The 144,179-nt window shown below is 33.9% G+C and overlaps 5 protein-coding genes, 1 non-coding gene and 1 pseudogene across 8 annotated transcripts; 2 read left to right on the forward strand and 5 right to left on the reverse strand.

Moving 5' to 3' along the window:
- Positions 1-2,190: 2,190 nt before the first annotated feature.
- Positions 2,191-4,459, reverse strand: Sbp2 (SECIS-binding protein 2). The gene is made up of 6 exons (XM_065362167.1): positions 3,881-4,459; positions 3,234-3,808; positions 2,960-3,165; positions 2,712-2,866; positions 2,516-2,635; positions 2,191-2,429 (listed from the first exon to the last, which is right to left on the reverse strand). Exons 1-6 carry the CDS (start codon positions 4,268-4,270, stop codon positions 2,313-2,315), a joined length of 1,563 nt encoding a protein of 520 aa, XP_065218239.1. The 5' UTR covers positions 4,271-4,459; the 3' UTR covers positions 2,191-2,312.
- A 118-nt stretch (positions 4,460-4,577) lies between these two features.
- On the reverse strand, positions 4,578-14,878 carry LOC135842747 (endoplasmic reticulum metallopeptidase 1-like). Of its 2 annotated transcripts, XM_065360362.1 has the most exons (15): positions 14,756-14,878; positions 14,422-14,687; positions 14,025-14,350; positions 13,808-13,935; positions 13,611-13,742; positions 13,413-13,533; positions 13,038-13,340; positions 12,714-12,940; positions 12,453-12,636; positions 12,200-12,384; positions 7,915-8,058; positions 7,634-7,842; positions 7,433-7,545; positions 7,184-7,362; positions 4,578-7,096 (listed from the first exon to the last, which is right to left on the reverse strand). In XM_065360362.1, the coding sequence occupies exons 2-15, from the start codon at positions 14,637-14,639 to the stop codon at positions 6,929-6,931; spliced, it is 2,637 nt and encodes an 878-aa protein (XP_065216434.1). In that variant the 5' UTR covers positions 14,640-14,687; positions 14,756-14,878; the 3' UTR covers positions 4,578-6,928. The 2 variants fall into 2 exon arrangements, with proteins under 2 accessions (XP_065216434.1, XP_065216433.1); XM_065360361.1 differs by having other exon boundaries at positions 14,422-14,875.
- Positions 14,879-20,334: 5,456 nt separating this feature from the next.
- On the forward strand, positions 20,335-25,646 carry LOC135845099 (replication protein A 70 kDa DNA-binding subunit-like). Its single transcript, XM_065363565.1, has 8 exons — positions 20,335-20,636; positions 20,708-20,755; positions 20,828-21,015; positions 21,092-21,192; positions 23,520-23,752; positions 23,835-24,009; positions 24,977-25,119; positions 25,208-25,646. Exons 1-8 carry the CDS (start codon positions 20,604-20,606, stop codon positions 25,436-25,438), a joined length of 1,152 nt encoding a protein of 383 aa, XP_065219637.1. The 5' UTR covers positions 20,335-20,603; the 3' UTR covers positions 25,439-25,646.
- A 2,266-nt stretch (positions 25,647-27,912) lies between these two features.
- LOC135842770 (endoplasmic reticulum metallopeptidase 1-like) lies at positions 27,913-107,892 on the reverse strand. 2 transcript variants are annotated; one of them, XM_065360394.1, is made up of 15 exons: positions 107,387-107,892; positions 107,086-107,219; positions 106,660-106,997; positions 106,355-106,482; positions 106,135-106,266; positions 100,636-100,756; positions 100,196-100,498; positions 36,054-36,280; positions 35,654-35,837; positions 35,275-35,459; positions 29,352-29,492; positions 29,027-29,238; positions 28,713-28,828; positions 28,444-28,622; positions 27,913-28,322 (listed from the first exon to the last, which is right to left on the reverse strand). In XM_065360394.1, exons 1-15 carry the CDS (start codon positions 107,591-107,593, stop codon positions 28,125-28,127), a joined length of 2,805 nt encoding a protein of 934 aa, XP_065216466.1. In that variant the 5' UTR covers positions 107,594-107,892; the 3' UTR covers positions 27,913-28,124. The 2 variants fall into 2 exon arrangements, with proteins under 2 accessions (XP_065216466.1, XP_065216465.1); XM_065360393.1 differs by having other exon boundaries at positions 107,086-107,288.
- Positions 56,326-94,043, forward strand: LOC135845865 (probable G-protein coupled receptor Mth-like 1). The gene is made up of 5 exons (XM_065364714.1): positions 56,326-57,687; positions 73,838-73,916; positions 74,488-74,669; positions 81,337-81,475; positions 92,288-94,043. Exons 1-5 carry the CDS (start codon positions 56,694-56,696, stop codon positions 92,592-92,594), a joined length of 1,701 nt encoding a protein of 566 aa, XP_065220786.1. The 5' UTR covers positions 56,326-56,693; the 3' UTR covers positions 92,595-94,043.
- A 6,152-nt stretch (positions 107,893-114,044) lies between the features above and the next one.
- On the reverse strand, positions 114,045-114,116 carry TRNAE-CUC (transfer RNA glutamic acid (anticodon CUC)). The gene has a single exon. It is a non-coding gene; the product is annotated as a tRNA-Glu (tRNA).
- A 1,416-nt stretch (positions 114,117-115,532) lies between these two features.
- On the reverse strand, positions 115,533-118,245 carry LOC135843551 (WD40 repeat-containing protein SMU1-like; annotated as a pseudogene).
- Between the last annotated feature and the right edge of the window lie 25,934 nt (positions 118,246-144,179).

Here is a 144,179-nt window from a genome sequence, read left to right on the forward strand (position 1 = left end):
AAACTGTCGAAAATTGACACGATTAAAAAAAAAAAAAAATGGAAAAAAGGCGACAAAATTATTGAAATTGAGAGAAAATGACCAAAACACATCCAAAACAGGAAGCAGACCAAATATCAAGATCTGGAGAGAAAAAAAGATAGGTAGTCAAAAAATAATGTTGAAAAACCTCTTTGCGATCTTCTTCTAATAAATCAAAATCATAAGTCCCTAAGAATAAAACTCGAGAGCAAAATTCAAAATGAACCAAAAAACCAGATTTTTGTAGAACTTGAAAAAATTGAAAAAAATCGCGAGGATTCCAGAATAAAAATTCGATTAGAAGTAGAAAAACTCGACCGAAAAAATTAAGGTAAAAAGCATTAAAATTTAAAAAAAAAAACAAGAATTGAAAAAAAACTCACGAAATTTCACGATAAAATTGCGAAAACTTCACAAAAATTTAAACTAAAAAGAAAACACGAAAATTCGGAGAAAATCGTCGAAAAATTGGAAAATCGAATCTATGAGAATTCAAAAGAATGAAACTTGAAAAAAAATCAAGAAATCCTCAAAAAAAATCAAAATAAAACCATCAAGCCTCAAAGCACAAAAAACTCGAAAAAAAACATCTGTAAGCAGAAAAATTCCGCAAAAATTTAAGCGGAAAAAATCACTAAAATTTGGAGCTAAATTAAGAGAAAATTTCATTAAAAAATCTCAAAAATTCAAAAAAAAAAAGGTTTCGCCGAAATTAATAACAAAAATTTAGACAGAAACACGAATCAATAAAATTCAAAACAACGAAAATTATGAAAATAGAAAACTCTCGAAAATTCAGTTCAGCAAAAAACATTAAGAATTCTGAACAGAGAACTCACGAGAATAAAAATTAGGTATAAATTTTAAAATAAATAAAAAAAAAATTGAGAAAAATCATCAAAAAATTTCTAGCAAAACTCAAGAGGATTCAACAGAGAAAAATAATTCGAACTTCAAACTAGAAAAAAAAATTGTTGAAAGAGAGAGGAAATCCGGAGAACCTTCCCTCATAACTGGAAGTGAAGAGGGAAAGAGAGAGAAGGATCAACGAACGAAAGATATCCAGATGCAGAAAAATCCACCACAAAAGGTGAAAATGAAAAAAAAACAAAGTCATCAAATCTTGAACAAGCCTTCCCCCTTCTCGAAAAAAAGATCAAAATTTAAAAGAAATCATGATTTTTAGAAGAAGAAAAATCACAATTCAACAAAAATGTGAGCAAAAAAATCACTTGTTTTTTAAAGCGCAAAACTCAAAAAAAACTGTCAAATTAAAAAAAAATTTCATTCAAAATTTAGGCAAAAAAATGACCACAACTTAGAACAAAACTATACACATAGAATCGTAAAAATTCAAAGTTAAAAAATTCTGTCAAAACTGGAGAAACTTCGCCAAAATTTGAAAAGAGAAAAAAAAATGGAAATTCCGAGAAAATCATCGAAAAACTTGAAAAAAGAGAACTCTAGAAAATTCAAAGTGATAAAATTGGGCAAAAATTCAGGCGAAAAAAATCATCAAAATTGAGAGCAAAATCATTGAAAACTCATTTCGAAAAAAAAATCACCACCAACATTCAAGATGTAAAAATCAATCAAAACATGAGAAAATCCACTAAAAATCAACGAGAAATTGAAATTCAAAAATAATAATACCTGTCGAAATTAGAAAACTCCTAAGTATTGTACATTTCAAAAGAAAAATCATCAAAACTGAAATAATAAAACTTGTAACGATAAAAAAGCAGTGATGCCATTCAAATAAAAGCAATCTTTTTTTTTTTTGAAAAATTTAGAAAAAAAAGGAAATTTGTGAAAAAACTCGAAAAAAGGAACTTATAAGTAGTAACCAACATTCTTAAAAAGTGACCAAAATTTACTATTAGTAACTTTAGTAACTTGGTTACTTAAAAAGTAATCGAGTACAATCCTTGTTAACAAAAATACCAAGATTTTTTCCTCTTAAAACTTTCCTCCACTCCTCAATAGAAGTCAGAAACTAGGAAAAATTTCCATTAAAAACGTCTAATTAGTTTCATCTATCACTATCACTATCACTATCACCCAAGCGAGCGATAGGAGAACGTAGCCTACTACGAAACACAATAATTACTCAACAGACAACAGCAGACTGAGCAGACGTAGAGATAAATAAAATAAACCAGAAACAAATTACCGCGAAAATAAAACAATTAAGTATTAGATAAAAATCAACAAGTATAAAAAGTATCACACTTGATAATGAAAAAAAAAATTATCCTAATCCAAGTTTGTCCGAATAAACTGACAACATATTAACGGACTATTTGATTATCTTCATCTAGCTCATTATTTTCATCTGATAATGAAAGTTTCGAAATACAATCTGTGCAAATTTCTTCATCAACGTCCTGTCCTGCTTGATGATCATTCTGTAATGCAATCGTGTCGCAAAATTTAATTTCAGCACGTTTGTTCAATTGAAACAATTATTTTATAATCGTTTCACGCTACTTACATCGTCGGTGATTATCGTAGTACCCAAATGTTGCTCGTAATCAGTCTTCGCAGAGGCGCATTTCTCGTCGTATATTTTCTTGGCTACGGTCAAAGCTTCGATACATTTGTTGAAATTTTCCTGAACATAGTTCATCGATTATTTCAATAAAATATGTGACATTTTATTTGAAATAAAATGGTCAATTTATGCTCACTTCTGCTCCGGAATAATCCAAAATACCTAAACATCCGACTCCGATTTTTTTGTACGCTAATTTACCCAATTTTTTGCGCGATAATGCGAATAAATATGGTATACAATATGGTACAGCTAATGATTTCAATTCTTCTACGGTTTCGTATAAGCTTTCTGAAATAATATAAGTGGTGTAGGTAATTATTATAATTCAAGTTCTAAGATTTAAAAAAGAAAAAAAATAGCACTTGAATGATTCTTCATTACCTTCCATATTAGGTACGAATATAATCAATTTAGTTTTATTCATCTTGGTGTATTTTTTCACCTGACGTAAACCAAGGACGTATCTTTTATTTGCAGCTGCTTTCAGAGGATCAATTTGGTATTTTTTGTACTGGTACCGAACTAACTGACTGATTAGTTTTTCGGTAATATCGTTCAATTCGGATGTAATACAATTATCGCAATATCTGAAACAAAAAATTATCTGTTGAATTTGAATAAGTACAATTAGGTTGAAAATGAAAACTTAACCCACCTCTTAAAATTATTATTATGTATTAATATTTTATAAGGAGGGATCTCAGAATCTTTTAGAACCTCTTCGAGAGGAAAAGCAGAAATATTTCGAACATTTTGATCGCAAGATTGCCCATCATCAGTCTGAGTTTTCCTCAATAAATCGTCAACTTTTTCTCTATTCGAGTTATTACTAAATTCTGGTAACTCTTCTCTATCGAGATCATCAATCTCATTTTTCTCTTCGGATTGAATTTGACTACGAATACATTTCTTAATATCTTTAGCCTTCAGCAAACACAACGGTTTCCAGAGTTGGTCGATTGAAATACTCGTGTTTTCATCAACGAGAACTTCGTTATCTTCGATGGAAATATGTTCAGCAGCTTGTTTCAGTCTCTGTATTTCATCTCGAGCTTTGAAAACCATGGCTTTGGTTCGAGATATACGTTTTATCTTCTGTTTAGCATTTGTAACACCTTTTAGACGAGTTGGATTATCTGAATCTAACGGATTACCACCGAGTGAAATATCTTTTTCGAAGTGTTTCACTTGTCTTATTCTGCGTTTAGGAGGTGGTTTTATCAACGAGTTCTGAAAAAATAAAAATTTCACATTTAATTAAGTTTGCAAGTTTTAATGAAGGATGCCAACGATGAAACTCACCGATAATATTTCTTCGAAGTGTATTTGAAAAGCTTCTTTGTGTTTGGCAGATTTTAGAATTTTTTTCAAAGGTTTCCTACCGTTTCGAAGATTGTCTTCGGAATGACTTTTGGAACTATCATCGACTTCATTTTCAGAACGAAGATTATGATTTTTAGGTTTTCTGTTCTTCGTATTAGATTTCCTACTATATCCTAGTTGTGGAAAATCATTCTCAGAATAATCTAGCACTCGATTGATTTGCAGTTCATCGGGGAGGAGGACGGTGTCTGGTAGAATAGGAGGTCTGAAATTCAGAGGGATGTCGATGTTTCTGAGTCGAATTTCTTTCTTCTTTTTACTAGGTTTCTGAACGGTGGTTGGTTTGTCGGCGTCGCTTGGGTCGTTCATTTTTCTTCGAGATGATACGATGGGAGCTTTTAATCGATTACAGCATGCATAGAGTTCGATCACTAGTTCATCTACGATCTACTCGTTACAAAAAAATTGAAATAATTAACAAATTTATGCAATTTCACTCGCATTTTTGAAGTTGTTTTCATTCAGTTTTGTTATCATTTCGAACGAATGAAGTGATAAGAGTAAGCAACATGCAGCAGCGCATGCGCAGTACTCGAAGCTCGAACCTCGTGGCTAACTCGTGGCCGAACACTCAAACAGGAACCAGGAAGTAGGAACAGTACTAATTTAAATAAAATCACCGAAAAATTTAATCTATATTTTTAAATACAGAGAAAAACTTGAAAATAAAAACAACAACAAAACAAAACCCAACTTGGTATAGAATTATATCAAGAGGCTACAATAAAAATATGGCAATCAATAGAAAATATACCACACAGTTTTTCAAAAACTGAAAGTATAATTTTTAAAATACCTAAGTAGAAATATTTCTTTAACTAGAATAATCATAAAGATACAACAACGAATGATCTTAAAGAATATTGCACAGTTTTTCTCACCGAGTAGTGAGCACAAAAATATAAAATATTATGCCTAAGTAGTTGAAACAAAGTTGACATGAAACACAGAATTCACACCACAAAATAATTAAAATTAAATTAAACTTATAGTCTGGGGCCCGCATAAGGAATTAAGGATCACTTGCACCCCCTGCCGATCCTCCGGGACAACTTTTTTCTTAAAGGGGGAGTCCTAAAGAACATTTCTAGCCCTTGTCCTCCAAAAAAAGTGGTCCTACTTACAAAATGGCGGTCATTTTTATTGACAGGTCAGCCGAAATCGCAGATTTTGCGTTCCAACATAGGACTAGCATGTGGAATATGCCTTATTTTCGACCTGCCAAATCGATTGGAAACTGTTTCAAACCGTTTTGAGCAGTTCTGGAGCCTCCAGTAGATTGTTGAAACTCAAAATTCTCACAAAATTTCATCAACGGAGTTGGAAAACCGAAATTAATTCTGCAAACTAATTTCAATATGCTGTGAAGTCGACTGCAGTTAAATTTCAAGTCGTTTTAAAGCCTCCAGCGATTTTTTGAAAATTACTGGAGCCTCCAGTAAATTTTTGAAATTTGAAATTTCCCCAAAATTTTATCAAAATGGAAATGGAAAGCTGAAATGAACTATACACTCCAATTTTAACACCCTCTGAACACGATTTCGGGTGGGTTCAAGTAATTTTGGAGCCTCCAGTGACTTTTTGAAAGGTTTCATATTGTATTGAAATTAGTTTGCAGAGTAAATTTTAGCTTGCTAACCTCATCTGATGAAATTTTGGGAAAATTTCAAGTTTCAAAAATCTACTGGAGGCTCCAGTAATTTTCAAAAAATCGCTGGAGACTCCAAAACTGCTTGAAATTAGTTTGTAGAGTTAATTTCGGCTTGCTAACCCATTTGATGAAATGTAGTGGGAATTTCGAATTGCAAAAATCTACTGGAGGCTCCAGTAATTTTAAAAAAATCGCTGGAGACTCCAAAACGACTTGAAATTAGTTTGCAGAATAAATTTCCGCATTCCAACTCCATTTGATGAAATTTTGTGGGAATTTCGAGTTTCAAAAATCTACTGGAGGCTCCAGTAATTTTCAAAAAATCGCTGGAGACTCCAAAACGACTTGAAATTCGTTTGCAGAATAAATTTCGGCATTCCAACTCCATTTGATAAAATTTTGTGGGAATTTCGAGTTTCAAAAATCTACTGGAGGCTCCAGTAATTTTCAAAAAAATCGCTGGAGGCTCCAAAACGATTTGAAATTCACCTGCATTCGAGTTCATTCATAGCATATTGAAATTAGTTTGCAGAATTAATTTCGGCTTTCCAACTCCATTTGATAAAATTTTGTGGAAATTTCGTGTTTTGAAAATCTGCTGGAGACTCCAGAACTGCCCAAAACGGTTTGAAACAATTTCCAGTCGATTTGGCAGGTCGAAAATAGGGTATATCCCAAATTTTAGCTGTCCAGGTTAATTTGGTAAAATTTTAATTTTTTCTCACATTTTGGCCAAAATTCGATTTTTGAAAATTCACCAAAAATCGAAAAAGGCACTTCAGCACTTGAAACTTTGACAGGTGATGAATTTTTGCTTGCTCTTTCGATCCAACTTTGTACGGTTTAAAAAAATTCTGTTCCTTAGGACTCCCCTTTTAAGAAAAAAGTAGTCCCGGAGGATCGGCGGGGGGCGGGTGCAAGTGATCCTTATGCGGGCCCCCGATTATTAGATACCTTTCGACGAATGAGGCCGATAACTTTAAAAGCGATAAGAACACAAGATATGAAATTTCACACCCACCCTCACGCACACAATTAATTTTTAAAAAATGTAAACTAATTTTGATTTGAACTGGTATCAAAATAATATAAAATAATACAGTATTGCTTCAGCCCTTATAAACAAATTAAAATATTCAGCTCAGATCGAAGATCGAACCTTTTAAAAATTAATAATACAACCTTTCTCGATATCCTTATTATACGTATATAAACGATCGAGTATTAAAATTATCACACAAAACACACAAAAATACTTTTTTTTTTACTCTCAAAGTAAACCTAATAATCACAATACCATAAAGTCAGCACGAAGATCAAAATAGAAATTCTTCGTAATCGATTATCCAAGGAACCAGCCTCGTCCAAGATGGAAACGTGTCCATTATTTGTCGATAAGTCGTAGAATAATGATTAGGCTTGGGCATATGATAAACACTCCATGCCATTTTAAACACGGGAGAAGTTTTCCACATTTCTGAGACCTAATAAAACAGTTCAGTGGAAAAAAATCACTCGGTATAAAAAAACTACCTAATCATAAAACAGGACAAATTTTTGCGTCAACTCACGTCAAATTTAACTGAAAATGTCCAATAAGGCGTATTTCTCACGCCTCTATAACGATGGATCATATACGTGGTATTATTCAACCACTTCAAATTACCAATTGGTTGATCTGGGAATAGACTCCATTCTACGAGTTCTGCTCCATTCATGGGCATTAAAATTATATCAACGAAACCAGCGTCTGAAAAATACTCACATTAAAATCAATCTAGTATTAAAATATGCACCATCTTCAATGAAATAATTTATACCAGTCATATTGATGAAAAATGTCTTATAAGATTCCGATTCTTTGACTCGGTACGTCAGTTCTTTTTCTTCAGGAAGATTGGCTTTTTCTGAATTTTTCCAGTGCACTGATTCCCTATAAAAATATCAAGTTCAGGATTACGACGAGTTCATCGTGAATTAGGTACCTACATCGTTCGATTGAAAATATATTTTTCACTAACCCATATCGTAGCACGAATTGAATAACAGGAGGAATTCCACAAAACAGCTCGTTACGACAATCATGTTTACTTATGGGGTTGAAATCCTCGTTTTTGAATAAATTTGAAATAGAACGAGGCCCTTGTCGGTCCAGTGGAACGATCATGAAACCGTTACTTTCATTTTTAATAGGCGAATTAATATCGTTGTAAAGTTTACGATTGACGTGCTGTAACAAAAATAATCGAATATGAAATTCATCGAAGGTAGAAAGGTGCCAGAAAATCTATCTGCAACTTACAGCTACGATGAACCGTTGCGGCGTAGCGTCAGCAAATGGCGTCAATGTGTCTCCAAAAAGTATAGTAATAATATAAACTCCAAATATAATACCAAAAGTGAGCTGTATTTTCCACCAATTCTTCACTAGTAAGACCAAAGGTTCCTAAGGAAACAAAAACAATACCAATTTAATTACTCGTTGAGTGAAATTCTGCTGTGTGGGAATGGGTAAGAATATTCCCATGGTAGTCTCTGCTTGTCATAAAAGGCCACTAAAAGAGAACTGAGTAAGCCAGCCACCTACTCAGTCCATAGCTCACAATACAATGCAATACAATTATAAACCATTAAGAAGCAATAGTTATTTGGTACTACATGCATATCAGAAACAGGACAGACATGGACTTCCCTTGGCTAGAGGATAAATAGCCCCACTGAAGGCAACGCGAAACCACCGTGGAATCAATTTGCAAGAAACCCCCGATGACAAGTGCGATAAATCCAAATGGCCCCAATATCCAGCGCCCCTTATATGGGACAGGGGTACTAAAAATATCCGTTCGCACTAATCGGATCCAAATTGTGAAAATGTGCAGCAGGATGGCCACATGGAACGTACAAGGCTTGAATTCAATGGGAAAGCTGACTATTGTGGAAAAGGAGATGAGGAGGCTGAACTTGATGGTGCTGGGCCTCATTGAGAGTCACTGGAAGACATGTGGAAATTCAGATATTCAGAGGGAAATCTAGTTTTCTGTTCAGGGACTGGCAGACATCACTGGCGTAGTGGCAGTAGTTGATGAAAAATATGCAGATAATATTGTTGGGACAAGGACAATGATGCAAAAGAGAATGGCCAGAAGATTGGTGCAAATCAGTGTTAATTCCGCTACACAAGAAAGGTGATATGAAAAATTGCCAATGCTTCATACCCAAACGTTTTTGGGTATGAGTATAGGGTATAGGTACAGGTATTCGGGTTCAAAATAGTCCTTATCAGGTATTCCTCATTTCATTTTTTGGGTATGGGTATGGGTATGGGTATGGGTTTGGGTACAGAAATTGTTGGATTTTTGTTTGGGTATTCTGGTACAGGTACGGGTTTGAAGCCCTGAAAATTGCACTAACTATCGCACAATAGCCCTGATTCCACATGCCAGTACTTAATGAGTAAAGTGATGCTCTGAATAATCAACAACAGGATCAAGACATACTTGCATTTATGCAGATTCCACCTGAACAGGCAGGTTTTATGCCAGGAAGAGGTATGAGAGAGCAGATTTTGAACATCAGACAAATAATTGAAAAATTCTTTAAATTCAACATCCCTGCAGTACTATGCTTTGTAAGGCTTGTTGGACCGTACCAAAAAACTGGACCAATGACTGTGACCACAAGACCGAGTGGACCTGACCAAGTGACCGGACCTTAGACCTCTAAAAAAAATGTATGTGAATATTAACCAAACAGATGACCCTTTTCAGAAAAAATAACAGGGACAGACCAAGACAGAAGATCTTTCTAAAAAATTGGACCAATGACTGCGGTTTGGACCTCAGTTATGTCCAATTTTTCAAATTTATGATGCCATTTTAGATGCTCATTTTGAATAAATTTCCATTGTGATTTAATTTCTTTCAAAGTTTCAATGTTTTGAAAATAAAAATCCCATTTTTAAACTCATCTTATGTGTTAGGAAGCTTTTTTCTTTCTAAAAAATGGAGACCATTTTTTGGACCTGAGCTGACCTATGGCGGCGATGAAAATTTCTGGTCAGGACCGGACAGGACTGGACTGGACCAACCTACAAAGACAAGAAATGCAAAACCAAATGACCAGACTGGACCACCTTACTGTTTGAAAGCTCCATACTAAGACCTTGATTTTGGAGCAACCGCAAAACCTGAGTGGTCCTACAAGCCTGTAGCTTTGTTGACTATGCAAAGGCCTTTGACTGTGTCAATCAGACAAAGCTATATGAGATACTACGTGAGATGGGAGTTCCAGAGCACCTAATTGAGCTGATCAGATTGCTGTATGACAAGAACCAAGAATGAGATGATGGTTAGAGTAGGTGGAGAAGAGTCAAACCCAATTCAGCCAGAATGGGGAGTAAGGCAGGGCTGCATATTCTTTCCTCTGCTGTTCAACATTCAACGTTCAACATCCATGGTGTCAACCATATATAATGGAAAAATATTTCAACGTAAAAAAACAGCCAAAGTTGAATCTGACTTTTTGGATCCAGAATCCAGGAAACCTTCTGCACATGCACCAAACATGATGGGTGGAGAGAGAGATGGTTCAATGGTTGAACCAGCAAACCGCCTCTTTCTCCACCAGCGCGGTGAGCATCATGTTTGGTGCATGAGCAGGTTTCCTGGATTCTGCATCCAAAAAGTTGGCTTCATATACACTGATTTGAAATATTTGTCCATTATATACAGTTGACAATTTATTTATGGTGAGTACATCATGCAAAAAGCCTTGGAGAACTGGGAAGGCGGCATCAAGATAAGAGGAAGAAGAATCTCCAATCTCTGTTACGCTGATGATACCGCCTTAATAGCCACAAACGAAGAGGAACTGGCAGAACTGATCAGGCAGGTCAGGATGGTCAGTGAGGACACGGGACTCCTCATAAATGTGGGGAAAACCAAGGTCATGGTTGTTGACAGAGCTGGATACCTATCAGAATCTGAAGCCCTAAATGAATTTGAAAAAGTGAACTCATTTATTTATTTGGGTTCACTTGTGAATGCTGATGGAGGATCAGCCAAGGAAATTAGAAGAATAGCTCTTGGAAAAGCAGCGACCGCCAACAGGAAAATCTTCATAAAAACAAGAAAGCGACTAATCAGGATTCTAGTTTTTCCAGTTTTCTTATATGGAGCGGAGACCTGGACATTGAAGCAAGCTGATTGAAAAAGAATTGATGCCTTTGAAATGTGGGTATGGCGCAAGATGTTGAAGATACCATACACTGCGCAAGTGCGCAATGAACAAATACATCAATTGTGGAACAACTGCAAGAACCAACCAGGCTAAATAAAAAATGTGAAACCAGGATAATGAGTTATTTTGGACAAATAGCCAGAAGAGGACTGGCAAACATTGAAAAAGGGATTCTTGTTGATAAGGTCCCTGGAACACGAGGGAGAGGAAGATCTCCGACAAGGTGGACTGATACAGTCTGGAAAATAGTTGGCTTTGTTGCGACTGCGGCCACACTAGCCCAAGACAGAGTGGAGTGGAGGTTGTTATTGGTGGCACACTAGTCTCTCTCTTGCGACTATGACATTGATAATTAATGATAGCCGAGTCAAAATACAATTTGACCCAAACATTATTGCAATCAAAGTTTTTTTGGTGAATATTGTCTAGGGTGGTATGCTGAACAACATACTAAAAGTCCCCGCCCCTACCCCACGAGATAACCCCCCCCCCCCACAATGGATCAAAGCCCCCCAAAATCAGTTTTTTGTCAAGAACTCCTGAAATATTGAATTTTGAGTAAAATGAGCTCAGTGATCATTTCATACCATCAGACAGTACCCCATCTGTGATCAACATATCCAAATTTCAGTTTCCTAGGTCATCCCCACTCCTTTTAAGATAGAAAAAACCGAAAATAGGGGCAAAATTAGGGGATTTTCCCCTTAATTCCGCTTTAAATGGGGTGGGCATGACCTAGGAAGCTGAAATTTGGATATGTTGATCACAGATAGGGTACTGTCCGAGGTATGATTTTGGACCCTTTTCATCTATTTGGGGCCATGTTATGTCCCTCCAAAAAAAATGACCTTTCTGTAATTTTCAACTTGGACCCTCCCTACTCTAGAGGTCAACTCTAGCTCCCAAAAGTATCCCATTCCCCATGTTTGACTTCATTTTATCAATTAGGACAGGTTACCCAAGTCATAAAATGTAAAATTATTAAAATCACGTCACTTTGAGGGGGTCTAGCGCCACCTCCCTTGAGGCTAGGGAGTTGGTCGATAGCTCATTTGATAGGTATTGGAGAGGACATGAAATGATCACTGGGCTCGTTTTACTCAAAATTCAATATTTCAGGAGTTCTTGATGAAAAACTAATTTTGGGGGGCTTTGATCCACTGTGGGGGGGTTAGCTCGTGGGGTAGGGGCGGGGACTTTTAGTATGTTGTTTAGCATACCACCCTAGACAATATTTACCAAAAAATCCTTTGATTGCAATAATGTTTGGGTTCACCTATTTTTTTCTGCTATTTGACTGGGCTATGATGAGTAAAATTCGATCTGCGAAATAATTTTGCTCAACTCACCAAGTACGAGAAAATTGTGTACACGAAATACTCGCATAATATCCACATCACCATTTCAGAATTGAAAACACTTCCTATTCTGCCCATCATCGGAATCAGGAGATCAGTGATTTGAACATATAAGTAGGTAGCATATAGAGAAGGAATAAAGTTGAAAACCGTATACAAGAGAGCCTTCATCGGAACTGAAACAAATCAATCGAATAAAACACCGAAAAAATATCATTCCAGCGTTATAATTAAAAATATATACCTGATTCTTCCCTTAAACGTGTTTTGCTTAAAATTATGTGACAAACGGAAACCGGAATCAATCCGATAGCGAATATGAAAATACTCCTCAGCTTAAGTATCGTACCAATTAACAATAAAAATGTATTAATCATCTGGATAATGATTATAAACAGATTGCTCTCAGCTTCGGCATCTAAATTGCTCTGAAAAATATTTAAAAAATTAATTATCTATTTGTCAAGAATGGAGATCTTGTAACTGAGTATTTCGCTTAGCTCACCGGAACAAATGTCTGACGAATTTTCAACAAAGTAGTTGTCAAATATAAAGCTGCTATACCGTAGTAAGACATCACGAACCATTTATTCGAATACCAAAGCATATTCAGTTCCCTGATTTCTATCATGTAAGCTAATAAATAGAGAGCTACGAGAATCGCCAGTCTTCCAAAACCCATGAATAAGAAATTCACCAAGAAATGATAGTAAATGTATTTCATCTTCATTCCTACAAAAAAAAAAAAAATCATCATCGAAAATGTACGATCAGATTACAATTAGAGGAAACAGTGATTGGAAATTCGAGTAAGTATATTATTTCTTACCTTTGAATATCTTAATGATTACAATCCCAGACGAATACATGGATAAGAAAATGGTGAAAATATTTATAAAGTAGGCTACCGTCGTCGAGTAATAAATCATGAATACTCCGAATACATCTAAGTAGATTGCTTGATCATTCGTTTCAGAAATAGCCTCCTTCAAGCCATCGTATTCGATGAGAGCTCTAGTCAAAGCTAGTAAATTATCACCGCTGTATTGTATAACGTTTCGAGATATATAAGAAATATTATCACTGCTGGTATGGTAAACATAACCGTTCTTATAGTGAGCCAAATCGAGCCCTGAAATAAACGTAATTATTAAAATTTATATTTCTTACATATTTTTATTCAATAAGTGTAATCGTATTGTACCTTTTAAATGACCAAAATCTCTAAATATTCTAAAATCAGTATCCGAAGGTATCAGTCCACTTTGAAACAACTCTTCTCCAAATACAGCTCCATGAGGATGAGGCACAGATTGAGCATAAATCTGTTTTAAAAAAGCAATAGGATTACGAATGATCCAGAATACCGAAGATTATTAAATAAAGTACCAAAAATACGTACTTTGGGTAAAACATAAGCTTGAGGACCAGTTTGGAACAAGACTTCTCGACCACCAGCACCACAAGCGTCTAGATTAACGAAAGTAATGATATCTTTGGACCATTCGTGCTTCGTAATGAATCCGTGAGAGCCCTGAAAATCATCTCGTGATATAATTATGTATAATGGAGCTTGAAAACCCTCGAAATCGAGCTTACCAATAAACCACCTTCTTCAGCTCCATTAAAAAGAAAAATAACATTTCTTTTCAACGGATAATCCACGTTAGCTAAGATACGTAACAATTCCAATAAAACAGCGCAATGTAGACCATTATCACTGGCACCTGAAAAAAAAAGAAACAAGTTTTCATATTTTATACCATAATATGCAATGCAACGTAGCTGAGGGAAAAAAATGATCAATTCTTCGTACCAGGACTCGTAGGAACACTATCGAAATGGCAATTGAGTAAAATACTCTCAGTGGCTTTAGCTGACTGCAACTTTACAGCGATATTTTGAATATCTTGATAACACAACGACTTAGCAACGTTTTTCAGAGTCAGGTTGAAACACCCGGAGACGGTTTGCAGATTGAATAATATCTCATTAACGGGATAAGATCTCTCTCGAATCACTTTGTTTACTTCTTCTTTAATCAATTCAACGGCTAAGATTTCGTTCTCATAAGTGCCAATTACTTTGGGACCGATGCTAGATAATTCTTCTAGGATTTTATACGCTCTTTCGGCAACGAATCTGTAAAAAATCAAGTCTCACATGAGAATATTGAACTTATTGAAATCTTGGAGGAATTTTAAACGTCTTACTTCTGGGATTTAATCGGAACATCTTTGACACTCAGTGGATCCGGTAACAGGCCATTGATCACGATGGCTATGGTGGCAATGGCAACAAATAACACGACGAAAGAGATACTGAACAGAGATGCGTTTAGTTCGGAAATTTTAGGTCTCATAGTGGATGGTTCTGGTTGGTCTTCGTCTATTGAAAATTCATGCATACCCAGATGTCTGGTTCCGTTCATGATGATGAAGCGTTGTAATCTCAACGCTGAAGCGAAAATTTATCATTTCTAGGAAACATAATTCGGTGGAAAGAATTAACGAATGGTTTACGTAGATAAATCTAATTATATATTACTTTATTTATCGGTGAATAATTCATTTTCACGATGTATTTATTCAGTTATTCGAGTACTGACGAAAAAGGAAAAATAAATATGGAAAATAAAATATAAATTGATAACGCATGCAAACAACTTTCGAAATTTCTGTTATCAGCATCAGTGCAGCCAAATTCGGAACTGTAAAGATATTAATTTTAACAATCTTTTATACCGGGTGTCCAAGAAATTCCAAATTGTAAGTTCTCGATATTTTTACTAATCAGTAATTATTAATTAATCAAGTAAAATGGGTGAAAGGAGATTTAATGGCAGATTTGAGAATCCTACAGCAGTATTGGCCAAACTGTTACATTTCAGTTTCAGTTTTTAGTTCCATTTCGGTTCAAGTACCTAAAGCTCTTTAATACAAGTATGAAGTATGGAAAAAGATTATGCTCTTATACCTAATACAGTCAAATAGGGATTTCGCCTGGAATAAATTGGGGAAAATTTTTTTTTGCTCCAAAATGTTCAGGATGGTGTCCTAAATGACATACTAAAACCCACCCTAAATCCGCCTGGAGCTTCTCCCCCCAGACCCACATTTGTGCCCCCCAGCACCGTTTTTTGCGATTTTCTCGCGAGCAGTTGATTTTACGTCGAAAATGATTTTATTTTTGTGTTCTACGTCAAATTTCCGATCTAGTGATGTATCAACTGCCCTTCTACCCCCAAGGGGGCGGGGCTGGAACCATTCAAAAAAGGGGGGTTTCCTGAAAAATACATAAATAAGGCTATAGGCGCCTAAGAGGGGTGAAATGGTCCCCGAAAGTGTTCGAGTTGATATCAGCATGGAAGGTGGGTACGATGGAGAAACTTGCGCGCGGAAAATTTCAGATCCACATCCCCTCCCCTTTTTGGTGACCCCCCTTTTCTGAAATTTCAATAACACTTTTCTCAGCCCCATTTTAACCGATTTTGAAAATTTTTCTGGGAGTTATGCATATCCTTAGTAGGTACCCCACAAAAATTTTCAACCCCCTCCCCTCATATTTACCCCTCAAAACGGCGTTTTTTTCATTTTTTTATGCCTATTAACAATCAAGATTGCGAGGTACAATTTTACAAACACGTTTTTTGGATGTATTTTTGACCCCCAAACATCATGTAGTTCTTTCAAAATTTTTGCTTTGGTGCGCCGTGCTGAAAAGTTGAAAAAATGTGTCTTAGGGGGGAGGGGGTGATTTTGAAATTTTGAGAAACATGAATATCAATGAGTAGGGTGTCGTTTTCTTATGATTCAATACCACTGAGCACGAATATGACCTCAGATTTTCTGCTACACTCACCTACCCCTCTCCAGAGCCCCTCAGCCCCCTCAATTATGACGATTTTCGAAATAGAGGTATTTCGATGACATTGCTGTCGTTTTCATATGATTCGATACCGCTGAGCACGAATATGACGTCAGATTTTCTGCTACACTCGTACAGCCCCTCCGGACCCCTCATCCCCCTCCTGAATTTCAACTATTTTTGAAGTTGAGCTACTTTTACAAAATATGGAATCGATTGACACCCCTCCTCCCGGTCACATACCAGGTTATTTTCAAAGTGAAATTTGTAGTAACAATAACTTTTCCTATCTAGGGCTGAAAAGTACTACTTATCCAACCTCGCGAGAATCGCTCGGATGTAAAAATAAGTACTTTCCACCCTCGTTCAGGAAAAATTACTTCACTAAACTCGGAGAAAAAGTGTTTTTGAACTCGTGTGAGTTGTTCCCCTCACTTCGTTCGGGTCACAAACCTCACCCTCGTCAAAAATCACTTTTTCGGCCCTCGTTGTGTAATATACTATTTTCGCCTCTTCGGCATAGCATGTTTTACTATAGGTTCCAGTGTCTCCATGGGATACAAAGGCCTGTATGTTTAACAGCCCTCCCTCCCTTCCTTCCGTCTCATAACAATAATCCGGTTAATGTATAGAAGTTTCAGAAGAAGAAGACATTGATGATGACCTCGAAATCACAGAATCAACAGATCAATGAAAATAAACTTGCATGATACTCGAGATGAAATTTACCTAACAAGATTTTGCAGAAAAAATTTCAACTGTTTTGTTGGGGGAGAAGGGGTGTTATTCGATTAGACATTATCCAATGTTAACTTACATGATACGCAGAATGTTTACCTTATAAGGAAATTTTTTTCCAATATATTTTTTTTGTAGGGGGGGGGGGGGGGGGGGTAATTGGCCAGCCCTTGCATCCAATGGAGGCAGTTGAATGTGCGAGTGTAGCAGAAAATCTGACGTCATATTCGTGCTCAGCAGTATCGAATCGTAAGAAAACGACACGAAAATCATCAAAGTAAGTTTATTTTAAAAATCTTAAAAATTGAGGGGTGAGACTGAGGGGTCCGGAGGGGCTGTACGAGTGTAGCAGAAAATCTGACGTCATATTCGTGCTCAGCAGTATCGAATCGTAAGAAAACGACACGAAAATCATCAAAGTAAGTTTATTTTGAAAATCTTAAAAATTGAGGGGTCCGGAGGGGCTGTGTGGATGTAAAACAAAATCTGACGTCATATTCGTGCTCAGCATTATCGAATCGTAAGAAAACGACACAAAAATCATCAAAGTAAGTTTATTTTAAAAATCTTAAAAATTGAGGGGTGAGACTGAGGGGTCCGGAGGGGCTGTACGAGTGTAGCAGAAAATCTGACGTCATATTCGTGCTCAGCGGTATCGAATCATATGAAAACGACAGCAATGTCATCGAAATACCTCTATTTCGAAAATCGTCATAATTGAGGGGGCTGAGGGGCTCTGGAGAGGGGTAGGTGAGTGTAGCAGAAAATCTGAGGTCATATTCGTGCTCAGTGGTATTGAATCATAAGAAAACGACACCCTACTCATTGATATTCATGTTTCTCAAAATTTCAAAATCACCCCCCCCCCCCTAAGACACATTTTTTCAACTTTTCAGCACGGCGCACCAAAGCAAAAATTTTGAAAGAACTACATGATGTTGGGGGTCAAAAATACATCCAAAAAACGTGTTTGTAAAATTGTACCTCGCAATCTTGATTGTTAATAGGCATAAAAAAATGAAACTAGACAGCTAAGCAAAGCTTAGCTGCAAAGTGTGCGTAGCTAGCTGCCTTTTCTACAGCTATAACCGTTATCACATCTAGGTAGTGCATAAGTGAATCAACCATGTCACAGTAATGAGAATTATTGAAACTCTCACTGCTTCAAAATAATAATTGTTTTTCGGTGTTTTTATATTTTCCAAATTACAATAGGTATTTCAGAATAATTTATAAGCTTGTATTGCTTCTAAATTAAGAAATTTCTAGTTGTTTTTCATAGTTTGCATTGTTTTAAAATTTACAAAATTTCAAATCAATTTCCCGAATTCCCCATTGCTACAATTTCATAAAGTTTTCAATAAATTTTCAGAATTTTGCATTGCTGCTGAGTTAGGAAATTTGCAATCAATTTTTAGAATTCACATTGCCTCTAAATAGTCAAATTTTGAATAATTTTTCAGAATTCTTATTGTCTTTAAATTAAAAAATTTCAAATTCAATTTTCAAGTTCATATTGTTCACAAATTGTAAAACGTTTACTCAATTTTTGGAATTTACATTGCCTCCAATTTTTCAGAATTCTCATCTTGTTCATAAATATTACAATACTTATGTTTTATAATTTTCAAGTTCACATTATCTGCAACTTACAGAACTTTTAATCGATTTTTGGAATTCTCAGCGTCTCTAAATACAAATTTTCATACTATTTTTTTTAGAATTTCCATTGTCTTCAAATTTATAAATTTTCAAACCAACTTTCAGAACTTGCTTTTTATTCTAAATTAAGAATTAAATCTTATAAAATATGTTAAGAATTTGAATTGCCTCTAAATTACACGAAAAAAAATTGGGTAATTTTTACAAAAAAATTTAACTAAATACTGGTATTTAGCACAATTAAGTACCAGATCCCATTTAATAATTTTTACTGTAATCATTTAGTAAAAATTATCATTTTAATAAATTTTGCTATAGGTACCAATAGTAAAAATTATTTTGTTTTAATAATTTTTACTAAATCATGATAATAAAAATTTCATGTTTCAATTGTACAAAAATTAGTTTAATTACTCATTTTGAAGTAATTTTTAAATTATAAGTACAAAAATTGAAAATTATTCATGTCAAGGTAATTCTTACTATACTTATGGCTATAGGTAGACAGAAAATTAATGAAATGAATTTTTAGTTAGCAAATGATATCATGATTCATAACTCAATTTCAGCATTATTTTTGCCCCATTATCATGTACTACGTAGGTAGTAACTCCAAAGCATTTACCTATCCGATTTTCCTATGAAAAATCTGTCACCTACCTACTTACCTCACGGGGATTCGAACCTGGGTCCCTAAATTTCCTATTCCTACCTACATGCCCTATCCACTCAGCCTCCACTTCACTACGAGGGTTAAGGCATTAAAATAATATATTTGTTTGGTAAACACCCCACCAAGCCACTCCCACTTGAAATACACAGCTGGCAGACTGGGGGTGTAACAGGGTACAATGCAACGCAGCTGTTTATAAAATGATGAAGGGATAAGGCTGGGGGTATAGCAGGGTACAATAAGCGGCAGGTGGTTTACAAGTCCCCTTTCTCCTTTTTTAGGAATTTATGCATTAAAATAATGAACTAAAATTGCAATTACTCAGCAATTACCCATCCGAATTGAATGAAAATAAATCTATACCCTCCGCCTTAATGATTCTCAAATGGTGTCCAATAGGTACAAAAAACGGTTGGATAGCTTAAGAGAACATTCATTGCAATTGAAATTTCAATTTCTCAAAGCGAAACCAATAGTGTGCTACGCACACTAAAAAACGCCGTTTTGAGGGGTAAATATGAGGGGAGGGGGTTGAAAATTTTTGTGGGGGTACCTACTAAGGATATGCAATGCATAACTCCCAGAAAAATTTTCAAAATCGGTTAAAATGGGGCTGAGAAAAGTGTTATTGAAATTTCAGAAAAGGGGGGTCACCAAAAAGGGGAGGGGATGTGGATCTGAAATTTTCCGCGCGCAAGTTTCTCCATCGTACCCACCTTCCATGCTGATATCAACTCGAACACTTTCGGGGACCATTTCACCCCTCTTAGGCGCCTATAGCCTTATTTATGTATTTTTCAGGAAACCTCCCTTTTTTGAATGGTTCCAGCCCCGCCCCCTTGGGGGTAGAAGGGCAGTTGATACATCACTAGATCGGAAATTTGACGTAGAACACAAAAATAAAATTATTTTCGACGTAAAATCAACTGCTCGCGAGAAAATCGCAAAAAACGGTGCTGGGGGGCACAAATGTGGGTCTGGGGGGAGAAGCTCCAGGCGGATTTAGGGTGGGTTTTAGTATGTCATTTAGGACACCATCCTGAGCATTTTGGAGCAAAAAAAAATTTTCCCCAATTTATTCCAGGTTGAGTTCTCATAATTATGAGCTAGTTTGACTGGACTATTAAGAAAGTCGTAGCATTTTGTGATTTTACGTATGTGTTACGTACTGCGCATGCGTCGCATGACAGGTTGATGTCGTCACGCGGTGGAGCAACCAATGGGGTGCAACGTTGTACCTGAACAGCTGATCTGATGCGTGCGCACTAGAGCCGTGGCAGGCTCGCAGCCATCTTTTGCCATGTTGTCCGATGGAGTGCCGCCATCGGCCATGTTGTTGTGACATACGACGTCAGTCAAATCGACAATCGTTTTCAAAAAAATTTTAAACAAGAAACCCTTCGGTAAACCAATAATTATCAATTCATCGAAATTCCTTTCAAATCTACAGTTGTTATGGGAATGAATCTGACCGAAGGATGTATTAAGGTACGTCATTGAATAGTATTTTTTACGAAGTAAAATATCAGTAATACTCAGATATTATCGTCAAATTTCAGGATATCGTGCTGGGTGTGGAAATAAACTCCCCAATAGTTCAAATTTGGGTAAGAATTGCGTAATTCTGGAATAAATGTTTCTGTGTTATTGTATTAATTGATTATTATTCGAATGTTAAGGACTATAGAACGTATCGTAATAAATTGCACGCCGTCACTGTTTCGGATGGAGTGTTCTTTACTGTATACCCAACAAAGTTAGTGAGATCTGCTGCTATGTTGGCTTGTAATGGAGAGTTACAGCCCTACAGTGTGGTTGTTCTGGACGATTACACAACCGAAATCAAGCACTACTCCGAAGGACATGCGTATGAATTTCTTTTTTTATGAATGGTAGATGTGTGATTGATGTTTCTTCCTAATTTGATAAATGTTTACTTCCAGGGTGATGTTGTTGATTCGTAAAATGACCATATTGAAGAGGGGCGACGCCGTAGCGAGCAAAATTGGTAATCCGATCCCTGCGACTGAATTTCAATTGAAAGGTAAAATTGCGAATACCATCTATTAGACTATAATCCATACACGAAAAAGTGCTCTAGAAGTTGATTTTGTATTTTTTTTTTTCGGGGACCAAAAAAATGCGCTGCCAAAATGAAGATACTACCTGCCCCATTTGGAAAAGGGCAAGTTTGAAATTTTTTCCCCGCACAACGAGGGGGTGGACCCTCAAAAAGGTGATTTTGGGGACATGGTCGGGACTGAAAAAACTCGACGGGGTTGTGTTGGGGGACTTCTCCCGATACCAAATATGTAATTTTTTTCCGTGAAACCCTGCACAACTGCATTCTATGGCAATTTGAATGCGATTTTTATGCATTTTTGGCCATTTTTGATGGTAAAATGGCTCTCATGTCTACGATATGGCTGAGGACCGAACAATTTCTTGGACGTTTGTTAGACGGGGCTATTTGAAGCCCAACTGCGCAAAAACGGCGAAAAAATACTTGCACAACGCGATTTTATGAGCACTAATAGGCTTGTTACCACTCCCCCGCCCCCCGAATTAAATAATGCATTGTGAATTCGATAATATCGATGCGACCCATCAAAATGGTATACAATTTCGCGCCGAACACAAAAATCGCAATCATTTTAAATTCTGACCCCCCCTCGCCACGGTGGAGTTTTGCCCCCCAAACTGAATATAACGATGATATTGAACAAACTTTGCACATTACACGTCGATACTGAGGATTTATGTGTACGCAATCAGAATGAATCTCATATTCGTTGCTTGGGAATATTTTTGCTTCAAAAGTTTTCATTCAATCTGCACCCCCTCTCCCCCTTTTAAGACTATGTTTGAACATGGATTTGAAAACTTGAACATGACCTATCAAAGTGGTATACAATTTCGCGCTGAGCTCGAAAATTGCATTCATTTTTCATTTGCACCCCCTCGGTGGAGTTTTGCCCTCCCCCCTCCGACCATAAATCTAACTACGAAAATGAACACTTTGCACATTACGTGTCTGTACATGAGGATTTATAAAAAAAATATTGGTGGAAAAAAATACAAAAATGAAAGAAAAAACAGAAAAATGAGAAAAACAAGAAAGAAAACAAAAAAAAATGGAAGATACAAAAAAGAAAAAAGAAAAAAAGGAGATGAAATGAAAAAAAAACAAAACAGAAAAATAGAACGAGAAAAAAATATGTACAATGAAATAAGAAAATTGGAACAAAAAATGAAAACAAATCAGATGAAATAATAAAAAAAGAAAAACAAGAAAAATGGAACTTTCCCGAGCTACATCGTTTCCAAACTTCATTCCAGTCATGAGAAAAATAGTCAATCGAATGTGAGGAGCGAGAGAAGGGGATTAAAATGAAAATTGATTCCAATTTTCGAGCTCAGCGCGAAATTTTATGTCATTTTGATAGGTCGCGTGCAAGTTTTCAAATTCATGTTCTGACTTTATGGAGGGAGGGGGGCAAAACTCCACCAAGGGGGTCAAAGTGAAAAATGACTGCAATTTCCAAGCTCAGCGCGAAATTTTGTACCATTTTGATAGGTCATGTTCAAGTTTTCAAATCCATGTTCAAAAATAGTCTTTAAAGGGGAAGGGAGGGGGTGGAGATTAAATGAAAACTTTCGAAGCAAAAATATTCCCAAGCAACGAATATGAGATTCATTCTGATTGCGTACACATAAATCCTCAGTATCGACGTGTAATGTGAAAAGTTTGTTCAATATCATCGTTATATTCAGTTTGGGGGGCAAAACTCCACCGTGGCGAGGGGGGGTCAGAATTTAAAATGATTGCGATTTTTGTGTTCGGCGCGAAATTGTATACCATTTTGATGGGTCGCATCGATATTATCGAATTCACAATGCATTATTTAATTCGGGGGGCGGGGGAGTGGTAACAAGCCTATTAGTGCTCATAAGATCGCGTTGTGCAAGTATTTTTTCGCCGTTTTTGCGCAGTTGGGCTTCAAATAGCCCCGTCTAACAAACGTCCAAGAAATTGTTCGGTCATCAGCCATATCGTAGACATGAGAGCCATTTTACCATCAAAAATGGCCAAAAATGCATAAAAATCGCATTCAAAGTGCCATAGAATGCAGTTGTGCAGGGTTTCACGAAAAAAAATTACATATTTGGTATCGGGAGAAGTCCCCCAACACAACCCCGTCGAGTTTTTTCGGTCCCGACCATGTTCCCAAAATCACCTTTTTGAGGGTCCACCCCCTCGTTGTGCGAAAAATACAAAATCAACTTCTAGAGCACTTTTTCGTGTATGGATTATAGTCTATTATGTAGTTAGGTCGTTTGCTTCATACGTTTAGTTCTATCATATTCCAGGGCTCACCAGCTTTGAAAAATCTCTTGAAGAGAAAGCGAAGACATTACCAATAGCAGCGTTGGATCCTGGCAATGATCTTTGGTCAATTAAAGCTCGAATCGTGAGCAAAACTTATATACAAAATTCAATTTCAAACGAAGAATTCTTCAACATGGAACTCGCCGATTCGTCTGGCAGAATATTAGCGACTGCTTACAACGATGCTTGTCGTAAATTCTACAACTTGATGAAGGTAGGATTTTTTTTAGTCTCTTAATGAATGCTATAATATCCTAAATCATTAAACACCTTTTTTGAATATTTTGAAATTTTAGGTTAATAAAGTATACCAGATTTGGCGTTATTACCTTGAGAGTGAAGAAACAACATCCCACAAATTGAGGTTGATTTTGAATGATGATAGCAAAGTCAAATTGGCTGTCGAAAATATACAGTTCAGCTTCTCTGACTCTAGAGTTTTCAATGATACACCTTTAAATACTTCAGTCCGTGAGAAAATTTAAGCCCAGGCAAATAGCAGAAAAAAATGGGCGAACCCAAACATAATTCATAACAATGGTTTTTTTGGTGAATATTGTCTATGGCGGTGTGCTGAATAACACACTAAAAGTCCCCGCCCCTACCCCACGAGCTAACCCCCCCACAGTGGATCAAAGCCCCCCAAAATCAGTTTTTCATCAAGAACTCCTGAAATATTGAATTTTGAGTAAAACGAGCCCAGTGATCATTTCATCTCCTCCCCAATACCTATCAAATGAGCTATCGACCAACTCCCTAGCCTCAAGGGGGGTGGCGCTACGACCCCTCAAAGTGACGTGATTTCAATAATTTTACATTTTATGATTTGGGACTTGTAACCTGTTCTAATTGATAAAATGAAGTCAAACTTGGGGAATGGGTTTCTTTTGGGAGCTAGAGTTGACCTCTGGAGTGGGGAGGGTCAAAGTTGAAAATTACAGAAAGGTCATTTTTTTGGAGGGGCATAACATGACCCCAAATGGATGAAAAGGGTCCAAAACCATACCATCGGGCAGTACCCTATCTGTGATCAACATATCCAAATTTCAGCTTCCTAGGTCATCCCCATCCCATTTAAAGCGGAATTAAGTTAAAAACCCCCTTATTTTGCCCCTATTTTCGGTTTTTTTCATCTCAAAAGGAGTGGGGATGACCTAAGAAGCTGAAATTCGGATATGTTGATCACACATAGGGTACTGCCTGATGGTATGATTTTTGACCCTTTTCATCCATTTGGGGTCATGTTATGCCCCTCCAAAAAAATGACCTTTCTGTAATTTTCAACTTTGACCCTCCCCACTACAGAGGTCAACTCTAGCTCCCAAAAGAAACCCATTCCCCAAGTTTGACTTCATTGGGTCAAATTGCATATTGCCTGGACTATATGTAAAATTATTGACTTTGTGTTTATTAATCATTGTGTTGTTGTTCTACGAAGATATTATTGGAGTTTGTTATCGCATGTGGAGTTCGAATAAGTCAGAGGACAAATCGCGAAAAGGCTTACCTCGTTACATGATCCTGACAGATCCAAGTATAGATAGAAGTGAACATTCAATTGCAGATTCGGATGAAGGAATCGTGTGTATTTTGTATTAATTTCTTGATTCTACCTACCTACATACTTCATTTGTAAAATTTTGTGTAATGATTGTGTTTATATTTTTAGTATCGAGTCATGTTATCCGGTAATGCAGCTAAAAAAATTAAGATTAACTCCAGACCTGTGATTGCCATTAAAGGAGCAAAAATCGTCAAGAAATCAGGACGCAGATATGCTTCAGTTAATCGGGTTTCACAAGTATTTATAAATCCAGATATTAAAGAAGCTCGCGAGATGATGGAGCGACACAAACACAACATCCGAGTTGCAAAACTGGAGTGGGTTCAGCATAAATAATCGCTTCGCTCTTTAGAAAATGAATTATGTGGTCGTCTCGAGTTTTGTTTTTGAATATCAAGCGCAGAAATTTTCATTTTATTCCTTATTAGTTACATATATATTTTTATAATAAGATGTTAATATATTTTATTTTTAAAATAAGATGTTATATTTTATTTGTATAATAAGATGTTATATTTTCATTAAAATTATATAATTGATATCATTTTTCTCAATATCGAAAAAAACGCACCTACAGGGTGCCCAGAAATATCGAGTACCCCAAAGAAAGTTTTTCATTAAAAATATACCTAGGTTGACAACGTGAAATAGATGCATAATTATGATTGGTGGAATGTTATCTCTTCAGTCCAACAACCAATCATGTGCTATCATTATTATCATACACTGTGACCAACCAAAGTATTTTAGTAGATAACTTTTTTTGGGGTAGGTACTCGATATTTCTGGGCACCCTGTAGTTTGAGCAAGCTAGGTACCTACTGAGTTTTCAGTTTTAATTTCTTAAAGTTCAAAAAAAAAATAAAAAAGATGAATAATTTCTTTTCTTTAGTGAACTTGTGAACAATAATTTCCTTTTACTTATTTCTGAGTTATTTCATTTCAAGTTTTATGTTCAGTGATGGCAAAACTTTTACATTTCAGTTCAAGTTTTCAGTTTTTACTTTTTACTTTTTAGTTTCAGTTTTGCTTATTTCATTTCAAGTTTTTAATTTTCAGTTTCAGTTTTTTTTTATTTTAGTTCAAGATTTTAGTCTCAGTTTTCAGTTTTGCTTTTTTCAGTTCAGGTTTTCAGCTTTCCATTTCAGTTTCGTTTTCAATAGTTTTCATCATATTTTCTTGAGGTTCAAAAAGAAATGAAAAAAGATGAATTTTCAATTTTCATACACTATAATGTGCTAGGTACTTGGCAACAAAAAGTACAAAAACTTTAAATTTCAAATTCAAACTCAAAAATTATGAAGAAAATATATGGACACCTTACAATTGCAGTGATGCCAAAATGTTTACATTTCAGTGTTCAAGTTTTCAGTTTTTAGTTTCAGTTTTATTTTTTTAGTTCAAGTTTTCAGCTTTCTATTTCAGTTTCAGTTTTCATCATTTCTTGAGGTTCAAAAAGAAATGAAAAAAAAGATTAATTTTCAATTTTCATACATTAATTTGCTACCTGGCGACAAAAACTTCAAATTTCAAATTCAAAATCAAAAATTGTGAAGAAAATTGGGCATCTTAATCTTAATTGAACTGATGGCAAAATTTTTACATTTCAGTTCAAGTTTTCAGATTCAATTTTCAGTTTTATTTTTCTAGTTCAAGCTTTCAGCTTTCTATTTCAGTTTCACTTTTCATCATTTCTTGAGGTTCAAAAAGAAATGAAAAAAAGATTAATTTTTAATTTTCATACACTAATTTGCTACTTGGCAAAAAAACCCTTCAAATTTCAAATTCAAACTCAAAAATTATGAAGAAAATTGGGCATCTTAATTGCAGTGATGGCAAAATTTTTACATTTCAGTTCAAGTTTTCAGTTTTTATTTTCAGTTTTATTTTTTTAGTTAAAGTTTTCAGTTTTCAGTTTCAGTTTTTCTCGTTTCAGTTTCAGTTTCTGTTTCAGTTTTCCACTACTGTTTGTGTTTTCAGTTTCAGTTTTGCTGGTTTCAGTTCAAGTTTTCAATTTTTAGTTTCAGTTTTACTCATTCCAGTTTCAGTTTCAGGTTTATTTTCAGTTTTCCATCACAGCACAGTCATATAACGACAAAAAACTGAAACAGAAATCAGAATAATGAATAAAATCAAACTAAAACCGAAATGGAAACGAAAACTGAAATCACCTAATCTGAAATTGAAAACTGAAACTGAAACTGAAAAAAGCGAAACTAATTTTGGGTAGGTAAGTTCATTTGTTTTCCATTTCCAAAATATAATAAATATTAGAGATTAATTTGTTGGTGGGGGTTGGGGAGAGTGGAACTAAAAAAACTGAAACTGAAAACTGAAAAGTAACTGGTCCTGTATCCATTTCAATTCCCCCCTTTTTTCTAAAAACAAAGTAAACACCTCTAGGTCGAAATTTTGGAAATTTTATGCATGAGAGGGGAGAGGGGGCAAGACCAACTAAAATTTCACAGGTGATGGGGCAAGCTGCAAGCTTTATAATCAAATTTGTATTTTAAGCCCCAATTTTGTTGATAAATATTGCAAAAAAATCAATTATATGGGAAGTTGCAATATTACGTACATTGACGTATAACTCAGTTTTTCTGCACAGCTTCAGCTTTTCTAATTTCCAACTTAAATTTTAATGCTAAAAGAACGTACAAACGGTGATGAGTAATCCTAGATTTTTTTGAAATAGGTAGATTACCTACCTACTTGACTTGGACAGTTCAACATATTTATTGTTTATTTATTTCATTTTTCAAAAATGTAAATTTAAAAAACCCACAATCGTGCAAAAAAAAACCAATCCATCACAATATAAAACTTTATTAATTAATAAAATAATCACGAGGCCCGAAGGCAACATTGAACACAATCGATCTGCATGAGTTTTAAAACAAGATTCGCGTAATTAAAACTCGAATAAAAAAATTAAATAAAAATAAAATAAATAAATAGGCAGGTAGATAATTTAAAACATTTCAACAACAAAATCAACAACAATAATAAATCGTATCACAGATTAGTGATTTTTCGAAAAATCTGCCGGTAATAAATATTCCTCGTATTCGGCAACCATCGGAACTACTGTACTCCAAGAAGGGAACCCATCGATAAATGTTTTAAATTGACGAGTAAAATTATCACTACTATTCGAAGGGTAAAACACAGACCAAGCTAATTTAAACACAGGAGCATCTTTGTTGTGCATTTTACGAACCTAAAATAACACACGAAAGGTATAGATAGGTAATTCGTATTCGTAGTACACGAACAATCGAACAATGACCTAAATGAATCACAGATAGGCCAAAAAAAAAGGTGGGTTTTTCACAACTTACATCGAATTTCAAACTAAATGATAACGAGCTCTGATTCAACGAGCCTTCGTGATAACGAATAAAATACGCCGATTGACCATTCCATTTCAATTCATTGCCAGGTATTGGTGGATTGAAACTCCATAGAACTAATTTAGCTTCGTTCAAAGGTAAAATAATCGCATCCATAAATTTACTTCCTGCAAAGAGTGGAGCAAATGTAAAAAATAGCGAAGTAGTTGTGACGCTGAATTATCAATTTTTAAAATCTATCGTAATTGTTTACCTACCATTCAAGGTCAAATGAAAAGTTACCATATCGTGTCCGTCGTCTATTACACTGTAGTTCATTTTCTTGAAATGTGGAATTTTCGGCACTTCCTTCGGAGCCCAAAATGATAAACCCCTGCGCAAAACATAATCAATTTGAATAATCGATCAAGTAGGTATTATAATTATAAATGCCTTCAACAAGCCAAATAGGCAACTAAGATAACCTTCATGCAATTAAAATACCATTCACGAATATCAAGGCGAAAATTGTCACACATGAAAAAGAATTATTTGATAAGGTATTTTACGAATTATTGAAATACGTGCTTACAATTTTAATAAAAATGACGACTCGAGAGTAGGCATTCCACAGAATAATTCTCGAGTGCACTCATCAGTATGAGCCAACTGCTGGAATTGATGTTGTTTGAAGAATTTTTCAAGAGTTTCACCTCCATGAACATCAACTGTGGTTACCAAATATCCGCTACTTTCGTTTTTAAACGACGTATTCTCCGAATGGGCTAATTTTCGATCAACATGCTGCGAGTAAATTTAACTACATATTAAAATTTGTCTTCAAATTATTAGGATAAGTACCTACCTCGGTACGTGATTAGACCGATAACAATAGAGAATTACATAAAAATACGAACCATAGCATAAAATCGTTGCGGAGTAGAATCACTAAATGGTGACAAAGCTTGGGTCAAGACGAGGATTAATTGCACGATGTAAATAGCGGCAAACATATACTGCATGGTCCAAAATTCCTTGACTAACAGCACCAGTGGTATCTGTAAAATTAGAAAAAAAAACATGAATTAGATAGGTAAATATTTGAAATTAGGTACCTACTTGTAAAAGAATGAAGTTACACTGCAATTTCAGAATAGCTTCAATATAAATGAGATCTGTGGAGAGGGGAAAGGAGAAGATGAGTGGGGTTGGATAAAAAAGGACATTTAAAAGTTCAGCATTTTTGAAAGTAAACTATTTGCTGAATTGTATACACACTTATGTAATGATATCAATATTTCTTTTCCAACACTTTCTACTTGTATGCAATTGTTGTCAAGTTTTACTGAAATTTCAGCAGTTTTCGTGTGATTTTTACAATTTTAGATCTTTTTTCACGTTTTCATTAAGTATGTAAGTATTAATTTATAGTCATATTTTTTCTATCTAATGTGTGTGCTGACCTTTACACTAGAAAAAATTCACATTATGTAAAGTGTGATGAGAACTAAGGATAAAATATTTGAAGATTTGAAGAAAGTTCCTACAGTTGAGAAACATTCGACCTCAACCTATACAGTGTTATTGTGGCCCAACAACCCACGATGCAAATTGGGGGAAAGAATCATAAAAGAATTCCAGTTTAAAAACCGATAGAACCGAATCAGGAAATCCGAATGGCTGCAGCTAATAATTATTTTTAAATGATTACAAGAAGGATCCTACTGTTTAACAATATGCACAGGGGCAATGATGTGGTTCATTGCCACAACTTGAATATTTTTATGTGTAATGAATCCAATAGGTGCAGAACATTGTAGTTGGCTGTACCAGAACTGCTGCAAGTGAGCAGATTAAGAGGATGATTTCGATTTGCAGCAGAAATAGTGAGGAAAAAATAGTAAGTAAATAAAATTTGAATATGGATTTAAAAAATCAAGTTTTATTGATTTAAACAGGTAACCCAATTTTTCAGATACCACTATCCACAATATGTGGGCAAGGGGCAAGGGAGGATGGTATTTAAAAATACCATTTAGGACGGTTCACTAGCCTCTTATTCCAGGGGAGATTCTTAATGATGAATGATGGAGACACAAACCTCTTCATCATCGCAATATTATCAGGTTAGAAAAACAATTGTTATGTTAACACTAAAACTTGTCATTTCAGTAATCAGATTGTTGTTTTCCCATAGATGAATTGAATGATCACTTTGGTCTGAATTCATTGATTCTCAAACCCAAAGAATCAGCTTGAGTCAAAATGAGTTCAGAAGATTGCAGTTGGCTGTACAGGAACTGCTTTAACTCAGCTAATAAAAGGGATGATTTCAATTTCAAGAAGGAATGGTGGGAAAAATGATACCTACACAAATAAGATTTGAATGTGGATTTTTAAAATCAAATTTCATCAATTTAAACAGGTAACCTTAACCAAATTTCTCAGATACCACTGTATACAATGAGTGGCCAAGGGAGATTTAATCCACAATTGATCAAAGTTGGTTATATATTATTCTAATGTTAATTTATCCTACAGTTGCAGATGATGCGGAGGAAAAAACCGCAACTGAGTAGATCTTTAAGAACCTTAGTAAGCAATTTTATTTCATAATTGATTTAATCCTAAAAAAATTATTCTATTGCTAATTTATTCCATCTGCAGACATAGATGGAACATTAATCAAAGAAAATTTATGAGAGATTAGATCTTCTTCAAGAACAAGAACCCTTAGTGAAATAATTGTTTCTCTCATGTTAGTTTCATTTTCCATGTTTTATATACTTAAGCTTCTACAAGTATTTTGACCGATGGTTTGAAATGGCAGAAGAAGTTTTCTCTCCTAAGCTTCTACAAGTATTTCGACCTATGGTTTGAAATGGCAGAAGAAGTTTTCTCTCCTAAGCTTCTACAAGTATTTCGAGCAATGGTTTGAAATGGCAGAAGAAGTTTTCTCTCCTAAGCTTCTACAAGTATTTTGACCTATGGTTTGAAATGGCAGAAGAAGTTTTCTCTCCTAAGCTTCTACAAGTATTTCGACCTATGGTTTGAAATGGCAGAAGAAGTTTTCTCTCCTGAAGAAATGAGTAGTTTTGCGGAAAAAATCAAATTGCAGTTTGTGGAAAATCACTCCAATGTTGATAAGTTGAAGCTTCGGCTGCAGCTAAATCAGGCAAAGAGCATTGCAGTTAGATGTACCTGAGCTGCTGCAAATCAGCAAATGAAGGGCATGGTTTCAACTTCCACTAGGGAATGGTGCAGGAAAAACAGGTAAATAAAATTTGAATGTGGATTTACAAAATCCAGTTTCATTGATTCAAACAGGTAACCCAATTTTTCAGATACGTTTGTATGCTATTTCAGGTCAAGGAAGGGTATTGGGAATACCATTGTCAAGAAGAGTCAATTTAGCTCATTCTCTTGTTCCTATAATTTGAAGAAGATCCGTTTGATCTACTTACAATCAGATTTGTGTAAATATAGTTAGACAATATGAAATTCCCTACTGTCTATGATTTTGTTGAATGCTCTTATATTGTTCTCACTTTTAATCAAATAAAATGGTGTAAAGAATTTGTTGTGTTTTGTAATAGAATGTCAGAATACTTTATAAAATGATCCTTAGTTATATTTGAATCCTCTCTGGATGACATGGTAGTAGAGGGTGGTTGTAAAGTACATATTTGCTGATGTACTTGTGGCATCTCTTGTGTATGTGCATCTTTTAGATGGTGCAACATATTGATGACTCAAACATAGTCGATGCCACCATAAAAGCTAGGTTGACTGGAGACATTGTAATTTTGGACCTATTAATAATGTAATCAATCTTCTTCAATGGGCACAGGTTGGTGCCTACCCCACACTTTATTATAAAGGGCAGGGAATTGAAATTACATGTAACATTAATTGAGGAGCTCATTGCAAAAGTAGCCCTTGTCACATGAACGTTTAGACACGTTTTACTCGATTGCACCTATTGCCAACTGCGGAGATCATGTTGTAATGATGAAATGACCGTCAAGTTAGTCTACCCTGAGTAGCCCTGAGAGGAATTGCTTTATAGAGTTTACATTCATGATACTGGGTACGCTCAAGAGAGAGCTTTGGAGATTGCATAGGTTCATGTGACAAGGGCTACTTTTGCAATGAGCTCCTCAATTTAAATGATTACCAGAAGGATATACTGTTGGACAGCTACTCACAGGGACTGCAATAAGGTTCATTGCCACAGCCTAAATATTTTTGTGTGCAAAGACTCCAATTGACTCTGATATAAAAAGTAAGCTTCAACTCGTAACCTTTCATTTAATCAGATCAATTTGTTTGTACTCATTAGGTGCTTTCTGTGGCTTCAGAGTTTGAACCAATGACTTGTCAATGAGGAGTTTCTTCATTTAAGATAGGTCCTTAGCAAAAAATATGAAGCCTATAAACTGATGATGAAAGCATGGAGAGAAACAAATCTTCAGGAAAATGAAAAATCCCTAGAATCAATACCCACATGTATTGGGTTTGACTGTTCAAAGGGTGAAGTATGCATAAATCTGTTTCATTATTGTATAAAGAAATGAGTAAGCCCTTTTTGTTGTAGGTAGGTAGGTACCAGAGCTCAAACCAGTACAGAGTAGTAGGTACCTGGGTATACTCATAATCGGTTGAAGCAGATACCGAGTAGTACCTTTTACCTCTTTGAGGAAGATGAACCCAGAGCTGGTAGTATCCTGTACTGGGTTGGCCTTTGATGAAACAGATACACTATACGTACTTGCCTTCTTATTAGGTATGACTCATTGCATTTCAGTCAACAATGTCAATGTTGATTGTCCCACCCCCTTGCATGCTTGCTATTATGTAATAAATAAACTGTTCAATGAACTGCAAATGCATTATCCCTAAACTAAGTAAATATTTCTCATGAGATTTTCAAATACATACAAAATACAAATATTGATATTACATGATTTTATAAATAGGTATGTGCATTTGTCTTTCAGCAGTTTCAGTGTTTATATTGATTGAATTATGCTGTAAATGTTTGATAGTTTATGGTTTTTTGTAACAAGTGCTTTTTTTAACACATTTGTAGCATTTTTAGAATGTAATTTATGTGATTTTTTCATAATTCGTGACAGTTTTTGGATGTAATTTAATTTACACGATATTTTTCCTGATGTCTTTGCCAAAGATTGTGTCAAATGTAGAAGAAAGTATAAAAGAGATCTAGGAAAAAATTGATTCAGAATTGTATACTTCCACACATAATTCTAGCACTTGAGTGAAGAGTGAAGTACATAATATATGAGGTGTGTTATACATATATTATTACAAATTCGTCAACTAAACAGCAATTACCATACATGCAGTGCCAAAAATGTTCTATGATACCTACTAAAAATGTAGCCTAGAGAATTACAGCACTTCAAATATGGGGAAGCAGAAATGCTGTAAATTATTGAGAAATGCAGACGACAAAAATCTGAAATTAAAAATTCCAAAAATTATAGTTGATGAAATCACTGAAAAGTGTGTAGAATTTATCACTAAAGATATCCAGTCATTTGAAAGTGTAGGTGGAAGTGGATTCAAAGAACTTGTATCTTCGTTAGTTCAGGCTGGAGTGACCCTTGGCACTTCGAATTTTAACATAGAAGATATTTTACCCTGTCCAAAAACCGTGACCAACCAATATAGTTGATAAGCATCATGCAAAACTTTGATGCTTTGTTGATTATTTACGACCAATTATTCTAAGAGATGAGTAAATTTTCATGTTCACCCTGAGTTAGTGTATTTTTGATATGTACTAGGTACCTATTATCATTAATGTGTGGCAATTTTAATCAAATAGGTAGTTAATACTTTTATGCAGTATATTTAACAACTTTTTCCAAAATTAATAAAAATTTCATCAGTTTCCCAAAATTAAAAAAAATTACCAATTTTTAAAAATGTTTTTGCATCATTTTCATTTCTATATGATTTCAAACACTTCTTTGTGCAACTTTGTAGCCTTTTACCACACTCTACTGAAAAACCATCATTTCTTAGTTCATTTTATTTGATATGGCCACAGGATAGGACACACAGTCCACTAAATAGGACCAAAGGTCACGAGCATGGGACGCAGGCCTCGGTCCATAGGTCAAAGGACACAAGCCTTAGGGCTGCAGGTCAGAAACAGTCATTTTCAGGGCTAAGACTTTTTGCAATACTATAATTAGCACTGAGACCTTTGGCAATACTATACCTTGATGAATTACATGATAAGAAACATAAAAAAAATACATATAATAGTAAAACTTGTTTAAATTCTGAAAAACTAATAAAACTTTTTTGATTTTTGCAAAAATTGGTAAATATATTGCATAAAGTAGGTAAGGCAGTATGTTGATATTTTATTCATATACCTAACACTTCTAGAAGAAGAGGAATCTTATTAGGATGTAATAATAAGAGTCTCAAAGGACTCTGGTAAGAGAAAACCACCTAAGTAAGAACTTTTTAAAATAAATCTGTAAAAAATATTTCAAAATCAAATGGTAAAAATTACCAAAAAACTTGAGGAATTTTAGTAAAATTTAGCAACAATTGCATTAAAAGTGTAGAAAAAAAATATTGAAGTCATCGAGGACATTCATCAAATACTTTGTATTAAAAAATACTGAGCATAAAAATGTCCCCTCCCCTCACCCTACAGACTTCATTATCATTTATTGAAGTCATTCTGAAATCGTAGTGTGACTTCATTCCTTAGGTAGGTACCTAATTTCAGATACTTACCTATCTAACTCATGTTTTTTAGTTTTTCTAATTTTACAGATAGGTAACACTTACCACATACGCGAATGTAATCAAAATGGTAACTTCGGCAATAATCCATATAACATCTTCGGCATTGTAATCAGCTCCCATACGTCCCAGTATCGGAATGATCCATTGAACAAACGGTATAAATATACAAGCGCAATATAAAGCTGGTAAGAAGTTGATCATGAAGTACACGAAGAATTTACGCTCAACTGTACAAACATATAAGTATTTTAAGACGATGAGTACTCGAGATTATACATATTATGCACATATATACTCGATGTATGTACTTAATAAAATATTATAAGTACACAGACGTGTATATTATGCATAGGTAGAGGTACATGATTTTTATATTCACACGAAGAAGACGAAGACGACGACAAAGCGACGTGAATCTTACCTATCTCTAATCTAAGGTTGGTTTTGTGGAAGAAATAACGCGATATGGATACGCCAATCAGGCCTATAGCCAGTATAAAAGAGCTACGTATACCGCTTAGTGTAGCCAATAAAAGGATTACCGTCATTGTAAACTGGATAACGAAAACGAATACTCTAACTTCTTGTTCTCTGTTCAACAGACTCTGAAAACATAAAGATTTTCTCACATATAGGTAGGTACATACTTACTCTCCTCCGCCATCCAAACTTGATTATGAATAAAAAGAATAATACTCTACTAGACGCTTCGGCTAATTAAACGCTGCGCGCCCAGCCCAGCCTCAGCGCCTTGTTCGTATTCATTATGCAGGCATTCTTTTGCCAGAGGTAAGATAATTGCAAAACAAACGTTTACTTACTTGCATGAATGTACGCCGTATTTTTAACACGGTAAACATAATGAGAAAAACGGCCCCGCCGTAATAAGTTAGAATAAACCATGGCTTCGAATACCAAAGCATAGTGGCATCGTTCACTTTTAACAACGTGGCCAATAAATAGAGCACCAGCGTAACCGCGACAATTCCAATTACGACGAATAGCAAGTCAATCAGAACGTGTTGTAAAATCATTTTTACTGGTTTACCTGAAAAAAAAGAAGAAAAAAACGAAATGAAAAATCACGTCGTCGGTAAATAAGCCACCAGCTACCGCTACTTATACCTTAAATAATAATTCAACGTAGGAAGTATTATGGTATTGGTCTACTAAATGGAGACATATTTCCATTTTCATCGCCCAAGCAGAAACAGATGCCCGCTTAATATGATGCGATAGAGCACATACAAATTACAATAATAAAATATGTATGCACAGGCACAGGGTGTCTCATCCAAAGTGTCGTCTCATTGACCAAGAATCAAGAAAGATTCCATGCAACTTGAGGGCATTCCATGTTGAGTTGTAGTCCGGCATATGACAATAGGAGTAATTGCACCCCCCCCCCCGCCGATCCTCCGGGACAACATTTTTCTTAAAGGGGACATCCTAAGGAACATTTTAAAGCAAAGTTGCCAAAAAAAAAAGATGGCCTTACTTACAAAATGGCGGCCATTTTGATTGACAGGTCAGCTGAAATCGCAGATTTTGCGTTTTAACATAGGACTTGCACAAACTTTTTCAAACTTTACAAAGGTAGATCGAGAGATCATGCAAAAATTTATCACCAGTCCAAATTTCAAGTGCTAAAGTGCGTTTTTCGATTTTTGGTGAATTTTTGAAAATCGAATTTAGGCCAAAAATGAGGGAAAAAATCAAAATTTTACCAAATTGACCAAGAAAGCTGAAATTTGAGATATACCCTATTTTCTACATGCCAAATCGATTGGAAACGGTGTCAACCCGTTTTGAGCAGTTCTGGAGCCTCCAGCAGATTTTTGAAACTCGAAATTCCCACAAAATTCCATCAAATTGGAGTTGTAAAGCTAAAATTCATTCTAAAAACTAGTTTCAATACGCTACGAAACTTTAAATTTTCACAAAATTTCATCAAATAGAGATGGAAAGCTGAAATTTACTCTACACTCCAATTTTAACACCCTCTAAAAACGACTTCTGGTGGATTTCAAGTCATTTTAGAGCCTTCAACGACTTTTTTGAAAATTACTGGAGCCTCCAGTAGATTTTTGAAATTTGAAATTACCCCAAAATGTTATCAAACCAAGATGGAGAGTCGAAATTCATTCTGCACACTAATTTCAATACGCTACGAAGTTGACTGCAGGTGAATTTCAAGTCTTTTTGGAGCCTCCAGCAACTTTTTGAAAGGTTGTATGACGTTTTTTTGGAAAATTGAAATTTCCTAAAAGTAGCTGGAAGCTTCAAAACCATTCGAAACCACCATGTAGTCTGCGAAGTAAATTTCAGCTTGCAAACTCCATTTGATAAATTAATGTTGGGGAAATTTCAAGTTTCAAAAATCTACTGGAGGCTCCAGTAATTTTCAAAAAAGTCGCTGGAGGCCCTAAAATGACTTGAACCCACCTGAAATCGTCTTCAGAGGGTGTTAAAATTGAAGTGTGGAATAAATTTCAGCTTTCCATCTCCATTTGATGAAATTTTGTGAAAATTTAAAAGATTCAAAAATCTGATGGAGGTTTCAGGAATTTTCAAAAAGTCGCTGGAGCCTCCAAAACGACTTGAAATTCACCTGCAGTACTTCGTAGTGGGAATTTCGAGTTTCAAAAGTCTGCTGGAGGCTCCAGAACTGCTCAAAACGGGTTGAAACCGTTTCCAGTCGATTTGGCATGTCGAAAATAGGGAATATCCCAAATTTCAGCTTTCTTGGTCAATTTGGTAAAATTTTGATTTTTTCCCTCATTTTTTGCCTAAATTCGATTTTCAAAAATTCACCAAAAATCGAAAAACGCACTTTAGCACTTGAAATTTGGACTGGTGATAATTTTTGCATGATCTTTCGATCTACCTTTGTAAAGTTTGAAAAAGTTTGTGCAAGTCCTATGTTAAAACGCAAAATCTGCGATTTCAGCTGACCTGTCAATCAAAATGGCCGCCATTTTGTAAGTAAGGCCATCTTTTTTTTTTGGCAAGTTTGCTTTAAAATGTTCCTTAGGATGTCCCCTTTAAGAAAAATGTTGTCCCGGAGGATCGGCGGGGGGGGGTGCAATTACTCCTATTGTCATATGCCGGACTATTGGTAGTGTGTATCGTAACGTTTTCAAAATATTTCAAAGGCCAAAAAATTCAAAGAGCGGAGAGGGGGAGGAAGAATTCAATGAGAAGCTGAAATGAAAAAAAAAATCGATTTTAAGGAATAAGATTATTCGATTTTTGATCATTTTGAGCTAAAATTTTTTCAAAACTACTCAAACAAAGTTTTGATAGAAATGATTGATTTTCTGACGAAATTTTAATTCACTTTGACGGGTCGTGAGACACCTTTTTCAAAAATCTGGAAAATCATGTGCCATTTTAGGCTCAAAATTCTTCAAAAATGCTCAAAAACTTTTTCGTCGGAATATTTGAATTTTTCGCGAAATTCTAATCCATTTTGATGGGTCACAAGGTCACTTTTGAATAATTCCAAAACAGTTTATTTTTACTAAAAATGGGGGGGGGGGGGGACTTCAGAATTAGCTGAACCATTTTGAGAATCAGGGATTCTTTGAGCTTCATCCTCCTATTATGCGAGTGCGAAAATCGAAAATACCTGCATCTTTTCTAATATTTTATAAGGCTCGTGTCTATCAAAAGCCAGCTGAATTTTTGGGCATTATAAATTTAAGTAAACTAAACACTTTTTGCCAAGTTGAACTGCAGACTATTGTTCGAAATTTTATAGGTATTAATATTCGGTAAGGTGTACTTTAGGTAGCTGGGTAGGTAGGTAAAGGTATACGTATAATGTGATACGATGAGGTGAAAATTTCTCGTTTGGGTGAGACAAATTGATTTACAAAGATGCCATAGTGATCATCTTGATAGTCTAATGTGATAGGTTTATTTCTAATAGTTATACCCACGTTACCTGCTCCTACCTGCGTCAGGCAGCAAAGCGTACGGTGTGGATATAAGAATCGCGATTATTTGATGACATCGATCAATAGCCATGTTTCAAGTTCTTTTTTTTTTCGTATTAAAAATCAATACGGTAGCGAGACGAGTACGTGTAAACATTTGGAATTTTCAATCTTTCGTGTACTTACTAGATGAATAAGGTAAACATAAAAAGGTGAAAATCATCGCTAATCATTACGATATCGTCGTCGGCATATCCAGGGCTACCAAAACAGGTGTTTATATAGTTAGAGACGAGAAAAAATGACGTTTTTATTTTTGGATGGATTTTTCAATTAATACCTAGTCTTCTTTCCATGAGGCCCTCTTTTGTCATGATTTAAAATAACTTAATCGTTTTTGAGCTCCAATTTTTTCAAAAGAATAAGAAATGCCCCAAAATTTTTCAAATAATTATGCAGTAGGGCTCTTAGTACTTTAAGCAGGGTTTCTTTCTGAGTCATACATATTTCAATTAATAGATGCATTTTGAGAGCCTTTTTTGAGGAAAAAGTGTACCTATTTTTTGGACCTTAATTTTTCGAAAATAATCCCCGAAGCAGGTAAGACTGAAAATCTTACTTTTACAACGGGTTTTTAAAGCTACTTTCAACATGAGTGGAAAAAGGTGTATTTTTCAAGCATAAATTTTTTAACCAAAAAAAATCCTCAAAGCCTCGAAATTGGTAATTGAACAGTCAAGTTATGGTTACAACTTATGTAAGTAGATATGTTGCTTCTTGGGTCATATTTGAACTATAGGTACCAATACAGGGCCATTGGCCACTTTCGACATGAACTTTAGACCTCTCGAACATTGTTAAATAAAGGCTACAATTGATTTTTCATTTCAAACATGATCGATCATACAACATTTAAAATCGCAAATGAAACGATTTTCGGAATTCGACTGGTCGATTAAATTCATGCTCAATTTTTGACCTGGAAGTTTATTTTCAAGGCTCAAATTGTTTTTCCATTTCTACCATAATCGATCATATGAAATCGAAAATCGCAAATGAATCGATTTTTCAATCAAGATCAATTTATGGTCTCGAAATATTTTTTTGGACGCTCAAATTGATTTTTTATTTTGACAATAATCTATCATACAGAATCGAAAATCGTAATTAAATCGATTTTTGAAGTTTGGGAGATTAATTGATCGATTTTCGATCGTGAATAGTTTTCAGTCATTAGGAAATATATTTTATAGGGTAAAATTGACTTTCCATTTCGACCATAATCGATCATATGAAATTGAAAATCGCAAATGAATCGATTTTTGGAATTCGATTAATCGATTTTTCAACCAAGCTGAATTTTTGGTCTCGAAAATTTTTTTTGAGGCTCAAATTGATTTTTTTATTTTGACAACAATCTATCATACATAATCGAAAATCGCAAATGAATCGATTTTTGGAATTCGATTAATCGATTTTTCAACCAAGCTGAATTTTTGGTGTCGAAAATTTTTTTTGAGGCTCAAATTGATTTTTTTATTTTGACAACAATCTAACATACATAATCGAAAATCGCAATTAAATCGATTTTTGAAGTTCGACAGATCAATTAATCGATTTTCGATCGTGAATAATTTTCAGTCATTAGGAAATATACTTTTGAGGGTAAAATTGATTTTTCATTTTGAAACATGATCGATAATATGACATCGAAAATCGTAAATGAATCGATTTTTGGAATTCGATTAATCAATTTTCGATTATGAATAGCTTTTAGTCACCATATCTCGTCAGGAATAATAAATTTTTGAAGCTAAAATCAATTTTCCATTTCAAACATGATCATTTGATCAATCATATGGAATCGAAAAGAAAATCGCAAATGAATCGATTTTTGGAATTCGATTAATCAATTGTTCAATCAAGATCCAATTTATAGTCTCGAAAATTTTTTTTGAGTCTCAAATTGATTTTTTATTTTGACCATTATCTATTATACAGAATCGAAAATCGTAGTTAAATCGATTTTCGATCGTGAATAGTTCTCAGTCATTATAGGACATAATTATATTTTTAAGGGTGAAATTGATTTTCCATTTTGGAACATGATCGATCATACGGCATCAAAAATCGTAAATGAATCGATTTTTGGAATTCGATTAATCGATTTTTCAATCATGCTCAATTTTTGATCTCGATTTTTTTTCTTTTTTCAGGCTCAAATTGATTTTTTATTTAGACTTTGATCTATCATACAGAATCGAAAATCGTAATTAAATCGATTTTTGAAGTTTGGGAGATTAATTGATCGATTTTCGATCGTGAATAGTTTTCAGTCATTAGGAAATATATTTTATAGGGTAAAATTGACTTTCCATTTCGACCATAATCGATCATATGAAATTGAAAATCGCAAATGAATCGATTTTTGGAATTCGATTAATCGATTTTTCAACCAAGCTGAATTTTTGGTCTCGAAAATTTTTTTTGAGGCTCAAATTGATTTTTTTATTTTGACAACAATCTATCATACATAATCGAAAATCGCAAATGAATCGATTTTTGGAATTCGATTAATCGATTTTTCAACCAAGCTGAATTTTTGGTGTCGAAAATTTTTTTTGAGGCTCAAATTGATTTTTTTATTTTGACAACAATCTAACATACATAATCGAAAATCGCAATTAAATCGATTTTTGAAGTTCGACAGATCAATTAATCGATTTTCGATCGTGAATAATTTTCAGTCATTAGGAAATATACTTTTGAGGGTAAAATTGATTTTTCATTTTGAAACATGATCGATAATATGACATCGAAAATCGTAAATGAATCGATTTTTGGAATTCGATTAATCAATTTTCGATTATGAATAGCTTTTAGTCACCATATCTCGTCAGGAATAATAAATTTTTGAAGCTAAAATCAATTTTCCATTTCAAACATGATCATTTGATCAATCATATGGAATCGAAAAGAAAATCGCAAATGAATCGATTTTTGGAATTCGATTAATCAATTGTTCAATCAAGATCCAATTTATAGTCTCGAAAATTTTTTTTGAGTCTCAAATTGATTTTTTATTTTGACCATTATCTATTATACAGAATCGAAAATCGTAGTTAAATCGATTTTCGATCGTGAATAGTTCTCAGTCATTATAGGACATAATTATATTTTTAAGGGTGAAATTGATTTTCCATTTTGGAACATGATCGATCATACGGCATCAAAAATCGTAAATGAATCGATTTTTGGAATTCGATTAATCGATTTTTCAATCATGCTCAATTTTTGATCTCGATTTTTTTTCTTTTTTCAGGCTCAAATTGATTTTTTATTTAGACTTTGATCTATCATACAGAATCGAAAATCGTAATTAAATCGATTTTTGAAGTTTGGGAGATCGATTAATCGATTTTCGATCGTGAATAATTCTCAGTCATTAGGAAATATATTTTTAAGGGTGAAATTGATTTTCCATTTTGGAACATGATCGATCATACGGCATCAAAAATCGTAAATGAATCGATTTTTGGAATTCGATTAATCGATTTTTCAATCATGCTCAATTTTTGATCTCGATTTTTTTTCTTTTTTCAGGCTCAAATTGATTTTTTATTTAGACTTTGATCTATCATACAGAATCGAAAATCGTAATTAAATCGATTTTTGAAGTTTGGGAGATCGATTAATCGATTTTCGATCGTGAATAATTCTCAGTCATTAGGAAATATATTTTTGAGGGTAAAATTGATTTTCCATTTTGGAGCATGATCGATCATACGGCATCGAAAATCGTAAATGAATCGATTTTTGGAATTTGATTATTCGATTTTTCAATCAAAAGCTCAATTTTTGATCTCGATTTTTTTTCTTTTTTCAGGCTCAAATTGATTTTTTATTTAGACTTTGATCTATCATACAGAATCGAAAATCGTAATTAAATCGATTTTTGAAGTTTGGGAGATCGATTAATCGATTTTCGATCGTGAATAATTCTCAGTCATTAGGAAATATATTTTTAAGGGTGAAATTGATTTTCCATTTTGGAACATGATCGATCATACGGCATCAAAAATCGTAAATGAATCGATTTTTGGAATTCGATTAATCGATTTTTCAATCATGCTCAATTTTTGATCTCGATTTTTTTTCTTTTTTCAGGCTCAAATTGATTTTTTATTTAGACTTTGATCTATCATACAGAATCGAAAATCGTAATTAAATCGATTTTTGAAGTTTGGGAGATCGATTAATCGATTTTCGATCGTGAATAATTCTCAGTCATTAGGAAATATATTTTTGAGGGTAAAATTGATTTTCCATTTTGGAGCATGATCGATCATACGGCATCGAAAATCGTAAATGAATCGATTTTTGGAATTTGATTATTCGATTTTTCAATCAAAAGCTCAATTTTTGATCTCGATTTTTTTTCAGGCTCAAATTGATTTTTTATTTAGACTATGATCTATCATACAGAATCGAAAATCGCAATTAAATCGATTTTTGATGTTTGGGAGATCAATTAATCGATTAGTCATTAGGAAATATATTTTTGAGGGTGAAATTGATTTTCCATTTTGGAATATGATCGATTATATGAATAATCGAAAATCGCAAACAAATCGATTTTTAGAGTTCGATTAATCCATTTTCGATTATGAATAATTTTTAGTCGTCATTCATCAGTAATAATACATTTCTGAATCTGAGGCTAAAATCAATTTTCCATTTTAAACATGATCAATCATAAACGGAATCGAAAATCGCATAATAATTCGATTTTTGCCTTTTGAAGTTCGACGAATCAATTTTCGATACCTAATGACTAATTTTCACCCAGGAAATCTATTTTCGAGGCTAAAATTGATTTTCCATTACGAACTTGATCGATCATACGACATTAAAAATCGCAAAATAAATGGATTTTTAGGACTCGATCAGCTGAAATTTGATCGTGATCAATGTTCAAAGAAAAAATTTATTTTTATGGTTAGAATTGATTTTTATTTCGAATTCGAACATGATCTATCATATTATGGTATCGAAAATTGCAAATGAATTGATTTTCAATCATAGTCAATTATTTTGATGCAGAAATCTACGTATTTTTGAGGTGAAAATTGGTGATCATATTTCAATGAACATGATCGATCGTGTTGGAATCGATTTTTGAGGTTTGATTAATCGATTATCACTAATGATCGATTTTTTATCAGCTGGTCCAGCATGAACGATGTACCTACGAGTTACTATTATTACCTAAACCTTTTTGATTTTTGTTACATGATCAAAATCAATTCCACATTAATTCGTCGCGAATTCATGATTAAAAATCGATCATAATAATCGAAAATCGATGAACAAAAATCGATTTATTTGCGATTTTCGATTCCATGTGATCGATCATGATCGAAATGTTGATTTCGAAAATATAGATTTCCCGAATAAAAATTGATCGTGATTTAAAATCGATCATAATCGAAAATCAATGAACAAATATCGATTTATTTGCGATTTTCGATTCCATGTGATCGATCATGTTCGAAATGTTGATTTCAAAAATATAGGTTTCCTGGATAAAAATTGATCATGATTTAAAATCGATCATAATCGAAAATCGATGAACAAAAATCGATTTATTTGCGATTATCGATTCCATGTGATCGATCATGTTCGAAATGTTGATTTCAAAGATAGATTTTCTGGATAAAAATTGATCATGATTTTAAAATCGAGTAAGTGATCAATTCCCAAAACTCGATTTATTTGCCGAAATGAAAAATAAATTCATCAATTTTAGCCTCGATAATACTAGATTTCCAGGTCAAAAAAAATCGATCATTATTGCCCCAAGACCTGATCCTGAACCTTCTTGACCAAATGCTGGACTTTCAAATAGCATTGGCACCTAAAACGAGAGACACCCTGTATGCATCGCATCCATCGAGATACTACAGTACTTGCCACTTGGCGTATTATGTCCTTTCGACGAGGTCCCAATACCACACACGGGTATAAAAATCACATCTCTTAACCGAATCGTGTTCTTACTTCTTAGTGGGTGTCGATTTTTGCAAATCCCATCGAACGTCGTATATTATAAAATATTTTACTAAATTCTAAAGCGAGTGTAAGTGTACAAAGTGCGATAACGATAATGCCATTTTAGATCCAGTTTCTCGTTATGGGCTGTGCCTAGCCTTCGGAGACTTCACGCTGTTATAGCAAACAATACCATTCCGGGTAATTTGGATCGAAATATATGAATAGAAGGTATTGAAAAATCCAGGTAAAAAGCTCTCGCCTCTCGCAACGCCAACAAGAATATATAATTTTATTTGGAATGCGCGACTTTATACGTATCCTACGTCACGAAAACAGACGCGATCTCTTAACAATATAAAGAAATTCGCTGCCGGCTATTAAACAGACTACAAATTGGATATTTGAATAGTGTCCAGTTTGGTGTATCGGTAGATAGGTGGATTTAAGTACAGGCAGAGTCTTCGAATCGACGCGTATTTTTAATTAAATTTATACACATAACAGACTTCTCTATATCGAGCTGAAGCAGAACCCGAGAAGCGAGAAATTATATATTAGCTTCTTCCAATTTCCACTCTATAGCTTTTAAAATACATCCAAGTTAACTCTTCTACGTAGGTGCACAGCACATGATCTACGTGTATATCGTGTTATAAATTTTCGAGTAGTTTCCATCTTTCAACGATATATATAACTTACACATACACGCATATAACTGGATCATTTAAAAAACCGCCGACTATTATTATTAAACAACACGACAAGCAGGAGAAAAAAAAAACAAAGGTAAATCAATAACTATTTAAATTATAGTTACACATTTCACCTATCCAGCGTACCCAACTACCCACCGCACCCAACCAAATGGAAGAAACCTCTTATAGAGTCTCTTAACAGGTAGATAAGAAAGGCAAAAAAAAAAAAGGTTTTAGTTCAACCCTTTTTTTTTTTGTATGAGAATCTTTTTACTACCAGTTCTATGCACCGTCGAGTGTGTGGGTCAATTACCTTTTAGGTTTTCGTTCGCCTCGAGTGTTTTTATGGCTGGAGAACCAAAATGGTGAAAATTAACATAATTAAGAACGAAAAAAAAAATCTCTAGGTATTTTTCATCTTTACCGCCTACTTTATACAAGATGCTTGGTATTAACTCAAGTTGAATTAAAAGGAAGCAGATTTTATGTAAGTCTGGTTGAAATAAAGAGTAAAATCAAACTTTATACGAGACAGGAGTATATAAATAGTGACCTCACCTCAGGCACAGGTGCTTGGGTAGTTGGGATTGAGAATTTGATTGTTGCTTATTTATTTGGGTGGTTTGCTATTCTGGTCGTAATTTTGCTTTTGCATTTTGATCCGAGAAATACGTGTAATAATTATGGCAAAAAGGATCGCGAAGGTTCCCTCCCCGTGCTCCTCTTTTCGATTTTTCGCATCATCCAGAAGCCCTGTAGGTATAGATTTTGAATGCAGGTGTATGAATAGCATTTCATATGCGAAGATTCATTATAATTTGAAATTTGAAGAACATTAGCACAAGGAGAAGGAGGCAAAAAAATGCAATTTCTAAAAAAAATAAATCAGACTGGAAGGTTCATACTTTCAGTCATTTGGTAGTACCTATGTAACGTTTAACCTCTAGCACCCCCCCCCCCTTATTAATTTAGACCTGCCGATCAAAAATCGATTTATTTACGATTTTCAATTTTGCTTCAAAAATGAAAAAAATCATGGCCAATTGTGACTCAAAAATTCATTAAAACTGCTCAAGAAAAGTTTTGATCAGAAATTTTTGGGTTTCTGGCGAAATTTTAACTCATTTTAATAGGTCACATGACATTTTTTTTTTCAAAATTCTAAAAAATCATGGCCAAGTTTGTACTTAAAAATTCATCAAAACTGCTCAAAAAAGTTTTAAATAAAAATTTTTGGGTTTCTGAAAAAATGTTTACCAATCTCAATTGGTCACGTGACTTTTTTCAATCTCTAAACTCTTCAAAAATTCTCAACAAAAAATCTTGGAAATATTCACTCATTTTGACGAGCTTACTCGGGACACTTTGTTAAAATCTAAAAAATCATTATAGACAATTTTGGGCTCAAAATTTATAAAAACTGCTCAAGACCTTTTTGAATTTCTAACGAAATTTCAGGTTTTAATCCATTTTGATAGATTGGTTGGCCAATTCTTCCAGAATTCAGAAATTCGTGACCTGATTTTTGAGTCAAAATTCTTCAAAAAAAAAGTTTTGATGAAGATTTTTAAATTTTCTGACGAAATTTTAACCCAATCTGTTTGGTCGAATGACGCCTTCTTTAAAAACCCAGAAAATGATTGGGTTAAAAATTCTTCAAAAATGCTCAAAAACCATCTTCGAAATTATTACCAGTTTTGATATTAGTCACATGGTACTTTTTCAAAAACTCTGAAAATCGTGGCCAATTTTGGGCTCAAAATTCGTAAAAACTGCTCAAAAAAAGATTTGATTAGAAATTTCAGATTTTCTGCCGAAATTTTTACCCACATTTTGGTACCTAAGTATCGTGGCACCTTTTTTAAAAATTACGAAAATCATAATAAATAATTTTGGGCTCAACATTTTCCTACACTGGTCAAGAAAGCCTTGATATAAATTTTTCCAAAAGCTTTGGAAATCATGACGCAATTTTGGGCTCAAAATTTATCATAACTACCTACTCAAAAAAAAGTTTCGATAGAAATTTTTATTTTGATAGGTTGCATGGCATTTTTTCAAAAATCAAAAATATATATTATTATGACCCAACTTGGAGCTATAAAATGCTCAAAAAACATTTCTGTCAAAATATAAGCCCATCCCATTTCGATTTTTCAAAAAATCCAAAAAATCATGACTCAATTTGGGCTCAAAATTCTTCAAAAAGGCTCAAACAAAATTCCGCTCAAATATTTCAATTTCTCGTAATCTTCTAATCCATTTTGATGGGTTGGATGGTCGTTTTTGAATAACCCTAAAACAGACCATTTTCACTCAAAATTCGAGGGGGAGGGAAAGGGGGACGACTTTAAAATTTGACTACGTCCTATTCCTATCGCACGACCCATTATTCGTGAGATTTTGTTTAATTGGCAGGGAACGAACTCTTTTAAGCAATGGATATGAATTTTTTCGAGCCCCTGACTAAATAACGATTTTTGTCCCACCAAAAATGTAATGTGAATTTTTTGAAACCGGTTCATTAATTTGCAACCAGTTTACAAGAAATACCCAAAAATTAGATAGAGAAACAAACTTGAAACAAAAGTTGTAGAGCGAAAAAGCTACACAATTCTGTCTAATCACATTTTGAAACCGGTTCACTGGTTCACATTTAGCAACCAGTTTTTGACAATCGCCTAAAAATTGGAGATAGAGAAAAAAGCTTAAAACAAAAGTTGTGGTGCGTAAAAAATTGAACCATTTTTGCTGATCGAATTTCGAAACCGGTTCATTGATTTGCAACCAGTTATCAACAATTACCTGAAAATTGGAGATCGAGTAAAAGCTTGAAACAAAAGTGATGCCAAGGGCGTGAAAAATTACACAATTCTGTTCAATCACATTTTAAAACCGGTTCATTGGTTCGCATTTAGCAACCAGTTTTAACCATCCCCCTAAAAATTGGAGATAGAGAAAAACCCTCAAAACAGAAGTTGTAGAGCGTGAAAAAGTGAACAATTTTTGCTAGTCGGATTTTGAAACCGGTTCATTATTTTGCAACCAGTTATCAAAAATAACCCAAAATTGGAGACAGAGAAAAAAAACTTGAAACAAAAGTTGTAGAGCGTGAAAAATTGAACTATTTTCCGTGATTAGATTTTGAAACCGGTTCATTAATTTGAAACCAGTTATCAAAAAATACCTAAAAATTGGAGACATGGAAAAAAAACTCCGAAATAAAAGTTGTAGAGCGTGTAAATTTTAATCATTTTTGCTAATTGGATTTTGAAACCGGTTCATAAGTTTGCAACCAGTTATCAAAAATGACCTAAAATTGGAGACAGAGAAAAAAACTTAAAACAAAAGTTGTAGAGCGTGAAAAATTGAATCATTTTAGCTAAGGTGCACCGGGGGAAGTTGGAATTCGGGGTAAGTTAGAAAACTTGCTCTAGTGCCTAGAGGTTTATATCTGGCAAAGTGCCACTAAAGGTGACTTGAGGGTACTACCCCTACTTCATCATGGCATAAAAATTTTCGCGATTCAGTTTCATTTTAGATGTCTTTGGTTCAATTGTATTTTGTTGTTGTTTTGAACTTATTTTGAATTTGGTCTAAAATACAGACTTTCTATTTCTTAGTTTTTCGCATATAGCGGACAAACCGTACGTCCTAGTGAAAATCTGATGAGAGTGATCTCAAAGAGAATTAAATTCTCTACAATTTTGTTTCTATCCAATTTTCCTAAGACGCTCGGTTTGTGATCTACGCCTCTGCAAAGTTTAGCCTGTTCTGACTTCCCCCAATTGGGGTAAGTCAGGACAGTTTATATTTTATTCCACTGAGCGAAAGCTACTGTGTCAATCGCGCTCAAATTTTTACCATAGGTTAAGAACCCTTATGGGAACCTACATAATAAATTTGATCCATATTGGTTCATTAGAAGGGGAGTAACAGCTGGTCAAAGTTGAAATTGCGAAAAATCATTCTGACTTGCCCCGGTGCACCTTAATTGGATTTTAAAACCGGTTCATTGATTTGAAACCAGTTATCAAAAATTACCTAAAAATTGGAGATATGGAAAAAAGCTTGAAACAAAAGTTGTAGTGCTTGAAAAATTGAACCATTTTTACTAACTGGATTTTAAAACCAGTTCATTGATTTGAAACCAGTCATCAAAAATTACCTAAAGATTGGAGATATGGAAAAAACCCCGCAACAAAAGTTGTAGAGCGTGTAAATTTGAACTATTTTTACCACCGGCGGTTCATTAGTTTGCAATCCATTATCGAAAATTACTCAAAAATTGGAGATAAAGAAAAGAGCTTGAAACAACAGTTTGTAGAGTGTGAAAAATGAAACTATTTTCGCCAATCGAATTTTGAAACTGGTTCGTCAATTTGAAACCGAAAATTACGAGGATGAAAATTAATGAACCGGTTGCAAAATCCAATTAGCTAAAATGATTCAGATTTACACGCTCTACAACTTTCATTTTGGAGTTTTTTCCATATCTCCAATTTTTAGGTATTTTTTGATAACTGGTTTCAAATCAATGAACTGGTTTTAAAATCCAGTTAGTAAAAATGGTTCAATTTTTCAAGCACTACAACTTTTGTTTCAAGCTTTTTTCACTATTAACAATTTTTAGGTAATTTTCGATAACTGGTTGCCAATTAATGAACCGGTTTCAAAATTCGGTCAGCGAAAATGGTTCTATTTTTCACGCTCTACAACTTTTGTTTCAAGCTTTTTTCTCTACCTATCTCCAATTTTTAGGAGGTTGTCAAAAACTGGTTACTTAATGCGAACCAATGAACCGGTTTTAAAATGTGATTGAACAGAATTGTGTAATTTTTTACGCCCTATAACTTTTGTTTCAAGCTTTTTTTCGATCTCCAATTCTCAGGTAATTTTTGATAACTGGTTGCAAATTAATGAACCGGTTTCAAAATCCGATCAGCGAAAATGTTTCAAATTTTCAATCTCTTCAACTTTTGTTTCACGTTTTTTTCTTTATCTCCAATTTTTAGGTGGTTGTTAAAAACTGGTTGCTAAATGCAAACCAATGAACCGGTTTCAAAATGCGATTGAACGAAATTGTGTAATTTTTTACGCTCTACAACTTTTGTTAGTTTTGTTTCAATCTTTTTTCTCTATCTACAATTTTTGGGTATTTTTTGTTAACTAGTTGCAAATTAATGAACCGGTTTCGAAAAATTCACACCGCGTTTTTCTCGCCTTAGTGTGTAGAATATATTGCGCCAATAAAAACCAATTTGAATTTTTTGACCAAACTAGGTTTTCAATTTGTCGCCACCCTGTGAATGGGCCTGAAATTTTCAAGGTCGCTTTTGAAAGCCCTTATTTTTCCCCACTCAACGCCACTTCATTTATCTTGCTATAGCTCTTTCCACTTAGAAATGAAAGCCACTGGGCACTACTTTTGTGTCATACGCATATTTAGAGTAAGGAGGGGGGGAGGGGGTTGCTCACAAGAGAACCTCTTGAGGTGTCCGCCTCCGATTCGAACAGGACCGCGATTTTTGGAAAGAGCATGTTCTAAAACCCCCAAATCCAAATTTTCAGCTGCCCAAGTTCATTTTTCGATTTTTGGCGAATTTTTGAAAAACCAAAATTGACTATTTTGATGATTTATGCTTTTTTTAAAAAAGTATTCACTTGATCAGTAAAAATGTTCAATTAAGTCCTAAAACTGATATTAACCCCCCAAATCCAAATTTCGCCATTTCCAGCTATTTTGGAGGCTGCAGCGCGATTTTTCAATTTCTCCAGAATTTTCAATTTGCTCCAGAAGGCGTGAATATGAAGTTGGGCACCTAGAAATCGAGTTGTATGTTCTTACTCGACCAGTTTAACGAATTTATCCACATTTCAGCCGATTCTGGAGCGGACGCCTCAAGAGTGGTTTTTTTGACCAGCTTTTTTCATAATAAGAAATCCAAAAAAATCAAAATTTTACCATTTGCGAGGAAATTTTCGAAATTTGCGCGAATCGCAGTATTTTGTCATGAACTAACCTCACGAGGGCGAATTTCGCCATTTCCAGCTATTCTGGAGGCTCCAGCGCGATTTTTCAATTTCTCCAGAATTTTCAATTTGTTCCAGAAGGCGTGAATATGAAGTTGGGCAGCTAAAAATCGATTTGTATGTTACGAGTATACTCGACCAGTTTAACGATTTTATTCAGATTTGAGCCGATTCTGGAGAGGACACCTGAAGAGTGGTTTTTTGATCAGCTTTTTTTCAAAATAAAAATATTCAAAAATCAAAAATTTCTCGTTTGCAAGATTTTAGAAATTTGTGCGAATCGCAGTATTTTGTCATGAACTAAGATCACGAGGGCGAATTTCGCCATTTCCAGCTATTCTGGAGGCTCCAGCGCGATTTTTCAATTTCTCCAGAATTTTCAATTTGCTCCAGAAGGCGTGAATATGAAGTTGGGCAGCTAAAAATTGAGTTGTGTGTTATACTCGACCTGTTTAACGAATTTATGTACATTTGAGCCGATCCTGGAGCGGACACCTCAAGAGTGGTTTTTTGACCAGCTTTTTTTCAAAATAAAAATATCCAAAAACCAAAAATTCCTCGTTTGTGAGAAATTTTTTGAAATTTGCGCGAATTGCTGTACTTTGTAATTAATTAACCTCACGAGAGCGAATTTCGCCATTTCCAGCCTTTCTTGGGCCTCCCTTTAATTTTTGGATATTTTTATTATGAAAAAAGCTGGTCAAAAACCCACTCTTGAGGTGTCCCCTCCAGAATTGGCTCAAATGTGAATAAAATCGTTAAACTGGTCGAGTATAACATACAAATCGATTTTTAGCTGCCCAACTTCATATTCACGCCTTCTGGAGCAAATTGAAAATTCTGGAGAAATTGAAAAATCGCGCTGCAGCCTCCAAAATAGCTGGAAATGGCGAAATTTGGATTTGGGGGGTTAATACCAGTTTTAGGACTTATTTTGAACATTTTTACTGATCAAGTAAATACTTTTTTTAAAAAAAGCATAAATCACCAAAATAGTCAATTTTGGATTTTCAAAAATTCGCCAAAAATCGAAAAATGAACTTGGGCAGCTGAAAATTTGGATTTTTAGGGTTTTAGAACATGCTCTTTCCAAAAATCGCGGTCCCGTTCAAATCGGAGGCGGTCACCTCAAGAGGTCCCCTTGTCAGTACTAATAGTACGGCATATGACAATAGCAGTAATTGCACCCCCCCCCCCGCCGATCCTCCGGGACAACTTTTTTCTTAAAGGGGACATCCTAAGGAACATTTTAAAGCAAAGTTGCCAAAAAAAAAGTTGGCCTTACTTACAAAATGGCGGCCATTTTGATTGACAGGTCAGCACAAATCGCAGATTTTGCGTTTTAACATAGGACTTGCACGAACTTTTTCAAACTTTACAAAGGTAGATCGAAAGATCATGCAAAAATTTATCACCTGTCAAAATTTAAACTGCTAAAGTGCGTTTTTCGATTTTTGGTGAATTTTTGAAAATCGAATTTAGGCCAAAAATGAGGGAAAAAATCAAAATTTTACCAAATTGACCAAGAAAGCTGAAATTTGGGATATACCCTATTTTCGACATGCCAAATCGATTGGAAATGGTTTCAACCCGTTTTGAGCAGTTCTGGAGCCTCCAGCAGATTTTTTTAAACTCGGAAGTTCCCACAAAATTCCATCAAATTGGAGTTGTAAAGCTGAAATTTATTCTAAAAACTAATTTCAATACGCTACGAAGTACTGCAGGTGAATTTCAAGTCGTTTTGGATCCTCCAGCGACTTTTTGAAAATTCCTGAAGCCTCCAGCAGATTTTTGAAACTTTAAATTCCCACAAAATTCCATCAAATTGGAGTTGTAAAGCTGAAATTTATTCTAAAAACTAATTTCAATACGCTACAAAGTACTGCAGGTGAATTTCAAGTCGTTTTGGATCCTCCAGCGACTTTTTGAAAATTCCTGAAGTCTCCAGCAGATTTTTGAAACTTTAAATTCCCACAAAATTCCATCAAATTGGAGTTGTAAAGCTGAAATTTATTCTAAAAACTAATTTCAATACGCTACGAAGTACTGCAAGTGAATTTCAAGTCGTTTTGGATCCTCCCGCGACTTTTTGAAAATTCCTGAAGCCTCCAGCAGATTTTTGAAACTTTAAATTTTCACAAAATTTCATCAAATGCAGATGGAAAGCTGAAATTTACTCTACACTCCAAATTTAACACCCTCAGAAGACGACTTCAGGTGGGTTCAAGTAATTTTAGGGCCTCCAGAGACTTTTTTTGAAAATTACTGGAGCCTCCAGCAGATTTTTGAAACTTTAAATTTTTACAAAATTTCATCAAATGGAGATGGAAAGCTGAAATTTACTGTACACTCCAATTTCAACACCCTCTGAAGACGACTTCAGGTGGGTTCAAGTCATTTTAGGGCCTCCAGCGACTTTTTTGAAAATTACTGGAGCCTCCAGTAGATTTTTTAAACTTGAAATTTCCCCAACATTAATTTATCAAATGGAGCTGGCAAGCTGAAATTTACTTCGCAGACTACATGGTGGTTTCAAATGGTTTTGAAGCTTCCAGCTACTTTTAGGAAATTTCAATTTTCCAAAAAAACATCATACAACCTTTCAAAAAGTTGCTGGAGGCTCCAAAACCACTTGAAGTTCACTAGCAGTCAACTTCGTAGTGTATTGAAATTAGTTTGCAGAATGAATTTCGACTCTCCATCTCGATTTGATAAAATTTTGGGGAAATTTCAAGTTTCAAAAATCCACTGGAGGCTCCAGTAATTTTCAAAAAAGTTGTTGGAAGCTCTAAAATGACTTGAAATCCACCAGAAGTCGTTTTCAGAGTGAGTTAAAATTGGAGTGTAGAGTAAATTAATTTCAGCTTTCCATCTCCATTTGATGAAATTTTGTGAAAATTTAAAGTTTCAAAAATTTGCTGGAGGCTTCAGGAATTTTCAAAAAGTCGCTGGAGGATCCAAAACGACTTGAAATTCACCTGCAGTACTTCGTAGCGTATTGAAATTAGTTTTTAGAATAAATTTCAGCTTTACAACTCCAATTTGATGGAATTTTGTGGGAATTTAAAGTTTCAAAAATCTGCTGGAGGCTTCAGGAATTTTCAAAAAGTCGCTGGAGGATCCAAAACGACTTGAAATTCACCTGCAGTACTTCGTAGCGTATTGAAATTAGTTTTTAGAATAAATTTCAGCTTTACAACTCCAATTTGATGGAATTTTGTGGGAACTTCCGAGTTTAAAAAAATCTGCTGGAGGCTCCAGAACTGCTCAAAACGGGTTGAAACCATTTCCAATCGATTTGGCATGTCGAAAATAGGGTATATCCCAAATTTCAGCTTTCTTGGTCAATTTGGTAAAATTTTGATTTTTTCCCTCATTTTTGGCCTAAATTCGATTTTCAAAAATTCACCAAAAATCGAAAAACGCACTTTAGCAGTTTAAATTTTGACAGGTGATAAATTTTTGCATGATCTTTCGATCTACCTTTGTAAAGTTTGAAAAAGTTCGTGCAAGTCCTATATTAAAACGCAAAATCTGCAGCGATTTCGGCTGACCTGTCAATCAAAATGGCCGCCATTTTGTAAGTAAGGCCAACTTTTTTTTTTGGCAACTTTGCTTTAAAATGTTCCTTAGGATGTCCCCTTTAAGAAAAAAGTTCTCCCGGAGGATCGGCGGGGGGGGGGGGTGCAATTACTCCTATTGTCATATGCCGGACTATAACTCGTAAAAAAATTTACGGTACAGAGTCATTTCAAAAATTGGAGTTTTTTAGGATCCACTCCCTCCTTGTCCAACTGCAAGAATTTAATACCTACGTCTTTTCTGAAATTTCAGACCCATATCTAGCAAAATCCAACTGCATTTTTTAAGTCACAAAAATGCAAGCTAAATTCCATTTCTGGAGCACTTTTTTCAATCTGGACTATCTAGACCATTACACGAAAGCAAGAAATCAATACCTATCTTATCGATTATCGATAGATCTACATACTTAAAGACGTAATAAAATAAAGAGGGAAAAAAATCGAAAGTATAATTTCGGCGCGAACCACCAAAGAAAAGAACCTGTTAAAACGAATGGAATCCACCAAAAAAAAAGGGGGGAAAACCAAACGAAACCGAACCAATTGCATATACTATGCTGTTACAGCAGCTGCGAGAGTTTATTATTATTACATCGAACGAAGAATCGAAACCGGTTGCATGGGAACGAGAATGCGCAGCACTAGATTCCAAGAGTAAGTAACCGTCGCGTCGCCGCTCTTCGGACAAAGTTCATTGTCTGCTCCTATTCATAAGTAGTTCTTTACGCTATGTAGTATGTACGCGTACGGCAATTCTTCGGCGTTGTTTCTGAATAATCCATACCCCCCCTACCTACCCCCTGTGGACCCCGCACTGTCGCCTCTTTCACATTGTACATTGGACTGGGAGTTACCGGTAAGGGGCGATGTATGCAGCTCGCGAGTACCAAAGATCGTGTCTGTGTTGTTCCTCTCTCTGTGGCTGTGTGTAAAACATAGGAGAGCTATTCCATTTACTCGTACCATTTCAGTGTTGCTTGACTTGTCAGCGTGACCGGTTCGGTGTGTACAGTTCGCGGTCTTTATTTATCGCGGGAATGACGACGAATATACGAAGTTGTCAGAGCATATAGAGTTATAGTGATTACGATTAGCGTTCGTGTATTTGTGTAACTTATAAATTTCGCGTGTATTTTGATGTTAAAACGAGTATTATGTCGACAATGCTGCCCAGCAATATGATACGTTTGATTGGATTTTTATTAATTATCGCGACGGTCGCCCGGTGTGTGGAAATTTTAAAGTGTTGTCCTAATGGCAAAGGCGTAAACGCCGAGAATATTTGCGGTGAAAATGATGCCTCCGAATGGCAACCGGTTTTCTATTCGGAAGACGAGCAGAAACTACTGCTGCCGCCGAATACGACACCTCAAAATGTGATTTTTCGCGAAAACACTTTTCCCTCTTGTAACAGCAACAATCACTTATTCGTCTCCAATTCGTACTATCCTTTGATTTTCGACAAAAGCGGTCTACTGGTGGTAACCGGCTACGCTAACCAAGACACCATGATGCTGCAGCCAGGTCTCTATTGCGTTTCGCCAACCGGCGCCATTATTTGCGCCGACCAAGAAGTGCTGAATAAAAAGAAGAAATTCGAAAAGAATATCCACAAGTGTTGCGTCATCGACTCGGTCTACAGCCAGAAAACCACCAGTTGCGTTACCCAAAAGGTCTCCAAGTCGAATTTCCTGTCCGAAGACACGGCTATATTTAGCGGATTTCCGCAATGTCCTTCGCGAGAAGAATTTTCAATATCGGGTCGACTAGACGAAGATTACTCTCTGAATACGGACGGTACATTGAGGACGAATACCAGTCAAATAGTGACCAATTACTGCGTCGAGTATATTCTAGAGAAACAGAATGAAAAAGCTAGCGTTTTCACGTGCGCTCCTTTGCCCAATGGGCAGGATGGTGATCAGGGTGATATCAGGTTCACGTTGTATTCGTCTGGATTCTTCGTATCGGTTTTCTTCCTCACGTTGACCCTGATCTCGACCCTAATGTTGCCCGGATCGCATCACGCTCTGCATTGGAAATGCCAAACTCATTATATCGTTTGTCTCATGATCGGAGATTTACTGCTCGGTATGACGCAGGTACTCGGAGACGTACTCAAGCAGACCAGATATTGCACTTTGAATGGTGAGTTTAGATATGTATATCCCTTTGTGTAATATGAATCTTTCTATTGTATGACCTTTGTAAAGTATACGCTTCCTAATTCGTCGATTCGTCATAGACCCGCATCTTGGTGTAAAATTTTGCCATCTCATATATGTCTTTGTCACGGGCAAACTCCTACATAACTGCAACTCTGCTGGTCTTTTCTCACTCGAGATGAACTCGTATCTTATGATCTCAGCGGATGTTTCCTCAGGTTCATTTATTTATGTACTGGAGTTATTTACAAGGGAGGTATCCCAATTCACACGAATTTAAAGACCATGCAAAAATATATCATAAGCCAAAATTTCAGCTGGTAAAGTCCATTTTTTGATTTTTGACGAATTTTTAAAAATCAAGTTGAGATCAAAAATGTGGAAAAAATCGAAATCTGACCAAATTAACCTAAAAAGCTGAAATTTGGAATATTATGCAATTTTCGTCCTTCCAAATTGATTAGAAACGGGTTCGAACCACTTTTGAGCAGTTCTGGAGCCTCCAGCAGATTTTTGAAAATTGAAATTTTCTCAGAATTTTACCCAGAAATGAATTTGGAAAGCAGAAATTCACTCTGCACCCTAATTTCAAGATGCTGATTCAACTGGAACAATTCTGGAGCCTCCAGCAAATTTTTGAAAATTGAAATTTCCTCAAAATTTTACCCATAAATGAATTTGGAAAGCAGAAATTCACTCTGAACCCTAATTTCAAGATGCTGATTCAACTGGAGCAGTTCTGGAGCCTCCAGCAGATTTTTGAAAATTGAAATTTCCTCAAAATTTCACCCAGAAATGAATCTAGAAAGCTGAAATTCACTCTGCACCCCAATTTCAAAATGCTGATTCAAGTGGAGCAGTTCTGGAGCCTCCAGCAGATTTTTGAAAATTGAAATTTCCTCAAAATTTGCCCAGAAATGAATTTGGAAAGCTGAAGTCCACTTTGCACCCTAATTTCAAGATGCTGATTCTACTGGAACAATTCTGGAGCCTCCAGCAGATTTTTGAAAATTGAAATTTTCTCAAAATTTCACCCAGAAATGAATCTAGAAAGCTGAAATTCACTCTGCATCCTAATTTCAAGATGCTGATTCAACTGGAGCAGTTCTGGAGTATCCAGCAGATTTTTGAAAATTGAAATTCCCTCAAAATTTCACCCAGCAACGAAGTTGATAAGCTAAAATTCACTCTGAACCCTCATTTAAAGATGTTGATTCGATTGGAGGTAATTTCAAGTCGTTTTGAAGCTTCCAGCGACTAATTCCAGTTGCTACAGTGTATTTTGCGATTTTTTGGTGAATTTTTGAAAATCAAATTTGCCCCAAAAATGAGATAAAAAATCAAAATTATATCAAATTGTCTAATAATGTTGAAATTTTGTATAATATTACCTATTTCAGAGTCACTGAATCGATTTCAGACTGTCTCATACCGTTTCAAGCAGTACTGGAGCCTCCAGCGGATTTTTAAAAATTCAAATTTTCACAGAATTTCAACCAATGAGGTTGGAAAATTGAAATTCATTCTGCACCCCTAACTTCAACATGCTGAGTCGACTGGCGGTTGTTTCAAGCCATTTCTTAGAGCCTCCAGAGACATTTTGGAAATTCCAGTTCTCCAAAAAACGCCATATATGTATGGTGTTTCACGAAAACCTGAAATTTCCAAAAGTCGCTGGAGGCCTCAAAACGACTTGAAAGAACCTTCTATATCGACTCGAAAATAGGGTATAAACCTGATTTCAGCAACTTAATTCAAACGTTAGAGGGGGAGGGGGAGGGGGAGGGAACAAGTGAATTTCTCAATTTTCAAATTTAAAATCACTAGACAAAAATGTGGTCTAGAACTGGAACTCACCGATTTTGGGAAAATGGAGTGTAATGGGCCAAGTGGGTTCACTAACAAGTCCCAATGTCGAGCATACGTTCTGAAGTTAATTTGGACAGATTTTGGCGTTTTTTGGAGAACTGGAATTTCCATAAACTCGCTGGAGGCTCCAAAACAACTTGAAACCACCTTAGTTGGCTCACTCAGCATATTCCTTTTTCGATAACTGATTTCCAAAAATTCAGCAAAAATTTGAAAAATGCACTTCAGCACCTGCAATCAGCCGCTGGAGGCTCCAAAATGACTTGAAATTACCTCCAAATGTAACAGCATCTTGAAATTAGGGTTCAGAGTAAATTTCAGCTTTCCAACTTCAATGGATGAAATTTTGTGAAAATTTCAATTTCAAAAATCTGCAGGAGGCTCCAGAATTGCTCTAAACTATTCAAAACCGTTTCCAGGACTGGACGAAAAACTCCCCTTTGAAAATGAATCAACTCTTCAGTCGATTCTACTCATTTTGAAGAGAGTTTCAACTCGATTCTTTCGTAATCTTTTTAAAAAACAAATCAAACCCTGAATCGATAACTCTATTTGAGAAGTTCGATTCTTTTCCAACTCTTTTACCAATTTTTCAAAAATTATTCACAAATGCCATTGCACCTTTTATTTTTTAAAAAAATTATCGAAAGAAAAGAGTAACCGAATTCGAAACTCCGCCCTAAATAAATTCGAAGGACCCACAAAGGAAAATTTAACGCCTCAAAACACAGCATTTAATTTCTTTTTTGGACACTTTTAGAGCTGACGAGGAAAACTTCTCACCCCCCCTCCCCCCTCCCAATAAAATTGCAAGGAAATAAGGTCAAATGTCGTGAATTTTGGATTTTGAAAAATTTTCAATTCATCTATAATTTATTTTTGGAATTTGATTCCAATCATTTTTTCGTGCCAAAATACAAATTTTTTCTCGCTTGATTTCTAAGTCTCTTCTCTACATAAAGTTTTATTCTATCAAAAATGCTACTTTTTCTCAGCCAATAACATGAAAATTTCATTTTTTGTCAAAAATTTCAATTTTTTATTAGCTTATTTTTTCCCATGATAAATTTCAAAATTGCAAAATATAAATATTTTTCGAAATCGAAAACCATTCTGATATGAAAATTTTTCTTGTTGAGCTGTCAAAGTTGTCAAAACCTCTGTGAAACTCAAAAAAAAAAAAACAAAAGAAGGAAAAATAGGGGGAAATTTGAAAATTTTTCAGATGATAAAATTTTATAGAAAATTTAATCAATTTGGCATTTTTTTTGAAATTGAATTTTTTCAAAGATTTGGGTATGGAAGTCAACTCAAGTACCTAGAGAAAATTGAAGACTCCCTTAATTATTTCCAAAGTGAGTGACGAACTGACGACTTGAATTCAATTTTTTTTCAAATATCACAATCCAATTTTTCAGCCCAACTTCTCGCTTGGAAAAATTTTGCAATCTATTCGCCGAATTCGACCGGTTCAAAAATTCCAGTTTCAATGGGAATTGGGATACCTCTCTGGTCAAATACACTCATATTTCTTCATCTTACGCAAGCTTGTCTTTTTTTTTCTTACTCAAACGATGATCTCATCTCAACGGGTGTCTCCACACTTGCATTTCTTTGTACTCGAGTATACCTTAAACACTACAACTTCCGCAAGAAAATTTCATTTGCGTCATAGTACAGGCTACCAAGCTACGGACTATACGCACAAGAGATCTCCGGTGCACCATGCTCGCCGTATACTTTCACTCTTTTAAAAAGCACGTTACAATTAGCACCTAACTAGCTCTCTGCATCTGACTCAACGTCGTCGTTGCGGATTTCTCTGTTCTGATGACGGATCTATTTAGCCGGTGACCTTATTTCTTTTTGGAGAAGAAAAAAAACAAACCTTGGTCGTGGGTGTATTCGGTATTGTATTTAACGAAATCATTACTCGAAACAATACGCTAGAATAACTTTAACAAACTATGCTCATGCTTTGTTTCTATACAGACACAGTAAACTAAACTGTGGCGAATAATTTCGCGTGTTTGAGTATTTCCATTTCCAAGCTGTACGCAATATAAGATAAATGAGAAAGGTTCAAGTTCAAAGAAAGACGGCTGTGTTTGCACGTGTAGTGTGTTACAAGTGGTTTGGTGATTGGTATAGAATTGCCTTTTTTTTGTCAGCGTTAATTGATGAATAGGGTATATGGTGGAGGAGAACGTGGTGAGGTTGTAGTGTTGGTTAGGTTAACGTATTGTTTTGAACGATGCAAATTGTGTCCCTAGAGTGTTCCATTCAATTGGACTTGTAAAAACGCCCTTTAGCCCGTTGATTTTGATTATGCCACGAGTCACATGCTATTGTATTTAGAAATTTTCTAAAGAATCGGTATGGTGGGTTAAGATAATCGGTAATCTCGTCAAAAAAATAAGACAAAAAGGCTCGATAAGTGGTTCACTTCGAAACACCCTGAAAATCTTTCAATTAAATGAACTCCCTCTTTTCTTTTTTAAAAATTTTTTCCCCAAAAAATACCTCAACAAACAGACTCTCCTCAGGAAGAAACTAATTCCCCTTCAGGCCTTCACTACTTAATAAGGGATTTTATGCTTTATAATTTTAATTATCTCCGTTTTTTTTTTTTTTAGAACTTTTAGCTTTTTTTTGTAAAGAAAAAAAATGTTGGAAAAATCTCACAGAACTTGAAAAACATAATTATTATTTGTAAATCCAAATTTTGAATCATTCCAATTCAGACTTTTGTCATCACAAATTTACAATCAAGCCACAGGAGAAAATTATGGGATCAGGTCAGGTCTGAACCGATCTAATCTGATCAAAACTTTGGATTTGACCACATCTGATCAATTCCGTACATTTTGCCAAGTCCAAAAAAACAAAGAAAAAAAAGGCTCAATTCTAAAAATTTGAATATACATTTTTTTCAACTTCAGCTTTACTATTTTATTTGTTCCAAACTGAAAAAAAAAAACTCAGCGTTAAATCTAATGAACTAAATGTACAATATTAAACACTTGAAGAGTGATATTCCAAAACTCGCTTTGTCCATTTTTATCAAAGTTGGGTTTTCAGTGGTACCTTGTAGATGAAGTATTAACTCACATTCCTACATCATCAACCTACCAAAATGAGGTGTTAAACTCACCTAAATAGCCAATTCACTAAAAATTAAAAAAAAAATAATGTTCCAAAACGCACTTCGTCCATTTTTATTGAAATTTTTTTCAGCAGTATTTAGTGGATGAAATGTATACCTACACTCCTACATCATAAATCCACCCAAATAAAGTGCTAAACTCGCCTAAAAAGCCAATTTACCCATTTAAAGGGAAACTGTTTTTCCTCTCTCCTGAAAAGTTGTGAAAATGGACAAAGCGAGTTTTGGAATATCACTCTTCACTTGAAAAAGGGAAGGGAATGAAAAATCAAAGTAATTTGAAAACATATTTTGCCCACTCTTTTAACGTACCTAAACTAAAAATTTCATTTATCAGACTCCCAAAAACAGAATTGGGTATAATTAGTCATGACTCGAATTACGAATCACTGCTCAGTAAAAATCTAAAATCAGTCGCCAAAAATTGATGGAAAAAGTAGATTACTAAAAAATGACTCGACTCAAAATTTGGGCAAAATTTTACAAAAACCGCTTGCAATATTGAAAATTATCAAAAATGGACCAAAATTCTCAAAAATAAAAACAAGTGCAACGAAACGTCTCAAAAATTATGCCGAATACATATCTTAAAAATGCTCACATATAAAAAAAAAGGTCATTGAAAATCTGCTAGAATGACATAAAACATCTAAAAATAACCACAGCCTGGAAAAAATCAAAATTTTCGAAACAAGTTGAGAGTGAATTAAAAATTTCCAAATTTGATTCGAAAAATGGGAGAAAAGGAGGCGAAAAGGTCGAAATTTGTTTCAAAAATATTTCACAACATTATAAAAAAATTTTCGAGTCAAAATTTTGAAAAAAAAAAAACATAAGAATGCAAGACTCTCAGAACGACATTTTTCATTTCAAATATTCAATTTCTTGGAGGAGAAGGGGGTTAGATTTTTTTCCATAACTGCAGAAAACATTGTGAAAAAATATTGGAATTTAAGGTTTTAAAACTTTAAACAAAATGTTTTCCAATTTTTTACTCTCACAGAAAAAATAGGTACCATGAAAATTCAAATTTCTAAAAAGAGGGAGAGGAGGTCAAAATCTATTTCAGAAAATTTTCTTTTGATTAAAAAATCAACCCTCTCCTCCCTCCCCCTCCAAACGAAAAATAAAAATTTGTCAAAATTGCAGAAAGTGCTGTAAAATTTGTCGAATTGACTTCTCATGTTTTTGAAAATTATCATGAAATGGAAAGTCAAGGAAATGATCAAAAATTACCGAAATTCGAGTAAAATATTCAAAATTTTCCAAGTATTGCAGAAAAACTGTAACATAAAAATCATTGAAATTATCAACAAAAAAAAATTTGATCCAGCCTGATCACGTTTGAACAGATTTAATTGGGGATGTAGGAAATATCCGAATCTGATCAGGTCTGATTTTGTGTGATCAATCAGGTTTGATCAGATCTGTTCAGATCCAATGAGACGATCCAATCTGGTCTCCCCTTTTGGATTTGTTTTCCAAAATGTTTCTGGAGGCTCTAAAATGGCTTGAAACGACTTCCAGTCGACTCAGTATGTTGAAGTTGGGGTTCAGAGTGAATTTCAATTTTCCAACCTCATTGGTTGAAATTCTGTGAAAATTTAAATTTTTAAAAATCCGCTGGAGGCTCCAGTACTGCTTGAAACGGTTTGAGACAGTCTGAAATCGATTCAGTGACTCTGAAATAGGTAATATTATACAAAATTTCAACATTATTTGACAATTGGATACAATTTTGATTTTTCTTCTCATTTTTGGGGCAAATTTGATTTTCAAAAATTCACCAAAAAATCGCAAAATACACTGTAGCAACGGGAATTAGTCGCTGGAAGCTCCAAAACGACTTGAAATTACGTCCAATCGAATCAACATCTTTAAATGAGGGTTCAGAGTGAATTTTAGCTTATCAACTTCGTTGCTGGGTGAAATTTTGTGGACATTTCAATTTTCAAAAATCTGCTGGAGGCTCCAGAACTGCTCCAGTTGAATCAGCATCTTGAAATTAGGATGCAGAGTGAATTTCAGCTTTCTAGATTCATTTCTGGGTAAAATTTTGAGAAAATTTCAATTTTCAAAAATTTGCTGGAGGCTCCAGAATTGTTCCAGTAGAATCAGCATCTTGAAATTAGGGTGCAAAGTGAACTTCAGCTTTCCAAATTCATTTCTGGGCAAATTTTGAGGAAATGTCAATTTTCAAAAATCTGCTGGAGGCTCCAGAATTGTTCCAGTAGAATCAGCATCTTGAAATTAGGGTGCAAAGTGAACTTCAGCTTTCCAAATTCATTTCTGGGCAAATTTTGAGGAAATTTCAATTTTCAAAAATCTGCTGGAGGCTCCAGAACTGCTCCAGTTGAATCAGCATCTTGAAATTAGGGTTCAGAGTGAATTTCTGCTTTCCAAATTCATTTCTGGGTAAAATTTTGAGGAAATTTCAATTTTCAAAAATCTGCTGGAGGCTCCAGAACTGCTCAAAAGTGGTTCGAACCCGTTTCTAATCAATTTGGAGGGTCGAAAATTGCATAATATTCCAAATTTCAGCTTTTTAGGTTAATTTGGTCAGATTTCGATTTTTTCCACATTTTTGATCTCAACTCCAAAATGGATTCGTCCCCTCCGAATTATTCTAGGAGGATGATTTCTTCATTTACAATTCAACTTTTCGTTCTCTTTCCGACTTTATTATTGTCTTTATTGACCATTTTCACACCTCTTCTCCATCTCCTGATAATTTGGACACACACATTTTGAATTGAGATCATTGAAGTAACATTTTTGGGGGGGGGGGCATAAGGGACTGAGGGTGCGATTTTTGAAAGTTTTCAGACATTTTTACAGACTAAAATCCGTAAAAAAAACTGAAAACCGAAATTTTAGTCACTGACATCCAGATCTTCTTCTAGAACACATTGAAAGAGGCGGGGAGGGGGGGGGGTGGAAATTTTCCTCAGAATATGTTTTGAATTCAAATTAGATTCGTGGAACGTCCGGATCTGATTGAATCTGATCAGATCCAATCGTTTTTCTCTGCGGTATTTATTTCAAATTTCAGGAGGATGGATAAGAAACCTAAAAATAAAAATAGAAATTATCAAACTTTGAAAAAAGGACAATTTTAACAATCAGGTTAGTAAAAATTTTGAGTAATTCTCAATTTTGACCAAAGATATTTTCAAAATCATTTTCTGATTGTTTCTGTGAAAAATTCAATGAAAAGTTGATAAAATCAATTTGAAAAAAGTCAAGATTTTGTTTTTTTTTACAGCACCAATGCACATATTCGTAACAAAAAATCCCCCCACCCCTCTCCATTGAATTTCCCCAAATATTTCACGTTTATTATTACACACCAATTCAAGCATCACGCACATTCTCGAACTCGATAGAAAAATAATTATAAGGAAGCCTACATCGTATATAAATTGTTCAAAATCCACTATTTACGAGACGACGTGACGTGCCAATTAACAACTGTATTTCGATACCAATATCGAATTTACCATCTGCGCTCTGCAGTTTACTATAGTACATCTAAGTACACACCACAGGGCAGGGTTTAAGTATACTGAAAAAAAAAGTATAAGTATAATAACAGGAGCTATTAAACCGGTTATAATATTTGAATTCTTTGTATCAATTATCCTTGGACGATTCACGTACCAGTACCAGATTCGAGGTATCATTCAGAGCATTTGAATCGGCATCACCGGTATCGGTAGCTGGTCAGATACCTCGTCTCTCATATATACCGAAGAGTAAAACTGGAATGAAATTGTTGTACGTACAGTACACGTATCACATCGTGCCAGTAATGGAATCATTTTGCGTAAATTTCACTCATCTGTACACACATTCTTCCATCGCTCGTATCATATCGAAAGATTTTTTTTTCAGTCTTTTTTTTTTCGCTGTAAGTATTGAAACCGGATACCGACGAGTTGACCCACTCTACAGGAGGAGAGTTTAGAGGGGTGGATTCTGAATTATTGTTACGACGTTTCCTTTAGGAAAAGACCCTTTTGTGAAACCAATGTTTCAGTTCACCCAGTTTTCATTTTATAATCATATACCGATTGTTTGAAAAATATTATCAAGATTGTACAATTATAATCACATTTCTAGAGTAAACTGTGGGAAAACAACGAACACATCCTCATTCCAAGGCGATGATGATTGTTTGATGGTAAAATTTCTAAATGTAGACGCTTGGGAAAATTTTTCAATTCTATTTTTAAATCGTCGGTATCGCGTATATATGTAGTAAGGCATATCTAATTTAATGCGAAATTCAAACCATTAAGGATGAGAAGTTCAAATACGTACAAAGTTGTGCCATGTGTGTAATATTGAAACATATTAAGCTGCAACGACCTATAGAGATAATGACACCTTAATAACCACATCCTTTCTTTTTGAACTCGTTATGTGGCGAGTTGTGGTGTCGATTAGTTCGTTTTTTTTTCCACCAAACATAACAGTATCGTGTTTTTTGTGTTTTGAAATTATCTATCAATTTTTTTTCTTCTACTTGATGTTAGGTGTAGGTATATTAACGGGAAATGCACCAAAGTGATTATTTATCTATAGTCGAATTGCTGTTATTATTTTTGTCGATCGAATTATGTAAAAGTTATCAGGTGAGGAAATACCTATCTAACAACTGATACAGCTGCAAAGCCTGATCAGGAGGGGAAGTCTTTAGATACATTGAAGTTGGGTTGTGGACTTTCAACTTGTAGATGAGAAAAAAATGCAGTAGAGAAAATAAAATTCTCAGACTTTTTTGTACTCTGCAGAGATCGTGAAGGGATGAGAGTTTCAAAAATTGGAAAATGGTGTTTTTCGAATATTTCAAAAATTAGAATCTTCAGTCAAATCATTGTCAAAACACACTATTTTATTTTTTGACGGAAAAGCTCCTGAAAAAAAAATACTGAGCTGGAGAATTGAGGACAAAAACTTCAAAAATGGAGAAATGGAGAAAAAATCATGATGCATGAGTTTTCAAAAACATAGATCTATTCATTCATTTTGCTATTAAAATCATCAAAAAAATGATTAAAATGAAAAAAAAATCCTTACCATTTTGTTAATTTTTTTCTGAGTAGGTTAGATTCCAAATCCCAACGAAATTTCATCATCATCACACTTGAGAATCCACATCACCTGATTTGCAATATATTTCTCGGAAAAAAATTATCGAACCAATTAATTAACAATGCAATGCAAAACAGTTTCACACTAAAATGAAACATCGAGGGCAGAAGGTAAAGAGAGAGAAGCAGAAATTTCAAAAGTTTTTCTATGAAAGCAATAAGTAATTCTTGAAAATTTTAACCGTTAAAAACTTCACCATATGTAATAATATTATTCATGAAAAAATTCCGAGATATGTATTTCTAAATGATTATGATCATTGGCCTTATTTCATAAAAAAACAAGTTCAATACAATTTAAAATTGATCTTCAGTATTTTATGTTGGTTATCAAATGAGTGAAATAAAATCACATGGAGGATTCGGGGAAAACCCAGGTAGGTACCTACGTAATGTTTACATTGTTTTTGATCAATGTGAATGATGCTGTCTAATGTTATTTCGCTTCCACTAAACGAGCTTTCTGAAAAATCCATTTTTCTGCCATTCAATTTTTCATTATAAACAATCAAACTAATTTTTAATTGGGAGGGTGGGAGGGAGGGAGGGAGGGAGGGAGGTGGGGAGGTGGATTCAAAAAATTATTCACCTACCTACTTCAAAATAATAATAACTACATACAATTTATTCTTCATTTTTTTTTTTTTTTTTTTTTTTTTTTGGTGAAAGAGGTGCCATTCATTTTTTTCAGTAGAATCCTCAGTTCTCAAAAATCGATTTTTTGTGATAGAAGAAGAGAAAATGTGAGATTTTTTCATAACCAAAAATCATCTCAAGTTGAACCACTGAACGTCAGCTCAAAATATCTCGAAAAGAACACTCTGGAAAAAATCAATCATTTTCAACAGACGAGAAATTTTCTGCTTCACAATTTTATGTCCAATCAGTTTTTTGTTAGGTCTCCAACTGTTTTTTAAAATTCATTTTTTGTGACAAAAAAAATTTTAATATATATATTAGGTAGATCGATTCAAGTTGATTTTTTCAACCTCAACTCGAAATATCTCAAAAAAACACTCTCTGGAAAAATCAATCATTTTCAACAAACGAGAAATTTTCTGCTCCACAATTTTATTTCCAATCAGTTTCTTCTCTAGGTCTTCAATTTGAAAAAAATCATTTTTTGTGACAAAAAAAATAAATTTTACGATCGATTCAAGTTGAACTTTTTAATTTCAACTCGAAATATCTCAAAAAGAAATTCTCACAGGAAAAACATTCATTTCACACCATTGACGAGGAATTTTTATTATTTTTCAATTTTGTTTCTCTTCATTTTTCTCGTAGAACACCAAATTTTTCTGAAAAATTGATTTTTTTAGCGTCAAAAAAATCACACAAAAATTTACCTGGATACCAATTTTTTTCACAATCGATTCAAGTCGAATCTCAAGATTTGAACTTGAAATATTTCAAACTACGAGTAGAAGCCCCCCCCCCCCCCGAGAAAAATCGATTATACATAAAATTCATTGACTAGGAAATTTATGCTTTTCAATTTTTTCTTCATTTTTTCATTTTTTTCTCAAAATTGGATTTTTTGTGATAGAAAATACTTTTCAACTGTCCCCAACTAAAACAAAACAGACTTACACTACAGATAAAAGAAAACCCACCTACTATCCCTGACGAACCCTCAGAAATTCAAAAATTCATCTCCCTAATAAAAAACATCAACCTCACAAACCAAATCTAACCCCCCCCCTTACGGGTGTAATAATCTTGTAATTATAAACACCCCCCCCCCCCAAAAAAAAAAACTGAAAAAATCAGTCTTATTATGACAAATAATCGATTCAAGTTGAACTCTCCATCTTGAGTGAAAATCATCTCAAAAAGTAAGCCCATCAGGGGAAAAAATGAATTATCTACCACAAAATGATGGAAAATTTATTATTTTTCAATTTTTTTTCTTTTCATTTTTTTTTTTGGTAAGATCCTCAGTTTTTCTCGAAAATTTATTTTTTTTAAATGAAAAAACCAATTTGTAGGTATTGAAAAAAGTCAGAATTTTCATCGCCAATGATCGATTTGAGTTGAACCTTCCAACTTAAGCCCAATAAATATTTGAAAAAAATAAATCCTCAAAAATTGATTTTTTGTGATAAGAAAACTGAAGAAATCGAATTTTTCATGAGCAATTGATCAATTCACGTTGAACGCTTCAACTTTAGCTCAAAATACTTATCTCAAAAATTAAAGTTCCCTCTCTCAAGAAGAGAAATTGATTTTACACAACTGATGGAGAATTTCATGTTTTTCAGTTTTGTTCGTTTTGTTTTTTTTTTTTTTTGAAACATTCTCAGTTTTTCTCAAAAAATTGTTTTTTTTTCTATGTCATTTAATTTAGTGTTTCTTCAATTCTTTTTGTAGTTTTCTAAGTTTTTACTTTTTCTAAAATCCGTGTTGTTTTTTTTTTTTGTTAATAGAAATTTAAAAAAAAAATCAGATCTTTCATTACAAAGATTTTTAATTTTATAGCCAAACCTTTTCAACGTCAGTCAAAATAAGTAACTATCTCAGAAGAAACCTTACTTAGATCAATCGTGCTCAATTGATGAGAAATTTTATACTCCTCTTCATTTATAGGGCTTTCAATTTTCCTCAAAAGTCGATTATTTTTTGTGATATTTTTTAAAGGATTCTTTACGAAAGAAAACCAATTCTTCAGCTTAATCAATGATCTTGTAAAAAAATTAATAGATAATTAATTTCATTTTCTTGGGAGAAATCACTTTTGAAATATTTTAATCGACATAGCCCATTGCCATCAAAATCCAAGACAACTTTTAGAGTTCTACTAAGCCGATGAAAATTTGCAAATCGCTTATTTTTGGATAAATTCGCATTAAAAATTTTTTTTCTTTTTAAATATTTCGCATTAATTTTGCATAAACATCAAAGAATATCATTTCTGAAACTGAGAAAATATTTCGGAACGCAGTGGTGCCAATTTTTTTTGTCATTATCACCAATTTTCAAAAAAAACTACAGCTATAACCATTATTACATCTAGGTAGTGCATAAGTGAATCAACCATGTCACAGTGATGAGAATTTTTGAAACTCTCACTGCTTCAAAATAATAATTGTTTTTCATTGTTTTCATATTTTCCAAATTACAATAGGTATTTCAGAATAATTTATAAGCTTGTATTGCTTCTAAATTAAGAAATTTCTAGTTGTTTTTCATAGTTTGCATTGTTTTAAAATTTACAAAATTTCAAATCAATTTCCCGAATTCCCCATCGCTACAATTTCATAAAGTTTTCAATAAATTTTCAGAATTTTGCATTGCTGCTGAGTTAGGAAATTTGCAATCAATTTTTAGAATTCACATTGCCTCTAAATAGTCAAATTTTGAATAATTTTTCAGAATTTTTATTGTCTTTATATTAAAAAATTTCAAATTCAATTTTCAAGTTCATATTGTCCACAAATTGTAAAACGTTTACTCAATTTTTGGAATTCACATTGCCTCCAATTTTTCAGAATTTTCATCTTCTTCATAAATATTACAATACTTACCTATTTCATATAATTTTCAAGTTCACATTATCTGCAACTTACAGAACTTTTAATCAATTTTTGGAATTCTCAGCGTCTCTAAATACAAATTTTCATATTATTTTTTTTAGAATTTCCATTGTCTTCAAATTTATAAATTTTCAAACCAATTTTCAGAACTTGCTTTTTATTCTAAATTAAGAATTAAATCTTATAAAATATGTTAAGAATTTGCATTGCCTCTAATTTACACGAAAAAAATATGGGTAATTTTTACAAAAAAATCTAACTAAATACTGGTATTTAGCACAATTAAGTACCAGATCCCATTCAATAATTTTTACTGTAATCGTATAGTAAAACTTATCATTTTAATAAATTTTGCTATACGTACCAATAGTAAAAATCATTTTGTTTTAATAATTTTTACTAAATCATGATAATAAAAATTACATGTTTCAATTGTACAAAAATTAGTTTAATTACTCATTTTGAAGTAATTTTTAAATTATAAGTAAAAAGTTAAAAATTATTCATGTCAAGGTAATTCTTACTATACTTATGGCTATAGGTAGACAAAAAATTAATGAAACGAATTTTTAGTTAGCAAATGATATCATAATTCATAACTCAATTTCAGCATTATTTTTGCCCCATTATCATGTACTACATAGGTAACTCCAAAGCATTTACCTATCCAATTTTCCTACGAAAAATCCATCACCTACCTACTTACCTCACAGGGATTCGAACCAGGGTCCCTAAATTTCCTATTCCTACCTACATGCCCTAACCACTCAGCCACAAATTCGCTACGAGGGTTAGGGCATTAAAATAATATATTCGTTTGGTAAACGCCCCACCAAACCACTCCCACTTGGAATTTACAGCTAACAGACCGGGGGTGTAACAGGGTACAATGAAACACAGCTGGTGATGGAATAGACTGGGGGTATAGCAGGGTACAATGAGCGGCAGGTGTTCTACAAGTCCCCTTTTCCCTTTTTTAGGATTTAATGCATTAAAATAATGAACTAAAATTGCAATTACTCAGCAATTACCCATCCGAATTGAATGAAAATTAATCTATTCTCTCCGCCTTAATGATTCTCAAATGGTGTCCGATAGGTACAAAAAACGGTTGGACAGCTTAAGAGAACATTCATTGTAATTGAAGTTTCAATTTCTCAAAGCGAAACCAATAGTGTGCTACGCACACTAAAAAAACAGAAAAAATTGGCTATTTTTCTCGATTTTTCAAAATTGGCAATAATGATGAAAAATTGGCACAACCGCGTTCCAAAATATTTCCACAGTTTCAGAAATGATAATTTTTTGATGTTTTGGCAAAATAAATAAAGTACAAAATTTTTGAAAAAAATTTCAAAATTACGAAGTTATCCAAAAACAAGCAATTTTTAAATTTTTAACCGCTCAGGAGAGCCCTAAAAGTGGTCTTGGATTTCGATGTCCAATGTCCATGGCCTAGATCGACACAGAATCTCAAATGCTATCTTTTGGTACTGGGTCATCTGTCATATTTCTCCAAAACAGGGTTGGTAGAGTTAAAAGCGAAAAAACGATGATTTTTTTCGAAAATTTTTTCTCTTTGAAGATCCATATCTCTTCTCCAGGGGTAAAGTCCGAGCAAAAAAATTATTCCAAGTATAACTTTCACCTCAAAATAAAGATCTACGTAGTACGTACATTGAATCAAGGCCAAAATCCTCTTACATTTTTTTCTCGCGATTCGTCCTAAAATACACTCCTTTTTTATACTTAATTTTATGATTTGTGAAACATTTTATCAGTAAACGATATGGCTAATTACTTACAACGAAGAGATTACTCTATAGATACTCGTAATAATTAATTTCGAATTCCACTAATTAAACTCCACACTCAACGAAGACGAAATCGACACAATTTTCGAACTGAACGATAAGGCCTTGAACAAAATTCACTACCCATTTTTAAACTCTTCGTAGCTACATTTTTATCATAAAATTCTTTATCAGTGTCAATGAACCGGCTACACGAATATTTCAAACACGTAAAATATAAATAATCTCTTCACGCCACAATTACGAGTATTCGCCATCGAGAGAATTTGCAATTTTTACTTCAACGCTGATAATAATAATACTTTCGTAACAAAACAGATAAACCGATGAGTGTATCTGACAAATGGATGTTTTTAAACACCTCTTCAACTTTGAACCGCGATTCGCGATGGCGATGACGACTAGCGGAATAATTTTTTGATAAATACCTTCCGGCGTAGGGTATTTCCCCAGCATTATCAATGCATTTTTCCAAGAAAACCATTTTGTACTCGTTGTATTTTATTCTTTTTGCTTTCATTTCGATATCATTGAATTGAACTGAATCTTCTATTTATGTATTAAATGTATTTTTATGTCTTTCTGTTCGCAGCTACCTTAGTCCATTTCTTCTTCCTGGCGGCGTTTTTCTGGCTAAACACGATGTGTTTCAATATCTGGTGGACGTTCAGGTAAGCCTATACGACATCGACATAATATTTTAAAACCTCCTCCGTATATACGTAAGCTCTCACCACGTGCTCTATTGCCGAAAAAAAGGTGCTGTCAAGGTTTGATAGCTGAGCCTTTCAGCATAATACCGTAGTAGGTACCTCTTCTACCTGCCTTACCAAAGGTATATACTTAGGTATTGACAAAGAATACAAAAGCGAGCGAGGCCAAGGAGAGAAAATACCGTACGGTTTATAAGATTCGTGATAGATACGATGGCACGTCATATCCACGAATATTTTTCCAAAAAACGCCCACTCAATCGTGAATGTAATTTTTTATTTTACCGGATCGCGTTACTACGTACACTGTACCTACTGTACGTGTTTACATGCACGATTTAATTTTTAAATACGCGAACGTACGACGACGACCGAATTGTGTTGTCACGTCGATCGAGCCTACGATGAACTGCCATTTCATCGTGATGAAGACGCGTTATTTTCATTTACTCGTAGCCAGCGTCTGACGATGAACAGGTACATTTTTTCCGAGCGAAAATTTTTACATGGATGTTTATTTCCATTACAGGGATCTACGACCGAGTGTGGATAAAGGTCAAGAAACCTACAGACTGACGCTGTACAGACTGTACGCGTGGGGTATTCCGCTTTTCATCGTCGGTATTGGGACTGTCATGGATCAGATGCTGACTGAAAAATATCCCGCTATTTTGAGACCGAAATTTGGCGAAATCAGGTGTTGGTTTTATGGTAAGTGACTAACTAAGTGTCCCTCTAGTTTATAATTACGCAGATATAAGCTAATTTCATCGAGTCAGCTGATATGTAACCTGATCCCAGCGTCGAATGCACAGACACCAAGTTATCTTTGCACTGTGTCCAGCGACCTACACATTCGACACGTGTAGATATTTTTATATTCAGATACCTGCAGTACATATATAATACAGGCGATATGAATCATTAGTCATTTTCGTATCGTACGTGATGTAAATTAGAGCGATGACTGACAGCTGATTTATCCATCACGAGAAACGCTTCTTTATATACTTCACTCGACCAATTAATTGATTACCATAACCTATGTACGTGGAGATTAATCGATTTCAATATTAATCTATTACTCTGACCTCTAATGCGTAGGTACGTACTCTAATTGGATAAATTTCTAATTAGTCGAATAATTTCTCTTCTGCTTAATGAAGTTATCCAAGATATAACTACAAACATAAACAAGTGGTCGTAATTCAATTTCATGCTTTCATGTTTCAATTGGTGATAAATGATAATTTGATCGTGGTTTTCGAAATTGGGCAAGTTGACTTGAGAATTTGATGGGTAATAAGTGATTCAAATATCGAAAATGACCCTTTACTAGTTGCTCCAAACAATCGACTGAGTATTCAATAGCCTATCCAAAGAGAGTGGGTTTCATCAAAGTAGACACGATTTGAGCTAATGTTAGGATTTGGGAAGGGAAATGGAGGGGGGAGGGGTTGGAGACGAAACGACGAAGATGGAAATTTACTCATTCACTCTGAGCCTGATTTCCTGAAGTGAAGTGTCCCTATGAATTATCAACCGTACAAGTGTTCAATACTTCAATAGGTATACCACTGAAAATTCATTGGAAATCCTAATATTGATGATTTTCTTTTTTCAATAGAAAAAAAATTGATGCGAATATTTTTTTGAAAATCAGATTTTTACGGAGGAGGCCAATATGAAATGTTCTCTGGGTTTATTTCGGTCCTTGAAAATCGGGGGGAGGGGGGGGTTGGCTGCAGAAGTGTCGCGAAAATCCTTATACAGGGTGTTCCGGAAATCGTCTGCCAAAATTCAACTGCATTTTTTGCAAAAAAAATAAAATAGAAACGTCTATGAGTAAAAATTTCTCTTTCAAAAATGTGACTGAAAAATGATGTAGGTACCATGAGAGTGATACCATCTTCCACAAGAGGCTCTTCTTGCATCAGCTTGGCATTATAGTTCGATTCCAAAGCATTATTTATTTTAAAATTTGTGAACTAGGATCATGTTTTGAGTTAATTGAAGGGGGGGGGGGTAGCATTCTGAAAAAAAGGCTAAAAATTTCAAAACACCTTGTTAAACAATTTTCGAAAAAAGCTTCAATTCGATATCGGTTCTAAGTGAACTATTAGAATCGTGCTGAAATGTAAAATTTTGAACTGATTGCTATTGGAAAAATTCAAAAAAAATAATACCCGACAATAAAAAATGAAAAATGTACGAAAAATAATTTTTCAAGTGGAATTAAGATTTTTGGAAAAATGATCAAATTTCATAAATGTGAAAAAAATATAAACATTTTTCAAAAAGACCAAAAAATAAGAAATAAAAACCATAAACAATGAAAATGCATGACAAAGTAATTGTTTAGTTTGAATCAAGATTTAAAAAAAAAATAATCAAATTTCATAAATGTGAAAAAAACATAAACATTTTTCAAAAAGACCAAAAAAATGAGAAATAAAAACCATAAACAATGAAAATGTATGACAAAATTTAGGTGGAATCAAGACTTGAAAAAAAAATTATAGAAATTTCATAAATGTGAAAAGAATATAAAAATTCTTCAAAAAAACCAAAAATTGAGAAATAAAAACCATCAACAATTAAAAAAAATATATTAAAAATTCAGTGTTTTGTATTTTTAATAAATTTTTAAAAATTTTATACACTTTTTGGATAAAAAATAGTTGAGAAAGGAAAAAAAATAGTGAAAAATCCTTTACAAGAAAAAAAATTGACAGAGAATTGAAAAAATAATTCAAAAAAATTTCATTTGGGTGTTTATGATGATATTTTGTTGTGTTTTTAATAAATTTTTAAAAATTTTATACACTTTTTGGATAAAAACCAGTTGAGATAGGAAAAAAATGAGTGAAAAATTCTTTTCAAGAAAAAAAAAATTGGCAGAAATTGAAAAAATAATTCAAAAAAATTTCATTTGGGTGTTTATGATGATATTTTGTTGTATTTTTAATAAATTTTTTAAAATTTTATAGACTTTTTGGGTAAAAAACAGTTGAGAAAAGAAAAAAATGAGTGAAAAATCCTTTTCAAGAAAAAAAAAATTGACAGAAATTAGAATAATAATTTTAAAAAATTTCATTTGGGTGTTTATGATAATCAGGGCTCGGATTTTTATGGTGGAGCATATTTTTTGTATGCATAGGGGATAGGGAATTTTTCAATTATCTCCACGATTCATGAAATTTCAAGTAAAATGAGCCTAATTCGTTAGAGCATATTTTGGCATATTTCACCATGAAAGCATATTAAAGCATATTTTGGCATTTTTTAGGGAATATTTTGCATTTTTAGAGCATATTTTACGTTTTTTAGTGGTTTTTAGGGAATATTTTGGCCAATTTCAAATTTTTGCATCAAATTAGTATTTGGCTATTTTTCATTTTATCCCCGCAAAATTTGAGAAACTTGCAATAGCTCACTCGTACCTACTTATTTTTTTTTTTTGTTCATTTTTATTCCTTCAATAATGGAATTAGAATTACCCTTTCGTGCTTTTAAAACGCTCTGTTTTGCATTTTTGTTCGTGAATTTTTGGTATTACACAACAATATTACTAAAATTGTATAGAAATTGATTTTTCCTCTAAAACAATGCCCATATTGTTAGGGAATATTTTTACTTTTTAGAGCATATTTTGGCATTTTTTAGGGAATATTTAAGCGCATATTTTGGGGTTTTTAGAGAAAGAATATCCGAGCCCTGATGATAATATTTTGTTAAAGTGTAAAAAAAAAAATGAATCAATTTTTTAATTCAAAAAAAAAAAAACAAAAATAAGTAAAAATCATTTTTAAGGGGGAAAAAATTGACAAAAATTTGAAAAAATACTGACTGTAAAAAAATTGAATCCATTTTCTGTTTCCAAAAAAAACCAGCAGATATATATAAAATCAAGAAAATCTTCAAAAACAACAACAACAACGTACCTAAGCCTGAAAAAATACTTCAAAAATCAAAACAGCGAACTGATGGAAAATCGAAAATTAATCATGTTCATTTGACGAAATTATATATTTTGAGAATATATTAAGATTAAACTGCAAATTACTTTTTAGATACTTACTTAATAATGAAAAAAAAAAAAAAAAAAAAAAAAAAAAAAAAAACAGAAAAAAATGTTGAAAATAAAGATTTTTATAGTTCTACATTATGAGAATCAACTCGTGAAAAATTTAAATTTTTTCAATCAATTTGTTTATTCCAGAAAATACTTGGACAAATAATCAGATTTTTTCGATAAATTTTTAAGCAGGAAATCCTTTGAAGGCCATTCCGTTCTCGATCTCAGGAAATTGAGAACTGAAATTAAATGTCTCCTGTGCCCTTTCCTCACCTCAACCTCTCTGAACGGAATTGATAAAGGGATCCTTCAGCTACTCAGTCATCGATTTCGCTCTCATATATATATATTTTTTTTACCACAGTATGAATTACATTTTCTTTTTTTTTGGAAATCTTAAATGCTCAAAAAAAGACCTAAAAATTCTGAAAGTGTGATGATGGGGCAGTTGAAACTCCAGAAATCTTCCAACTAAGTAGTTACCAATTACGATGCATCGCCTTTTGAGGACAATTTTCAACACGAGTGAAAAAAAGTGTATTTTTTGGGCGAAATTTTCTTCAAAAAAAAAGAAATCAATCACTTGGATGCAAAATCTCAAAAGTGTGCCATTGGGTATAACTATGGGTATAGCTACAATACCTACTACTAGAAAACTTTCATAACAAAAAAGAATTGAATTTTTCAAAATTTTACAATTTTTGTTTGAAACAAATAATAACCCTTTAATTTTTTTCTCATCAGTTTGTAAAATTTGGACAATTTCGAAAAATCCAAAACCAATACTAAAGATCCTTAATTTTCTTGGAGCCATCCTATGAGTCCCCATTCTCTGGCTTCGGTTATAAAAAAAAGGGGGGAAATGAACTGAGAGATTTCCTCACGTAAGATGGCTAAAATCAGCACCAACAAAGCGTCAAAAAAATTGACCCACAGAATTTGATATTCATTTTTTCAATCATTCAACTCGATATCCCTCGAGGTATAGAGGTATTCGAAGTTTTGTTATTCAACTTTCGTTTGTTCACCTATTTTACACGACTACTTTTAGGCTACCTATCAGCTGAGTTTTCATCCACGTATATTGTGCTCTTCTCCCCCCCCCCCCTCCTTTACCACCAGATAACTGTTATCCCAGCATAAAAATTTATTTTCGATGACATTAAGGCTGCTTACAATTTTCATAGGTGCAAACTATTAATTCTGAATCGAAAATTGATTGAAGTACGTTAGCACTAGAAGCTGATCATTATTCTCTTCACAATGTCCTGGCATCATTGCCAAATATGAAATTCCGATATGTGTTTTCATTTTCGAAACCACTTAAAAATTCTGATCACAGAGACGTTTTGTACTAAACTTACTCACGTTTATTCTCTGACTTTGTAACATTTTACTTACGCAATTTTTCAACACTTGAAAAAATTTTCAAATACATTATTTCACTGCGATTTTTTTTTGATACGATTTTTCAATTTTGTGAATACCTAATAGGAAAGTAGGTCGAGGTTAATTGGTGGATTTGTGTTAGTATCTAGTATTGTTCAATTTTGAGATTCTCAAAAAATATCGCTTGGCACTCTTTACCAACTCACACCTATTTGAACATTCGGAGCAAAGGGCATATTCATTTGTCACAAAACTTTCCATATACCTAAAAACATTTTATGTATATTTTTTCCTCACATAATGCAGATTCATAATTTTGGGTGTTGTTAAAACGTCAACTTCGGAGATAAAATGATAATAAAATCCACAGACAGTAGCCAGGGTTGCAAAAAGAACTTTTTTTCAATACAAAAACAATTGTTTCCACCATTGAAGATAATGGGTTCCTTTTTTAAACAAATACAGTATATAAGAATTTATAAAAGTAAATTCTCAGAACCCCATCATTAATTGTATGGTTTTAGTATACAAAAAAGCTGATAACGTTATCATCTCCATTTCATTTCATCTCATTTCATCAGATTTATGGTACAAGGAAAAAAAACAGCACAACCACGTACACGTACCAATCTCCTATCTCGTACTTTGTACCCACATTCTTATTCATTCCAACTCCAAGTCGAAGTCGAACCTGCGAACCTGCGAACACACCAACCTTCGACAAAACCCAAACAACAACGTGTTCGAGGAATTCCTTTACAACCTCGTTATTATACATTAATACCAGAACAAAAAAGAAAGGAAAAAAAACAACACCTTACGTCGTCTTAGCAATTTCCTGAACATCGATCTTCCTCGCAGACTCACAGACAGATCTACTAGACAGAGACACCCTTCCGCGAACGTGGATGGTTATTTAGGCCTGGCATCGAATAACTCCAGCACATTCTCCAGCACACAGAAAACACCTCACATCGACTACAGGAGTATTTAGGTACCTATATAACGGTCCCACCAGCACGATGTACGATGTGTACTGCGTAATTAAGAGTATTCCCTTAAGAGCTCCAAGGTCTGGGGGTCTGGATCTCTGCTGCGATGCTGTCTCCTTGTAACATTCGCGTTTAAACTTGTTTCCATGTAATTTTTAAAAAGGCTGCACACGATTCGCTTTTATGGCGGCGCTTCTTTTTTACAACCCTCATCGTGAAGTGGTTGCTCGTTGGTATCCAGTTCTTCTCATCCTTTTTGCCTCTCTCCTCTCACACTATTTTTTTTCCTTCAACATCTCCGCAGCTCAGCTACACTACTCTATAAACATGGTCGTTTATATTATTTGTACGGTGCGGACCATTCGTCTAGTATTTCTTTATGTATAAAAACAGCGCGTATTCTCTCCCCTAATCGTTTCGTAAGGTAAGGCGAGTTCTTTTCATGGGTTCCTTTTTACTATACTCGTATAGCCACCCTTATACTAGCGGCGAAATATTAACGGTTTCAATTTTTATATAATACACCGCATATTTCGTCTTCTTCTTCTTCGATTCGACCAGCATCCTATAAATGTATTGTAATGGAATGTTTGATCGAACTAGCTCTTTGTGAGCTGTGAGCTCTGTTGTCCTGTTTTTCTTCGTAGATATCGGAAAAAAAAGAACCAATCGTTGGTATTTTAAAAATTCATTCAACCGTATACTTAGTGTTATAGTCGACGAGGCTCAGTCAGGCTAATTCTCGTTTTTATTAACGAATCGCTCGTGATATCGCTTCACTCACTGTGTTGTTGATTCAGGTTACATATCAGCCAGTCAGCCAGCCAGCTTGGCATTAGAATTAATTAAAATTTCGTACCTAGCTATATCAGACAACCATTCATGTGGATTTTTTCTCTCTTTTTTTTACGTACAACAGGAGACGCCGAGTTATTCGTTTACTTTTTGGGACCGATTGGATTCCTTATGGTAATCAACCTATTGCTGTTTGTTGCCACTACCAGGGAATTGACTTGTGGCCTGTGGAAGAGAGAAGGCGTTAAATCTTCAACAGAAAGGTAAGATATTATTTTGATTACACGATCATTCCATCTTGCCCCGATGTCAAAACTTGGACCATTATTAAATAAATTGCTCGCATCATCTGACAGCATAACTACAATCTATACCATTGCTAAGCTGAAGTATGTTTGTAGCTCTCTATGGTAAAATCCGTGCATGTCAGATTAAGCGCCATTTTTTTTATGTACAAGTAAAAACCGTCTCTCGAGTGCGGGAATTTTTATTGTGTAAGGGAGAAAATGAAACGATGAAGCCCGCAGAGTGCATTCCTGATTCCATTCCGCAGATATACCTATACCTACTCGTATATTATACTTCGAAAACCGCTCATATGTACCTAATTCTTATCGCATTTAGAGATCAAAAGGCCACCTTTTTACTAAATGTTGCTTTTAATTATGGCGAATGAAGAACTAAACCGTTGAAAGACGAATGACGGTTTTTACCACAAAGTGGAGATATCGGCCAGAGATGTGTTGTTTGCGTTTTTATGCTCTTTTTTTTTCTTCAAATATCTATACCTAATAATGTCTGAATAGGGTAAAGTCGAAATGTTTTGTTGAAAGTCGATCAATGATTAATGAAATGTCGAGGTTGATGGTCCAGATTCGAGATAGTTACCTACGTTGAATTGTATGTACATATGTAGATTAGATTTTTGCACTTCTGACGACATACTCGTATTCGTAATCATCACAAATTATCTCAAACACTCGTACATGGTAAAAAAAAACAAAAAAACAAAAAAAAAACACAAATCTAATCTGACGTAAGAGATAGAAAAAATGTGGACGTTATTTCTAACAATAAGGGTGATAATCAGAAGCACTCCCTGCTGGTCCGAATCAAGCTTTGCTTGTCTTATGTTCTTGATTGTTGAGACATTACATGCATCTAGTACACAATTTTCACTCCTAAAACAGTGCTTACCTCCCCCCCCCCCCTACTAGTCCGGCATTTGACAATAGGAGTAATTGCACCCCCCCCCCCCCCGCCGATCCTCCGGGACAACTTTTTTCTTAAAGGGGACATCCTAAGGAACATTTTAAAGCAAACTTGCCAAAAAAAAAAGTTGGCCTTAATGACGGCCATTTTGATTGACAGGTCAGCCGAAATCGCAGATTTTGCGTTCATAGGACATGCACGAACTTTTTCAAACTTTACGAAGGTAGATCGAAAGATCATGCAAAAATTTATCACCTGTTAAAATTTCAAGTGCTAAAGTGCGTTTTTCGATTTTTGGCGGATTTTTGAAAATCGAATTTAGGTCAAAAATGAGAGAAAAAATCAAAATTTTACCAAATTGACCAAGATAGTTGAAATTTGAGATATACCCTAATTTCGACATGCCAAATCGATTGTGAACGGTTTCAACCCGTTTTGAGCAGTTCTGGAGCCTCCAGCAGATTTTTGAAATTCGAAATTCCCACAAAATTCCATCAAATTGGAGTTGTAAAGCTAAAATTTATTCTAAAAACTAATTTCAATACGCTACAAAGTACTGCAGGTGAATTTCAAGTCGTTTTGGATCCTCCAGCGACTTTTTGAAAATTCCTAAAGCCTCCAGCAGATTTTTGAAACTTAAATTTTCACAAAATTTCATCATATGGAGATGGACAGCTGAAATTTACTCCACACTCCAATTTTAACACCCTCTGAATACGACTTCTGGTAGATTTCAAGTCATCTTGGAGCCTCCAACGACTTTTTTGAAAATTACTGGAGCCTCCAGTAGAGTTTTGAAACTTGAAATTTCCCAAAAATTTCATCAAACTAAGATTGGAGAGTCGAAATTCATTCTGCAAACTAATTTCAATACGCTACGAAGTTGACTGCTGGTGAATTTCAAGTCGTTTTGGAGCCTCCAGCAACTTTTTGAAAGGTTGTATGATGTTTTTTTGGAAAATTTAAATTTCCTAAAAGTAGCTGGAAGCTTCAAAACCATTTGAAACCATCATGTAGTCTGCGAAGTGAATTTTAGCTTCCCAACTCCATTTGATAAATTAATGTTGGGGAAATTTCAAGTTTCAAAGATCTACTGGAGGCTCCGGTAATTTTCAAAAAAGTCGCTGGAGGCCCTAAAATGACTTGAACCCACCTAAAGTCGTCTTCAGAGGGTGTTAAAATTGGAGTGTAGAAACAATTTCAGTTTTCCATCTCCATTTGATGAAATTTTGTGAAAATTTAAAGCTTCAAAAATCTGCTGGAGGCTCCAGTAATTTTCAAAAAGTCGTTAGAGGCTCCAAGATGACTTGAAATCTACCAGAAGTCGTATTCAGAGGGTGTTAAAATTGGAATGTGGAGTAAATTTCAGCTGTCCACCTCCATTTGATGAAATTTTGTGAAAATTTAAGTTTCAAAAATCTGCTGGAGGCTTTAGGAATTTTCAAAAAGTCGCTGGAGGATCCAAAACGACTTGAAATTCACCTGCAGTACTTTGTAGCGTATTGAAATTAGTTTTTAGAATAAATTTTAGCTTTACAACTCCAATTTGATGGAATTTTGTGGGAATTTCGAGTTTTAAAAATCTGCTGGAGGCTCCAGAACTGCTCAAAACGGGTTTAAACCGTTTCTAATCGATTTGGCATGTCGAAATTAGGGTATATCTCAAATTTCAACTTTCTTGGTCAATTTGGTAAAATTTTGATTTTTTCTCTCATTTTTGACCTAAATTCGATTTTCAAAAATTCGCCAAAAATCGAAAAACGCACTTTAGCACTTGCAATTTTGACAGGTGATGAATTTTTGCATGATCTTTCGATCTACCTTCGTAATGTTTGAAAAAGTTCGTGCAAGTCCTATGTTAAAACGCAAAATCTGCGATTTCGGCTGACCTGTCAATCAAAATGGCCGCCATTTTGTAATTAAGGCCAACTTTTTTTTTGGCAAGTTTGCTTTAAAATGTTCCTTAGGATGTCCCCTTTAAGAAAAAAGTTGTCCCGGAGGATCGGCGGGGGGGGGGGGGGTGCAATTACTCCTATTGTCATATGCCGGACTATACAATTTGAAGCAGAAAGCGCCCTTTGCGAAATTTGAAATCTTTGGCTATGGTTTTTAACAGAACTCTGTGTGATCTGAGCCAAAAAAGTTCGAATTTTGCTGAATTTGAAGGCGAATTGTTCCTCAACTTCTCAAGACGAGCAAAAAAATGTTCTTTTGTTATAATTGAAAGAACTAGAGGCAAATTTTTAGAACACCTTACCCTTGAAAATTAATTTGCTCGCAGTGTCTTGAATTTTGATTGTGCCAAGAACTATGATACAGTTCTGATCGTTCCTTAAATTTCCGAGTAAAAAAAGGAGGGGGAGGGGGGTTGCTTCAAGTATCTATGCTCGGAATGCCCAAATAATCGTTTTTTTTTTTTAATTGCTCAAATTTAACAAGTTTCAAAAAAGATATTATATTAATGAAGCTGAGATTTAAAATTATTGCTCGAAATATCACAAAGCAAGGTCTCCAAGAGAGAAAAACAGGGACATATTCACCGGCAAGAAATTTTGTCTTCTAGAATGTCTTTTTTTGTTTTGAGTCAAGCCATCAATTTTTCCCCAAAATTATATTTTTATGATGAAGAATAATAGTGTTGAAGAATTGCAAACCACACATCACAAAAAATTGATCTTCAGGTTTCTGTTGATTTGTTTTTGTTTCTTTTGTGAAACATTTCACGTTGAAGTAGAAATGTTGAATTTGAAAAGTGTTGAAACGATAGTTTGTGTTGAAAAATATGATTTCTGAAAAATTCTTCAATTGAGTACAGAAAAACATTTTTTGAAAAAATTGTTGATTTCACTAAAACTGTGAACGGAAGCAAAAATCACCTCTTCCCCTCTATACAAAAAAATGAAAAATACCTCCTAAATATTACTTTGATAATAAAATATCAGAAAACTGAAAATGAAACCCAAAACAAAAATCAAGAAACTAAAAATAAAAACAGAAACTGAACCCAAAAATCAAAAAAAAAAAAAAAAAAATGGGCTGAATTGCTTTGAACATAAAAATATCAGAAAACCAAACACTGAAAATGGAGACCAAAAATCAAAAAATAAAAAAAATAAGAAGAAAAACTGAACCCAAAAAAATGAAAAATAATATGAAAATAAAAAACAAAAAAACTAAAAAATAACGATTGAAACAAATTCTAGAAAACCGAATGAAAACCAAAAAACCAAACATTAAGAACCAAAATAAAAAACAAAAAACTGGAATTAAAAAAAAAACTGACTAAATAATTGAAAACCAAAAAAACGAAAAATAAAAACACAAACTAAAATCAAAAAACAGAAATAAAAAATGGAAAATAACAACTTATTTTAAGAAAACAAAGCTTTATGACACCTTTGTAGACAATTTTCGAATTTTTGACAAAAAAATGACTATTTTGACATTTCTGGCAAAAATTAGAACCTTTTCTGACAATCCTGTTGAAAAAAACAGGACTTTTTCACAACTTTGGAAAAATAACCGAACTTTTTGGACACTTTTAGACTTTTAGGTACAACAATTTTGGCATAAAAGCATTTTTTTTGCAAAAGTTTTACAAAAAGCGGACTTTCTTTTGTAATTTAGGCTAAAAATACGACTTATTTTTGAAAATTTTGACTATAAAAGCAAGATTTTTTAGACAATTCTGGCTCAAGAAAAGGTTGTAAAAAACTGGATTTTTTTTGGCAACTTTGAGGAAAGACCAGACTATTCTTGACACTTATGCGAAGTAAACCGAACTTTTTTCACAATTCTAACAAACAGCAAACTTTCTGACAATTTTTGCTAAAAACACAATTTTCCTGAAAAAACAAGACTTTTTTAAAATACAATTTTGGCTCAAGACCTTCGTGAAAAAAAACTGGTCTTTTTTGACAACTTTGAAGAAATATCGGACTATTTATTCTTCACACTTTTACAAAATAACTGGACTTCTTTTAAAACTTTTACAAAAAGCAGACTTTTATAATTCGGGCTAAAAACATCACTAATTTTTGAAAATTTTGACATAAAGCAAGACTTTTTAGACATTTTTAGCTCAAGAACTTGGTAAAAATTGGACTTTTTTGACAATTCTAACAGAAAGCAAACCTTTTGACAATTTGGGCTAAAAACAACATTTTTCTGAAAATGTTGACAAAAAACAAGACTTTTTTGACAATTTTAGCTCAAGACCTTTGTAAAAAAAAAAAACGGAACTTTTTTGAGGAAACAAAAAAACTCTGAACACTAAAACCTAAAAAAAGAAAATGGATTACAAAGTTTAAAAAAAAATCTAGAAAACCAAATGAAAACTGAAAATAAAAACAAAAACTTGACAATAAAAATAACTGAAAAAAAATGTTACTGAACTTGAAAACCAAAAAAACAAAACACTAAAACCAAAAAGAAGCAGAAAAACAGAAATATAAAAAAGAATCTAGAAATGAAAACAAAAACGCAACCCCCCCCCCCACTCAAAAAAAAACATTTTCGGAATCTAAATCAAACTTACTGAACCCTCCCCCCATCCATGAAATGGACCGAAATCGAAAACAGAAAACCAAAAAAATGTTGTTTGCAGCTCTCTTTTTAAATATTATGTATTCTTGGACAAAAATTGAAAAGTTTCGCATGAATCAACTGCTGGCGATAAAGAATTTAAAAATCTAACAATTTAAAGAATTTTCAACTTTTAAAAATGTTGAAATTTTTTATTTCAGCGAGTGTTACGAAAACACAAAGGAAAAGAGAACCGAAATTCATTGTTTACCTTACTTTTTCCCTTGAAAAACCAAAAAATACGTTTTCAGATTCTTTATTTGTGTAGAACAGTTACCTATGTATTTGAATAAAAAATACAAAATCTCTTCAAAAACAAAAAAAATGAGGCAATTTTAAAAAATCAGTGTGGGCTATTTTAAGAATCATAAAAAATGTTCCTCTTTAAAAATTCCACCAAGTTTTCAAAATTTTTTTCTGAGAAATCCTCGCATAATTTTAGGAAAAATTTTTAAAATTATGCGGTTTTCTCAATGAAAAAAATAAATTAGTCACATTTCAAGTAAGTAATCCACAAATTATCTTACCTAACTAGTTCACAAATGGCGGAAAAAAAACAACAGCATAACGAAATAGTGAAAAAACACCTGACCTCATTTTAGGATTTTCATCAATCAAAATTCTAGAGCAATAAATTAATTTTCAGATAGGTATTTGAAGCAAAAATTAGAAAGCTTAATTCTTTAAAACGTTCTAAATTGGGAAAAAAAAGGTGTAAAAGTGGTACTCACCTACTTAAGAAAATTTTAAATTTTAAAAAAATTCAAAAATTGCTATAAAAAAATTCAATTTGAAAAATAAACAAAAAACTTGTAAAAATCTGAAAAAAATGTATCTACTTGATAAAATTTGACAAAACCACGTTTTTTCTTAAATTTTAAAAATTCAAAGCTCTGTAGGTATTTTGAAAAATGGAGGCTTTTGTATGTACCTTATTAATTTACTCAAGAGGAAAAAAGTTCAAAACACATTTTTAGTGGAAGAACTCAGTTTTAAAGTTGCTCTATCAATTGATGTTTTTTTACCGACTTTGCCGTGAAACGGAAAAGTAAGGTATTGTATTTGTCATGATGGTTGAGGATTTGGGTGGGGGTGGGTTTTCTTGACGAATTGGAGTATGCTGATCACGATAAGACGTATGGCGCAAAACGAGATAAGTTTATATATATATTTATTTATTTATTTATATATTTGCTCGCGACCAGACATGTCAACTATGCATGGCATATAAGCTGAAAAGTGAACAAAATTTTAAAATTGGCATAATTTCTGTTCTAAATCACTTACCAAAATTTTATTTGCAGATTCAATCTAATATTTAAAAAATCTATGTGTTGAAAACAGTATTCAGATTTTTAGGCTAAATTTTGAAGAAAAATTTTGAAAATAGAGTTGAAATAATTTGAATTTAAAAAAAGTTAAGACACCACAAGAAAGCTTGGACACCATAAAAATTTTTGATGTTTTTAATTTTTCCATGGGCCAATAAAATACTGAAAAATTTCAAGCCAAATTTGTTGTCGTGTACACTCAGGATCGATGTATTTGCATACATATCCACCAGCGCATCACATTCTACTTACTACAAATTGACTGTAGACCCTGCGTTCATCCTCGCGCCTTGATTTCCAAGCCATGCGCCCTCTGGTGGAAGTTTCTGAAAACTCATAGTTGACTTGTATAGTAAAATTAACCCATGACTTGTCAACTATAGTTGACAAGTAGGTCAGTCCACTTGTATAGTAAAATTAACCCATTGATTAGCTGACAAGTCTGGATACTAATACCTATATATTTATAGATTTAAACTTAGTCATTGAGGTGCCCGTTTTAAGTATACGTAGTCATTGTGGTGCCCGGTTTTGGGCTTGTGGCGCCCAAATCGGGCACCACAAGGTCTTTTTATATAAAACGATGTAGAATTTGATGAAATGCACTCTAAGGTGAAAAAAAAATTTTTGAGGCAGGCACCACAAGTACCAAGTTTATATAACGGGCACCACTATGACTAAAAACCAAAAAAAAAAAAACTGCTCCAAAACACCTTTATCATATATATACAATGATCCTCTATGTACGCGGGCACCACAATTACCATAAAAGACCCGGGCACCACAAGGTACTAGGTACGTGTATTCATAGGTATATCAATTTATGTATAAATTTGTGTCACGCTGAACTCAAAAGCTCCGAACTTTAAGTCGAAACTGATGATGGCAAAATATTGCTACGATACTGAACTAGAGAAATTTTTAATTTGGTCGAAATCGATTCAGCCGTTTACGAGATATGAACGTTTAAGTGTGTTTCAACGTTATGGATAAGCAGAAATTTGTGTAAACCCTTATATCTCGCAAACGGCTCACCCCCAACAATCAGATGGGTGGTTAGGGTGTGTAGGTTGCAGATTGGTGCGCCGGAGGTCGGGTGTTCGAATCCCGCGCGAGTCAAGAAGAGAAAATTTTTTGTTGATTTTTTTAAAAAATTTTTTGTTAATTTTATCCGTCCAAAATTTTTTTGACATAAAAAAATCAAAAATTTTCAAAAATTTCTAGTGTAATTTTTGTTTTAACAAAAAACATTAAGTTTTTGGTAAATAGCCAGTAACTTTTGATAATTTTTTTTTGGTAAATTAATATCTAGTAATTTTCAGTAAATAATATGATTAGTTATTTTTGGTGAATTACTTGTAATTAAAGTTTGTCGAAAATTTTGGTAAATTGCTTAGGTAATTTTTGTTTTGGTAAATTAATGGCGTAATTTTTATTGATAAATTGGTATTCCAATTATTAAATTTTCGTAAATTGCTGGGGTTATTTTTGGTAAATTGGTAAAGTTTGGTAAATTGGTAAAAAAAACCTTTGGCAGTAAATTACTGGGGTAACTAAAAAAAAGTCTGTAAAAATTCGGTAAAAAATTGGTAAATTAGTGGGGAAATGTCTGGTAAATTACTGAGGTGAATGTTGGTAAATTGCTGGAGTAATTTTTGGTAAATTGGAAAATTGGTAAATTAGTGGGTAATGTCTGGTAAATTACTGAGGTAAATGTTAGTAAATTGATAGGGTAATTTTTGGTAAATTCATAAATGTTGGTAAATTGGTAAATTTTGGTAAATAGGTAAATTTTGGTAAATTGGTAAATTTCGGTAAATCGGTCAATTTAGGTAAATTGGTAAATTTCGGTAAATAGGTAAATTTTGGTAAATAGGTAAATTTCAGTAAATTGGTAAATTTTGGTAAATAGCTAAATTTTGGTAAATCGGTAAATTGGTAAATTTCGGTAAATTGGTAAATTTCGGTAAATAGGTAAATTTCAGTAAATAGGTAAATTTCGGTAAATAGGTAAATTTTGGTAAATCGGTAAATTTCGGTAAATTGGTAAATTTTGGTAAATTGGTAAATTTCGGTAAATTGGTAAATTTTGGTAAATTGGTAAATTTTGGTAAATTGGTAAATTTTGGTAAATTGGTAAATTTTGGTAAATTGGTAAATTTTGGTAAATTGGTAAATTTTGGTAAATAGCTAAATTTCGGTAAATTGGTAAATTTCAGTAATAATTTTGTTTTTTGTCTACAATTTTCCTGATATATTATTCCACTTGTAATATGACGGTTACGTCTTCATAAGTACGCTAATTTTTATTTGAAAATCAATTTCATAAAAGTGTAGGTAATATGATGGCTACTTATGATTGACTATTTTATTTTGTGGATGTTTTCGTCTTTTCGTATTCATTAAATCGGTAAATTTGGGTACTTCCGCGCATTTTGATAAATTGGTAAATTTTTAAGTAATGTCTGGTAAATTACTGAGATAAATGTTGGTAAATTACTGGGGTATATTTAGAGCAAAGTCGGTTGATCTTGCGAACTGCGCAAGATGTTTTTTCTATTAATAAAATTCAGAGTGGAACCTTCGAAAAAAATACATCATTGGTACTTATCTAATGAAATTAGTTTGAAAATATTTCCAATTTCATCTCACAATCGACCCTGTGACTCTTTGAAAACTCAAACGTCAATCATATCAAACTAACAGCGAAATCGATATTGTTTTTTCATCACGATAAGATCACCCCACGACCTATTCCTCACTTCACCAATCAAAATAGGTATCGATGATCGATGACTTAACACACCGCCATCCAAGCTATCCAGACACTCAATGAAAATTCCAACACATAACACAAACATGCCTACATAAAAAATTAAAAATGACTAGCAACATTGCAATTTAATTATATAAGTCAAATAACCTACTGAATGAATGACTAATCCAGCTGTAAAAAAATTGGAACCACCGAATGAGACCGGAAAAAAATCACCATTTCCGAGTTCCAATTCCGGCACACGTTAGCAAATTTTATATTAAAACCGTATTCTGTATACTCTATTCCTCTTTTATCGTGTTCTAAATTACGCCATCAAATTCATCATGGTGAAAAAAAAAACAACAAAACAATCTCGTACATGTGTATTCCCAACTGGTCAACGTTCAACGTTCCTTTCCGTTCATATGGCAAAAAAAAGTCCTGTTACGTTTATTTTTAATTTCGCCATTAAAATTCATTATCACTTATCAAGCTATAGCTATTTCCATTTTAGATTTCCAACGCTTGAAAGTACCTATACTGTAATGGAAAAGGGGCAAAGGGGGGAATTCAGACGGATGTGATCTCATTAACAAAATACACAACAAACAATCGAATGAATGAATGAAAAACCACGAGTTCTTGGTAAAATTTAAATAACGCGAGAGATTAACACGAGCGATAATCCTTTTGACGTAGGTAATGCAATTTCATACTCATATACGTAACCATACGAATACGATACGATAGCCTATGCAGACTGCAGTTTTATAAAATTGGAATATTACCTTATGTATACTCGTGTGTAAGTATATGGTGGGTTTGGGTAGCTTATTTAACTAGGTAGGAGGAAGATAAATGCCTGTAGAAAATATCTATTGTGATGCTCTATCTTTCTATATTATTGTTGTTAGAATTGGTACAGAGTGCAGAGGGTGTGCGAGGATTCAAAGAATGAGATTATAGATGAAGGATATATCTGCGAACGGTTTCTGATATAATAATATACAAATATGCAGCCAAGGATGCGACACGATACCCACCTACATAATTTCTCTCCCCCCTGTCCCTGCCCACCTCAGAGAGTATCGGATATTGCACCTTTATACTTACAATAAAAACATACTACGATGAATCGCTACATCGAAATTTATATCATTTTAAACTGGATAATTTTCTCTATGTTACAGAACGGCCCTAAGTCACATATGCCTTAAATTGGTCATCGTAATGGGTATCACCTGGATCGTGGATGTTATATCGTGGGCCATCGGCGGCCCGATGTACCTCTGGTATCTGACAGATTTGGTGAATGCGTTGCAAGGTGTTTTTATTTTCATTGTGGTAGGTTGTCAACCACAAGTTTGGAATGCAGTCAAGCGAAAATGGTTCGTAAACGATTCCTCGTGCAGAAACGTTATATCTTCGAATGCAACACCATCTGTCATTAATGATCAACCATCTTCCAAACAAACCGCCGTCGAAACGTTATGCTGAACATCGACGAATCAGAATCGATGCGAATTCTGCTCTTTTATTCGTCATTTTTATACCGGAATTCTAATACACGGATCGGATACTGCGAAGAAGAGTTCTTCTTGTATATGTAAAAAGAGTACTATATTTTTTTACCAACCAAACTCTTTTAATTCTCTCTAGTTCCTATTTTAATATATTCAGTTCTTTGTATAAAATTACTGGTTACCATACCAAAACCATCCCATCGTGTATAACGCCTTCTCAAGTAGAAATTCCGGTTCTCCTATCATCAATTTCTTCGAATCACCCTTTGAAAATACGTAAAAACTCGAGCCTTTTTCCGGTACGGTAGGTTGAATTATTATTGTTGTGGTTGTGTATGTGTATATGACGTATAATTAAGAACTTTCAATTGTCAATTCTAGTCAAAACGATCGTTGTATAATTTGTTCTGTTCGATGCTACGCCGGTCATTGCGGTAGCTTTTAGAGTGTGTTTCCTTTCGAGAAAAGTGTAGTACTGTTTCATCGAATCTCAAGTATTTTGACGACTTTCCTCCCCCTTCTCCTCGTCTTATATTCCTCCTGTTCTTATATTGTATGTACTGTAAGGTACTCAATGGATGTGTTGTAACTTCTTATACATATTTTCCTCATCTTCCTCCATCATCATCGCTTCTCTAATCATCGTGAACTACCTACGAAGTGTGCATTGTCCTGTTGTCGTTTTGTTATTACTGTTTATGTGAACGGTTTTTTTTTCGTTTTTTTTTATTTTTTTTTTATTTCTTTCTCTCGTCGATGACTCCGATATACACTTATTCGATGTGTAAGAGACTGAGATGTATGTTTTAATAGCTCTTTATTATGTTGCTTATACTTATAAATGTAGGTATAGTACCTATAGACGATAATGTATAACACGAAACGAACGAACGAACGCGAATAATGGTACCTTATAATACATATTATCTCGTATGGAATATTATGTTTTTACTTCGATGTTTATATTAATGCGTGAACGCTGCAGGCTGCATAGAATTAAGAGAGCTTACATACATTATGTTGTGATGTATAGTGTATTACATACAAATACCTATGTACAATGTACATTGACGTAGGTAGGTACGTTTAAAACATTCGTTTAGATTATCGTATACATAAGTGTGTTTCGCAATACACACCTGGACATCTGTTTCAATTTGTATAAACCTGGGTACTCGTACTCGTACGTAATGTAAACAAAATTAGCTTTATTTGGACCATTACCATTCGATAAAGTTCGTATCGATCGATGAAAAGATATCGAATTTCTGATTCATCTCTTTTGAACTGATATTTATAATCAGGTAGACTAAACATGAGTGATATGAAAACAATAGTACCAAAAGAAGCTGATATAGATGTTCTAATTTGCTATTTAGTATGCACTTTAATAAATTTAAAAAAAAAAAAAAAAAAAAAAAAATGCATAAGTGATATAAGTACGAGTACCCAGTAATACCTATTTCGATACCTCTCTCTCAATCTTCGAATATATACCTTCATTGTTGTCAATTAGATACGCTAAGCAAACTGTAAAACTTGCTTATTATATTATTACTTTTTATTTTTTTTTTAAATTTTAATAAGTAAGTATGTTTGTTTTTGTATTTATAGTTTTTTTTTTTTTTTTTTTTTTTTTTACTTTTATATTCTATTACGTATGATCCAGCTTTATCACTGCGTTCGATTGATTTAGATCTATGAGTATAGATAATACTTAATTTTTTTTTCTCTTTATGTTAGTGGTATACTATTATGATTTCTTTTTTCTTTTTCTATAAAAATAAAGACTGATACGATATTTATGTTTTAATTTTGTATCTGCATTTTATATAAAAACTGTTGTTATTTTGATAAGATTAATAAATAATCAAATACGATGACGAGTTGATATTTTTATATTATTTTGATGAACTGATTATTAAACGAGACGAGTGTTGAGTGTGTTCAGCGTTATAATAAGCTGAAGGTATGCGAGTAGGCTGCAGATTAGCCTGATATGCTGTGATTAGTGTTTTGAAATGTTGGCAATATAATGCAGTATGTTCGAAAAATACCACACGAAACTAGTTTTTTTTCTTTTAGAAAAATTCAAATATGAAAAGGGTACATTCTTATGCAAGAATTTTTATAAATAATACGACTTGAAGCGGTCCAAACGTTTGAAACCGGTTCAGTGGTTTCAAATTGGATACTGGTTACTTTTTCAACTTTTTTTTTGCTAGTTTTTCAAAGTGACGAATACGAAAAAACATTTCGAATGAAAATTTCGAGAAAAGGACAACGTGGGTGGGTCATGGATGACAAAAACGAATTCTTTTTCATTCTAAAACGACTGAGTATAAAGTTATTGAAAGATGGATAGAACCAATCGTAATGATGATCATAACGAAGTTGTATCTAGTATGGGGAGGAGGAGGGGCAGGGACGAAACTAAACAGGGTGTCTACAGGAATTAGTTGGCTGAAAATCACTACCTTTCACTAGTGTTTCACCACCTTTCAAAATATTTTCAACCACCCCTCCCCTCAGATCGATTTTTTCCTTCTTTTTTTCAGGGTGTCTACTGACCTGGCGCCTGTTCTAATTGATCAAATAAAATCAAACTTGGGAGAACTGACCCCTGCAGTTGGAAGGGTCAAAGTTGAAAATTACAGAAAGGGCATTTTTTTTGAGAAGCATAATTTGGCCTCAAATTGATGAAAAGAGTTCAAATTCATACCATTGGTGAGTACCGCCATTGTGAACAACATATCCAAATTTCAGCTTCCCAGGTCATCCCCACCCCATTTAAGGTGGAAAAAACCTAATTTGGTCCATTTTATGACCCCATCCCACTCTTAAAATTGACCTAAGGAGCCCCAATGTCCAGCTTACAATGGGATGGTGCCACTTGAGTGTATTTTGCAGGTTTCAATCTTCCAACCCTATTTGACCCCTCTCCAGGATCAAAAAAGTGGATTTTTTTTGGCTATTTTACGTGTTTTTCGACCTTTAGGAAAGCCTACAGCCTCCCAAAATTGACCTAGAACGTCCAAATTTTCACAGTACATTGGGAGGATATAACTGAAGTGCCTTTTGCAGGTTTCAACTTTCTAACCTTATTTGATCCCTCTCCAGAGTCAAAAAAGTGGATTTTTTGAGCTATTTTGCATGTTTTTCGACCTTTAGGAAAGCTACTAACGTCTTTAAACGTCCCCAGATTTTTATCAAGCAAATAGACTTAGCTAAATGTAATTAAATTGGACAAAACAAAATTTCTACATCATACTTAACAAATTTTCAAAAATGTGTAAAAATTTAATAAAAAATTTGAACGATTTTAGTGAAAAAAAATGTCCAATTTTTCGAAATAAAACGGCGAGTTTTTAAGTAAAATATACATTTATAGGTACATAGAAACAATTTTGTCATTCGAAAGGTACATATAATTCTGCCTAATATTCATATAACGTATAAAAATTTTGATTTCTCCTTCAAGTCTGGAATTTTTTAATCATGGAAAAGAGAAACAAACTGACCCGGGCGAAGGGAGGGCAAAAGCTCATGGACCATAAATACTTCGAGAGGCATAAAAATTATGTTTTTTTTGTGTGATGAGTTACGAGTACTTATAAGAAGTTCATTAGCTTATTTTGCTTAAAAATTTAAAAATTCGAATGAGGATTTTTATTTTGAGAAATTCGAAATTGAAAAAAAAAGCAAACGATTAGAAGCCTCAAACGTGGAATTTTTTTACTTTTTTGAAGAGAAACAAATCATCTTGAGCGTATCGGAGGCAAAAGTGTTCAAAAATTTGTATTTTGATAGGTGAAAACATAATGAATGTTTTAATGCGAAGGATTTGATTTTTTCGGTTTCAAAATTTTAGAATTTTTTTTTGAAATTTTAAGTGTAAAAAAGAAAAGCAAACAGGTCCGAAAAGCTTTTGAAAATTCGTATTTTGATAGGTGAAAAAGTAATGTTTTTTTGTGAGGAGTTTGATTTTTTTTGGTAACAAAATTTCAGAATTTGAATAAATTTTAGTTTCGAGAAATAAAAAAACATGAATTTTTTGTGTCAGGAGTTCGTTTTTTGGTTAAAATAGTTTTTGAGTGTGAATAATGGATTTTTAAAAAGTTTGATTTCGAAAATGAAAAACTAACACGTCTGAGCGAAGGTAGGGGTTAAAGTTTTCAAAAATTTATAATTCAAGAAGTAAGTAAATATTATTGATTTTATTTTTTTTTGAACAAGAAGTCGAGTTCTCTACATTTTGCATAGAGAAGACCCTCAGAGACCCTCTCCCCTCCCCCCTCCATCATAAGACATTGAAATTTTAGAAACTTACAGTTTTCGCTGATAAGGAAATCTCTCGAGGTGTCCCCCTTCAATTTAAATTAACACACCGTGATTTTTGAAAAAAGCATGACTTATTAATTTACCTCCATAACCAAAAATTTCAACTGTCTCAATTTGACTACTCGATTTTCATAAATTTTTAAAAATTTGAAATTTACGATGAAAATTAGCTCGAAAACTAATATCAGCTTCCTCCCCCCCCCCAAACTCACATTCACCATTTTCAACCATTCTGGAGCCTCCAGCACGATTTTAGAATTTTCTCTAAAAAGGGTGGGAATTAATTTGGACAGTTGAAAATCGAACTGGCTTATTCTCAACCTTTTTAAAACAAAGTTTATACAACATTTAAGCCAAAATCCAAGCGAACATCTCGCTAAAATATGTTTTTTTTTTGACAAGTAGATTTTCGTTAATGGGAAAAAATTCAGAAGATGGAAAAATACTCTCGAAAGTAACCACCTGAAAATTGAATCAAATAATCTCGATCAAAAATATCAAGACTAAGGCACAATTCAATTTTTTGCTGCCCATATCAATTTCCACACTTTCTAGAGAAATATAAAAATGCTGGAAAAATCTAAAATTGCGCTGAAACCCTCATAAAGGCTCAAAATAGTACGATCCAGATTTGGAAGGTTGGATTTGAACAAAATACAGTCTATTCGAGTATATTTCGAGCCTTTTGAAAAATTTCAAAAATCTTAGAGAAATTGAAAATCGAACTCGAGGCTTCAGAATCGCCAAAAATGGCGAAACTCGATTCGAGTGAAGTGATACGTATCAGCTTTTAGGACTGATTTTCATCATTTTTGCTGAAATGAACTTCTGAAACGTGAAAAAAAACATCAATCGCTGAAAATGATCAATTTTAGATTTTCAAAAAAATTCATCATGAGGTTTCAGACTCAATAATTCCGATACTGTTCGAATTGAAGATGGAGACCTTGAAAAATTCTGTACCTACTACGTGTTTTCATTTGAAAAAAAAGGGGACTGGGTAAAATCTTCTCTTCGATGAAAGTTTTCACTCATTGATACTTTTTTTGCTTTCATAATTAAATGATGAAAAGCCATTGATAGAAACCCTGCTGTAGGTATTAATTAAATGCAATCAATCAATCAAAAATTACCCTCATTAGATACTAAATAATTCGTCAAAAATTACCGCAAAATAAATCAATTATTTCCTAAAATGAAAATGATTTTCTGACATTTTGCCAGACTTTTGAAAACTTGGAAAAATCCTGTACTGAAATAATGCTCTACGAGTACGAGATGTTTTAGTTTCGGTGTTTTTAGATCCAAAAATTCCGGTTTCATTTAAATCGAAGATTAAGATCTCGAGAGGTTCTTTTCTGTACTTCCGATTGCAAAAAAAGGGGATTAAAATATCTTCGACGTGAGTTTTGACTCGAAATTGCGAAGTAAAAATACAATGTCTGCAAGTTACATTTTTATTTTTTTGGTATAAATTCGCTCCATCAACAACGAATTGTAATTTTTTAAAATTCGTGCTTTAAAATTTAAAGTACCTATTCGAATCGATTTTTGAACTGTTTTTAAAAATTTAATTACTTAGGTAGGTACTTATCTTTTTACATAAAAAAATTGACATTTTCCAGCACTTTTTCTATGAAATCGGAGACAATTTGTTCCTCGAGAAACAGAAGCCTCTAGAGAAATTTTGAGTTAGTTTTGAGAATTTCAAAATATCGTCGTTGAATTGAAGTCTTCGAAAAATCAAATGAAAAAAAAATGAAAATTCAGCTTGATACGAATGATTAAATTAGGTCAACTTTTCTCATTGATAACAACAAAATAAAAAAAATTTATGAAAGGGGACTATTGAAGAATAATTTTAATTTTTCATCTCAGATGGCTCATTTAAGAACTGATTAAAAATTTTCGGAAGCAGCAAAAATCTAAAATTCCAGAAAAATTGAAAATCACGTTGGAGCCCCCAAATGACTGGAAATCGTAAAATTCGGTTCAAATAATTTGGGTGCAGTATAGGAACATTGGATAGGTAGAGGTACCAAAGGTCAAGTCGAGAGGGGGGAGGGGAGGAATGGAAGTGGTTTGAAATAATGCGTAAAAATCAAAAATTTAATCTCGATTTTAACGAATTTAGAACCATTCTCAAAACATTTATAAGAATTCGAGATCCGAATCTGAAAAATTAAATAGCTAACGACTGTCGTGATAAATTCTCACTCTTCAAAAACCATACACATTGGTACAAAGCTATGTCTTGTTAGGTACTTTTTCTTGTAATCCATCTTCCGGAGCTGGCTGTAGGATTCTCGTCAGTGGAGGTTTTTGACCCTATTAATTACTCGAAAATGTTTTCATTGTAATTAAACGTCTTTACCGAATTAACAAAGCCATCGTTCGAAGTTTAACCTGCCTTATACTTGTAGGTAAACGAAATGTCAAGGACACCGCACTTATCAAAATGACCACTAAAAACGCGAGTTCTTCCTCACGCAATCCAGTACTTGACCATGTAAGTTATGCATTCCAGCCATGAAATATGTACAACACAAGAACTGAGAAAATACTCGAGGGATCAAACACACGTGTTGCCATAATAAAAATACTCGAAGGTATAGGTATTGATGTATTCAGACTTCGGATTATGTGCAGCAAATTTTCTTACGACTTTTTCAGCCAACTCAACTGGCAATAAAACAACACTAATGAAAGTTCACCATTATTTTCACTAGTTGCTTTGCTGGACAACAATATCATAAAGATAGGGCATATAAATTCATATTTCATTCTCCCCATCGCTGACCGGACGGCGGTCACGACGCCCTTGAACAAATCCAGCAATCCACTTGCTTTCTCTTTTACAACCTTCAACTTTTCTCGTTCACGTTCACGCGCGAATGTTGAAAAATTCGCTCTATGTCACCTACTACCTATTTCATCATCTCACACGATTGGGTCATTGACTGTGACTACTCACACGCGAACATACCAGTAAATACTTTCGTCGAATCGACATGTTTGATGTTTATTTACATTTTATCGATGTTTGGACATAACAAGACAGCAAATCGGTTCAGTATGCGTCCATATTGTTGCTCTTTTCTGTTTTAAGACCGACAGCAATAAAATAGGACGTATAATTACGCTGGCAAAGTGCAAGTCTCGGTGTTCGTACTCGTATTATAAATGAGAATAAATTGAGATCGACGAATCAGAGCGACTCGCCTATTCGCTTACCTTTAAAAACTTGAAACAGCAATGACACGGACGCGTACGTTGATATAATTACAACCACCAGGTTGATCAGGAAACCGACGATGGACGGATAACATACGATAAATAATCCAAATATATCGAAATACACGGCTTGCTCGTCATTACTTTGGAGCTCTTCCTTGAGGAAATTATAGTCCACCAGTGCCTTCACAGTGTGTAGTAAATTATCACCGGCTAACTGGAGGACGTTGGCGGTAATCATCGAAATATTATCACTGCTCGTTTGATAAACATAACCGTTGGCGAAATGAACTAAATCCAATCCTATGATCAAAATAATACCGCATATAACTACAATGTCAATTGTCAACTATCAAGTATGAAGTATGATACAGAATATCTACGAAATTATTGCGTTTTCAAATTGATAGGTAATAACTATCGAGTTGTAGGTATTTTACCTTTTAGCTGTCCGTAATCGCGAAAAATCTTGAAATCCGTATCCGACGGTAATAATCCGCTTTGGATGAATTCTTCGCTGAGTACTTTACCATCAGGAAACATCGCTGATTTGCTGTATATCTGCGGAACGTGTTTTAATGTAGTTAGAAAAATCACATATATCTACAATATTTTTATCGTCAACTTGCAAAATGACGTCAATAAGCAATCTATTCTTATGGTTTGATAAGGACAGTCCACGTTAAACCATTTACAATATTTGCAAGAGTAATCTCGATCTTTGTAGCATACTTATGGTGCGATACTCGTGGCATGTATTTTTTTATGATAGGATGTCAGCACCGAGTTCCTTCAGAAACAAAACCTCAATTTTGAATTTTTGCCAAAAAATACCTAACAGGTGACTCGACTTTCGACCTTCAGTTCGTAATTTCAAGAGTTTTGGGAGACAGAAACGATCTTGTTGGAAATTCTTATAGAGGGTGAGGGGGAGGGGGGAGGACCGTGAAAAAAATAACGCAAAATTTCAATTTTTGGCCAAATTCAGTGATAATCCATGACTTTTGTTTTGGTTTCTAAGTTGAAAATCAGCCAGAAAAGATTTCGGCACTTGAAGTGCTCCTGGAGGGGGAGATTTGGGTCCTCAAAACAAGGAAGTTTTTCAAAAAATTTATTTTTTCGCTCTATCAACTTTCACATTGCTTGTTTTGGGAAAAATGGCACAATTTCAAAAGATTTTCGATTTACTTTCAGAATCCATGGCCAATGTTTTTCTGAAATTGGAAAAGTTTTTGGAGCACAAGTTTCTGGTCGTATTGCCAATTCAGGCACGAAATCCACTATTCATTTTATTTTAGTAACTTTACCTTTAGTGACTGAAAATTAGCAAGTGCCTTTCTCGATTTTTGGTGAATTTTTGAAAATCAAATTTAGCCCAAAAATGAGGGAAACAAATCAAAATTTTATCAAATTGACCAAGAAAGCTGAAATTTGAAATATACCCTATTTGAGCAGTTCTGGAGCCTCCAGCAGATTTTTGAAACCCGAAATTTCCACAAAATTTCATCAAATGGAGACGGAAAGCCAAAATTTATTCTGAAAACTAATTTCAATATGCTAGGAAGTCGACTGCTCTCTCCAGCAAATTTTTGAAAGGTTATGGTGTTTTTTGGAAAATTGAAATTTCCAAAAAGTATTTTACGAAGTAAATTTCAGCTTGCTAACTCCATTTTGATAAAATGTTGTGCGAATTTCAAGTTTCAAAAATCTGGTGACTCCAGTAATTTTCAAAAAGTCGCTGGAGGCTCCAAAACGACTTAAAATCCACCTGCAGTTGATTTCGTGGCGTATTGAAATTAGTTCGCAAAATAAATTTCGGTTTTTGATAAAATTTTGGGAAATTTCGAGTTTAAAAAATCTGCTGGAGGCTCCAAAATGACTTTAACCTACCTGAAGTCGTCTTCCGAGGATGTTAAAATTGGAGTTTGGAGTAAATTTCAGCTTTCCATCTCCATTTTATGAAATTTTGTAAAAATTTAAAGTTTCAAAAATCTGCTGGAGGCTCCAGTAATTTTCAAAAAGTCGCTGGAGGCTCCAAAACGACTTGAAATCCACCCGCAGCCGACTTCGTAGCGTATTGAAATTAGTTCGCAGAATGAATTTCGGCTTTCCATCTCCATTTGATAAAATTTTGGGAAATTTCGAGCTTAAAAAATCTGCTGGAGGCTCCAGAAATTTTCAAAAGGTCGCTGGAGGCTCCAAAATGATCCAAACCTACCTGAAGTCGTCTTCCGAGGATGTTAAAATTGGAGTTTAGAGTAAATTTCAGCTTTCCCTCCCCATATGATGAAATTTTGTGAAAATTTAAAGTTTCAAAAATCTGCTGGAGGCTTCAGGAATTTAAAAAAAATTGCTGGAGGCTCCAAAACGACTTGGAATCCACCTGCAGTCGACTTCGTAGCGTATTGAAGTTAGTTCGCAGAATGAATTTCGGCTTTCCATCTCCATTTGATAAAATTTTGGGAAATTTCGAGTTTAAAAAAATCTGCTGGAAGCTCCAGAACTGCTCAAAACGGGTTGAAACACGTTTCCAATCGATTTGGCGTGTCGAAAATAAGGTATCTTCCAAATTTTAGCTTTCTTGGTCAATTTGGTAAGATTTTGATTTTCCTCCTCATTTTTGGCCTGAATTTGATTTTCAAAAATTCACCAAAAATCGAAAAAGGCACTTTAACACTTGAAATTCTGACAGGTGATAAATTTTTACTTAATCTTTCGATCTACCTTTGTACGGTTTAGAAAATATCGGCTTTATCCAATCACATCGTCTTAAATTTTTAATGTTGAACAGTTGATTTTTATTTTTTTTCAAAATAATGATTCTGAAGGATTTTCATGAAAAATATTGATCATTTTTTTCTAAAATTTTGAATTTTTTCTTTTTTACACGACAAATCTTCAAAAAAAGTGACCAGCCATTTTTGCTGAAATAGTGACAAAAGTGACTTGCAAGTGAAATTATGTGACTAAGCCACTTTTTAAGTGACCGAATTTTATGCCTGCCAATTTGAAAAAAATTGAAAAAAATAGCCAAAAACTTGTTAATTTTTTCTCGTTTTTTTTTTGAAATTGGCAATAATGACCGAAAAATTGACACCACTATACGTTCCAAACTATTTTCCAAAATTCAGAAACCATAACTTTCGATGTTCTGGCATGATTAATGCGAAATATTTGAGAACAAAAAATTTTCAAAATACTTTACCTATAAAAATAAGAGATTTTCAAAATTTTCAAGTGCTCATTAGAACCCACAAGTTTGGTAGAAGCTGAAGCAAAAAACCCACAATTTTTTTCGAAAATTCCCCCTCTTTGAGAACCGATATCTTCCCTCCAGGACTACCTCCGGAGATAAAATTTATTCTGAATAATTTGTGGCTCACAATGAAGGTCTCTCCTGGATTTGGTCAGAATCCTGCAACATTTCTTCATTTTACGAGTCACCTTAATGTTTGTCGTTCATGGTTTTGATCTTTCAATAAAAGATGCACTGATGACGTAAAAAAAGTGAAATCGAAATCGAAAAAATAAAACCATACTTATTCGAGTTATCGAGTTTGCCATTAGGAATCAAAAACATGCTCATTCGATACATCGCTGGATTTCATAATTTTTCAAAAAAAAAAAAAAAAAAAAACTCAATTTGAGGAGGGAGCTTTATTTTTTTCTAAATTTTTGTTTTAAAAATACTACACAGTACTTCAAAATAAAATAAAAATTGGTGCTTCTTAATTTTTGAAAAATGTCTTCCATTTTACGTTTTTTTTTTTTACCTATTTCATGTTCTCATCTTATGTCAACTCGTTTGTTTGATTTTTTGACCCGTTCCATGGTTATTTTCAGACGGAGGGGGGTGGGGTGGGGGGTGGAGGGGAATCAACATTACTTGAGAAACCAGACGTGATTTTTTTCAATTTCATATTTTTTTTTCTTGAAAAGAGGGTTATCAAGAAGAATTCTGACGCAGAAATCGAGAATCTTCGTCTTTTACTCAAAATTGTTCATCAAAAACGTGTAATTTTTAAACAAATTTTCCAATTTTGGATGGGGGAGGGACTCCTGATACAATTTTAGGCACTGGATGCAAAGAAATGGCAAAACATTGTTCATATTGATTATCGAAAAATTGTATTTCGTAAAATATTTTGAATGAAATCGAAAGACGAAAGATGAAAAAAAAAAATGCTCAAATTCAAATTGTTTTTTGGTAGCTATTCCAAAAAATATTGAAATATTTTAATTTTATCGAATTCTACGCTATTATTTTTATTGACTTTCCCTTGGTTCAAATTAATTAATTTTTTTTTTCAAATATACACTGGAAAAAATGGGAACTATTTCTATATTTCAACAAAATATAAAAGAAGGCACAATTTTGTAAATTCATCATCATCAGTTTTGTTTAAATTCATTTTTTTGTACCTAATTATTGTTCAAGGCACAAGAAGACTAGAAAGCCAAACGTAATATTATTTCAAACCCTTACACTCATTGATTATTTTGTCAAAAATAAACGTTTAATTTTCAAATTTGAACAGAAAATGCAATATTCAAAGCAAAACACTACAACCTCGATGAGGAAAATTTGACTGGGTTGAATGATTTTTCTATCTTGGAAAATTTAATTTTGGAAAAAAAGAGGACTTGAAGAGAAACAAAATTATGGAACGCGATACTTCCTACTTCCTAGATACGAGTGATTAGTTTTTTTGAAAAAAGTTCGAAGCAAAAAATTAAAAGTCCATTCCAAGTTGATCATTTGTCAAAAAAATTTTGATTAAAAATGTTTTCCTGGACAAAATCAAATTTTTGAAAAAAAAACAACAAAAATATTACGAAAAAAATGCAGAGAAACATATATACCTAATTGTAGATAATCAATGACTTTATTTCTACGTAGAAAGCTTCGTTTTTGAAAATTTTCGACCAAAAATCGATCGTTGATTTTTCGATTTTCAAAGTGTTTTTTAATTTTTTTCAATTGGAAAGAAATATCCATCGAATGAAAAAAAAGACCTCGTAGGCTTAAAATATCATTCTGAAATATCATATATAGAGTTTTCCCCCTTCAGCGTGACTCATTTTCGTTTTGAAATCAATCTTTAATATCGGAAAGTTTTTTCTCAGTGGAAATATTTGATTACCTACCTACCTATTTTTCGGTTTCATTGCAATAGTCTCACCATTGGGAGAATAATCTCCCATAAGAAAATACAAGAAAGGGGAGGAGAGGAAAATTAAATCAATTCGATAATATTATTGATAATACGAACATTGAAAAAAAGACCAACGTGCAGAAATCAATGAGATCCACAATAAGAAAATGAAGAAAAATTAATCACAAATGCCCAGTTTTGTCATATCTTCTATCCCAATTCCAAATATAAATCACTTTTACCTTTCTAAAATGTTATATGAGAAAATAATGTTGATTACAAAATTACAAAACATCATAATTATGCTATCTGCATTTGCCACGACGATTTCAAAATGGGACACCTTGTATAAAAGCATCATAGATGATATAGTGAAGGTGTGCAAGGATCAAATTACTCCAATACGAAATTTCATTCGATATTTTTTCAACACCTTTGAATTCTTTGAAGGGTTGAATTGAATGAAAATGTATTTTATTTCAACTCGATCGAAAGACGTTTTCATTCAGACATTTATAAGAACACAACACAACCCAAGTTATCGGTGGATAATACGTTGAAAAATAAATATCCTGGATTGTTCTACACCACATCAATTATCCCTACGTAGACCTATTTTAAATTCAAACACCTTCACTGGCTAGGTGTGTTTTTCACCTACGAGTTCATTGTACCTACTCATCTTCATTTCATGTACATAGGTAATTTCACGTCGAGATTATAAGGACGAAAGTATTTCTATCTATCTTATTTTACGCAGGTGTACGAAAAAGAATTAATTACCTTGGGTAAAACGTACGCATTAGGACCAGTTTGAAAGAGCGTTTGACGTCCGCCAGCTCCAAAAGCGTCCAAATTAATAAAACATACGATCTCATTGATCCATTTATGTTTAGTGATAAATCCATGCGATCCCTGAAACGACAAAAATGACCAATTTTGATCCTAAAACACGATACCATCTATCAAGATCAAGATGTTTTATACAGAAAAGACACTTTACCGAAATCCCATCCACTTTGGCACCGTTGAATAAAAATATGACGTTTCTTCTGATCGGATGATCTACAATTGACATTACAAGCAGAACTTCCAGCATGACAGCGCAGTTTAAACCGCCGTCGCTCGTACCTAAAAATAAAATTAACACTTTATACTATAAGGAAATTACTATTCTATAGGACATTTTTTTTTGTTCACCGTAACGGTATCGTTGGTTATATTATGCAAATTCATCGAAGGTATACGACGAAGAAGAACGTGGGTAACATGCAAATTCGAGTAAGTAACGCTGGATAATTTACTGACCTGGACTGGCGAAACTCGAGTCGAAATGACAATTCACTAGAATACTTTCGGTCGCGTTGAATTTCGAGTACAATTTGACGACGACGTTTTGCAAATTTCCATACACTATTTGCTTTCGAAAAGCTCTGCCTCGAGAATCGACTTCGCTAAAATTACCGCTGACTACTTGTATATCTATGTCTATTCCATTCCACGAAGGAGGCTCACGTTTCTTGATACGTTCGATCTGGCAAAGCAAATAATCAACGGTCAAGACTTCGTTTTCGTAGCTACCGATTGGTTTGGGACCGATTTCATCCAATTCTTTGAGGTATTCCATCGCTCGAACGCCGGAAACTCTGTACATATTGAAAAATAACATCCGGATATAGTTTACATTTCGAATAATCATCGACTCATCGTAAACAAAAAGTAGTGATACCGAACCTGTTAGTATTTGCAGGATCTAACTCATCTTCGGTTAATCCTTTCGGGCACGAATTCAAAGCCCATGAAGCAATCACCATCAATATTATGGCTGCCAAAAATACGGCGACGAAAAATTTCGTGTTCAATATGGCCTGTTGAGAATACAGCCTGTAATTTATCCTATCACCAATTCTAGTATATTGGCGAACTATTCTTTCTTCCTATAGAATGGAAATTCAAGTATCAACGTTGTGAAATGTCAACGAAGAAAACTGATCATTTTGATCATGCGATTAATTTTTGTAAATTGAGTTCATACCTGTAGCTCTGTCTGTCTCTTGTTATATGCCAGGACATCTTGTTCGGTGGGCATTTCTCGATGAGGTTTTAGTATCGTAGATTGCGATTCTGCTTCACTATCGATCGTATTCGTCTGCTTATCTACGATCACCGGTATAGTTTTCCTCGATTCCGGCGGTTTCAAAACCAATTGAGGCGAAGGATCGGCTTCTATTTGAATTTCCATGTTTACTAGACGAATAGGTATAAAACACTTGATTAACCTTATCGCAAACGAACACGAATACGAATTATTCAACGAGTATTTTCAAAATTATAACGAATGCGGATAATTCGTAAATTAAAACTTGGACTAATTACACCAATTACACGACAGAGTTTACGTTAGATTTACGAATATACGTACGAATAAATGACATCGGATCGGTAACGACAGACAAGTAAACTCTGGAAAATGATGAAGCTCTTCGAATCACTATCTTTTGTCAATATTGTACCTACAAGAGATAAGAATCTTCGGTGTAGGGTAAGCTGGTATACGAATGATTCGTAGCATCACTTTTATATCGTTTGCATTCCTACGCAGTAACATCAAATTTAACATGCAGAATCATGAAAAAGGTGATTGTCAAAATCTGCGTATCAAAAAATGAACTTCAGCATTACTTTTGCCATGCTATAATGATCGATCAATATTACACTAAGAAATTCCTGCATATGCAACTAAACTTACAACTATGCGATTACTATTGTAGGTATGAATAAGAAACAAGTAATCTATTAAAATTAAAAATCTAATTGTGAGAAGGTATTTATACTTAGAAAATTAAGGATTCCAAGTTCAGTAGGTAGTTGAAGTAAAGCCAACACTATAATGTTATTCAAAATTTTAGTACGGAGACATCATAACAATTAACAAATAACTTCAAGAATACTTACAAGAAATGTTTTAGAAAAAAAATAAAAGTTTATTTGCAGAAACTTTCTAAACTAAACGAAAAAGGAAATGTACTTACTCAGCAATTGTTGAAAATCATCAGAAAATCAGTGAAATTAATTTTGTTTAAATGTTACAAATCAAGATAATGTTAATAGACATCATTACCTAATTAAAGTGGATGAAAATGACGAAAAAACTCTTAAAATTCATAATAACTTAACAAAATTTATGATTGATCAAAAATGAAGTAAGGTGAAATACAAAAAACATGAAAAGATTTTGCTTTCCTATCATAAATTACAAAATCACTCAGATCACAATAAAAGTATATGAAAAGCAAGCGAAAGTTGCTAAAATATTGTCAAAATTATGCAAAACAATATCTAAGTATACAGAAATATTCTCATCTATTAAAAAAAATAATACTCAAATTTTCTCAAAAATTATTAATGCAAAAAAGTAGGTATAAAATGTTGCAAATTACCTATGTATATAATAATCACAACATTCTAACTAAGTTGGCTAAAATGACCTGATAGTGAATAAAATTGATTAAAAACTGCTTAAAAAATTGATGAATATAATCAAAAAAGTGTGAAATGATGTTTCAATATTTTTATATGAAACTTTCAAAATTTACACTAAAATTATTAAAAATTAAAAACAACAAACAGAATACATTTAAAAAGTTATTAAAAATACAAAATAATACACATAGTACCTACGTAAAAAATGAAAATTGCATAATTTTTTTTAATGAGCTGAATTCACTTGTGATCATGAACCAGTACGAGGTTATTTCATTACCATAAAATTGGATCTGATCATATCTAGAGATGTGCATTTTTCAGAAAAGTAATTTTGATGAAATGAAAAGTGAAAAGTTCATTGAAAAGTGTGAAAAGTAAATAGTCTGGCATAAGACAATAGGAGTAATTGCACCCCCCTGCAGATCATCCGGGACAACTTTTTTCTTAAAGGGGACATCCTAAGGAACATTTTAAAGCAAACTTGCCAAAAAAAAGTTGGCCTTACTTACAAAATGGCGGCCATTTTGATTGACAGGTCAGCCGAAATCGCAGATTTTGCGTTTTAATATAGGACTTGCACGAACTTTTTAAAACTTTACAATTTTTGAAAATCGAATTTAGGCCAAAAATGAGGGAAAAATCGAAATGTTACCAAATTGACCAAGAAAGCTGAAATTTGGGATATACCCTATTTTCGACATGCCAAATCGATTGGGAACGGTTTCAACCCGTTTTGAGCAGTTCTGGAGCCTCCAGCAGATTTTTGAAATTCGAAATTCCCACAAAATTCCATCAAATTGGAGTTGTAAAGCTAAAATTTATTCTAAAAACTAATTTTAATACGCTACGAAGTACTGCGGGTGAATGTCAAGTCGTTTTGGATTCTCCAGCGACTTTTTGAAAATTCCTAAAGCCTCCAGCAGATTTTTGAAACTTTAAATTTTCACAAAATGTCATCAAATGGAGATGAACATCTAAAGTTTACTCTACACTCCAATTTTAACACCCTCTGAAGACTTCAGGTGGGTTCTAGTCATTTTAGGGCCTCCAGTGACTTTTTTGAAAATTACTGGAGCCTCCAGTAGATTTTTGAAACTTGAAATTTCCCCAACATTTATTTATTAATTGGAGTTGGCAAGCTGAAATTTACTTCGCAGACTACATGGTGGTTTCAAATGGTTTTGAAGCTTCCAGCTACTTTTAGGAAATTTAAAGTTTCAAAAATCTGCTGGAGGCTTCAGGAATTTTTTAAAAGCCGCTGGAGGATCCAAAACGACTTGAAATTCACCTGCAGTACTTCGTAGCGTATTGAAATTAGTTTTTAGAATAAATTTTAGCATTACAACTCCAATTTGATGGAATTTTGTTGGAATTTCGAGTTTCAAAAATCTGCTGGAGTCTCCAGAACTGCTCAAAACTGGTTGAAACCGTTTCCAATTGATTTGGCATGTCGAAGATAGGATATATCCCAAATTTCAGCTTTCTTGGTCAATTTGGTAAAATTTTGATTTTTCCCTCATTTTTGGCCTAAATTCGATTTTCAAAAATTCACCAAAAATCGAAAAACGCACTTTAGCACTTGAAATTTTGACAGGTGATGAATTTTTGCATGATCTCTCGATCTACCTTTGTAAAGTTTGAAAAAGTTCGTGCAAGTCCTATATTAAAACGCAAAATCTGCGATTTCGGCTGACCTGTCAATCAAAACGGCCGCCATTTTGTAAGTAAGGCCAACTTTATTTTTGGGCAAGTTTGCTTTAAAATGTTCCTTAGGATGTCCCCTTTAAGAAAAAAGTTTTCCCGGAGGATCGGCGGAGGGGGGGGGGGGGTGCAATTACTCCTATTGTCATATGCCGGACTATTACTTTTGCCATGCTATAATGATCGATCAATATTACCCTAAGAAATTCCTGCATATGCAACTTAACTTACAACCATGCGATTACTATTGTAGGTATGAATATAAGAACGCCTATTGAAAATCTAATGTGAGAAGGTATTTAGAAAATTAAGGATTCCAAGTTCAGTACTTGAAGTGAAGCCAACGCTACTGTTATTCAAAATTTTAGTACAGAGACATCGTATAACAAATAAATAACTTCAAGAATACAAGAATCAAGAAATGTTTTCGAGAAAAAATTAAAAGTTTATTTGCAGAAACTTTCTAAGCTGAACGAAAAAGGAAATGTACCAACTCAGCAATTGTTAAAAATCATCAGAAAATCAGTGAAATTAATTTTGTTTAAATGTCACAAATCAAGACAATGTTAATAAACATCATTAAGTAGGTACCTACCTAATTAAAATGGATGAAAATGACGAAAAATCTCTGAAAATTCATATTAAGTTAACAAAATTTATGATTGATCAAAAGTGAAGAAAGGAAAAATAAAGAAAACATGAGAAGATTTTGCTTTCCTATCATAATTACAAAATCACTGAAATCACAATAAAAGTAAGACGTATATGAAAAGCAAGCGAAAGTTGCTAAAATATTGTCAAAAGTATGCCAAACAAATTCTTTTACCTACAGAAATATTCTCATCTAAGTATTTTAAAAAAATCTCAAATTTGCTCAAAAATTATTAAAGCAAAAAATTATACATAATATGTACATGTTGCAAATTATGTCACTATCACAACATTCCAACTAAGATGGCTAAAATGACCAGATAGTGAATAAAATTGATGAATATGTATCATCAAAAAAGTGTGAAATGATGTTTCAATATTTTTATATCTATGAAACTCTCAAAATTTACACTACAATATTATTAAAAGTACAAATACTCATAGGTACGTAAAAAATGAAAATTGCATAATTTTTTTTAATGAGCTGAATTCACTTGTGATCATGAACCAGTACGAGGTTATTTCATTACCGTAATATGATTGGATCTGATCATATCTAGAGATGTGCACTTTTCAGAAAAGTAATTTTGATGAAATGAAAAGTGAAAAGTTCATTGAAAAGTGTGAAAAGTGTGAAAAGTAAATAGTCTGGCATATGACAATAGGAATAATTGCACCCCCCTGCAGATCCTCCGGGACAACTTTTTTCTTAAAGGGGACATCCTAAGGAACATTTTAAAGCAAACTTGCCAAAAGAAAAGTTGGCCTTACTTACAAAATGGCGGCCATTTTGATTGACAGGTCAGCCAAAATCGCAGATTTTGCGTTTTAACATAGGACTTGCACGAACTTTTTCAAACTTTACAAAAGTAGATCAAAACATCATGCAAAAATTTATCACCTGTCAAAATTTCAAGTGCTAAAGTGCGTTTTTCGATTTTTGGTGAATTTTTGAAAATCGAATTTAGACCAAAAATGAGGGAAAAATCGAAATGTTACCAAATTGACCAAAAAAACTGAAATTTGGGATATACCCTATTTTCGAAATGCCAAATCGATTGGGAACGGTTTCAACCCGTTTTGAGGTAGTTCTGGAGCCTCCAGCAGATTTTTGAAATTCGAAATTCCCACAAAATTCCATCAAATTGGAGTTGTAAAGCTAAAATTTATTCTAAAAACTGATTTTAATACGCTACGAAGAACTGCAGGTGAATGTCAAGTCGTTTTGGATCCTCCATCGACTTTTTGAAAATTCCTAAAGCCTCCAGCAGATTTTTGAAACTTTAAATTTTCACAAAACTTCATCAAATGGAGATGGAAAGCTGAAATTTACCCTACACTCCAATTTTAACATCCTCTGAAAACGACTTCTGGTAAATTTCAAGTCATTTTAAAGCATCCAACGACTTTTTTGAAAATTACTGGAGCCTCCAGTAGATTTTTGAAACTTGAAATTTTCCCAAAATATCATCAAACTAAGATGGAAAGTCGAAATTCATTCTGGAAACAAATTTCATTACGCTACGAAGTTGACTGCTGGTGAATTTCAAGTCGTTTTGGAGCCTCCAGCAAATTTTTGAAGGGTTGTATGACGTTTTTTTTGGAAAATTGAAATTTCCTAAAAGTAGCTGGAAGCTTCAAAACCATTTGAAACCACCATGTAGTCTGCGAGGTAAATTTCAGCTTGCCAACTCCATTTGATAAATTAATGATGGGGAAATTTCAAGTTTCAAAAATCTACCGGAGGCTCTAGTAATTTTCAAAAAATTCGCTGGAGGCCCTAAAATGATTTGAACCCACCTGAAGTCATCTTCAGAGGGTGTTAAAATTGGAGTGTAGAGTAAATGTCAGATTTCCATCTCCATTTTGATGAAATTTTGTGTATATTTAAAGTTTCAAAAATCTGCTGCAGGCTCTAGTAATTTTCAAAAAAAAGTAGCTGGAGACCTTAAAATTACTTGTGCCCACCTGGAGTCGTCTTCAGAGGGTGTTAAAATTGGGTTTAGAGTACATTTCAGATTTCCATCTTCATTTTGATGAAATTTTGTGAAAATTTAAAATTTCAAAAATCTGCTGGAGGCTTTAGGAATTTTCAAAAAGTCGTTGGAGGCTCCAAAACAGCTTGAAATTCACCTGCAGTACTTCGTAGCGTATTGAAATTAGTTTGCAGAATGAATTTCAGCTTTACAACTCCAATTTGATGGAGTTTTGTGGGAATTTCGAGTTTCAAAAGTCTGCTGGAGGCTCCAGAACTGCTCAAAACGGGTTGAAACCGTTCCCAATCGATTTGGCATTTCGAAAATAGGGTATATCCCAAATTTCAGCTTTCTTGGTCAATTTGGTAACATTTTGATTTTTCCCTCATTTTTGGCCTAAATTCGATTTTCAAAAATTCACCAAAAATCGAAAAACGCACTTTAGCACTTGAAATTTTGACAGGTGATAAATGTTTGTATGATCTTTCGATCTACCTCTGTAAAGTTTGAAAAAGTTCTTGCAAGTCCTATATTAAAACGCAAAATCTGCGATTTCGGCTGACCTGTCAATCAAAATGGCCGCCATTTTGTAAGTAAGGCGAAATTTTTTTTTGGCAAGTTTGCTTTTAAATGTTCCTTAGGATGTCCCCTTTAAGAAAAAAGTTGTCTCGGAGGATCGGCGGGGGGGGGGGGGGGGTGCAATTACTCCTATTGTCATATGCCGGACCATACCTAATTGAACAGATCTAAATCTAAGTAATTGGATCAGAGGGAATATCTGGAACTGATCAGATCTACTTATTTTGGCATGATCAGATTCAGATCCATTCAGATAATTAAATATCTTCCATGATAAAATTGAAACAAACAAAAAAAATTTTCCGGTACCGGGAATCGAACCCGGGCCTCCTGGGTGAGAACCAGGGATCCTAACCACTAGACCATACCGGATGTTCTATGATAACTGATCATGTCTAAACAGAACTGATCCGATCCACACTGTTATCTGACGAGGTCTGATCAGATATCTGCAGATCAGACCTGATCAGCAGATCTAATAATCTCCTACAACGGTGACACTAAAACATTCGTGAAATGTTGCAAATGTTGCCCTAAATACATCATATGAACGAAATGGCTTGAAATTATCATGAACTCAGCCGGCTGAAAATTGAAGAAAACAAATGTACCTACCTATGATGAAAGTTGTGTGAAATATTACATGTATTGTAAATACTTCCGGAAGCTTATATAAGTTTACAGAAAATTAATTACGTATAAACGAAGAGAGAAAATAAAATGTTATCAATTATTGAAAGACAACAGCTTATGAGATCAGTAAAATTGACGTTTAATTAAGTAGGTATTTCATTTATTGACTCCAACTCCAAGAAGATACTCAGCTAGCATTACTTGAAAAAGTAAGAAAGATAAATTTACTGCAACGCTTCGATTTTTAAAAAATTTTCAAATTTAGTGATCGACTAGCTGAAACCGGGCGTGTCCGAAAGGCCATCGATAGTAGAGCATTCAGCATTATTTTTGGCTCTCCACGTTCGGTTTTCATGGCTGGTTTAGCTCCGGTCTAACTTCTTGGTCAATTGTATAATTTGGACTGATTTTGAATGAGTCTGAATATTTTTGAAATTTCTAAATCAAAGGCCAAGGACGAGAAATTTTATTCCAAACGGTTTGTTGTTCTGTTATTTTATTACTATTTTTCAACTTTTTTCAAAATAATTTGAAAAAGAAGCAATTTTTGACGTTTCTTATAATAAGTTGATTGAAAGAGGATGAAGTGAGCTTTCGATTGGTATCATTAATTTTCGATTTTGTGAAACTTTGAATATCGCTGTAGTTTTTTTCAACAAAAATCAACTAAATTATAAAGCACAAAATCGTAAAGTAAAAAAATGAAGAAATACTGATAGCAAAACACCAAACCATGGAGTGCCCTATTTTAATGAACTGATGCCAAATTCTTTCAGAGCGTTGAATAGTGTTTTGACTGACCAGTGATCGTACAGGAAACATTCTAAAGAACAGAATAATTCAAGTAATCTAAAACTGGGTAATGAAGAACGAAAGTATAGAAGAATTAACAAATATTTTTTCTAAAACTTTATTAATAATTTGATTAAAAATAATTAAAAATAAATGTAATTTTTGTTTAAATTTAAATTTAATTTATTTTAATATAGAAACGAAGTACTAAGCATGATTATACTCAATCTACATCCAAAATAACTTTCTAGTTTCATTTCAACAAAAAATTGATCGCGTTATTCTCGAAGAGCCAACCAGAATTTCTCATCAATCTTATCTGACGCATGAATTAAAAAATTATAAGAAAACAGTAAGTGCAAATTATACGAAGCTGAGTGTAATATTTTAAAAGAAATAATTCACAACACACTTGAACAAGTATGAATTGAAATATTTGACCGTATTTCAAAATTACGGTTTCCATAAACTAACAAAGCCATCTTCGCTGTACGAACATAATAAATTTTGATGCGGATGATGAGTAATACCAATGACATCTTTTTCGTGAATCTAAAAAACAAAAATTTCGTAATAATATTGCAAATGCCAAATTGAAATATTCTTACACTTCACTTGACTTGAAACTTACGTTTAGAGTGCGTTCCAGTTTTCCAGACGTAGAAGAGAAGCAATACAGCACAAAATCTTGACCGACGCAATAAATCCATTCTCCTCGTGGAGATACACAACAACATACGAAGTCACCACCTTTCCTTTTACCACTTGAAAATGATCGTACGATCTGACGAAATATTACAAAACATAATTATAATATTTAGTACTTCGACATGAATCAATATGACTCGAATGAAAAGGAATATCGAACCTGGCCTTGCAAATTCATAATCATCATCGTATTAGTTTTATTACACGCAACGAAATGTTCCTGGTTTTTAGAAATGGGATGAATTGAATTAACAGCAGCGTCACCAGCACCTAGAGCTTTAAAAGTACTCAAACATTCGGTCGATTTAATGCTCCATATTTTGACAGTACCGTCGCTGGATGCGCTGCGAATTTTTCAACGAGTTAATGACGAATACACATAAGTTCAAAATAAAATGAAACGAAGTAAAAAATTTCAATACCTTAGAATATTATATCCGTCGACAGAAAAGAAGGCATCGTTAACGTAAGATGAATGACCACGAAACTCCTTCAGGATTTTCCCAGATTTCAGTCCATGTATTCTATGTATAAAATAACACAAGACAATCGAATTATTGACCAAGCAATAAATAGCAAAGATCGGACACTAGAACATCAAACATTACTCACCCCGAAATTGGATCAAACGTAGCGAATAATACCTATTTGACTATTATCTTTAGGAAAAATACAATTTATTATAGACCAAGTTTTAAATAGCATAGGTCATCAAACGCTACTCACTTCAATGTTGTATCAAACGAAGCGGATAATATTTGACTATTATCTTTAGAAAACTGCAAACACGTGATTCCCATAGAATGAGCTTTATCTAAACGTCTCGCACACTGACCCGAAATCACTTTCCATATTTCGATTTTACCGTTCTGTGCTCCCGATGCTAACATCTCACTGTCACGGCTAAACGCTAAACATAGAACTGCTTCGTCCATGATCATAAACCTTTCCTATAAATGATCGTAAAATGCATCAAGTTAATATACGAATCGGACTAAAAAAAATTGAGAGAAATGTAAATTGAAAAAAAATTACTTCGGCTTGGTATTTTAAATCTTTTCGAATTCTACCAGTCGTATAATTCCACACTTGAATAAATCCATCCACAGTTCCAGTAACCAAAAACTGACCATCTGGAGAAAATCTCGCACATTCTGCGTACGTTTTTCTCCCCAATTTGATTTGCTTATAAAGCATAGTCGGATACTTTTCCTCCTCTAGATCGCGAATCGCAGCTTTGCCTCAAAATAAATCAATCGTTGTTCCTGTAAATAAATTCGTCGCATATGTAACTCGAGTATCATGAGCATAGAGCAATCTTTAAAAAATTACCCGGTGGTAAAATCCCTTGATGCTGTTGCCATTTCAACGCCTGACCTAAAAGAGCTAATAATCTGGACGATGGTACTACGGATACTTCACCGGATAATGCTGCTGCGATGGCCATTCTACGCTTATCTTTTGATACACCTTCGGGATAAGCTTCCCTGGGATCGAAGAATGATCTCGCCAGCAAACTTTCTAAACAGAATTGAAAATGATAATTAAGTTTAAGGCTTAGAGATCGATTTTTACAGTAAACAAATATTTTTGATCGGTAATATAATTCATGTTTGGATGTGAAAAATTTCAAATCAAATCACCTAAATGAATATAACGCTCCGGTTCATGTTGTTTCATAACAATCATGGGATCAGTTTGACGAAGCAAAGAACGAGCAGCTCCAAGTTCACGTAATTCAATCAATTCCAGTACGACCTAGAAAAAAAATACCTTTGTAGAATGAAATTTTCAATGTTAGAATTTTGAGTTTTAAAAGGTTCAAGTAACCTGTTCGTATAAGTCGATAAGTTTATTATCAGGAAGTTTGAGAGATTGTGTTGCTTTCAGGACAGAATCCCAATTTCCATTATTGATATCGGTGACGAAACTTTCAACGCTATCTACGGTGTTTAACGTAATGCCAGTTTCATCCTAAAAAAATAGAAGTAAAATTAAATGGAGATGAAATTGGTAAAAGTTAATATCCTTCTTTTCAACGTACTTGCAAACATTGAAACGTTTTCATCAAATTTGACTCTTTCAGATATTGCTGAATCAGACGAATAACGCTGAAACATGAAAAAGATTCGGAGAGCACAATTAATACAAATTATAGATTGAGGTCAACAATAAGTTGAACAATAATGTGGATATAACAACATGATTGAACTTACTCAGCGGACTCTATTTCGATAGACATTATTTTTTTTAGGTATTTGAAGACAAAACTATGGAACAATTATTGCAAAATAAATGGCAAAGTGTCTTGAACCTTTATCAAAAATTGTTTTTTATTATCACTAAAACATTCAAATCAAAACAAATATAGAGCAAACTGTCAGTGTAGCCAGTTGTTAGGTCCCAATTTGACAAAAAAAAAACACATCCGCTCTCATACGTTTTGTAGAAAGCAATTTTATTTTTTATGATTAATGATTATTATTGTTCTACTTCAAGTCGATACAAATAAATTTAGCCCAAATGTCCATTTTCTCCCACCCCTCTTCCCTTTCCGAGGATCCAAACCCTTACCTTGAAATGGAAAACCCGTCCATCTCTTCATCTACTTATTGGTCCTACGAAAAAAAAAGTTCAAATGAAAATTATTATTGTTCCTTGAAATCTCCTGTAAAGTGTGGTTATCATCAATTTTTTGTTTGGATTTGGAAGAACCTTTGAGCTTAAAAGCTAAAAAAATCTTTAAAATCATTTTTTAATTTTTTTTTATTTTCTGCCAAAATTCACAGAGATTAAAAAAAAAAACTGAAGGAAATATTGCCCAAGTGAGCTGAACTGAAAAAAGTGCACCTGAAATGGACCCAAAATTGAAGTTGTGAGTATTCGGTGATGGAGAGTAAATATTGCTACACGCTACAGATCGGAATCGCCTTCGAAAAAGTATCGAATGAAGTAGGTATGCAACCAATACTGCGCCATTGCCTTTGGAATTGAGTTGATGTGAAAACAGGAGACGTAATAATTGATAAATGAACAAAAGATTGTGGAAATAAGAATTTGGATTTAAATAAATTTCTATCTAAGTGAGAATGTATGTATGACAAATTGTACGTACGTCTCATAAAATCAGTGTTGAAAAACAAATTGAAAAAATTCAATAAATTAAATTGATCTGTTGCAGTCCGGCACATGACAACAGGAGTAATTGCAGCCCCCCCCCCGCCGATCCTCCGGGACAACTTTTTTCTTAAAGGGGACATCCTAAGGAACATTTTAAAGCAAACTTGCCGAAGAAAAAGTTGGCCTTACTTACAAAATGGCGGCCATCTTGATTGACAGGTCAGCCACGTTTTAACATGGAACTTGCACGAACTTTTTTAAACTTTACTAAGGTAGATCGAAAGATCATGCAAAAATTCATCACCTGTCAAAATTTCAAGTGCTAAAGTGCGTTTTTCGATTTTTGGTGAATTTTTGAAAATCGAATTTAGGACAAAAATGAGGGGAAAAAACAAAATTTTACCAAATTGACCAAGAAAGCTGAAATTTGGGATATGCCCTATTTTCGACATGCCAAATCGATTGGAAACGGTTTCAACCCGTTTTGAGCAGTTCTGGAGCCTCCAGCAGATTTTTGAATCTCGAAATTCCCACAAAATTCCATCAAATTGGAGTTGTAAAGGTAAAATTTATTCTAAAAACTAATTTCAATACGCTACGAAGTACTGCAGGTGAATTTCAAGTCGTTTTGGATCCTCCAGCGACTTTTTTAAAATTCCTGAAGCTTCCAGCAGATTTTTGAATCTTTAAATTTTCACAAAATTTCATCAAATGGAGATGGAAAGCTGAAATTTACTCTACACTCCAATTTTAACACCCTCTGAAGACGATTTCAGGTGGGTTCAAGTAATTTTAGGGCCTCCAGCGACTTTCTTTGAAAATTACTAGAGGCTCCAGCAGATTTTTGAATCTTTAAATTTTCACAAAATTTCATCAAATGGAGATGGAAAGCTGAAATTTACTCTACACTCCAATTTTAACACCCTCTGAAGACTTCAGGTGGGTTCTAGTCATTTTAGGGCCTCCAGTGACTTTTTTTGAAAATTACTGGAGGCTCCAGCAGATTTTTGAATCTTTAAATTTTCACAAAATTTCATCAAATGGAGATGAAAAGCTGAAATTTACTCTACACTCCAATTTTAACACCCTCTGAAGACGACTTTAGGTGGGTTCAAGTCATTTTGGGGCCTCCAGAGACTTTTTTGAAAATTACTGGAGCCTCCAGTAGATTTTTGAAACTTGAAATTTCCCCAAAGTTAATTTATCAAATGGAGTTGGCAAGCTGAACTTTACTTCGCAGACTACATGGTAGTTTCAAAATATGGTTTTGAAGCTTCCAGCTATGTAGGTACTTTCATAGAAAATTTTAATTTTCCAAAAAAACGTCATAAAACCTTTCAAAAAATTGCTGGAGGCTCCAAAACGACTTGAAATTCACCAGTAGTCAACTTCGTAGCGAATTGAAATTAGTTTGCAGAATGAATTTTAGCTTTACAACTCCAATTTGAAGGAATTTTGTGGGAATTTCGAGTTTAAAAAATCTGCTGGAGGCTCCAGAACTGCTCTAAACGGGTTGAAACCGTTTCCAATCGATTTGGCATGTCGAAAATAGGGTATATCCCAAATTTCAGCTTTCTTGGTCAATTTGGTAAAATTTTAGTGAGATATCGACTCTTTGCTCATACCAACTTTATATTTTTTACTCCAGGAATATCGGAGTGAGGAAGGTTAAAACGTCTCAAAATTCAGACTTCATGCCAATTCGCCAATGAAAGATGAAGAAATGTGCTTAAATTGTAAAATAATGTTTCCCAGGACTGGGACAAAAGTCATGGGAGTTATGGGGTATTTTTTTGGGCCCAAAATTTTCGATAACTTGTCCAAAAACGGTCGAAAAATGTGATTGGGTGGGTGAGACTCTGGGAATGGTTATTTCTAGCCATAAGTTTTGTTTCTAGGAGCTTCAGTGCAATTTTGAGTCTGCGCAATAAAAAGGATATTTTTTGGGCCCACAATTTTCCAAAAATTGCCTAAATAATGGTCAAAAAATGTGATGGGGAAGCTGCAACTTTGGGAATCGTTTTTTCTAGTCACAGATAGAGTTTCCTGGAGTTTGGGCGCAATTTTGAGTCTTTGCATTCAAAGGGGTATTTTTTGAGCCCAAAATAATTTCCATAAAATTGCCCAAAAATGGTCAAAAAGTGTGATTGGGCAGCTGCAACTCTGAGAATCGTATACTCTGGTCACACGTTGAGTTTTGTGAGGTTGAGCGCAATTTCAAGTCTGCGCATCCAAAATAGTATTTTTTGGGGTCCAAAATTTTCGAAAAATTGACCAAAAATGGTCAAAAAATGTAATAGGGAAGCTGTGACTTTAGTAATAGTTTTTTCTAGTCACGAAAAGAGTTTTCTGGAGTTTGGGCGCAATTTTGAGTCATTGCACCCAAAGGGGTATTTTTTGAGCCCAAAATAATTTCCATAAAATTGTCCAAAAATGGTCGAAAAATGTGATTGGTCAGCTGCAACTCTGAGAATCGTATTTTCTAGTCACACGTTGAGTTTTCTGAGGTTTAGGAGCAATTTCAAGTCTGCGCATCCAAAATAGTATTTTTTGGGCTCAAAATTTCCCAAAAATTATCTAAAAATGGTCGAAAAATGTGATGAGGTAGCTGCAACTTTAGAAATCGTTTTTTCTAGTCACAAATTGAGATGTCTGAAGTTGAGGCGCAGTTTTGAGTATGCGCATCTAAAATAGTATTTTTGGGGCACAAAATTTTCAAAAAATTGACCAAAAATAATCAAAAAATGTGATGGGGAAGCTGCGACTCCAGGAATCGTTTTTTCTAGTCACGAATAGAGTCTCCTGGAGTTTGGGCGTAATTTTGAGTCATTGTATCCAAAATGATATTTTTTGAGCCCAAAATAATTTCCACAAAATTGCCCAAAAATGGTCGAAAAATGTAATTGGACAGCTGCAACTCTGAGAATCGTCTTTTCTAGTCACACGTTGAGTTTTCTGAGGTTGAGGTGCAATTTCAAGTCTGCGAATTCAAAATAGTATTTTTTGGGCCCAAAATTTTCCAAAAATGGTTGAAAAATGTGATTGGGCAGCTGCAAATTTGCGAATCGTCTTTTCTGCTACAAGCTGTGTTTTCCAAGATACATATGAGGCGCAATTTCAAGTCTGGACATCCAAAATGGTATTTTTTGGACCCAACATTTTCAAAAAATTAGCTAAAAATGGTCGGAAAATGTGATTTGGCAGCTGAAACTCTGGGAATCGTTTTTTTTCAGTCACGAATGGAGTTTCCTGGAGTTTGGGCACAATTTCAAGTCTGAACATCCGAAAGAGTATTTTTTGGACCCAAAATTTTCAAAAAATAGCCCAATAAAAAAATACTCTTTCGGATGCTCGCACTCAAAATCACGCGAAATTTTATGAAAACTCAATCTCAGACTAGAAAACATGATCCTCAAAATCGTAGCTGCTCAAACGCATTATTTGACCAGTTTTGGACAATTTTTGAAATGTTTCAGGCTCAAAAAAATGCCTTATGATCCTATACCTTTTCAAACCCTGATATATTTTCATGGGAATAAATACTAGTATTTTACTCTTTTAGGCATATTTTTTCACTTTTTATTTGTGTAATTGGTCAAAAATTGAAATTTTGAGATATTTGAACCCCTCAGGAGCCAATAGTTTCGCGATTGGACAGCTATAAATGTTGTGCTTCTACCTGTTGGGGGGGGGGGTTCTCTTACTTTTGAAAAAAATCGAGCCAAATCGGTTAGGCACACCAGTGATTACCCAGTTACTGAAGACACTACCAACTTGCTTTTTGCTGATGATTCTGGTATCATTGCATGTGACGAAAATTATGAGAAAGCTGTTGGTCTTCTTCAGACAGCTGTGAACAATATTGAAAAATGGGCAAAAAAATGGAAAATCCAGCTGAATGAGAATAAATCTGTACGTATTGATTTTGCGCTCCGGAAACACGGATAACGGATATGTTCCTACCATCATCAACAATAAACCAATCCCTGTGGCACAGCACGCCCGTTACTTAGGATTACACCTGGATTGCAAGCTCAATAGGCAAGAGCATGTCAAAAGAAAACGAGACTTTTTAAATTTACAGTTTCGTAAATTTCAGTGGCTAATTGGTAGTCATTCAAAGCTGAGCTTAGCTAACAAAAGGATGATTTACAAAGCTATATTCCTTCCTGCATGGTCGTATGGATGTGAAATTTGGGGAGTCACAAAAAAGCTAATTGCCTTGTCATCGAGCGTTTTCAAAACAAGTTCATGAGAGCTATAACAAAGGCACCTTGGTTTGTCTCAAATGAACAACTTCAAAATGATCTTCAGCTCGATCCAGTCAATGTAATTATTCATCGAAAATCTAATGCATATGGGTAATTCTCAAAAAAAGTTTAAAAATCATGTAACTGGTGGTTTACTTGAATACTATTGACAATTGAATTTTTTTTCAGTGGTATTGTGTAGATACCAACTCGGGCATCACGTGCATATAGTTTAATGGCCCCCAACCCCCCCCCCCCCCTCCACTATGGGTCAAGTCCCCCCAAACCCTGAAAACTCCATCGTCGTGGCTTGTAACCCTCAACTTTTTCAACTTCATCTTCAAAAATGAATTACACTATCACTTTTTCTAAAAAAAAAAAAATGGTACATATTATTATATGATATGAGAGTAAATGACAGAACTGATATAAATTTTTGGAATGATATCTACTTATACCCTGAAACCGAGGTCATAAAGTGATGTAACCAGTTTTTGGTCCATCGCCGTGGCCAATTTTTGTTAATTTTTTTTTGGCTCTCCTATTCGATTTTTTTAAAGGTGAAATGAGTACACTGTATCGTTTTAGTGATAGTAGTGCTGCCCCCATTTCAAATCCATCAAGCAAATGCAGTTAACCAGTCTGCAAATTATAATCTGTGAAGATTGTACTGATTTCCTTTTTTTGGATCCATCGCCCTGGCTTATCATTCTCACGTTTTAAAAGAGACATTTTTTTTCTTGAAAAAAAAAAGAAAATATTCAAATACTTAGTAAGTACTTGATGACCACAACTTTGAAAATTGAAAAATTATTGATTCTATTACCAATAAAACAAATTTTAGTTCTTTTTTTCTTACGTCGTGGATAGTACAGTTTGGTATTTCGTCGTGGCTATCATGATTTTTTTGTCCACAGCGAAGAAAAGTACTTACCTTATCATGTTTGAATACTCCCATTAAAATGAACCTGGTACCTACTTGATGAACTTTTTGTGAGCTAAAGCTACTAATAACTGCTCCAGTTATACCTATACCTACCCAAAAGTAGTGAACAGCCTTTTTTTTCAACATGTGACACCAATTTTTTAAAGCCCCTCCTCCCGCCCCTATTGAAGATGACTTGGGCCTGAAGTCATTTTTGGGGTCCTGGGTATGCCTAGAATCAAGTCCCTTTTGAAAAAAATTCAAAAAAAGGTTTTCATTTTCGAAAAATTTTAGTACTGAAATTTAAACTTTTTTTGAGAATTACCCATATGTCAACCGGCTGCATAAACATCCAAACTGTGAAGCTCTGATGCTCCTGGATCAAAGTGATGATAGGAGGAGATTGAAAAGACTCCCTACAATGGATCTCTTGAGAGTCTTGAGTCTCTAAATGCACTACTATACTATATTAATTTAATTTGTAAAATTTGTAAAGTGATGTTCTAATGTGATACGTTTAGGTTAATGAATTTTGTTCAGTTCCTTAAATAAACATATGAAAAAAAAAAATCGGTTAGGTACTGCGCACTTGTCAGGTTCCTCTGTCAGTAGGTACTCATTCAGCTCATTTTTAAATTTAAACGGATCTTCTTCAATTTGCGGTTTTGCGAAACAAAAAGTCGCAAATTTCGATCACGTAATGTAGATAAACACCAAGTACCTGCATAATTATTACGAAGGCACTATCAAAACAACTATTATGACACTATTGGAATCACCTTGTTGTTTTCCAATGATTCACCACTGGTTTTAATTCATAGCTTTGGGTAAGTCTATAGGTACTCTATTGATTTAACACGGAGGCGACATTAGCCAAAGGCAAAAATAATACCCAACTAGACGCCTACGATAATGAACGATGTTGTTACCGATACCGTTCGGAATATCCATATCCGTATCCGCGAAGAAATGAGTACCTACTTACCTATGTATTGAGATATGCCATGTGCGATTTTAAACGATGATTTGAGACTATTTAAAACCGCTTCCGAGAGATAGTTATGTAAGAAGGGAATTTGCTTTTGTACGATAGTACGATAGAAATGACTAAAAACCCCATTGCGCAATTTTTTTTTGTTCTTAGTGTCATTACGAACTACTTTCATTTTCGTAAAATTCCTACATCATATCCTATACCTAGGTATAGCACTCGTATATACGACGACGACGACTACTATGATGATCTTATAACAATTACATATAACAACACTGTGTAAAAGTAATTATCTCATTAATTCTAGACATTGTCTTATGACGCTTTCACTGTGACCTGTACAATGTGTCAGCGGTTATCTGACAAAATTTCACTTTTGTTCGTGCATTTGTAGACCGAGAGTGCGAACGGTTGTAAGCACAGTGATCGATTTAATCTTCGAAACAAATATATTATATATAGAGCCTTACAACGAGCAGAGAATATATAAAGGAAAAAAAATTTAAATATGATGTAACGTGTATTGTTGTAGGCAGCTGTGACCGTGTTTCCTTGCAAACGTGCGTTGATAAAAGATTCTCTTAATCACGTTACACAATGATATTGTTTCGAATTTTTAATTACCGATAGGTAGGTATTTTATATGAATCATCTCTCCATGAACGTACATATTTTTTATACTTATGCAATTTGTCTCGTTGGAAATTCTCCTTCGAAGCTGGAGGGAAAAAAATTAATTTAATACAATTGAGCAGACGTATAATGGAGATGAACCAATTTATAAGTCATGGTCATAGTTATAGGATGTGTGTGGTTCGTGTTAGGGTACTTTTTTCGAATTTTATTGGCTCCCTGTGGTCCATTATGTAAACTAATCTGTCGTGTCATCCAAAGATAGAATATTACTCAAATACAGGGTAACAAACAAAAGATGTACCTATGTTGACCATATCGAGTATTAATTTAGTTGGTACAAAATTTTTTTTTTTTTTGAGAAATCTGTCCATCCTATCTAAATGTATCTTCGAAAAGAACAAACAATACGTACCGCGAATGTTCAAACACTAAACCAGTGCACAGTGAAGCATTACGTATATTTTCCAAGCACATATAGGTACCTGCTATAATGCTACGAGTATTTGTATGTTTGTAGTATGAAGACTGTACCTACTACCTACCTACATAAATAAACTACATGTAACGGTCACGATGCTACCAAAAGATCAAATGAAAGTAGATCTTATATAGAGTTATAGCAATATAGCAACGTATGCATCTGTAATAATGATTTTTTTTTTCCTTCGCAGTTCAACTACCTAGGTACCTAGGTACTGAATTTAATTGAAAATGGTAAAAGTTTATTGAAATGGAAAATGATAACGAACAACATTGTAATTATGATTTTTTTTGTTCGCATTGCCAATTCATGAATCGTATATTTTTTCATGTTTGACTGAGTAGTGAGTGAATGGTTTTATGAAAGGGCGATAGTTTCTCTTCGAATTGCACATTTTTTGGTGTAATTTTTTCTGTGATCAAAGTATCTACTTAGATGTAATGAATGTATGGAGCTTATCTGTTGGTATAACCATATCTGGGTAATAAATCAATAGATTTTCTAAAAGTGAATGAGATTACTGATTACTAGATGGGTTTATATACCTACGTGTGGATAGATAATACAATATAGGTAACAAATAATTTGAGCGAATCAACGTAATGTTATCTTAATGATCTGAAATCACTATAACCAAAATCTCAGCTGATGCCCAAATTGATTTTTGTCAATTTTTAAAAATTCCAAATTCACCTGCATTTTCAGCGATTTATGATTAAAAAAAAAAAAATAATGTAGGTAGGTACCTACCTAAGTAATTGAATTGAAGAAAATTAGTCTTGGAGATAATTATCAGCTCTCCCGAACTGAATTTCACCATTTCTGTCCATTATTCTGAAACGAGATTTTAGATTTTCTCAGAAGGCGTGAAATAAAATTTGAGAAGGTAAAAATCGAGTTATGACTTATTCTCAGCCTGCTTCAAAAGGTTATCTACTTACATTTGAGCAGATTTCAAGGCGTACACTTCAAGTGCATTCTTTCAAAAAAGTCACAGAGGCAATGAGTATAAAATTCTTAAAATATTTAAAATTTTTAAAAAAGGTATCGGAGTAGGAGGGGGAGGGGGTCATCAAGTTTTTGATTTTTTTCGTTAAATCTTACGACACTAACGGGAAAAAAACTAAAATTCTACAAGAAGGAGGAGAAAAACAGAAAATGTCGATGTTTAAATTGAAAAATGGAGAAATGCTTTAATTTAGGAATCAATTCATTCACGAATGATTCACAAAAAATGATTCAATTCGTTCGTGAATGATTCACCAAAAATAAGGTAAATGAATCGATTCGTTCGTGAATGAGTCACTTATACGAACAAATTTGTACGCGAATGATTCACTAAATATTATTCAATTTGTTCCGTTGTTCGTGAATGACTCACCAAGAATTGAGTAAATTAATCGATTCGTTCGCGAATGAGTCACTTATACGAATCAATTCGTTCGCGAATGATTCATCAAAAATTGAGTAAATGAATCGATTCCTTCGGAAACGAGTCACCTACACGAATCGATTCGTTCGCGAATGATTCATCAAAAATTATTCAATTCGTTCGTGAATGATTCACCGAAAATTGAGTAAATGAATCGATTAGTTCGCGAATGAGTCACTTATACGAATCAATTCGTTCGCGAATGATTCATCAAGAATTGAGTAAATGAATCGATTCGTTCGCGAACGAGTCACCTATACGAATCGATTCGTTCGCGAATGATTCATCAAAAATTATTCAATTTGTTCGTGGATGACTCGCCCTAAATTGGGTAAATGAATCGATTCGTTCGCGAATGAGTCACTTATACGAATCAATTCGTTCGCGAATGATTCATCAAAAATTGAGTAAATGAATCGATTCGTTCGCGAATGAGTCACCTATACGAATCGATTCGTTCGCGAATGATTCATCAAAAATTATTCAATTCGTTCGTGAATGACTCACCAAAAATTGAGTAAATGGATCGACTCGTTCGCGAACGAGTCACTTATACGAACCAATTTGTTCGCGAATGATTCACTAAAAATTATTCAATTCGTTCGTGAATGACTCACCAAAAATTGAGTAAATGAATCGATTCGTTCGCAATTGAGTCACTTATACGAATCAATTCGTTCGCGAATGATTCATCAAAAATTGAGTAAATGAATCGATTCGTTCGGAAACGAGTCGCCTATACGAATCTATTCGTTCGTGAACGAGTCACTTATACAAACCAATTTGTTCGCGAATGATTCACTAAAAATTATTCAATTCGTTCGTGAATGACTCACCAAAAATTGAGTAAATGAATCGATTCGTTCGCGAACGAGTCACTTATACGAATCGATTCGTTCGCGAACGAGTCACCTATACGAATCGATTTGTTCGCGAATGATTCATCAAAAATTATTCAATTTGTTCTTTGTTCGTGAATGACTCGCCCTAAATTGGGTAAATGAATCGATTCGTTCGCGAATGAGTCACTTATACAAATCAATTCGTTCGCGAATGATTCATCAAAAATTGAGTAAATGAATCGATTCGTTCGGAAACGAGTCAGCTATACGAATCGATTCGTTCGTGAACGAGTCATTTATACAAACCAATTTGTTCGCGAATGATTCATCAAAAATAATTCAGTTCGTTCGTGAATGATTCACCAAAAATAGAGTAAATGAATCGATTTGTTCGCGAATGAGTCACTTATACGAATCAATTCGTTCGCAAATGATTCATCAAAAATCATTCAATTCGTTCGCGAATGATTCATCAAAAATTGAGTAAATGAGTCGATTCGTTCGCGAACGAGTCACCTATACGAATCGATTCGTTCGCAAATGAGTCACTTATATGAATTAATTCGTTCGCGAATAATTTATCAAAAATTATTCAATTCGTTCGTGAATGATTCTCCAAAAATTGAGTAAATGAATCGATTCGTTCGAGAATGACTCAATTATACAAATCAATTTGTTTGCGAATGATTCATCAAAAATTATTCAATTCGTTCGTGAATGACTCACCAAAAATTGAGTAAATGAATCGATTTATTCTGAAACGAGTCACCTATATAAATCGATTCGTTCGCGAACGAGTCACATATACGAATCGATTCGTTCGCGAACGAATCACCTATACGAATCGATTCGTTCACTAATGAGTCACCTATACGAATCGATTCGTTCGCGGATGAGTTACTTATACGAATCAATTTGTTCGCGAATGATTCACCAGGAAATGAATCAGTTTGTTCAATCGCCAAATCGGTTGTGAATGATTCGATTCGATTCGATTCACTTCGCTTGAAAACAGATCAATCCCTATACCTACTTACAATAGTTTCACAAAAACAGAATCAATCGTAAATTAATTGATTCGTTCGCGAACGATTCACCAATTCAGTATCATATAATGAATAAAATTTGATTTTTAATTCCATTTATTTTTTCAGTTAAGTATTAGTATCCTAAAAAACAAATTTTCATCATCCCTGACCCTCGACCTGAAAAAATTTGAAAAAAAATCAATCCATTTTTAAGTAGAATGTGAATACCTATGTGAATTTAGGTACCAAACACTTCAATACGTCGTATTAAATCACATTTTTTGCAACAAAATTTTCTCTTTTTTGCAGACCAATTGCCCTGGATCAGAATAAGAATTCAACCCTCCTTACATCGAATCAAATGTACCTAGCTACCTACTTAAATCTTGTTTCGTAAAAATGGCCAAAATTCTTGTTCTACTCACAGATCCTTATTATACAAACGTACCTACTTATGATACAGGCCAACTTGCAAATAACTATCAGCTTGATTAGCTCGGTAAATCATAAACTATATTGATGCATACTTCGGATGACATTTGCCACGATACCGCAACGCCTTTGAAAGCGAGCCAAATAACGCCTATAAGATGATGCTCGTCGTCGGTAGGCATTAACGAGTTAGATCGTGCCGCTTTTACGATATCAATAAAATAATGGAAAAAATTTACGCACTATGTGTTTTAAATCAATCAAAACAGACAGCTACACAACACTCGGCATCGGTTCGCAGATTTCTACAGATAGCAACGGATACCATTCGGATGGCTTTTGCGGGTAATGTAACGCGATACCTAGGTACGTTGGCCAGATTCGATATCCAGTGCGGATGTGTCATCTAGAACGCGTCTGTAGCTGTACCATAGTTAAAAGCATCCTTATGCATGATTGAACATTGATCTATGGCATGTTTTTTGTCGTTTGAATTGTACCTACGAGGTACATAGAGGTTGCGTCTTGTATCTCAAAGGGAGGATACCTACAAGTAGGTACTGAGATTTGTATCGTGTGGTGCTGATTGCGTTATCTTGTTAACAGTTATGCGCGAATACATCCTCGTATTACAAGAAGTTCACTAATTCATATTATAACGGTGTGTCTTGTAAAGTTGTACCTAATCATCTCCAGTCACTCCGTTTCTCAGTTGTAAAAACAGAAAAATAATGACATTTTGTTGTGTAGGAAATCACACGAGTCGCTCGTTCCAAAAGTGCTGGTGAAATTCTTATATCTGGACTGAAGGCAGAATTTCAAATCTTGGGCGACTATAACCTATCCTGAAGGAATTCGTTTCGATATTCCTACTCGCATCTTTCTATTTACCTACCTTTTTTTAAAAATTTAAATCGATACAAATTTTCATGTCAAATTTTTGCACAAAGTCAGGAGCCACAGAGATGATTTTTTCATTACGATTCATATATCATCTAATTATATACTTACGTTTATAATTTCGCACCACCTTGATCATATTTTGACGGTCACAAAATGAACTGAAAAACCACCAAAATGAATTCAATTGAAAAAATTGATGAAAATTTTACACGTTTTGTTGTGAAAATAATTCACACAGAACCAACATAAAATTTTTTCGAAGTGGTCGTATTTTTTTAAAACGATAAAATCCGGCCACTTTTGAAAAACTTCACTTTGTTTATCATTTTTTTTTCGATTTTTATGGCTTCTCAAAAAACTTTTTCACAGATGTAATACATATGGATTGATTCGTCAAACATTCCTCTTTCACGTAAAAAATTCTCCTGAAATCCTAACTTCATTCAAATTTCATATAGGACGACAAACAGTTGAAAAAACGTAAAACGTTCGTATCTTGACTCTCGATTTTTTTTGACTAATACCCGATTGAAACTCCAATAATACCTAAAAAATTGGTCTTGGTTTTTTATTTTTCAGTACAAGTGAAAACTTTGAAATTTCTGTTTGTTTATGTGGAATTTTAATTTGTTTTTCTTTGCTTTCGTAGGATTAAACGAAAATAGAAAATAAAAATGTTGACCCCCTCCCATCCTCCGATACCTTTTGAAAAATATTAAAATATGTACCTATTTCGAAAATTTTAAAATCAAATTCCAAATTTCGTGTTCATGTTTTCATCGATTTTTTGAAAGAATGAACTTGAAGTCTGCACTTTGAAATCCGCTCAAATGTGGATAAACTTTAAAAGTAGATCGAGAATAAGTCAATGGTTGATTTTTAGCTCCCATTTTTTTTAAAAATCATAAATTGCTGAAAGTAGTAAATTTTGAATTTTCAAAAATTGGCAAATCAGTTTGGGCAGCTGAAATTTTGATTATGATGACCTCAGACCAAATGCTCTTAGTTCGGCATATGACAATAGGAATTAATGTACACTTCTCTCATCTTCTGGGACAACCATTTTCCGAAGGAACATTTTAAAGCCAACTTGTCAAAAAAAATGTTGGCCCTATTAACAAAATGTCAGCCACTTTGATTGACAAATTAACCAAAATCGTAGATTTTGCTTCCCAACATCAGGACTCACATGAAATTTTTTGAACTGGACAAAGCTAGATCAAATAGCATGCAAAAATTTATCATCAGTCAAAATTTCAAGTCTATGGCGCATTTTTCGATTTTTGATGAATTTTTAAAAATTAAATTCAAGTCAAAAATGAGAAAAAAATCAAAATTTTACCAAATTGACCTAGAAAGCTGAAATTTGGGATATATCCTATTTTTGACATGCCAAATCGATTGGAAATGGATTCAAACCGTTTTGAGCAGTTCTGGAGCTTCCAGTAGATTTCTGAAATTTGAAATTTCTACAAAATTTCATCAATAATGAAGTTGGAAATTCGCAATTTATGCTGCACTGCAACTTAAACATGCTATCAAGTCGACTGCTGGTAAGTTTGAGTCTTTTTGGAGCCTCCGGCTATTTTTTGAAAATTCTTGGAACCACCAATAGGTAGGTAGATTTTTGAAACTTGGAATTTTCACATTTCATCAATTAGGTAATGAGAAGTTGGAAATCCGAAATTCATGCTGCACTCCAACTTAAAAGTTAAACACGCTATCTAGTCGACTTCTGGTGAGTTTGAGCTACGTTTTGAACATTCTTGGAGCCTCCAGTAGATTATTGAAACTTGAAATTATCAAATGGAGTTGGAAAGGCGATATTCACTTTGCACAATGCGCGCTAAAGTTAATTTGGACAGATTTTGTGCCATTTTTTGAAAAACCGAAGTTTCTAAAATTTTTCAAATTTTCAAAGAGGTACGAAATCGATATACTACAAAAATATGTTTTGGACTAGAATAAGCGATTTTGAAAAAAATAATGGGTATCTAATAGGCCATAATGGTCCAAAAATTAGCTGGATAGCTTCAAAACGACTTGAAACCACTTGCAATCGACGTCATATTGTATTGAAATTAGTTTTGCAGACTAAATTTCAGCTTTCTAACTCCATTTTGAAGAAATTTAGTGAAAATATCAAGTTTCAAAAATCTGCTAGGGGCTCTACGAATTTTCAGAAAGTTGCTGGAGGCTCCAACATGATTTGAAATCACCTACAGTCGACTCGATAGCGTGCTAAAATTGGAGTGCAGAGTGAATTTTGGATTTTCAGTTCTGTTTAGTAAAATGTTATGGCATAGACATTCCGAGCATTGAAAAATTTCATGGAGGCTCCAGTAATTTCCAAAAATTCGCTGGAGGCTCCAAAATGACTTGAAATCCACCTGCAGTCGACTTCGTAGCGTATTGAAGTTAGTTCGCAGAATGAATTTCTGGTTTCCATCTCCATTTCATGAAATTTTGGGAAATTTCGAGTTTCTAAAATCTGCTGGAGGCTCCAGAACTGCTCAAAACGGTTCGAAACCATTTCCAATCAATTCGGCAGGTCGCAAATAGGGTACATCCCAAATCTCAGCTTTCTAGGTCAATTTGGTAAAATTTTGATTTTTTCCCCAATTTTTAGTCCAAATTTTATTTTTTTAAATTCACCAAAAATCGAAAAATGCACCTTGGGTCATTCCACGCCAATCCGACCAAGACGTAATAAGGGGGGCGGTGATCTTTTTAAAATTTATCTTGTGGAAAGACCTGCCGAAGGGATGACCAATGGCGCAAATCGCAGCCCTGTAGCCCTTTTTTAAAGGCTGCTAGGGGGTGTCAAAGTTTTCAGTGAACTTAAAATATACTTTTTCCAATAGGTAGAGGTTTTGAAAGGATTTTCGGTGATATCATAAAAATCAGTGTTGCCACTTTGTTTCGTACGAAAAATTAGCTCGAAAAGTTTCAAAACGTAGTTTTCACATTGTTCCGACTCTCAAAAATTCTGAAAAAAATATATCATGGACAACTTTCTATGCTGAACAACATATCGAAAAATTGGAATGGCATTATTTTGTAAATTGGATTTTAAAAAATTGAAAGTTTGCGAAAAAAATGCGATTTTTCAATTTAAAACACGAAATAAAGTTTTGACTGGCGGAATTGACCCATTTGACTTCTATTTGTACGTACGTATCCGCTGAAAAAGTTGAAAAAACCCCTTCACTCAATGAAATGAACTCATCACAAAAAAATCAAAATTTGAAAAAATTCAATTTCCAAATCAAAACATCAAAAAAAGTTTAAATTTATTCAGTCGTCTTATTTTGACCTCTTTCTGACGTATTTCATAAAAAAGTTGATGAAAATCACACTCATGTCAAAAAAAAATGGACGATATTTCAAGTTCACTGAAAACTTTGACAATCCCTAGGAGCCTTTAAAAACGGGCTAGAGGGCTGCGATTTGAGCAATTGGTCATTGCTTCGGAACGTATTTCCACAGGAAAAATTCAAAAAAAATCGCCGACCTCCCCTTGCCACTTCTTGGTCAATTAACGTGGAATGGCCCTTTAGTAAAATTGTATGGGAATTTCAAGCATTGAAAAATCTTCTAGAGGCTCCAGTAATTTCCAAAAAGTCGCTGGAGGCTTCAAAACAATTTGAAATCTACCTTCATAACGTATTGTTAGTTTACGGATTGAATTTCGTATTTCGGCAACTGCACTAGATGAAATTTTGTTCAGATTTCAAGTTTCAAAAAGTCTCTGGAGGCTCCAAAATGACCTAAACTCATCAGCAACAGACTTAATAGCGTTTTTAAGTTGAAACGTGCACAACGAATTTCGGATTTTGATGAAATTTTGTAGAAATTTCAAGTTTTAAAAATCTACTGGAGGCTCCAGAACTGCTCAAAACGGTTCGAAACCGTTTCCAATCAATTTGGATGGTCAAAAATAGGGCATATCCCAAATTTCAGCATTCTAGGTCAATTTGGTAAAATTTTGATTTTTTTCTCATTTTAGCCCAAATTTGATTTTCAAAAATTCACGAAAAATCGAAAAACGCACCAAGGCACTTGAAATTTTGGCGGGTGATAAATTTTTTTACGCTCTTTCGATCTAGCTTCTAGCTTTGTCCACAGTTCAAAAAATTTCGTACGAGTCCTATGTTGGAAAGCAAAATCTGCGGTTTCGACTGACCTATCAATCAAAATGGCCGCCATTTTGTAAGTAGAGTCGACTTTTTTTTTGTAATTTGCTTCAAAATGGTCCTTAAGATGCCCCCTTTAAGAAAAAAATTGTCTCAGGGGATCTTTGGAGGAGGGGGGGGGGTGCAATTATTCCTATTATCATACGCCGGACTATCTGTTCAGAAATCGCGGTCCTATTCAAGTCAGAGGCAGACACTCCAAGATTATCATCAGAAATCAATCGAAAGTTTCAAAAATTGACTCCTCAAACCATTCGCAACCACGTTTGTATTATCCCACTTGATCGTTTTGGTCCATTAAGCAGAATCTTCGGACACATCTTCTTCTTCGTCAACATCTCTCCAAAGAGAAGGTCCAGGGAAGCATTAATAATAACTCGGTAAGCGAGACCAAATATAGTCAGCGGCCAATTTAACCTACTGTGGCGATGATGCTATAACATCGAACGTTCTACCGATTAAATCTGTTGGCTTAGCAAACAAAAGGCAACTCGTTGACACAATGAATGAATTACTAGATCTTATATATACTTTACTTATACCTATACCTACCTGTACCTACTCTTGTATCAAGTTTCACTATCATTGACAACCTGTAGGACCTTTCTAGATTACAATCGAACGAATGTAATCACTTTCTTTTAATTAACTACTGTGTCAATTACAAGCTTTTTTTTTCTTCTTCTTCTTCACCACCATCACCATCATCATCATCACCGTGCCCTGCAGAGAGTACGCATTACTTTAAACGTATAAAAAAACCGCATAAATCTACTCTATCCATCCATAGGTACACATATCGTTTAAAATAACAATTTCATAAACATACCTATCTACGATTCAGTGAAAGGCCCTAATAGTAAGTTTAAAAATCGATCATACTTTCAATCATCTATACAACTTCAATGAACCATAGCCTAACCAAATACAAAATCAGTTCGTTCGTTAAGCTATCGAATTAAATCGTTTTCGAGCTCCTCTTTTGAAAATTTACTCATTACATCACCTTCATCTTCCTTCATCGCGAACTCATCGAAGCACGAATTCTATAAAAAAATTTAATAACCGGCCCGAAATGAAGCGCTACACATACTCGTATCTTTATTCGTACATATTGTGGTAACTAGACCACGGAAATTTTTTTTCCTTAATTACATTCGTCGGCTTGGTCACAAAAAAAAAGCTACGTAAAACCAAGATACGTTAAAAGTTAACAAGGTGGAGAAGAGAAACTATATCGACAATTCCGCACACAGAGAACTCTCACTGGAAGGAATTTTTATACCGATATAAGTTTAAAAATCAGCTTTTGCCCGAGGCATTCGAACCCCTTATATGACTTTATTTCCTATGTTTCGCTCACAGACACATATTCACCAAAATACTAGTTACACCAGTTCATGTCCTGAATGCCAGACTCTGTAACGAAAATCGACAGAAAAATAAGTGGAAACAGGTTAACACACGCGTTCGTACAAATATTTATGCGAACCTTTCAGACATAATATATCACTAAACGTCATACTTTCGAGTCGCATCTACGAGTTGCAATGAAATTGAATTTAATGAATAATATGAAAGCGGAATAATGAAATTGCCATTATGTATGTATATGTCAATTTTGTTTGTTATATACCGGGTGGTACACGAATAACGTGACTGTACCGTACCCATTGCCGAGGTAATTTAACTATCATCGCGTATACGCTAATAACACTATCAGTCGCGAGCATACGAGTAGATCTAGGCCTACGTGGATACCTCATACTTATGTACCTATACCTACCTGTAGAGATATCGTAATTAGGTTTTTGAAAATGTGTTCATTGTTTTTACCTATACTTTTCTATACGAATAGGTATCCTCAACACTCATCAGTCGTCTGTCTCTGTGCAAAGTGTACTTCTTCAATCAGCAGTCTACTCGCGATGCAGTAAATGCAGCTCGATGCTTGATCTTGTTTTGTAATTGTAAAAGGGGAGCTGGTTCGTCTCGTCTGTCTTCATACTTACTCGTTTGTTTGGTCACTATAACGCGTTTACTTACTGGGTTTAGGTAGGTAACTAGGTACTACATATATGTTTCAAATATGCCTCATATGCCTCATATATGCCTAATATGTAGATAAATGTGTGGATAGGTATAAATTGTTTTCTTTGTACCTGGCTACGAGTATTCCGTTCTTGGTATAGATCGCGAGAATATTACACGATATGAAGATTATTGGAATCCGAGTAATTTTAATTCCTTTTTCCATATTTTTTCGCTTCCTAGAACTTGAAAAAATATCGCGACAAGTGATGAATCTATTAAAGTTGGATTTTCTTCCTCGATATTCTGTTCTTTTTGAAAAACTAACGATTGATTTGTATACTCAGAAGGTTAAAATATCTATCAAAACAGGGTTTTTGCAATCGTTTTGATCAAATTTTCAAGCATGAGGGGGAGGGGGGTCCCAATCGACACAAATGTTTGACTCATAGAATGCTAAATTAAAAAAGCTCGTAATACATCAGTAGCCTAAATTCCAGGTGTTCGAATGTATTTTTTGATATTTTGTAGATTTTTGAGAATCAAAAAGGTCGAAAATTTAAAAAATTGAAATTTTTTCCAAACCTACCTAGGAAATTGAAATTTGGGCTGCATCTTATTTGCGTGTCTCCAAATAGAGTAAAAACGGTTACGAATCGCTCTGAAGAGTTTTGGAGCCTCCGCCTCCAGCAGATTTTTGAATCTTGAAATTTCCCCAAAATTTCATCACATGGGGTTTAGCAAGCAGAAATTTACTCAGAAAACTAATTTCAATGCAATATGAAGTCGACTGCACGGTGGTTCAAGTAGTTTTGAAACTTCCAGCTACTTTTTAGAAATTTTGGTTCTCCTAAAAACTCGATGAAACCTTTCAAAAAGTCACTGGAGGCTCCAAAATTGCTTGAACTCACCTGAAGTCGTCTTCAGAGGGTGTTAAAATTGAAGTGCAGAGTTAATTTCAGCTTTCCATCTCCATTTGATGAAATTTTGGAGAAATTTCAAGTGTCAAAAATCTACTGGAGGCTCCAGTAATTTTCAAAAAATCGCTGGAGGCTCCAAAACGACTTGAAAATCACCTGCAGGGTCGACTTCATAGCGTATTAGCATTAGTTTGCAGAATGAATTTCGGTTTTCCAACTCTATTTAATGAAATTTTGTAAGAATTTCGAGTTTCAAAAATCTGCTGGAGGCTCCAGAACTGCTTCAAATGGTTTGAAACTGTTTCCAATCGATTTGGCAGGTCGAAAATAGGATATATCCCAAATTTCAGCTTTCTAGGTCAATTTGGTAAAATTTTGATTTTTCTCACATTTTGGCCAAAATTTGATTTTTGAAAATTATCCAAAAATCGAAAAAGGCACTTTGGCACTTGAAATTTCGACAGATGATGAATTTTTGACTGCTCTCTCATCTACCTTTGTACGGTTTAAAAAATTCCGTGCAAGTCCTATGTTGGAACGCAAATTCTGCGATTTCGGCTGACTTGTCAATCAAAATGGCCGCCATTTTGTAAGTAGGGCCACTTTTTTTTTTAGGACAAGGGCTAGAAATGTTCCTTAGGACTCTCCCTTCAAGAAAAAAGTTGTCCCGGAGGATCGGCAGGGGGGTGCAGGTGATCCTTATGCGGCCCCCCCGACTACTTAATGTTTCCACAAAATTCACTCAATAAAGTCGAAAAATTGAAATTCACAATAGGTATATGCCCTAAATTTCAAAGCGATGAGTCAAATGGAAGTAGTTTTAAGCTATTCTGAAGTCTGTGTTTGAATTTTAAAAATTCTAGATTTTTGCAAAACTTCATAAAAAATTTGCTAAATTCATATTTAAAGCGCATGAATGCATGGCGCTTGTTGGTTTACGTGCTACAGTTAATTTGGCCAGTTTTTATGACTTTTTTTGAAAACCTGGAATTTCCAAATAGATGCCGGAGGCTCCAAAATAACACGAAACTACCTCCAGTTAACTCAGAATGTGTCGAAATTTGGATACATAAGGCAAATTTTAGCCTTACATACTCGTACAGCTTCATGGGATACAATTTTGTGGAAATTTCAACTTTTAAAAATTTGCTGGAGGCTCCAGAACGTCCCAAAACGTTTCCATTCGATTCAGGAGGAGGGGGGGGGGGTCAAAAATGATCTACCTACATACCAAGCTTCAGGTTCCTGGGTCAATTTGACGAAATTTTGATGCTTTAAAATTTTTAACCCGAATTCAATTTTCAAAAAAGTACATAAAAATTGAAAATACATTTATATTTATAGCACCTAAATTTTAGGACAGTGATGTGAGTATTTTCACTTGATCGCAGCTGGTTTAAAAATTTTTCTGTCCGTTAAACTTCTTTTTTCTAGGTGTTGTAGATGGTGCATAAAAAAACAAACTACCAAATAAATTTCGGAAATTTGATCAAAATGATCGTACAAATTGTATGTATCTAGTAAACGGGATATTCCAACCTATTGAGCATAAATCCAGCATTAGTATTCCCAAAATGAAATTTTTAATCGTTGAAAAGGGTCATAAATTGATGATGAATCATCAGCATTACATAAAATTGCAAGTACATACATACGTATGAAAATAAAAAAGTGATGGATGAAGAAAGTCAAAATCAATTTGATCACGATTCACGAAGGTTTAGAAACATAATTTAAATCATTTTACAAAGTGGGGAGAGGAGGGGTTGGCATTGCTCAAAAATGGTAAAAAAATCATCGTATTGATGAAGAATGATCTCACTTTGAGAATCTCTGGCCAAGTCTTCTATAGGTATGGAAAAGAGGCTCAAAACTGTTCTGGTTAATCATTCACTCATAATTGAACTTCTTTATCTAAAGACTTGTTTCCTCATCGTTCTATCTTAAAATGTAGGCATGTTTCTGGTTTTTAATTTTGGTATCCAGTAAGTTCATGAAATTTAGATAGTGTTCAAAAATATATGTACATCAACAGCCCAAATTTCAGAACTGACGTCATTTTTTGACTTTTGTCGATTTTTGAGATATTCAAATCTGATTTATTTTGCCATTTAAAAAAAAATTGAAATTCGATCAAATTGAGTAATAAAACTACGTTAGTAGTGGTTCTTTACGAAATTTTCGAATTTTCCTCTCTTGAAAAAATTAGGGAGGTATCTACACGTGCTTATCAAATGGGCCAAAATGAAATTCGCCTCCTTTATAAACTCAGTTTCCCACATTTGGCAGAGTTTTGAAGTTTTGATCGGTTTCAACACAAATTCTAAAAAAATCCTGTGGAATCAATTCAAAAATTTTTTCAGCGATCATTTCTGAAAAAAATAAATGGTAAAATACTGAAATTTGATTCACACAAATCCTATTTGGTAGATATTTTCAAAATCTGTTCTTTCTGAAAAAAATCAAAAATTTTTTCATAATAATTTCTAAAAAAAAAATTAGTTTAAAATAGGAATTTGTTATTTGCAAAAATTTCAACACGAAACTGAAAAAGGGGTGAAATTTTACACCATTTCTGATCCCAAATGCCCACGTTCGATCCTTTTTAGTAATTTTGGGTCTTCCAGTGGATTTTCAGATTTTTCAGTACAGAAAAAAATTATCATAAAATAGGTCAAAATAAAATTCAACATCTCTAAACTTGGATTTTACATCTTTGGGACCTTTTTGATCGATTCAGGCACAAATTTTCAAAATTGGTTCCTGCTGAATCAAATCCAAAATTTTCTCCAAAAGTTATAGGTATAATTTTATGTCCTCACACTTTTGTAAATTTGTGTCTGCTAATTGTATGTGGTGAATGCCTCACGGCAGTTCTGCTGTTTCTTTGTTAAAAAAAAAAATAATAATTACATGTATTTACTTACATAATTATTTAATTTTTGAAAAAAAAAAATGGTAAATTTGCGAACGTGTTGATAAAAATAGCTAAAATTAGTTCGACAAAAACCATATCTTTGACATCCAAAGTCGATTCTCGACCTTTCTAAGCAATTTTTGGATTTTCTTTCTTTTTAGTTTTTAAGCATAAAATAAACTAGCACCATCCGATCAACTTTTGTAAAAATTTTCAAAATTTGTTTCATATTCCAACTTTTTTTTTTCTACGGGAACTGAAAATTTCAAAAATTACTCTATTATGATGTAACTATTTTAGAAGGGGGAAGGCATAGGGGAAGGCGAGGTGGGCTCAGGTGAAAATGAAATAAATTTTATTTATTTTTATATCAAAAAATTGGGTAAAGTAGTTGAAATTGGCTTTAATTTGGTAACGGTCTAGAAGAACAAAATTTTTGGTCACTATTGCGACAATCTCCTCAATTTTTTGAAAGTTTTTTTAAAGAATATTTTGACGAGCACATGAAGAGGGTCACAGAAAGCCAATGCTGCCCCTGGGCAAATATAATTCGGCCCCATTTTTAGGGACTAAACTATACGAGTACTTACATTGTTTTTTTTCAAGAAGGGGAGGGGCGGTGCTTCGACTGAAAATTTACCGACTGATATTGGGAAAAAATACCAGTTTTGCCAATTGGTATCATATTCATATGACTTATAAAAATTTTCATTTAATTTGTAAAGATAGGGAGAGGAAAGACTTGCAATGGTAATGATTGTCACATTTACTGGTAAGAGGAGAAATCTCAGAAATATTCCCTAGAGAGTGAATATTTCTTCGATACCTAACTAGCTTGGAGAGAAGGCTCTTGTCTATCCTACCATACCTACACAGATAAAAGGTTGTTCAAAAGTCAATAAAAAGGACTCAAAGGTGATAAATGTTGAAATATATTATGTCTCGAAATACAACATTTATCAAATATTAAGAATAAAAGGAAATAATCCTAAACTTATTCGTAAAAGTGATCATAGCAGAACAAAATGCTATGTCCCTTGGAAACACCTACTATCATAAGGTATTAATTCTAAAATACACATAGTGAATTAATACGGTATCATAAAATAGATGATTAGCTCTAAATTACGTTAAGCAGAGAATGAATTTACTCAGGAGCAAGTCCTGGCATAATGGTTAATAAATTTAATGATTCAGGCCAGATTAAAGTTATCTAATCATAAGCTATAATCCTTACTCTGCTCGTAAGTAGGTAATATATCTAAAATATATGAAAAGGTGCTCTACTTACGAGACGCTTCTACATTATTAGCAATAAAAGCATCGATAATGTGATTGGTGGAGAGTGTTCCAACTCATACCCAACTATTCGCGTTAATCGTCTCCAATTAAGGGGTCCATGCACCTACGACGATTCTGTACTCTATATCGTAATACATTTTGAGACTGGGTACATACTCTCATGGTCGACGAATGAGAGATGATCCAAAATACCATAAATCGCGCTAATTCATTGAATCTTAATCACGTTTACGTTAATTGACACAAATTCACATCGAATAAGCGGGTAATACTTAGGGTAAAAGTGCAAGGAGGCCGAAGCCTAAAATAGTCTAGACGGTTGACCACTGTACCAAGAGCTGCAGATCTTGAACAGGTAGTGAAGAGTAGATATTTTCCGAACCTGGTCCAGACCCAGGATCGGAGAGTTTAGCACGTAACCCTTTCCTCCCTACCTCTAAACCAGTTGTTCTAAGAAATACTACCACAGTGATAATTACAATAGTGACCACCAGAGGCAGTCAGGGCATATCTGCTCATCACAAATTTTTTGGATTTATTTTGGGGGCCCAAAATGTACATTTTTACATTTGAAAACAAAAAACAAATTGGCACGAGCAAAAGTTTTTGAAAATTTGATTTTTGAGAGGTCTAAAAACGATGTTTTTTTTAGGAAGTTGATAACGAAAAAAAAATAAGATCAGGTCTGAGTGAAACGAGGGCGGAAACTTTTGAAAATTTGTATTGTGAGAGAATTGCAAACAATGTTTTTTATGCGAGAAGTTTATTTTTTGGCTTTTAAGATTTTTGAATTCATAAACGATTTTTTTCAGGATGTTAACTTTGAAAAAAAAAGAAAACAGGTCCAAGTGAGGACGAAAGCTCTTGAAAATTTGTATTTCGAGAGGAATGAAAACGATAGGTAGGTACCTACTTTTTATGCTAAAAGTTTATTTTTTTACTTGAAAACTTTAAAAGTTGAATATTTTTGTTCAGAAATTTCAATTTTGAAAAAGAAAAGAAAACAGGCTTGAGCGAAGCGAGAGGGCAAAAGCTTTCAAAAATTTATGTTTTGAAAAGTAAAAAAAAGTGTTTTTTTTCCCAACACAAGCATTTCTTTTGTCGGGCCCTCCAGAAAGCGCGGGCTTGAGGCAAACTGCTCCGTTTACCCCCCCTCCCCTCCATCTCTCTTGATGGCCCTGCACATGAAATTTATTCTAAAGTTTTAACTCGATTGTCTCATATTTTCTTCTGGAAATACATATCAGAGTAGGTACCTATTTCAAAATTTCATAAAAATAATTCAAAATTACTTATGACTTGTGCAGAACATATTGAAGGTCATTTTTTTGCCCATCACCTTCGATACTAAAATTTAAAAAAATCAATCATTGTGTGAAAGATTGCTATAATGATCTGAAAAATGGCGAAATGTATTTATCATTGAAAATACGAGTAAAATCGAATTTAAGACAATTTTCAGGATGCTGAAAAATAGGTAAGAGAAAAATTGAACAACTACAGACGATTTGGTTCGATACGCTCATGAAGATAAGTTCCACCGCACCAGTTTAAAAAATCCGATCGCAAACGTCTGCATCTGCGACAAATATACCCAATCGTACCCGATGATTTATTTATATCACCCTGTATGAAGCACGTTGATGTATTATTGTCCTAGATTCGCACAGTACACGTCTGTGTATGTCAAACAGATGCATATTGTCTGCAAGGCCGCTTGACCGGAGGCCATTCAATTTGCCGATAGAATGCGGTAAAAAGAATCGCCATCAAAAAACAATAAAAACCATCTTTATTCGAAGCTATAAGGTACTGGTATACTCGTATATGTATACGACGACGATCGAACCGTGCAATGCAACTACATATCTCGTAGAATGTGCAACTGCAGCA

The sequence above is a fragment of the Planococcus citri genome, chromosome 4, assembly GCF_950023065.1.
Source record: "Planococcus citri chromosome 4, ihPlaCitr1.1, whole genome shotgun sequence".
Taxonomy (NCBI): Eukaryota; Metazoa; Arthropoda; class Insecta; order Hemiptera; family Pseudococcidae; genus Planococcus; species Planococcus citri.

Excerpts from the sequence above, each read along its gene's own strand:
- LOC135842747 (XM_065360362.1), bottom strand. The coding sequence starts at position 14,639 with ATGAACGGAACCAGACATCTGGGTATGCATGAATTTTCAATAGACGAA. Across the intron at positions 12,385-12,452 it reads ACGTTTAAGGGAAGAATCAG|TTCCGATGAAGGCTCTCTTG; the intron begins GTATATATTTTT and ends GATTTGTTTCAG. Across the intron at positions 8,059-12,199 it reads ACACAATTTTCTCGTACTTG|GAACCTTTGGTCTTACTAGT; the intron begins GTGAGTTGAGCA and ends TTGTTTCCTTAG.
- LOC135845099 (XM_065363565.1), top strand. The coding sequence starts at position 20,604 with ATGGGAATGAATCTGACCGAAGGATGTATTAAG. Across the intron at positions 21,193-23,519 it reads GACTGAATTTCAATTGAAAG|GGCTCACCAGCTTTGAAAAA; the intron begins GTAAAATTGCGA and ends ATCATATTCCAG. Across the intron at positions 23,753-23,834 it reads AATTCTACAACTTGATGAAG|GTTAATAAAGTATACCAGAT; the intron begins GTAGGATTTTTT and ends TTGAAATTTTAG.
- LOC135845865 (XM_065364714.1), top strand. The coding sequence starts at position 56,694 with ATGTCGACAATGCTGCCCAGCAATATGATACGTTTGATTGGATTTTTA. Across the intron at positions 73,917-74,487 it reads AATATCTGGTGGACGTTCAG|GGATCTACGACCGAGTGTGG; the intron begins GTAAGCCTATAC and ends TTTCCATTACAG. Across the intron at positions 74,670-81,336 it reads AATCAGGTGTTGGTTTTATG|GAGACGCCGAGTTATTCGTT; the intron begins GTAAGTGACTAA and ends TACGTACAACAG.
- Sbp2 (XM_065362167.1), bottom strand. The coding sequence starts at position 4,270 with ATGAACGACCCAAGCGACGCCGACAAACCAACCACCGTTCAGAAACCT. Across the intron at positions 2,867-2,959 it reads ATTCGTACCTAATATGGAAG|AAAGCTTATACGAAACCGTA; the intron begins GTAATGAAGAAT and ends ATATTATTTCAG. Across the intron at positions 2,636-2,711 it reads TGGATTATTCCGGAGCAGAA|GAAAATTTCAACAAATGTAT; the intron begins GTGAGCATAAAT and ends AACTATGTTCAG.
- LOC135842770 (XM_065360393.1), bottom strand. The coding sequence starts at position 107,593 with ATGGAAATTCAAATAGAAGCCGATCCTTCGCCTCAATTGGTTTTGAAA. Across the intron at positions 106,267-106,354 it reads CCAAAGTGGATGGGATTTCG|GGATCGCATGGATTTATCAC; the intron begins GTAAAGTGTCTT and ends TTGTCGTTTCAG. Across the intron at positions 36,281-100,195 it reads GCTGTTTCAAGTTTTTAAAG|GTAAACCAGTAAAAATGATT; the intron begins GTAAGCGAATAG and ends CTTTTTTTTCAG.